This window comes from Carcharodon carcharias, chromosome 3 (genome assembly GCF_017639515.1).
Source record: "Carcharodon carcharias isolate sCarCar2 chromosome 3, sCarCar2.pri, whole genome shotgun sequence".
In the NCBI taxonomy this organism is placed as follows: domain Eukaryota; kingdom Metazoa; phylum Chordata; class Chondrichthyes; order Lamniformes; family Lamnidae; genus Carcharodon; species Carcharodon carcharias.
In genome coordinates this window covers 89,196,350-89,340,528 of record NC_054469.1, presented here as the reverse complement: position 1 = coordinate 89,340,528, position 144,179 = coordinate 89,196,350, and the positions used below count along the sequence as shown (strand labels likewise).

At 44.0% G+C, this 144,179-nt stretch overlaps 1 protein-coding gene across 2 annotated transcripts; it reads right to left on the bottom strand.

The window, feature by feature from the left end:
• Positions 1-38,883: 38,883 nt before the first annotated feature.
• LOC121276158 (receptor activity-modifying protein 3-like) lies at positions 38,884-118,871 on the bottom strand. 2 transcript variants are annotated; one of them, XM_041184223.1, is made up of 5 exons: positions 118,175-118,857; positions 117,456-117,485; positions 116,417-116,594; positions 43,488-43,572; positions 38,884-39,835 (listed from the first exon to the last, which is right to left on the bottom strand). In XM_041184223.1, exons 1-5 carry the CDS (start codon positions 118,224-118,226, stop codon positions 39,731-39,733), a joined length of 450 nt encoding a protein of 149 aa, XP_041040157.1. In that variant the 5' UTR covers positions 118,227-118,857; the 3' UTR covers positions 38,884-39,730. The 2 variants fall into 2 exon arrangements, with proteins under 2 accessions (XP_041040157.1, XP_041040156.1); XM_041184222.1 differs by having other exon boundaries at positions 38,884-43,572; positions 118,175-118,871.
• Between the last annotated feature and the right edge of the window lie 25,308 nt (positions 118,872-144,179).

Sequence of the window (144,179 nt, the reverse complement as noted above, 5' to 3'; positions counted from 1 at the left end):
GGACCGTTCAGTTCCTTGAGCCTGCTTCGCCATTCAATAAGATCATGGCTGATCTGATTGTGGCCTCACTCCATATTCTGCCTAACTCCACCCCCTAGTAATTTTTGCCTCCCTTGTTAGTTAGCAATCTATTATTCAATGACCCTGCATCCCACCACTCTCCAGGAAGAGAGTTTCAAAGATTTACGACCCTCTGAGAGAACAAAATTATTTTCACCTCCGTCTTAAATGAGAGCCCCCTTATTTTTAAACTATGTTCCATAGTTCTATTCTCTCCCACAAGGGAAAACATCCTTTCAGCATTCACCCTGTCAAGTCCCATCAGGATCTTATATGTTTCAATAAGATCGCCCCTCAATCTTCTAAACTCCAGTGGATACAGGCCAAGCCAATCCAACCTTTCTTCATAAGATAACCCCCTACACATACCCTCCACCACCACCACCACCCCACCCACATCCCAGATATCAGTCGAGTGAACCTTCTCTGAATTGCTTCTAATGCATTTATATCCTTTCTTAAATAAGGAGACCAAAACTGTACACAGTACTCCAGATGTAGTCTCACCAATGCCTTGTACAACTGTAGCAAAACATCCCTAGTTTTATATTCTATTACCCTTGCAATGAATTACAACACTCTATTTGCCTTCCTAATCCCTTGCTGTACCTGAATACTAACTTTCTGTGATTCATGTACCAGGACACCCAGATCCCTCTGTACCTCTGCAATCTCTCTCCATTTAAATAATATGCTGCTTTTCTATTCTTCCTTCCAAAGTGGACAAGTTCACATATTCCTACATTATACTCCATCTGCTAATTTTTTGCCCAATCACAACCTATCTATGACCCTTTGCAGATTCTTTATGTCTTGTTCACAACTTACTTTCCTACCTATCTTTGTGTTTTCAGATTTAGCAACCATACATTTGGTCCTTTCATCCAAGTCATTGATACAAATTGTTGAGGCCCCAGCACTGATCCCCATAGCACTCAACTCATCACATCTTACCAACCCAAAAATGACCCATTTATTCCTATTCCCTGGTTCCTGTTCACTAACTGATCCTCTATCCATGCTAATATGTTACCATCTACACAGGCGTTTTTATATTGATTTTATAAGTAACCTTTGATGTGGCACCTTGTCGAAGTCTTCTGGAAATTTAAGTATAGCACCTTCACATGTTCCCTTTGATCCACATTGCTTGTTATGTCCTCAAAGATCTCCACCAAATTAGTCAAACATGATTTCCCTTTCACAATACCATGTTCACTCTGCCTGATTGCATTAAGATTTTCTAAATGCCCCACTATAACCTCCTTAATCATAGATTCCAGCAATTTCCCCATGACAAATGTTAAGCTAACTAGCCTGTAGTTTCCTGGTTTCCGTCTCCCTCCTTTTTTGACTAGAGAAGTCACATTCATTCTTTTCAAACCTGATGGGATCTTTGCAGAATCTAGGGAATTTTGGAAAATTAAAACCAATGCATCTACTATCTCAGCAGCCACTTCTTTTAAAACCCTAGGATGAAGTCCATCAGGACCTGGGGACTTGTCAGCTTTTAGTTCTAATAATTTGCTTAGTACCCTTTACCTGGTGATTGTAATTGTTTTAATTTCCTCCCTCCCTTTCATCTGCTGATTCACAATTAATTCTAGGGTGTTATTTGTACCCTCTTCAATGAAGACAGAAACAAAATATCTGTTCAATTCATCCGCCATTTCCTTATTTTCCATTATTAATTCCCCATTATCACTCTCCAGAGGACCAACACTCAACTTCCTTTCTCTTTGCCTTTTCAAATAACTGGAGAAACTCTTACTATCTGTTTTTATATTTCTAGATAGTTTTCTCTTGTGCTTTAATTTCTCCTTCCTTATTAATATTTTAGTCATTCTTTGCTCTTCATTACATTCTGTCCAATCTTCTGACATGCCACTCACCTTTGCAGAACTATACACTTTTTCTTTCAGTCTGATACTACCTTTAACTTCCTTAGTTATCCACAGATGGTGCTTCCTTACTTTAGGGTCTTTCTTTCTGAATATTCTGAAATATCTCCTTGAATTTCTGCCACTGCATATCTACTGAACCACCCCTTTACCTAATTTCCCAGGTTACTTTAGTCAGCTCTGTCTTCATGCCTTCATAACTGCCCTTATTTGAGTTTAAAACATGTCTTAGATCTACTCCTCTCTCCCTCAAACTGAATGCTAAATTCGATCATATTATGATCATTGTGCCTTCACTATGAGGTCATTAATTAACCCTGTTTCATTGCACATTACCAGATTGCCTGCTATCTGGTTGGTTCTAGAATGTGCTGCTCTAAGAAACTCTCCCGAAGCAGTCCATGACCTCATCATTCCGGCTACCTTTGCCAATCTGATTTGTCCAATCTATATGTAGATTACAATCACACATGATTATCATCGTACCTTTCTCACAAGCTCCCATTATTTTTTCCTGTATACCCCGTCCTACAGCGTGGTTACTGTTAGGGGGCCTATAAACCACTCTCATTGCCTTTACTATTCCTCATCCCTGCCCAAAATGATTCTACATCTTGATCTTTAGAACTAAGGTCAGATTTCTCTCTATTCTTATCCTTAATTAACAAAGCAACCCCTCTACCTTTTCCTAGCTCCCTGTTCTTCCTAAATGTCATATTCAGGTCCCAGGCCAATATTTTCCAGTCCCACCCACCGCGGTGTTGGCTAACTCTCAAGCTTGGACACAATGGGCTGAATGGCCTCCTTCAACACCTTAACAATTCTGTGATTCTGTGAAGGATACACAGAGACTAGAATGCTTAAGTAGAGAGTTTTATTGCTCACTATGGAGCTGACTTCTCCCCTCTAATACACCTAGCAGCCTGTGTTGGCTGATCTTACTGAGTTACCTTATTGAGTTATCATTAAGCGATAAACACCAAACATTTGTTCACCTTATTACCATCAAGTACTGAATATTTAACATTCATTAAACAGAACCTATTAGTTGCTCTACACGTGGGATTGGAAATTCTTGCCCAAAGTCAATGTACCTTTGGCTGGTCCATCAAGTTTTCCATCCCACCCACAGCGATTTACAAATGATACGTGCGTTCAGATGCAGAGCCTTTAGTTCTGCCTTTTCACTATTTTTGTAAACTCTAGCCTCATCTGCTGATACACTCTTAGGCTTGTACACTCTGTCTCTTCCTGCCACACTCTGATCATCATTTCCCTTATTCCTGCCTTGCTCTCTTGCCATGTCTTCTCTATTTAATTTATCACATCTTCCCAAACTTGATCTCTCATCCCCACTGTTTAGTTTAAAGCCATCTCTATCGCCCTAGTTATACAATTCACTAGAACACTCAGCCCAGCAAGGTTCAGGTGAAGTCCATCCCAACAGTACTGCTTCCACATTCCCCTGTGCTGGTGCCACTGCCCCATGAATCAAAACCCATTTCTTGCACACCAATCTTTGAGCCACGCATTTAATTCTCTAGTCTGATTTACCCTATGTTAATTTGCTCATGGCTCAGGTAATCCAGAGATTATTAACTTTGTGGTTCTGTTTTTTAATTTAGCCCCTAGCTGCTCATATTTCCTCAGCATAACCTCTTTCCTAGTCCTACCTATGTTGTTGGTACCTACATGGACCACAACCACTGGATCTTACCCTTCCCTCAGCAACATCAACATGCATCATGAAGATGCCTGAAATTTTTCTTTTATGATACCAATAAACATTGAGAGGTATGCTTCTAGTGGAATGCAGCCTATTTTCAGCAAAACAGATGTCATCAAAAATAGCATAACCTAGAAGCATCATTCAGGCCATAGATGCATATGTTTAGTTTTGTAGTTTTGCTTCTGCATCTGTTGTCTCTTTTGGTGCTTGCAGAAACATTTCTATGTGAAAAATATCACACTGGAGAAATGCGATTTTTATATTGATTGATATACACATCCATGACCATGTGGCCACTGGTTCCTCAAAAACCCTAGTAACTAGCCTCACTTTAGGCTTATATGTCCTATCTGAAAAGACCAATGTAACAAAGCCGGTTACCATTTTTCTGGTACCTTAGAATACACTCCAAACTTTCTCCAACTATCTAACTCCCTTTGCTTTCTTCTCTTATCCCCAGGTTTATTGGCACCACCAAAGCTTCATGATCATGAGGACAAGATAAAGGGTGTGTTTTAGTGAGTGGCCTGCTAAGTTATCAACATCAGTCTTAGGTAAGGAATTCTAGGATGTTGGTCCAGTGATTTTGATAGATGTCCCAAGTCAGAATGGTGCATAGCTTGGGAAGGAATTTGGGGTGATGGCATTCCCATGACATTGCTGCTCTTGGGCTTATTGGCGATAGCCATTATCGTGCTGGGAGATGCCGTCAAAGTAAGCTTGCTGAGTTGCTGAAGTGCATCCTGTCAATAATGCACATTGTAGCCACAGTGCATCAGTAACAGAAGGCATGAATATTAAGATCCGAGTCAGGAGCACTTTGCCCTAGAAGGCATTAAGCCTCCTGAATATTCCTATGGTTGCATTTATCCAACCCATTCCAGACTTGAGCATTGTAGATAGTTGTGGGGGGCGGGGGAGATATCTATTGGACAGTTATCCTACCTTTGCCATACTCTTGTAGCCACAGTGTTGATATGGCTGGCCCAGCTAAGCTACTGGTCCTTGTTACCTGCCACTTGTCAGACCAACCTTGGATGTTATCCAGTTTCTGTTGTAGGCTGACAAGATTGCCAGAGTGGTTGTGAATGGAACTGAATGCAGAAATGTACATTTGTTACTCATGAATTGTGATGGAAGATAGTTGGGCCAAAGATGGTTCTCTGCAGACTCTTGCAGCAATATCCTGGGCTGTGATGATTGGCCTCTGACAAGCAAAATGCCCTTCCTTTTCAACAGATAGAACCTATACACTGGAAGGTTTTCCCAATGGCTTTATTGTTGCAAGTTCCCTGGAGCCACATTCGGTCAAATTCTGAGGAAATCAAGAATAAGGGGACATAATCTTAAAATTAGAGCCAGGCTATTTAGGAGAGAAATCAGGAATAACTTTTTTCCACGCGAATAATAGGGAAAAAGACTGGGAAAATTGGAGCTTTCAAGACTGCGATAGATTTTTGATAGGCAAGGGTATTAAGGAATATGGAACGAAGGCAGGAAAATGCAGCTCAAGTATAGATCAGCGATAATCAAATTGAAAGGCAGTGTGGACTCAAGGGACTAAATGGCCTACTTCTCCTCCTCTGCTCCTATTAATTCAATTCCCCAGTGTTTCCATCAACTTCCAGTCAAAGTTATTTCGGGTGATTGAAAGAAAACCACATAAATTCCAGATGCATGTTCAGTAAGTCCTGGTGAAAAAGTTGATAGGAATGAATGAAAACAACAAGAAAATTTCCTCCACAGTAATTTCGAAGCTAAAAATAGATTCTGAATCTTGATGCAGAAATAATAATGCTGGCCTCAAAGGGGTCAGTACTCAGCAGCTGCCCTCAGCACTGAGAATTACTTCAGAAATGCTGTTATCATTACATGCTTGTCCTGCTAAAGTAGATCATAAACAGATGCAGTCAAGAAAACTTCACTTGTGATCGAGCCAAAATGAGAAGGATAATTCCTGGACTAAATGGGTACAGTAGGCTTGTGGTTATGCTACTAGACCAGTAATCCATAGAAATAGAGTTCAAATCCCATCATAAAAATTTGAGATTTTGAATTCAATTTTTAAAAATTCTGGAGATGAAAAGCTGGTGCCAATAAAAGTGATTCTATGAAAAGTGACTACAAAGCTATCAGAATGTCATAAAAGCCCAAGTTCATTAATGTCCTTTAGGGACAGAAACCTGGTGACCTTGGCCAGTCTGGCCTATATGTGACTCAACTTCCACACCAATGTGACTGACTCTTTGAAATAGAGCCAGCCAGCCAGCCATTTAGTTGTATCAAACCACTACAGCGGAAGGATGCTAACTACCACCTTCCCAAGGATAACTAGGAATAGACAATACTGAGCTAAGCAGTGATGTCCAGAACCCAAGTATGGATTTCTTATAATCTCCCACTGACCCGATGATATGTTCTGTGCTCTGGGATGACTGATGATTTATTAAAATGAGCTGAACTCTTTAGTGCATTGAAAATTGCATTATGATTTTGTCCACTTGAGGCTACCATAGACAAATGTACCAGCAGAGGGAGTCTGCTAGGAAGGGATTGTAGAGTAAAGGGTTAATATCAGAAGCATACATGATGCTGATGTAATAATGATTGGCACGTTTTCCCCCTTTTGACAGACTTAGGCTTTGGCACGCTTTCTCTTTTATGACTTACAAACTGAATGGTCTCATTCAATCTTCTCCATGGGACCTCCCCTTCCCTGTGAACAAACGTGACTGAGAAGAAAGACGGACCTGGAAGGAGAAGCTTCAACCTTATGTAGAGGTCCAAATGTGTATGTAGTTGCTGTCAATAAGAATATTGGTTTTAAGAAACTACAGTCTCAAGCAGCATACTTTGGGAGAATAGACAATCCCCAAAGCCCCAGGTCTAGGCCCTACCACACAAAGAAACATGGCGGTAGTAAGTAACTGACGCAGAAAACCTTAAAAAGAAGCTACATGGCTGGAAAGAAAAGAGATCCTTGAGGGAAGGATAAAAGGAAAAAAATTAAGGCTCACCAAGAGCATCATGGGAGCAGCAGATGCAAACTGAGACACAGGCCCAGAGATGAGTCAATAGTGAGCATAGGCCTGAAGCAGCAAGCAGCAGCAATGAAGCAAGAACAATTCCAGGGCTCAGCAGAAGCATGGAATCCATGCTACCGCTCCCAGAACCATTTCAGAGTGCAGAAAGCTCGCAACAGGACGAGAACAAGGACTACAGGAGAAAAAAGGGTCAAAAGGAACAGAACTGCTTCAGGACTACACAAAAAAGATTGAAAAGACCAGGTCAGTAGACTACTTTTTGTATTAGGACCTATCACTAATGATGTGATAACAAGGCAGGGGGGTTGATGTACTTCAACTTCTTATGAAGAAGTCCTGCAAGGTTTCGACTCTTATTTCAGTGTCTGTTGGAATTTAATAATTGAGACAGCAAAATTTAATAAAAGAAAGCAAAGGCCAGGCGAAAGCATGAATCCGTTTATAAAAGATGTCTATAGGCTAGCAGGGAACTGCAATTATGGAATCTTAAAGAATGAGCTGATTCATGACAAAATTGTAGTCAAGGTCCTAGCTGAAACATTATCAGATCTCTTATAGAGAAAAGAGGATTTAACACAAGTGAAAGCAGTGCAGATCGCGAGGCAGGCCAAACTCAGGAAATAGAATCTGCTGTTTGTTCGCAGGGAAGGAGGTCCTGTGGAGAAGATTGAGTGAAACCATTCATTTTATAAGTCATAAAAGAGAAAGCGCACCAAAGCCTAAGTCTTCCAAAACGGGGAAAAGCGTGCCAACCACCATTTTGAAATGCCTTCAGCGTGGTGAGAACAAATTACACAAGCAAGAAGAATGTCCAGTGGGGGTGGGCAGGCAGGTGGAGGGGTGGCAGTTGCAGAGCGCCATAACTGTGGAAAAATAGGCCACTTCAAAACTGTTTGTCGCTCAAAAACATCGACAACCGGTAGAAAGAGGAAGAAAATGATAAATGGAGCCACATACAAGAACCACAAGCAAAGGAACAATCCTTCCTAGGGGAGGTAAATGACACTGAAAACAAGAACTGGAGTATTAAACTCAAAGTGGATGGACACCCCAAAGGGTTTAAATTAGACACAGGAACAGGGGTTTTGTTTTCTATCAGATGAAGTCAATTGGCTCAAACAGATTACATTGCAACCCTCATCTATTAAATTACAAGGTCCCGGTAGGACAACATTAAAAGTGAAAGGCCAACTCATGGTGAAGTTGAAATATAAAGTTCAAGAATTCTTTGAACCTCTCCATGTCATTCATAATCAAAAATGCTCTCTACTAAGCAGAGAGGCATTCCTAAAACTTAAATTAATCAATGAAGTGTATGAAGTTGCTGATGAGAATTACAGCAATACATTTCAAAATGAATTTCCAAAATTGTTTACAAGGCTAGGGCAGTTAAAGACTAAGTACCATATCACCAAACATTCTGATGCTAAACCAATTTGCCTCTTTACGCCAAGGAATGCCTCTGACCCACTCTTGGAGAAAGGCAAGATTAAAACTGAAAAGAAGCAGCAGCAAGTGGCTATTTCACCAAGCCAACAAAATGAGGTTCAAGAAAGGTTACGGTCCCAAAACCAAACGGCTCTATAAGAATCTGCATGGAGTTAATTCAATTAGTGGATGAGAGCCTTACCAAACTAGCCAAGAGCACTCTACTACCAAATTGGTTGTGAACAATGGAGTTTGGCAGTTGCCTCTGAACAAAGAATCCAGATTGCCGACCACATTTATAACGCCATTCAGCCATTATTGTTTCAATAGATTACCCTTTGGAATCGCGTCCAATCCAGAAATTTCCAGAGAACAATGCCTCAAACTCTAGAAGGGATGGAAGGTGTATAATGGCATATAGAAAACATACTCGTACATGGCTTCACAAGACAAGAGCAAGATTGCAGAGTTAGAGCAGTCCTGAGAATCTTACAAGATGCAGGCCTAAAATTGAATGAAAAATATGAGTTCGCCTAACCTATGATCAAGTTTCTAGGTCCCATTGTGCAAACCAATGAAATCACAGTTGATCCATAAAAAACAGAAGTATTAAGAGAATCTCCACAAGCCGAGAATATTTTTGAGCTTCAAAAATTCCTTGGGATGATCAATCAAATAGGCAAGTTCCTACCAAATTTAGCAGATGTCAATGAGCCCTTGAGACAACTGTTGAAACAGGGCCAACAGTGATGCTGGAACATGGACCAGCAAAATGCTTTCAAAAGGATTAAATTACTTTTAATCTCTTGTGAAACCTTGGCACAATACGAACCATAATAGCAGCAGATGTATTGTTTACAGGTCTTGGGACAGTTTTATTTCAAGTGCAGGGAGCCAGCAAGCATAGACCAGTCCACTATTCCTCTAGGTCACTAACAGAAACAGAACAATGACACACCATGATAGAAAAAGAAGCTTTCACAGCAACGTGAGAGTACCAAAAATTTTCACACTATGCTATGGATTGCATTTTAGAATTGAAACAGGCCATATGCCACTAGTCACTCCTCCCAACATGAAAGAAATTGTGAAGATGCTTTCCAGAATCTAGTGGTTCAGATTAAGATTGATGAGATATGACTCCATCACAGAGTATGAGCAAGAAAACTACAAACAACAGCAGATACTGTCACGAATACCATCAGAAGGAATCAAACAAAAGAACTTACACTTCATTGAGGAGGTTGAAGTACATGCATCCTTAATCACTCGGCATTTACCAGCTTCTGCAAGAAAGTTACAGGAAATAAAGCAAGACCAGCAACAAAATGAAGAACGCCTCTAAGTCCGAGGATATTATCAGCAACAATGTCCAGTCTATATTCCCAGTAATCTGATACAATGCCAGTATTTTGAACAGCACAAGCACCTCACTGTCATTGACAACTTCCTAATCTTTACTGAGACAATAGTCATACCAAGAGCACTTCGAGTTGATATTCTTCAAAGACTTCACCAAAGTCAGCGAGGAATAGCAAACTGTTGTGCGAGCACACAGTCTGGTGGCCAGTCACTCTATAGAAGAAATGATTTCTAGCTGTCTTACTTGTGCCATAAACAGCCTAGAACAAAAAGAACCACTATTACATTCTACTTTTCCATCAAGGCTGTTGGGTTGTCTGGGATTGGATTATTTAAATTTAAGGGGAAAACCTTCCTTCTTGTCACTGATTACTACTCCCAGTGGATTGAAGTAAACAGATTGTGCAGTATCATAGCAATGCAGTCATCCAATCTCCCAAGAGAACTTATGCAACACATGTCATCTGGACAGTGTAGCATTTGACAATGGGCTGCTATTTGCTAATGAACTATTCCAAAATTTAGCAAAAGAATATAGTTCATTCATGTAAGCAGTTCACCTCACTATCCTCAAGCAAATGGAGAAGCTGAGAGAGAGGTGCGAACCATTAAAGTTTTATTGAAGAAAAACAAAGACCTTAATCTAGCTCTTCTGAGATATTGAACCTCACGACTACAAAATAGTTTCTCACCATCAGAGTTACTATTGGGTAAGAGATTGAGAACACAGCTTCCATCCTTGACACAAAAACTCAAACCTAATATCACCGCAAACTACCACAGGAGGGCAAAACAATGTGAGGGAGAACAGAGAAGCAAACAGGTGTGGAACTTTAATCACAGGCATAGAGCAAATGAGATACCAGTGCTGAAGCCCAGAGAGAGAGTATGGGTCCAAGATCAACAAAGAGAAGATGCAATCATTGAAAAAATACCACAACCAAGATCATTCAGGATTGAAACCGACCAGTGTATCATAATGTGCAGCACCTTAATATCCTTGGAAAGAAATTCAATAGAAACTTGAACTTACTACTCCGATTCTGATGAAGAAGAAGAAAGACTTACTACAGGCGCTACAACCACCTGGAGAAGATCACTCACACCGACAGAAGGGAGAGTATGGATAATCTCAACCTTGAGGTTGAGGAGCTCAGTACAAGATCAAGGAAATCGATCAAGGCACCTCAGAGGCTAACCCTGTGAAGTCTGAGACTTTGGAAGAAGATATAGGAGTATGTAAATATGATAGGGATAAAGACTTTGGGAGAGATATAAAGGGTTAACATCAGAAGCATACATGATGCTGATGTACTAAAGATGCCAGATCACATGACTGAGAAATAAGAGAGATCTGGAAGGAGGAGAAGCTCCAATCTCTTGCAGAAATCCAAATGTGTAAATACTTGCTGTAAATAAAGCGTAATGGTTTTCAGAAACTACAGATTCAAGCAGCCTACTTTTGGGAGAATAGACAATCCCAAAGCACTGTCTAGACCCCAAGCACACAACGAATAATGGATAATAAAGGAAATAACAGCTTGTGCAGTTATAGTTCTAAATGTCTCTGGCCGAATATATACTGGGCAGGATTTTATGCATTGACGAGCGGGAGTGGAGCTCGCATGCCGACCATTTAAATTTTCAGGAAGGCGGGGGTGCAGGGAAATCAGCTGTGCGCCCATCAACCTGTCAATGGCTAACTGAGGCCATTGACAGAGTCAATTAAGTAACTAAAGGACCTGCCCATCCAACCTTAAGATTGGCAGTCAGGCCAGGAGACCTGGAATGAATTAGAAAAAGCATGAAACCTCATCCACGGGTGGGATGAGGTTTCATGTAGCTTTTAAAAAAGTTTAATAAAGTTTTTGGGAAAATTATGGATATGTCCCAACTCATATGACATTGTCACATGAGGGGACATGTTAGGGAAATTTTACATTTCTATTTTTAGGTTTTTAACATTTTGAGCCGATCACCCTGAGGCTGCACTTAGCCTCAGAGATATGAATGCGCTCTTTTGTGCGTATGCGCAAAAGAGTGCACTCTCGATTTTTGGATTCCCCCTGCCTGCCCGCACAGGGAGCGCACAGTGCTTCTGTGCGGACGTTGCACTCCACATAAAAAGGCGCCGCGCCTCCGATCGGGGGCGCCAAACAGAAGCGCGCTTGTGCACGCCCACCATTCAACTTCCCCCTAACGGGGGGAGAATTCAGCCCATTGTTTCTGCCCCAAGAACTTCACGACCTCACACTATGAAAGATCAGCAGGAAGCATACAGACATAAGCAAAAATCGTAGTGATATTAAGATCATATTAACCACACACAGTTCCTGTGCTGCTGAAGCCAGCAGGTAGTGTCATCTAGAAAATGATAACTGACTACTGAAGATATGAAGATGATTAAATATTTTGGGGTGTTGCTTGATTGACTTTGGAGATCATGGAGCACTATGCGTAATTTTGCATCAGCATTTTAATTAGGCGGGTTAGAGTCTATGATCAGCATTCTGTTGAAGTAAACTTAATGTGCCAACTGGCCTTTTCCCAGTCCAGGCTTTCTTAAACCCCTATAATTGACAAATAATTTAAACTCATGAAAAAGCATCATCATTGGCAGAGTATCCAATACGTTACAGCAAGTAATAAGCCAATGTATCAAATTATGTAAATAAACTTCCACAAATGTAATCAATTCATTGTTTATCTTCTGCTGACTGCACTGCAAATTTGGCTGCAATGTCTTTTTACAAGTTATTAAACTCAATCTGTTTTAAATTATTGTGTTATTCAGCACAAAACAAACTCCTGCAATCAAATTTCACTGTAACAGTAAGTGCAGAAGCAAAGCAATATTGGATGCCACCAGACAAAATTAAAAATAACCTGTAACCCTAATTGAATACAGATGATTAAAAATCCGATTCTAATCATTAAGCTAGACACATCTGAAACTCATCCTCAGAGACGAGACAGAAAGTAAGATAAATAAGCAGGGAAAAGCAAATTCTGAAATCAGAGAATCTATTTAATCAAATAGGTGGATAACAAAGGCCCAAGGCCCAGCCTTCTCCAAGACCAGGCAGGTAGCGTGAGTCAGGAAATTTCCCAATTTGGCAGACCTGCCTCGGCTTAAAGGCCTGGTCACACACAATTTTCACTCCAGGGTTGGGGGTGGGGGGAGACGGGGGAGTACGGAATAGAGTCAGGCCCACCCACCTCGGAAGTAGATTGCAGGTAACCACGGAGGCAGAGAGTGCTTTGGCAGGCTGGTTAGAAGGCTGCTTCAGTTTACTGGCATTTTGTCTCAGTTGTAATAAAAGCTGTTCAGCCTCTATCCCTTAACGCTCACACAACCTCACCCCTCCACCCACTCCCCATGGCCCATCATACCCTCCATGCTAACTCCATACCAACTCATGCCCTCAACAACTCCCCCGGCCCTTCATGCTCTCCAGGACAACTCAATGCCAACTCATGCCCCTTCCATGCCCATTCACCCAGTATGCACTATGTACATAACCAATAAACCATATAACAACAATGGCAAGTGTGGAACTACTGCGACAAAAATACCCATTCAGAAGTGTTATTTGAAAAATAACTGCAGTTCCTACAACCCTATAATAATGTCAATAAGATAGATCATGAAAGTATCAATTACAGAGGCTTCAAACTCTTCACACCTCTTCATTTTGTCCAACTAAACATTGAGAAATCGACAAAAAGAGATCACAAAAAGAATAACTTATTCTAGCCACATAAGGCCATCAACCAAGCAAAATCAGCAGTTCCGTTGAAGGGTCATGAGGACTCGAACCGTCAACTCTTTTCTTCTCCACCGATGCTGCCAGACCTGCTGAGTTTTTCCAGGTAATTCTGTTTTTGTTTTGGATTTCCAGCATCCGCAGTTTTTTGTTTTTATAAGCAAAATCAACAACTCATTTCACTTGCCAAAACAAAGTCCCTGCTGAGCTGTTGGTCTGGGCTCTCAGTGGAGCACACATAATGAGGAGAGGTGGAAACACAGGTAGCTGGCTACCCATACCATTATCTCACGCCAGTGAAAATAGTTGATGCCAGGTCTTGGGGTGGGAATCATGGGTTCTGGTCCTGCAAGCCATTTTTAAATAGCTCCATTGTCATAATGACTCAATGAAAATCTGGCTCCTATTGTTTTTCATTAAATTGAGTTATTTCATTCACACTAAGGCAAGATGAAAGTCTATGGGCTGAATTATTCTGGTCCCACAGAGGTAAGTTCAAAAGCAGTGTCAGGAGCAAATTCGGAAAAGAGCATGTCAGGTAGCCAACCCAACATGTTCCCATCTCCAAGCCATCTTGCTGGAAGCAGGGTGGGTGTGGCAGAGGCTACCTACTGGCAGAGGAGAGTCACAAATTAAGTCTATTATTGGGCCAATTAGGGGAGAGGGAGGTTGAGGCTGGTGGCCATTATTTAACTGAAGGTGGCATCCCGTTGTCAGGCCGTGGTGGCAATTAATACTTCCTCTTCATCACCCCAGCATGGACCGGCTGGGATGTGATGGCCACAGTCGTGGCCACAGGTTATCCTATAGAGAGGTTCCCCCTCAATGCTGATGGCCTGACAGCTGTGGCCATTAGGAAATTTTAACTTTTTACAATCCTGCTCTGTTTCAAGGCACCCTTTTGATCTTCTGCCTGAACAGCAGTGCCTACCTCTCCCAGTGGGGCTGTCAGCCAGATGTCACTGCAAACCCTCCCATTGGGCCTCCAACACCTTCAATCCATAATTGGGCTGGGTTACCAAACGCGTCTTCTTAACTGATTGCCTCTGGGAAGATTGTGAGTGATGTCTCAGCAGAATCAAGGCCAACATTGGTTTCTGACCCAAGTGGCAAAATCCAGCCCAATGCTTCTATAGAGACTAGGGTAAGCTAGAATTGAGGACCATCCTTGGGTTTATGTCAGAGTCCTTTTTCAAGTTTTTTAATAAACATAAAAGACATGTAAGGTTAACGTTCTTCAGGTTGAGCTGTTTTCACCTCAATCTGGCAAGTCTTTTTCATTGGTAAGGTGAGGTGATAAGGTTTTTGTCACCAGTTATGCAGATAAAATCATTTCACGGATGGCAGTCAAAGAAGGCAATGGCAGCATGGAGTTTAACAAAAAAGGCTGCAATCCAACTCGTGGGTCTTTGAATGAATGATTCACCCTGGGAGTCCACAAGCAAGTCCTACATGGGTTTGATTGTCATGCTCCCCACTGCTGGGTTATACCAGCGGCAGCGGTAGTGGCCAATTAAGGGCCTCAATTAGCAACAGGGAGCGATGGTCATCCAGGGACCTTCCTGCCATGAACTTAATCAGGTGGAGGTGGGAACATGGCAGGGTCCCCACCAACCATCCTCCCACCTGATTAAATGCCCCCTCACCACCAAACCCACCACGAGGGAGGACAGAATATTCCAGCCTTAGTCGTAGAATAACAAAATATGCTGCACAATACAAAGGCTTAAAGGAGAGCAATAAAGCAACTAAAGAAGCAAGACCTGAGAGCTTGTTCACCCTGCTCTGGTTAAGATCGTGCTGGGTAACCTCGCAGCATTTTGCAAGGTCAATCTTGTTGACCACCTGCCACTAACAGTGGTGATGTAATATCTACCTTCTACTGTGTTTCAAGTTCTAGAACATCCCGATTAAGAAAAAAAATGAAATAAATAGAGTTAGCATGGTCTACAGGATTGATCCAATAACAGCAGCATACAAATCATGTACAGCACAGTAGTTAGGGGAATGCAGGGGAAATAGTAATGTATGATCGAATCTGCTAGCAATGTAATTTAGTTTATTTTGTACCTGCCTAGTAGCCTCAGCTGTTAGCACTAGTGGTTTGCAAGCAGTATAATGGCGATGCTGTTGGGTTTAATGCAATTTTGATTGTTTTCTTTTCAGTCCCATTACCAGGAAGGAAATTACCTTTTAAATTCCTGCATCATTTCCTTCTTGGTATACTGTCAGATGTCAGCCATGTAAATGTAGAAGCATCCTGTATGTTCGAAATGTAATTAGATTGAAATAAAATTGAGTTACTGTGCCATCTCCAAATGAATAATACTAACAACAGCTTGAATGCAAATAGCACAAATAAAATTTAGTTCTGTATCTGAGTATGATTGCATACTTTATCCTAGTAAAGGACCAGCTAGTATGCAGGAGACTGCCCATGGGTACTGTGCATTTTAGACCATAGACCAGCAACCATATGTCAAACATCACACTTTGTTACAAATGCAAAATATTCTTTCAAAAAAGAGAATGTAATCAGGTCTAGTAGGTTCTCCTGGCCTCGAATCAGAATTTTTAAAAATATTCATTTACGGGATGTGGGCATTGGTGGCTGGGCCAGCATTTATTGCCCATCTCTAGTTGCCTTAGAGAAGGCAGCAGTGAGCTGCCTTCTTGAAATGCTACAGTCCATGTGGTGTAAGTACACCCACGGTGCTGTTAGGGAGGGAGTTCCAGGATTTTGACCCAGCGACATTGAAGGAACGGTGATATATTTCCAAGTCAGGATGGTGAGTGATTTGGAGGGGAACTTCGAGTTGGTGGTATTCCCATCTATCGGCTGCCCTTGTCCTTCTGGATGGTAATGTTCATGGGGTTGGAAGGTGCTGTTGAATGAGCCTTGGTGAATTCTTGAAGTGCATTTTGTAGATGGTACACACTGCTGCTACTATGCGTTAGTGGTGGAGGGAGTGAATGTTTGTTGAAGGGGTGCCGATCAAGCGGGCTGCTTTGTCCTGGATGGTGTCCAGCTTCTTCAGTGTTGTGGGAGCTACACTCATCCAGGCAACTGGGGACTATTCCATCACACTCCTGACTTGTGCCTCATAGATGGTGGACAGGCTTTGCGGAGTCAGGAGGTGAGTTGCCCATAACAGGATTCCTAGCCTCTGACCTGCTCTTGTAGCCACAGTATTTACATAGCTAGTCCAGTTCAGTTTCTGGTCAATGGTAACCCTCAGGATGTTGATAGTGGGGAATTCAGTGATGGTAATGCCATTGAACATCAGGGGGTGATGGTTGGATTCTCTCTTGTTGGAGATGGTCATTGCCTGACACTTGTGTGGCACAAATGTTACTTGCCACTTGTCAGCCCAAGCCTGGATATTGTTTGGACATGGACTGCTTCGGTATCTGAGGAATCGCAAATGGTGCTGAAGATTGTGCAATCATCAGTGAACATCCCCATTTCTGAGCTTATGATGGAAGGAAGGTCATTGATGAAGCAGCTGAAGATGGTTGGGCCTAGGACTCTACCCTGAGAAACTCCTGCAGTGATGTCCTGGAGCTGAGATGAATGACCTCCAACAACCACAACCATCTTCCTTTGTGCTAGGTATGACTCTAACCAGTGGAAAGTTTTCCCCCTAATTCCCGTTGACTCCAGTTTTGTTAGGGTTCCTTGATGCCACACTCGGTCAAATGCGACCATGATGTCAAGGACAGTCACCCTCACATCACCTCGGGAGTTCAGATCTTTTGCCCATGTTTGAACCAAGGCTTTAATGAGGTCAGGAACTGAGTGTCCCTGGCAGAAGCCAAAATGGGCATCAGTGATCAGGTTATTGCTAAGCAAGTGCCAATTGATAACACTATTGATGATCCCTTCCATTACTTTACTGCTGATAGGGCAGTAACTAGCCAGGTTGGATTTGTCCTGCTTTTTGTGTACAGGACATAGCTGGACAATTTTCCACATAGCCGGCTAGATGCCAGTGTTGTAGCTGTACTGGAACAGGCTGGCTAGTGGCACAAGTTCTGAAGCACAAGTCTTTGGCACTATTGCCAGAATCCAGAATACAGTCAGGGCCCATAGCCTTTGCAATATCCAGTGCCTTCAGCCATTTCTTGATATCACACAGAATGAATTGAATTGGCTGAAGGCTGGCATCTGTGATGCTGGGGACCTCCGAAGTTTAGCATGCAAGTAGTCCTGTGTTGTAGCTTCACCAGGTTGACATCTCATTTTTAGGTATGCCTGGTGCTGCTCCTGGAATGCCCTCCTGCACTCTTCATTGAACCAGGGTTGACCCCCTCACTTGATGGTAATGATAGAGTGGGGAATATGTCAAGCCATGAGGTTACAGATTGAGTTTGAGTACAATTCTGCTGCTGCTGAAGGCCCACAGCACCTCATGGATGCCCAGTTTTGAGTTGCTAGATCTGTTTGAAATCTATCCTATTTAGCACAGTGGTAGTGCCACACAACACGATGGAGGGTATACTCAATGTTAAGGCAGGTCTTCGTCTCCACAAGGACTGTGCGGTGGTCACTCCTACCGATACTGTCATGGACAGGTGCATCTGCGGCAGGCAGATTGGTGAGGATGAGGTCAAGTATGTTTTTCCCTCTGTTGGTTCCCTCAGCACCTGTCGTAGATCCAGTCTAGCAGCTATGTCATTTAGGACTTGGCCAGCTCGGTCAGTCATAATGCTACTGAGCCACTCTTGGTGATGGACATTGAAGTCCCCCACCCAGAGTACATTCTGCGCCCTTGTGCTGCCTCCAAGTAATGTTCAACATGGAAGAGCACTGATCCATCATCTGAGGGAGGGCGGTACGTGGTAATCAGCAGGAGGTTTCCTTGCCCATGTTTGACCTGATGCCATGAGACTTCATGGGGTCTGGAGTCGATGTTGAGGACTCCCAGGACAACACCCTCCTGACTGTATACCACTGTGCGCCACCTCTGCTGGGTCTGTCCTGCTGGTGGGACAGGACACACCCAGGGATGGCAATGGGTCAGTGAAGACAGGCATCCCTCACCAAGGGGCAGGCATGCCTCTGAGAGGATATGTACTGCATGACCCCACTGTCACAGACTGGGTGGTCATTCCCTCTTCACTAAATGCACTCTCTCGTGTTGCCAAATGCAAGCCCCAAATGGAAATGAGGCATGGAGTACTCACCTTGGTAAACTGAATGAGATCATTGACATGCTTGCGGCTCTGGATCCAGGTTTTTTGAGTAACCCCATGGCTGCTGACCTCCTTGGCAATTTCCATCCAAGCTTGTTTGGTCAGGTGGTCCAGTCTCTGGGAAGAGGAGCTCCTGCTTTGTCCTTGCAGCCTTGAGGAGAATATGCAGGGAGGCATCAGTAAACCATGGGGCTACCCAGGGTCTTCCATCTGCCATTGTAGCTGTAGGCTTCCATTCAGCTCCATGGAGAGAGGCAGGCTGGCAGCGGGTCACTGAAGAGAGGCAGGCAGAGAGTTATTGAAGAAAGACAGGCTGGTGGTGGGTCACTGAAGAGAGGCAGGCAGGCAGAAGATCCTTGAAACCGGTCAGCAGTGATTGCGGGGTTGACAGACCTTTAAATATGGCACCAGCACCTGCCACAGCATCACTTATGCCACCTCCACCACCTTGCTTTCTGCTTCTAAAGTGCAATTGTTCATTTCCTCCATGCCTCCCCAGAGTTAACTGGTCAGCCACCATAAGAGTGCATGTGGCCAGCCACTCAATGCCCAATGGAGGCGGTACCTGTTTCTGATCCCAATGTCAGGGCTTGCAGTCTTGGCAAAAATTTCAACCCATTGTTTCACTGTAATCAAGCACAGTAGCCAATTTGCAGAGAGCAAGGTTCCACGAGTAATAATAAAATAAACAACCAGATAAACATTTGTAGAAGCGCTGGTTGAGAAACAGAATACCAGGAGAACTCACTTGCTCTTTTTCAGTTAGATTCATAGGACCTTTTACATCCACCTGAAGGAATAGCCCCTTTGACAGCACAGCATTCCTTCAGCACTGCACTAAAGTTTCAGCCTGGATTATGGGTTAATAGACAAATGGGTTGCCTGTGAGCTGAGGCTGGCACGTTCTCTCATTATAGATTATAGAAGCACTGAGTTTTGGGATTTTGGATATAATTAGCATGAGATTTGGATAGTTTAACTCGACTGCTTTGTGTTCCTCCTGATACAAACAATGGCTTCAAAGTCTTGAACTAACTGAGAAAGTCCAGATTTTGGTTTGGGATCTGCCTCACACCTTCCAAACTGCACTTGAAGCTGAATCAAGACCAAATGTTTGGTGGGTCACCACTAGCTTCTAACACCTTCTTATTAAGATTTTGATGCAGGTTGAAGAGAAACACAGTACTAGTTGGGTGCACCAACCTTGGATTTAAAAGCCTCTTGATCATGGCAGGAAGGAAAAACAAAAAGAAAGGGAGAGAAAAATATAATTTTAAGGGTGCAGGAAAATGAAGTTGGGCATTGAGGCATACAAAGCATAAAGGATCCCAGTTAAATCCTTGATCCATCCTGTCTCATTTAATTTCAGTTACCCTGGAGTAGAGTTAGCATAATTGGCTTGGGCTATGGATCAGAAAAATATGAATGCTATCCACTCACTCCTAATGGAAAGGACCCCAGTGTATCAAATAGCCTGCAGACACATATCGGTAATAGGAACCGAGTGAGGTGCTAGAGGGAAGGAGCCATGAATCACAATACATTCGAATGACAAGTGGATCAAGCAAAAACAGTAATTCACTCATGTCACAGCAGTGTTAATCATTAAACTGTTATGCACATGATCATTATAGTGTTACATTCAGTGTTTTTTTTATAATTATTGCTTACTAACATGAATTTTTGTATAAAGTGTCTATCTCCAATCTCAGGCCCACAAAGTCATCACACCAATATCAGTACAGGACATCTGGTGGTCCACTTCTATCCTAGAGACTGGACCCATTAGCCATCAACCTCTGTTCCTCCTCCCACTGAGGAGTCATTTATAAGGAGATCTGAGTAGGAATTCTAAGATACACACTGTGTACATTCATTAAAGGGAACTTCCAGGGACAAAATCCTCAACTTCCACCTGAAATGGGTGCAAATAAATCAGCTGAACAACTTCACCGATTGCCCAAAGGCAGCATTGAGAAGTTCAATCGTTTTTATATTGTCAGTTGTGGGAGGGTGGGAAATCATTCAGCTCATATGTTGAGCTGACCGACTGGTCAGGCCTGGGAGGCAGACAGGAATAGAGGTGTGAGCACATATTGGCAGTAGATGGCAATATTTTTGTTGGGCAAGCAGAAGCACTCTTACACCTCCTGGTCTCACATACTTAAAGAAAAGAAAGTTTGTAACCCTTTTGTGGAACATTCATAATGGTTCTTTTTAGGGCCACCTGTTAGGTTACTCATTGCCTAGTGCCCTTTGGTATATATATGGTGCACCATCTGCCCATCTGTACCTAAAGTTGCAATCAGAGGCATAGAAAAGGGTAGGACACCACTTAACCATCCCACTCCCGATTTCACCTGCTATTCTCACCTGAAATACAGAGTTGAAAATTGTACCCACTGAACACACTGTACAACACACTGTAATGGTTTTAAGATGTTAGGATGGCTGATACAGCAATTTCCCTAACAGCCCTTTTGCTATTGAGCACTTTAAGGTAATTGGAGAAGATTGGCTTTTACTGTATGCTTGAAACCAATGGAGATGCTGTATATTTGGCAAGGGGTCTGGCACATATTCAGATGACTGTTGTGCCTTGGGTGTTCTTGGCAAATAAATAAATACATCTTCTATTAAAGCCTGCTTTGTGATTCTTGATGAGTAACTGTTTCCTTGGACAGACAAGTCTTCTGTCTTCTGCATTTGCAGCTGCTTTCTGCCTTTTCCTATTAGTCTGAATACAAAGCCACTTAAGAGGGAAAAGAATTATAGGCACATTAAATAACAATAATTGTAGACACTTTGGTCAGCTGAATTGGTTGCCTCTTTGTTGTAGGATGGCCTAGTTGTAGTATTAATGATAGAGCTGATCTGCAGACACTTCTTGGGTAGGATTTTCAGCTCAGAGTGCGGGCACGCACCTGTCACACACAAGTGTGAAATAGAGCACGATGACGTCAGGTGAGCATCTGACATCATCACGCACTCGCATGATATTTCGATTGGCAGGCCTACATGGGAGTCAGCAAAGAGCCCACCGACAATTAAGAGGGCTGTTAAGCCCGTTAGCCAATTAATTAAAGTTAAATTTTCCCTGCCCATCCAACCTTACAGTTGGCAGGCGGGCGAATAGGCCAAGCAGCCTATGCATTTTTTGCGAAAACTCATCCACAGGCGGGATGAGGTTTCGAACAATGATTTACAAAAAATTTTAAATTTTAAAACTCATTTTTAACATCTCCCTATTCACATGACAGAGTCACATGAGGGGATATGTTTTCCTCATTTTTGAAATCTTTATTTTTAATGTCAAAAATCTTCAACTCCCTGAGGCAGCTCTGTGCCTTCAGGGAGCATTCACTGAGCGCACCCGCACGCAAGCTCATACTTCAGTGCTCGCGCTCCTCCTGCTCCCACCCAGGCAGCCCTAAGGTTATTAGCATGCATTTCACACTGACTGGTCATTAACGGGCCAACCAGCGTGAAATCGGAGTCAAGGCCCAATCACAGGTGGCGAACCATTGCGCAGCCGCTCCCGGACCCGCCTGCGGCGCCCATCCAACAAAGTAAAAGTTCTGAGCATTAAGTTTATTTACAATATGCTCAGCAGCAACTATAGGTGTGCTTTCAACTCCAACTCTATCTCTACACTTACTGCTGAGGTAGCCCGCACTACTCTCCTAATGGTTACTAAGATCATGTGACCTTCCTTAACAAGTACTACTCTTAAAGGAACGTTGCACACTAAATAGAACCATTTCCTCCCCCTTTAACTCGGCTTATTATATTTACAAGTACATATTTTTCAAGACAACATAATACTTACACTGGGTAAGGAATTTACAAGTTCAGTCTTTCAGCTGGTTTGCTGGTACGTGTGGAACATCATCAGATTCTTTGTCAGGAACCTCCTTTTCTGGAGTTGCCTGAACATCAGGTGCTTCAGTGGGTACCTGCAGTTCTGTATCCTCAAATCTTACAGGAACATCAGTCAACAGGAAACTCAGACTCGGTCATGATCGCTGGTAGAACCAAATCTTGGTGATTTGTCTCTCTCTTCCTTAAATGGTCCACATGTTTATGGATGAACGTGCCTTCCACCTCCAAGTGGTAAGATAGAGATCCAGTCACCACACTTATTTCACCCAGTAACCACTTTGGTCCTTCCCCGAAGTTCTTCACGTATACCGGCTCTCCCACGGTAAATTTCCTTTCGCGACTATGCCAGCTGTGTCTAGTTCTCTGACTCCTTTCCATCTTCCCCTCTAAATTCGGCATTATTAAGCTCAATCTCAGCCTGAGATGGCATTTCAACAATAACTCTGCAGGAGTGACACCGGTTGTTGTGTGAGGGGTAGTCCTGTAATGAAAAAGAAAGCTTGCTAAGGAATCGCCAGTTAGCTTTCTCATGACTGCCTTGAATGTTTGAACTGCCCTTTCGGCCAGTCCATTTGAGGAAGGGTGGTACGGTGCAGTTTTCACATGAGTGATACCATTAAGGCTGATAAACTGTTGAAACTCAGCACTCGTAAATGCCGTGCCGTTATCGGAAATGACTACTTCTGGTAGTCCGTGAATGGCAAAACTCTGATGTAGTTTCTCAATTGTAGCGGCCAACATTGGTGACTTCACCTCATATATGTCTAACCATTTTGAATAGGCATTGACAATGAACAAAAATATTGTTCCCAGGAAAGGTCCAACGTAGTCAATGTGTAACCGCACCCAGAGTCCATCTAGCCACTCCCATGGGTATGACAGAGCTGTCACTGGCAACTTTTGCAGCTGCTGACATTGCACACAGTGCTTTACTAACCTCTCTATTTCATCATCCAGCCCAGGCTGCCATAGTTGGCTGCATGCTATGGTCTTCATTAGGGAAATTCCTGGATGGGCACTGTGTTGTTCAATTAAAAGTGGTTCCTTTGAAGGAACTGTCACTCGTGCTCCCCACAATAAGATACCATCCTGGCTGGTTATTTCATGTCTTCTGCTGAAGTACAGTTTCATTTCATCAGATACGGGCTCCTGTGGCCAATTACGTGACACTTGTTCTCATATTTGAGATAGGATTGGGTCCCGACTTGTCCAGTCTCTGATCTGCTGTGCACAAACCGGTGAGGAATCTAAGAAATTTAACAGTACAACAACTTCCTGTGGAACAGGGACATGCTCATCATTTTCTTGTAAAGGCAAACGAGAAAGGGCATTGGTGTTTGCAATTTGATTGCCAGGCCTTCGTATGAAAATGTATTCGTATGCTGCCAGAATGAAAGCCCCTCATTGTATTCTTGCTGAGACTATGGGCAGTATAGCCTTTTCCTCATGAAACAATCCTAGCAATGGTTTGTGGTCTGAAATGATTGTAAAGTGGCGGCCATGTACATACTGGTGAAATTTCTTGACTCCAAAGGTGATGGACAGGCCTTCTTTTTCTATCTGCTAGGATCATTTTTCTGCTGTGATGAGCGCTCTTGATACGTAATCTATTGGCCATTCCATGCTGTCGTCCATCCGATGAGAGAGCATTGCTCCCACTCCATATGGAGATGTGTCACATATCAACAGCAATCCTTCGATCTGGTCATAATGCACTAATAGATTGGGTGAGTGCAACAACTGCTTCACCTTTATGAAAGCTTCTTTCTGGGGTGCTTCCCAAGGCCAACGTTAGTTCTTTTTGAGTAGAGAATGCAGGGGGGCCAGCACTGTAGACAAATTGGGTAAGAAACGCCCATAATAGTCGATCATTCCTAGGAATGATTTGAGCCCTGAAGCATTCTTTGGCGCAAATGCCTCTCTTATGGCTCTCACTTTCTCTCCAACCAGGTGGAGGCCCTGTGAATCTACCCAGTGATTCAAATAGATTACCTCCCTCACTTGGAACATGCACTTCTCTTTTTTTTAAATGTACTCCAGCTTGCAAGAAACATTTTAAGACTTCTTCTAAGTTTGTCAAATGCTCTTTTTCAATGAATCCTGTCACCAATATATCATCTAAATAGACTACAACAAGGGGCAGTCCCTGCAGTAAGCTTTCCATTGTTCCCTGAAAGATGGCACAAGCAGAGAAGACACCGAAAGGCAATCGTGTTCATTGCTACAACCCTTTGTGGGTATTAATTGTGACAAATTCCCTGGAGGCAGTTGTTGATAAGCATGACTCATGTCAAGCTTTGTGTACATTGTCCCTCCTGCCAGCTTGGCATACAGGTCTTAAATTTTTTGGAATGGGGTGCCTGTCTAGCTTAGCTGCTTTATTTACCATCAGTTTGTAGTCTCCACAAATTCAGATGCTTTGGTCAGGTTTAAGAGCAGGGTCTATGGGTGCTGCCCATTCTGAGAACTGAACAGGTTGTATAACGCTCATTTTCTCTAGTCTGTTCAGTTCAATGTCGACTTTTTCTCGCAGGGCATATGGCACCAGTCTCGCCTTCATGAAGCGAGGGGTTGCTTCCGGATCCACCTGAATCTTGGCCTGCAGGACCTGGATTTTCCCCAGTTTGTCCTTAAAGACAACATCATACTTTCGAAGTAGCTCTGGTAGCCCACTTGCTCTCAACTGGACATTCTAACTTAATCTCCTTTAACCAATTTCACCCCAGGAGGCTTGGCCCTTCTGCTACAACCAACAAGGGTGGCTTTGCCGATTGGCTTCCATCATGGATAGTTACTCTGCTTATGACTTTTATTTGAATGGCTTCACCCATATATGTTTTTAGCTTTGCAGCTGTTTCTTCTAAACTTAATTGATGTTCACCATTATTCAAATATTTGAAGGTATGTTCTCCAATTACTGTAGTGGAAGCTCCTGTGTCTACTTCCATTCTAACAGGTTTGCCATTTACTTTCACTGTGACAAATATTGGTTCTGTCTTTCCAACTTTCAGGTTAAAAAATGAGTAAATGTCTGAATTTGTTGTTTATATTGTAGATTTCACTGGGCCTCTTCTTTTGTTTACAAGCCTGCTTGAATATTCCCTGGCATTGCCTCATCATATGTCCATTTCTGTGACAACAGTAGCATTTGATTTTTTTAAACTGCCAATTGCTAAAAGATTGATTGTTAGTTATTAAAATTATTCTTTGACTTCACTGCTAAGTTATTTTTCTTTATTCTTCAGCTAGTGAGGGATGTTTCCCACTTCTCAGCAGAATCTCACTTTCTTCGTGCCTCTTTCGGCTGAGGTTTCCTGCCTGATATGGAGGACGGTGCCATTTTGCGCACCTTGTACTACTTTTGAATCTCTTATGCTTTCCATGGCCAGCGCTATCTCTAACACCTACTTGAAATCCAGATTCACTTCGGACAATAATCTGTCCTCTTTCACACCACATATTAAACGATCTCTGAGCATGTCATTCAGAGTCTTACCGAACTCACAATGTTCCGTTTGCTGCTTCAAATTTTCCACGCAGCACACAATTGTCTCAGCTGGGGGTCTGTTTCACGCATCAAACCTGAACCTCTGCATCGTGACTGAGGGATTGGATTGTAAGTGACCTTCACAAGGTCCACCAATTCATCGAAATTCATCAAATCTGGGGCATTGGGTACCATTAAACTTTGAATCAAACTGTAGGCTTTGCTCCCACAAGTACTCAAGAGGATCGCTCACCTCTTCTCTTCCCCTGTAATCTTGTTCACTTGAAAAAAGAACTGTGGCAGGTTCAAAAGGATCAATTCTCCCAAATTGTGGCATTTTGAGAGGGGGTAACTTCTTCAATTCTAACAGAGCTTGCTACTTACAATCACTGGCCGAAGTACAGTGCCAGTTTCTTTCTAACTTGATTTCTTCTGTTCAATCCTGGTTTATCCTCATCGTCAGTTTGTAGTAGGGTGGCTGAATTGTATTATTGATGATAGAGTTGATCTGCAGACACTTCTTGGGTGGAAACATTAAGTTTATTTACAATATATTCAACAGCAACTACACATGTGCTTTCAACTCCAACTCAATCTCTACACTAACTGCTGAGGTAGCCCATGCTACTTTCCTTTTGGTTACTACAGGTCATGTGGTCTTTCTTAATAAGTATTATTCTTAAAGGTACATTGCACACTAAATAAAACCATAATTACTACACTCTTCTAATCCTGCTCTTCAGAGCCAACAAAACATTGGGACAGCAGTGTGGTCTATTTTAGACAAAGTTCAATTAAAGTTCCCTTGGTTAATACCCACCAATTGCTAATGGGGTACAGTTAGAAGAAGCTGTAAACAGGAAAGGTAAGAAATAAACAATGAAAACACCGGGTCAACATGCAGCCAATTAAAACAACTACGTCTTAAGGAACAGAAAAAAACATAACTGAATGAACCACTTATATGGATGCTGAGCTCCATTTATGCAATTCAGGTCATGAGGCCTGATTATGGGCCAGAGACATTCCTAACTTTTCTTGAACCCTTAATGAGCCTAGCGTATTCCTGCTCTGCAGGTCCTTTGTGCCATAGGAACTTTGCCACTCTAAAATCATGCACTATGCCAAATAAGTGCTGAAGAAGCCTCCAGCTGAGGCACCTGTTAACCTGGATCACCTGCACCCAATGCAGTCTATGCATGCAAAGCATTGCATTATCATTCCCAATTTCTTGTTGCTTCTTCTTCCAAAGTGAAAGTTTCAATCACAATCAAAACAGAAAACCAATGAAATCTATGTTTGTGCCAGCAGCAGGAATGCACAAACATATTAGCCTGTATTTACATCTATTTCAGGAAAATATATCCCAACCAGAATGGAGATGATTGGTAATTCACGCATCCATCACACCTGGATACTGCATTGCACACTTTTTTACACACTTCATTTAAGTCGTGTAACTATCCTCCACTGACTATATTTTGCTGGAGAAATAATGCAGCTTTTTTTGTGAGACTGCAGCAGTTTCAGTCATGAGTTCTGTCTGCTGTAGGTTGTAGACTCTGTTTGCTGGTTAAGTGGATTTTGTTTGCTGTAAGTCCAGCTGTACAGCTGGACTGGCCTCTACTGACTGAAACAGCGGTGTGAATACTCACTTTGTTTATTTAAATAAAACATTGGTCAAAAGATGGAAAATTAACAGTCAATGGTAGCAAATTTTAGCTGCAAAATTTTGCTTTTTATTGCCACTGTTTTGAGTACCGGAGAAGGAAAATATGTTAGGGGGTCCTCCCCTGCCGGCTTTCACAGCCCACACTTATTGCCATATTTTTCAGGATAATAGCATAGGCATACCGTACATGTACTGGAAGTATGCAGACTGTGCCAAGGTGATTTGGATAAGTTGAGTGAGTGGGTAAATACATAGCAGATGCAGTATAACGTGGATAAGTGTGAAGTTATCCAATTTGGTAGGTAAAACAGAATAGCAGAGTGTTATTTAAATGGTGATAGATTGGGAAATGTTGATGTACAAAGGGACCTGGGTGTCCTTGTACATCAATCAATGAAAGCAAGCATGCAGGTGCAGCAAGCAGTTAAGAAGGTGAATGGTATGCTGGCCTTCATTGTGAGAGGACTTGAGTACAGGAGAAAGAATGTCTTACTGCAGCTATACAGGACGTTGGTGAGACCACACCTGGAGTATTGTATGCAGTTTTGGTCTCCTTACGTAAGAAATGATATACTTGCCATAGAGGAAGGGCATTGGGGGTTCACCAGGCTGATTCCTGGGAAGGCAGGATTGCAATATGAAGAGAGATTGGGCCAACTAGACCGGTATTCACTGCAGTTTAGAAGAATGAGAGGCGATCTCATTGAAACATAAAATTCTGACAGGCTGGACAGATTGGATGCAGGGATGATGTTTCCTCTGGCTGGGTGGTCTAGAACAAGGGGTCACAATCTCAGGATACAGCGTAGGCCATTTAGGACTGAGATGAGGAGAAATGTCTTCACTCAGAGAGAGGTGAACCTGTGGAAGTCTCTACCACAGAGGACTGTGGAGGCCAAGTCACTGAATATAACTAAGAAGGAAATAGATAGATTTCTAAACTCAAAAATCATCAAGGGGTATGGGAGAGAGTGGGAGTATGGTGTTGAGATAGGGAATCAGCCTTGATTATATTGAATGGCGCAGCAGGGTCGAAGAGCCAAAAGACCTGTTTCAGCTTGTATTTTCTATGTTTCTATGATGCCCGTTGGCATCTAAAATGATTTGGTGTCCAGCCTGCCATTTTGAACATTGCAGGCCCTGTCAAAACCATCTCTTAAGCAAGCACAACTGAATATGTGTTCGGATGCATGAGGGACTCCCGACTAGTGTTATTTAAAGAGATCACAATGCAACTTTTCGGTAAGGTACCTTTGACTTTCTTTTGGTGTTGCAGAATTAGTCAAAGCACTGTGTACTGTACTGTTGGAGGAGTTGACCGAAGTTTTTTTCAATCAAAAGGGAGTTGTGCTGGAACTTTGGAAGGAGTGATGTCAATTTGAAAGGGCTTTCAGCAGAAAACTTACTGCCAGTCATGGGGCCTCTAGTTGCATTTCCTCTTGGGCTTCAGCATGAAATGGAGATGGAGCAGAGACAGCAGAGATGGAACGTTGTTCACAGGGGGAGGAAGAGGAGGGCTTCCAACAGAATAAAGATAGTAGAGGATTTCAATCACTCTAATATTAACTGGGATAAATTCACTATAAAAGGATTAGAAGGCACAGAATTCTTAATATGCATTCAGAAGAATTTTTTTAGCCAGTGTGTAATAGGCCCAACATGGGAAGGGGCAGTTCTTCACTTAGTTTTAAGGATTGAACTTGGGCAGGTGAAAGGGGCAACAGTAGGAGAAAATTTTAGTGGTATTGATCATAATTCAGTTAGATTTAGAATCTCTATGAAAATGGATAAAGCTAAGCCAAGAGGAAAAGTTTTAAATTGGGGTAAGGCCAATTTTTACTAAGCTGAGATGTGATTTGTCAAAAATGAACTGGAAATAGGTACTTAAAGCTAAATTGTCAAAGCAGTGGGAGGCATTCAAGGAGAAGATGGTGAGGTTTCGGAACAAATATGTTCCCACAAAGAAAGGACCAGAGGCGGAATTGTCCCATGCCCTCATGGCGGGTGATGGCGGGGGATGGGGGAGTATATGGTGGGAGGTCCAAAAATCAGATTCACGCTGGCATAAAATGATGGCAGGATCTTCCGCTCATGGCCACCATTGCAGGTTGCAACTCCTGCCAGAGACCACATGAAACCAATTTGAATCCCACTAATGGGATGCAGATGAAGGCCCGACTGGAACTGTATCCCCACACCCGATTGTCTGTGCCAACAGAGAGAAATCACACAGAACACATCTGGATCAACGTGACGTATACATGTTAGGACTTACCTGAAGAAAGCCTGGGTTGCTTCTGGCATTCGGGAATGGAGGCCTCCAGTGACTAAAGGCCCTGGAAGGTGCAGCAGTTGATGGGAGGAGCATCTATTATGTAGATCTTCCAGCGTCAATGTTTACGAGGAGATTCATCTTCCAGCTTCAGAATGTGCTTGGAGGTCCATCTTCTTTCTTCAGGATGTCTATTTTCTTTCTTCAACAGTGAGTCAGTGATGTCTGGACACCTTTTAAAAATGGCGCCCGGATATGATGGCGGAGCACGAGCCATCCGGCCCTGCAAATTATTGGGAAAATTGGCCTGACTGCATAATTAATGAGGCTGGTGTCGTACGATTTGGCACGACTTCCTGGTGGCCTCCACAACGGGATAAGCTCCCCAGCCTGCCCCCACCATGGGACTTAGTCCTGGATGGGGGAATTTTGCCTCGGGACTCCCAAATCTACACCACCCTCTCCCCAACCTCCCCAGTTGTCAAAGAGCATACAGTGTAGGATAAAACAAAACAAAGAAAGCTTATGTCAGATGCCAAGAGCTCAGTACTGTGGAAAGTCTAAAGGAGTAAAGTGCAGGTTTGAAATTAAAAAGGAAATTAGGAAAGCAAAGAGAGGGCATGAAAACTATTGGCAAGTCAAATCACAGAAAACCCAAAAATGTTTTCTTAAATACATAAAGAGCAAGCGTATAGCTAAGGAAAGAGTAGACAGAACAAACAGGTAACCTGTGTGTAATGAATACACTGAGCCAGATTTTCATCTCCCAATGGAGGTACCAATTCGGTTGTGAAATGTAGGACTTAGATTTTTTTTGTTGAAAAAGCAATTTTCTATGCCTTCCCAACTCCACACCGTTTACCTTTTGACAGGTTGGGAAGGCCCAGGGTGCAAAACACACATATGCCTCTTCCGAAGTCAGAGTCTGCCCCTTAGGCTTATCATCTTCTTACCTTCAGTGACTGTTCCCACCCCCTGCCACACCCAGGATATCAGGACCTACCCACTCCCCTCCTCCATGCCCCCGACCGCATTCCACACTCGTTCCTCACCCTTCACTACTGACTCTCCCTTGCTGGTCCCAATCCTCCATGCAAGCTGTCGCTCTCCTGCTCCCCTCCCTTATGCCGTAGAGTTCAACAAGGAAAATGACTGACCTCAGACACAACTGCACAAAGCTGATAATTGCATGCCACCTTTAAACAAACATGAACCAGGTTTCATGAGATTCTCATGCGCCACTGACTTTATTATGAAGGTAGGATGTAATTACAAAAAGTTTTAATATGAGTATCCATGACATGCAAACGTATTCCAAGTAGGAAGCCGCCTTGGAACAGCGTGAGGCCTGACCTGGCACAAACAAGCCACTGATTTAAACTCTAAATTCAAACTTGCTGTCAGGAAAGCAAAATTTCAGCTCCCGCCTAATTAAGTCACCCTACCCATCACATTTCCTGCTCTTGCAAACCCCCTAAAGTTCCACCCTGTATTGTAATTTGGATGTGCTTTTTAATGTAATGATTTCATCCTTAGGGATCTGTCCTGGAAAGGTAAGTTGACCCTTACATTGCGTAATCATTGTCATGGATTACAGTACTTTTCCAATTGTCAAACATGCCAAAATGCATTAAAATTTGTCAAAAAAAAGAATCCTGTCGACCTCTGCTGTTTTGTTTTGTGCTGTGATTTAAATTGACTGGCAGCTCTGAATGTTAAAAAAAATTCCTGCTTTTGAAAGTTGAAAAAAATTTCTGCACCTACTCCCTTCCATTGATTGACAGGTGCTATGCTTTGAAATTGAAATGGGAAACCATTCTATCAGTTTTAGGCAATATAGCTGGAAGCTTTTGTTATGACAGCTGTAGTTAATATGAATGCTTGACTGCATTTCAAAAGCTTAGAATGGCTTCAGCTCAGTGGTGGGCTATTGATCCAAGAACAAATGAAACTTTTGAGAGACTGTAATAACAGTTTGGCCCAGATCTTCCGGTCTCCAGATCATTGGAAAGCTGATGCACTTCTAGACCCCTCCGGAGTCCCAACACAATGATTCTGTGGGACATAAGAACATAAGAAATAGGAACAGGAGAAGGCCATTCAGCCCCTCATGGCTGATCTTCTTGTGTTACGATTTCTACATTCCCATCTAACCCCGATAACCTTTGATTCCCTTGCCTAACAAGAATCTATTTACCTCTGCCTTAAAAATATTCAATGACCCCACCTCCAACTTCTCAGGCAGAGAATTCCAAAGTTGCACAACCTTCTGAAAGAAAAAAACTCTCCTCATCTCTGTTCTAAAAGAGCAGCCCCTAACTTTAAAACAGTGCCTGTGGGAGTGAAAGGTGGGAATTGCCTGGGAAGTTTGACCTTCCAATGGGCAGTTCCTTTGCTCCCTTGGATCTTCTGAAAAAGTCTCCGAGTTAAGAGTCAGTGACTTTGGATAGCGCTGACTTACCTGGATTGTTACCCAGGAAATGTTAGACAGAAAAATCCTGGTCTAACTCCTGAGAAACTACAGAAATGACCCCCCAGTCACACACTGCCACCTTCCAACTGCGTCCCTGAACCCCCGACTGCTCCCTGACTCCCTGACTAAACCCGCCAACCTGAACTGAACCAATTCAGCACCTGACTCAAACTTGACTGAACTCCCCCCTCCGACCTGATCTGATTAGCCCCCACCGCCCAACTACCCCCTGACTCCACAAAAACCCCCTCACCCCCACTCTCCTGACACCACCCAACTCCCCTGATCTGACCTGACCAGCACCTGACCCAAACTGACTAGTCACCACCACCCAACTCGCCCCAAACACACCTGATTAGCCCCTGACCTGTCAACCCCTCAGAACCTGACCCATCTTTCCCTGACCCATCAACCACCTTGCCCACTGGCACCATACCCACCTCATCCACTGGCACCCTACCCACCTCACCCACCTGCCATCCTACCCATCTACCAACTCACCCACCATCCACCCTGCCACCCTACCCACCTACCGCCCTACCCATGTGCTACCCTAACCACCTACCACCTGCCAATGGAAACAAAATGGAGCACAGGTTATGGTCTGAAATTGTTGATCTCACTGTTGAATCAGGGAGACTGTGAAGCGCCTAATGGAAAGATGAGGCGCTTTTTGTCAAGCTTATGTTGAGCCTCACTGGAACAGTGCAGCAGGCTGAGGACAGATATGTCTGTGTGAGAACAAGGTGAAGAATTAAAACGAAAAGCCACCAGAAATTCAGGATCGTGCTTGCGGACTGAAAGGAGGTGTTCCACAAAGTGGTCACCCAGTCTGCATAAACTTTTCATGCTTTGCCTCTTTACACTGAGGAAAGCCACTCACCCACCCACTCTCGGACAAAGTCAAGGGTGAAATTAGAACGATGCAGCAGCAAGGGGTTATCACACTGGTTACTATGCCAACAAAATGGTGTTCAGGAATGGCTTTGGCCCTAGAGCCAAATGGCTCTATAAGAATCTGAGTGGATTTAATTAAACTAAACAAATCAGTGGAACATGAGATCCACCCGATGGCCTCAGTGGATGAGAGCCTTGCCAAATTAGCCAAAAGTACTTTATTTAGCAAACTGGACGCAAACAGTGGATTTTGGCAGTTGTCTCTGGACCAAGAATCCAGATTGTTAACCACATTTATAACATCATTCAGTCATTATTGTTTCAATAAATTGCCTTTTAGAATAGCATCTGCTCCCGAAATTTTCCAGAGAACAATGTCTCACATTCTAGAAGGGATGGAAGGAGTAATGTGCTATTTGGACAACATACTCAGACATGGCTCCTTGAGAGAAGAGCATAATGGCAGAGTTAGAGCAGTCCTTAGAATCTTACAAGATGCAGGCCTAAAATTGAATGAAAAATGTGAGTTCACCAAACCATTGATCAAGTTTCTAGGTCACATGGTGCAAGCCACTGAAATCACAGTTGATCCACAAAATACAAAAGTAATCAGAGAATTTCCACAACCCAGGAACATAACTGAGCTTCAAAAATTCCTTGGGATGGTCAAACCATCCCAATGATAGTCAAGTTCCTACCAAATTTAGCAGAGGTCAACTAGCCCCTGAGACAACTGTCGAAACATGATCAACAAGAGTACTGGAACATGGACCAGCAAAATGCTTTCAAAAGGATTAAATTGCTTTTAATCTCTTCTGAAATCTTGGTACATTACAACCCAGAACTATGGATCATAGTAGCAGCATATGCATCATCTACAGGTCTGGGGTCAGTTTTATTTCAAATGCAAAGAGATGGTAAGCCTCTCGATCACTAATGGAAACAGAACTATGATACACCACGTTAGATAAAGAACCATTGGCAGCGACATAGGCATGCAAAAAAATTTCAGGCTATGATGGGATTGCATTTCAAAATCGAAACAGACCATGGCCACTAGGGACCCTTCTGAACATGAAAGAAATAGTGAAGATGCTGCCTAGAATCCAGCAGTTCAGTTTAAGATTGATGAGATTATGACTCCATCACAGAGTGAGTGTGTTCAAGGGAAGTATCAAACAATAGCAGACACACTGTCACGAGAAGGAACCAAACAAGAGGATTTACACTTCATTGAGGAGGATGAAGCATATACATCGTTAATCATTCAGCACTTACCAGCTACTGCAAAAAAGTTGCAGGAAATAAAACAAGACCAACAATGAAAAGAAGAATGTCTCCAAGTCCGAGAATATTGCCTGGAAAGATGGCCAAACTATATCACCACTAATCTGATACCATGGCAGTACTTTGAACTGGGCAAGCACCTCACAGTCATTGACGACGTACAAGTCTTCAATGAGGGAATAGTCATACTGAGAACACTTCAGCGTGACATTCTTTAAAGACTTCGCCAAGGTCATCTAGGAATAAGAAAATGTCGTTATGTGCCACCTTGTCCTACAAAGACAGAGGCAACAATGTCAATGAGTATGTTGAAATCTGTTTTGGCTGTGTGCATGTCATAGCTGAATAGCTGGAAGTATGTAGGTACTATAAATGTGTATCGAGCTCACAGCAATGATAAGCGTGTGAGAGTCAGATGGAGCATTTGAATATTAGGCATGAGTCCTGATTGCTAGAAATTGCTGATGGTCATAGGTGCATTCAGTAGTGTGCGCGGTTGGCGGTACAGCAAGTAGGAGATGATATTTGAAGGTGCATTTTCCAACCTTGATCACTCATATGAAGATATTGTATCCAGGTTTTCAGGATCAGACTCCTGGCATTGACCTCCTTGGCCACCTGCTGTCATTGCCACCACAGTGATTGTATGAAGGACTTCCTGGCCCCCTGTGGAAAGATGATTTCTCTTCTTCTTTCCACTTCCTTGCAATAATGCCTTCAATGCTGAATCTGAGAAAATGGGAGCCTTCTTTCTGGTCTACTGCTTCGTTACACCAATTTCCTCAGCTCAGAAACTCTTCCACAGTTACCTCCGGTGCTTGCTGCTGACAGGATGCATCAACCGTTTAAGAGGTGCAGCTGGCTTTAAAAGTGAAAGCTAGTTTTAATTGGTCCTAGCCTCTCATGATCGTGCAGCCCCTGCTGAGTCTGCAGCCACTCAACAGCATGTTTAGCTCTGAGCAACACAACACAATCATGGAGGTGAGCAGGCAGCACAAAGTTTGCATCACTTGCAGGGTAATCGTGCATCACAATCCTCGTCCCTGCTAACAGGCCTTAACAAATTTTCATCCTGTTCTAGGCGCAACTTCAGCAGAAATACAGTAAATGGAAAATAGTTGTTATTTCACCTGAGGATATGCATGTGTATGACTATAGGATCTGACTCATATCTCTAGCAATTCTGTAATACTTTGACATGGCAGCTTGTTTTGTTATGCTGTATACACAGACAATCTAACTGAGCAGTTGAATTATTTGCTTCTCAGAATACAGTATTGATTTGCTGCTTGAACTAGTTCCAACACAAACACAGTTGGAAACAAAATAGAAAGTGAACAGTTGTAAATTGTAATTGGAAAGCTGCACTCTTTTTTCCTTTTATTGACGGGATGTGTACATCGCTATCGAGGCCAACAAATATTGGTCATCCCTACTCATCCACGAGAAGGTGATGGTGAGCCATGTTCCAGAACCACTCCAATCCTTGTGGTGTAGGTACATCCACAGTACTGTTAGGGAAGGAGTTCCAAGATCCAGGGACAATGAAGGAACAATGATATATTTCCAGTCGGGGTGGTGTAATTTGGAGGGGAGCTTAGGCCAGAATTTTACCTTTGGCGTGTGGGCACATGCCCGACATGCCCGAGCATAATATGATGTGCGATGACATCGGGAGTGCATCTCCACATCATCACACACTCCACGAGCAGGACGAGGTTTCCTAAAGCAAATAAACATTAACTAAAAGTTTTATTTTTGAATTTAAAATATCTCCCAGCTCATGTGGGGACATGTTTTTTTTACTATCTAATAATTTTTTTAAAAAGCGCTTCAATCTCCCTGAGTCAGCTCCGTGCCTCAGGGAGATTGAAGTGCTCTTTCACGCACATGCACGAACTGCGCGCCAGGCCCACTCTCCTTCCTCCCCCCGCCTACACAGGTAGTGCTGGGCACTGCCACTTGCGATCCACGCAGGGTGGGACTTAATCCGTTTCCTGACCACCCCCACCCACTCCCACCGAGCCTGCCCGACGAGGGAAAAATTCTGGCCTTGGAGACTGTGGTGCTTTCATACACCTGCTGTCCTTATTCTTTTAAGTGGTAAAGGCCATGGGTTTAGGAGGTGCACTTGAGGAAGCTTTGGTGAGTTGCTGCAAATCAGCTTCAACTCCTGAAGTGATGTCCTGGGGCTGAGATGATTGACTTCGAACAACCACAAACATATTTCTTTGTGCTAGAAATGAATCTAGCCAATGGAGCATCTTCTCCCTGATACCTATGTTACTGGAGCTCCTTGATGCCACGTTTGTTCAAAGGCCGCCTTGATATCAAGCACAGTCACTTTCACCTTACTTTTGGAATTCTGCCCTTCTGAGCATGTTTGGAACAAGGGTGTAATGAGGTTAGGGGCCAAGTGATCCTAGCAAAACATAAACTGAACATTGGTGAGCAGGCTATTGCTGAGTAAGTGCCGCTTGAATGTATTATTAGCAACAACTTCTTATACTTTGCTAATAATAGAGGGTAGACTGATGGGTGGGAATTGACTGAATTGGATTTTTCCTGCTCTATGTTGGAGGATATACCTGGACAATTTTCTACATTGTCAGATAAAGGCCTATGTTGGAACAGTGCTGGGACAGCTTGGCTAGAGGAGCAACAAGTTCTGGAATATAGCCATGATGTTGTCAGGGCCCATAGACTTTGCCATATCCAGCATGCTCAGCTATTTCTTGACGTCATGTGGACTGAACTGAATTGACTGAAGACTGGCATCTGTGATGCTGAAGAGCTCGGGAGGAGGATAAAGTGGATCATCATGTGCTGCATTCTGCCATCACTGAGGATGGGGATGTTCAAGGAGCCCCTCCTCCCATTAATTAGCATACACTATCATTCATGACTGATGTGGAATGACTGCAGAGTTTTGATCTGATCAGTTGGCTGTGGGATCACTTAGCTCTGTCTATGGCATGCTGTTTATATTGTTTAGCATGCACGTAGTCCTGTGTTGAGTCTCCACGAGGTTGGCACTCATTTTTAGATACGTTTTATGCTCTAGGCATGCTTTCCTACACTCAACCAGGTTGGTCCTCTGGCTCGATAATAATGGTAGAGCAAGGAATATGTCAGGCCAAGAGGTTAGATTGTGGTTGAATATAATTATTGTGCTGTTGATGGCCCACAGTGCCTCATGCATGTCTATATTTGAGCTGCTCGATCTGTTCTGAATCTATTGCATTTAGCATAGTGGTAGTGCCACACATGACAGGGGGGTGGCCTCAGTGTGATTTTGATTTTGTCTCCACAAGGGCTGTGTGATGGTCACTCCTCTGAATATTGTCGTGGATAGATGTGCCTGTGATAGGTAGATTGGTGAGAATAAGATTAAGTATTGAGTTAGTTCCCTCGCCAGCTGCCAATTTGGTAGCTATATCTTCAGGAATCCACCAGCTTGCCAGTGGTGGTTACTACCAAGTCACTCTTGGTGATGGACATTGAAGTCCCCATTCAGAGTGTATTTTGTGCCTTGCTGCTTCTTCCAAGTGTTGTTCAAAGTAGAGAAGTACAATTTCATAAGGAAGCTGGTAGGTAGTAATCAGCAGGAGGCTTCATTGTCCATGTTTGGCCTGATGCTATGGGACTTCCTGGGACCAGAGTCAATGTTGAAAACTCTCAGGGCCACTCCCTCCCACCTACTATTGCATATTATTTTGCCAACCTATCTGGTGAATCGGAACTCACTCAGGGATGATGATAGAGGACACTGGGATATTGCTTTAAAGGTACGATTCTGAGTATGACCATCTTAGCCTGTTCCTTGACAATCTGTGGGACAGCTCTCCCAAATTTGGTACAAGTCCCCAGATGTTAGTGAGGAGAACTTTGCAGCTTTGACTGGGCCGTTGACTGGGTTGCGTGTCTCTTTGTCATATATGAAGCAGGTGCCTAAATTGTTGTCTTCTTATATTTTTTTCAGAACAGTTTGAAATGGCCTTGCAAGCCACTTAGTTTTATCAGAGTTATTGCTGTGGATCTGGAGTCACATATAGATCAGAGCCTGTGACCAGTGAGCCAGTTGGGTATTTGTGACAATCCAGTAGTTTCATGATCACCATTACTGATGTTAGCTTTTTAATTCGAGATTTATTTAAATCGCTGAATTTAAATCCCCCAACTTTTTTGTCGTGGGATTTGAGCTCACAACTCCAAATTATTAGTCTAAGCTTCTGGATTATTAGTCCAGCAACATAACCACTATTCCTGCAGCCATTGAGCAACTGAGCCCAAACAACTCATAATACTGCTGCAACTCCAATGTGTAATTTGAAAATTGTTTCTTCTTAGTAAGTCACACCATTTATAAAATTGGATCTCTAGTTAAAAAATAGTTTGAAAGGAAAAATGCACAATTTTCTACATATTTCACAACAATTCACATTTTATTCCAAAACTCCATTTTTAAATAACACAAAGCTGGTCAAAACAAAGCTGGACTTCTCCCATTCGATTAGACTACATCATCTGTGCAGTATTTGGAAACATTGTAAATTAAAGATGCACAGCATCCTTTTTTATATATCTCAGCTTTCTTATTAATTGTAAATGCTGGGATTCATTTATGACCATTAATGTTTAGTAAAGGTAATACATACAAAGATATCTTTCAAGCTTTTTAAAATTGACATGTTATAACCTTGAATGTAATGTGCACTGGAGCATAATATACACTTAACCACCCACAGGAGTACTGTGCACTGGAGCATAACATGCTTAATCACCTACAGGCTGTTTATATGCACTGGGATGCAATAGGCCTCAAGAATACAGTTTTAAAAGTAATATGCTGCCAATTAAAAGTAAAAACAGACATTTTCAAACACTGCAAAGTGAAGCATAGCATTTAATATTCCTGTGCATTTTTGAGACAGAGGTAGATTCAAAAGGAAAAGTAAAGAAAATATCATCAGCAATTTCAGGTTTACAAACCAGAACTGATACATGATCATATTGTTGTTGACAGAGCAGCCAGTTATGTAATATTGATTGAGGTTGGTAGGGCTCCTGACAATAGTTTGATAGGTAAATATATCATACAAGATAGACCATCAAGGTGCCAGATTTCATTCTGGGCTTGAGCTGATTTAGCTGGCTTCAGCTGTGGTAGAAATCAGAGTGGTCCAACTGGCCTCAATGCCCAGAGTTCAGAAGTACAAAAATTGGTCCTGGTTGCTATTCACTAGTTGCTGCTGGAAAGTACATTTGAATGATCACCAGTTAAGGGGAGAATTAGCTGTGATGCTTCCATTGATCAAGTTACCTGCTGATGTTGTCTTGACTTGCACTTGGACGAGACACTGGAAGGCTGATGACACCTGTGAAATCATATCCCAATATGAGCCACTGCTTTCAGATGAAAAAATCAGGAAAATAAAAAGATTGATATTGATAGATTGAGTATGAAGTAACTGCTATTGGGCTATAGTGATAGAGCTTGTTTGAATGCCAACATATTATACCAATAAATGCATTCTTATTTCAACCATGTCTGATCTCAACTGTGCCGCAATGGAGAGATGCAGAACGTAGTAGCTCAGATGTTTCAGCAGCAATACAAGAGGATAACTGGAATTGACGATTACCCCAGCCTGCCTATGTATGTTTTATAACGGTCAATTTCAGATGGGCGTTGGCAAAGGCCTGAAGTTATTGCTTTCCCAACCTCATGCATCTGGATTGTAAATAGCATGGAAAGCCACAAGCGTAGGAGGACAGCATATACTAGTCCTCAACTGGTTATTTGAACCAATCGCTGATTACATTGGTTTTATGAAAAATTTATTCCAGGCTATCTCCGCAGCTTCTGTATTGTCAACCAGTGTGACCCCGAAATCCCTCCCCCACCCACAAATAGAACTTCTCTTCCTCTTGATTAGGTTTCAGGTCAGCTCTGCAAAATGTTTAATATCAAGATTATAGTGGATTTTATCCTGCTGCCATCATTAGGATTATGACAGTAATGTGACAAGCTGTTGTAAATTGCATTTTCTACACAGGGGTCAGAACACAGCAATGGAAGAATACATCATTATTCTAACAGTCATTATTAAGTGTTAAGGTGTTAATCATGCTTAGGACTCATTGCACAGTAAAATCCCAATCTCTGAGATCACCAACAATCATCAAGCAGAAACTAAGCATTTCCAGAAAAAGACAGAAAGAAAATCCTCAGGCCTGTTCTTCCCTAGAAGCTGGTTCAAGACTAATGTTAGCAGAGGCACAGAATTTGGTGATTTGACTAATGATAATAGGGTTGGGGTAAGAGGACACCTTAAAAAGGATCGGGGAGAAATAATTTTAGACCTGGAGGACATTTAAAAGCTTCATTCCGCCTTCTCCAGCTACTCTGAAATTTGAGTTATAAAGGTGGTCATTGTCAGAAATCCTCATGTCAAGAAGAAAACAGGTAACTTTAATTTTACCATGTGTAAAATATTTTACTGTTATTTGAATCAGAATGTAGCACTGAAGTACAATGGTAGCCTCACTTGTTACAGATATTTAAGGACTCCTATTCTATTATTTACTGAAGTAAATATAAATAAAATTATTGTTTAGTTTTAAATATATATTATCCTCAAGTATGGTTTATTGGCCTTTTCTATACATATTACTTTTTATGAAAAAGGTTGCTTTTTGGGAACCTGTATCTCAGGGGCAGGGTACAAAAACCTCTGATTTTCCCTCATGATAAACATTCACATCTTGGTCCAAGTCAGAGCACATGGAGAATTCAAATAAAATATAATTCATAAATCCTCACAATTAGGTGTAAATGTTATTTCCTACCGTAACAGATAATACTTATGCCTTAAGTGGTTTAAAAATTAGAACAAAAACATACCAAATGTCTTTAAATTGTAATTTAGAATTTTGTAAAAGGCAACGGATTTTCTCACTCACTGGACATATGTTCAATATTGACACCAAAGTTAAAGACACCAAAAATCCTCAACCCTTCTATGCAATTCCAATGTCAGCATGGTTGGAAGTGGAGTACGATGGAATGGCTGAAAATTAGATAAAGTCCTGAATACTCTGGGTTCTAACCCTTCCCTGATGTTTCTTTCGGTCTTTTTGGGGAGTGGAACCTCCATGTGTCCCAAGCAAGACCACTGATGTGGTGGGGGTGTGACCAGGTTCATGTGGGGGCAGAGACTCGCTACATTGGAAGCATTCCTGATTCCAGGCTGAGCAGGTCCCATGACTGCTATGTCCCATCTGAATGCCCTCCAAAATGGCAATTGTATGGCCTGGATTAAGAGAAATCTCAAACCGCTTACAAAGATCCTGTGTGATGGTTCAGCAAAACGCAATCTCTGGTGGAAGACAGATACTGAATATGCATCTCCTGTGGCTTGGATGTCCTTCAATGCAATTTAAACTAGGTAACCTCTTCCTGACCAATGCTCCTTCTAAGGACATGCATTAACCTGAAAGTGGCCACGCAGGCCGTGCACAAGTTGACCCCTTTACATTGATGCACGTGTACAGCCATGCAAAAAAAATTAAGGGGCATGTGCACTTGTACAAATTGCCCACACACTCTAAAAAGAATTAGAGGCAACATTGTCCCTGACCTGATAGGCTAGAATGCATTCAAGGTTCAGCAACAGGACTTAACTGGCAGAGTAATCGAAGTGTAATTACCAGGATCATTGGCCCATGCTTTTCGCAGCAAAGGTTGTTTTTCAAAAAAAAACTTTTGTTAGCTGTTTTGAGAATGACTGAACATGTTAAATGAGATGTTGTGCAGTGATGTGCAGCCTGGGTGTCAGGAACTTACCAAAAAGCATGTTTTAGCTTTAAGTGGAACACTCTAATTTCCTACCATTGTTTGAAGAGGTCATCAACTTAAAATATACATAAACAGGTATATGTCATTTCAGACAAAAAATAGGATACAGCACAGCAATCTTCACTTCTACTACATCACAGCAATCACAGACTGGGGCACATCTATTGTATTCTGACCATTGTTCATTTTGTCGTAACAATTACCTATTTTCCTAATGTCTGTTTAATACTAAGATCTTAATAGCATAATGTTTGTCGCATGACAACCGTTGTAATTTCTCCTCTGCCGCAAAACAAACTGGGAGGAGATGAGCAGCATATTTAATTTTAAGTCATAAGAGAGAGCTTAGGAAATGCAGAGCTCTTGCCAGTTCCCGTACCACTCCTGACGAAAGCACAGTCAGCCATTTCCTTTCATTCTTCTCCTTCTCTGGGAAGCACTCTCAACATCCTTCCTGGAGCTCGCTCCACACGCTCCAACTCCGAGAAATCATCTTGAGTAGATTAGAAAAGTTTGTTTCATTAAGTGCTGATTCCTTCTTCATGTGATTGTGTCCAAAGATGTTCCTTCTCATCTTTACATAGCTGGCTTCATAATTTATTGTAACATAGATTTGGGTAGTTACAACTTTAATTTGCGACGTTGGCTAGCGAATATAATTGGTTATCCAGTGAAGTGTATGAGTTTGATAAAACAGAGCTAGGTTGTTGAGCCATATGAGTTTGTAACACAGTTTAAGCATGTTCATTTGAGTCCAGTGGGTCAACTTTTTGCTATTGAGTAAATCAGACACTGTTTCTTCCCAGTTAAGGTCCATGGCTTTAACCTATCTTGGTGCAGGTGCCTGTTCTGAGATCACCACTGGACCATATCCCCTTCCAACTGAAGCTGATGAACAACAATCTAGACATTGCCAGTGGAATTGACTCAAATCACATTAAGATAGCGTGTTTGCAAAATAGTAGTTTTGATTTGCTGTCCAAGATGCATTCTTAAATCTACACCAGTATATCATTCCTCTTACTACACCACACCACCAAGGCTATCATTACAATGGTTAGTAAAATAGGCACTGTGATGAGGATAATGAGGATCTTGTCAGGAGGGTCCTGGAAGATTATCATCTCCAAAGTACAGTTTGAAAAGAAAAGTTTATGGATATTAATTACATAGTTTTCCACTTGTGGATTCGGCCAGAAGCAGTCAACCTTTTCTGTTAAGGACTCTGTGCACTCTGAGAAAATATCGTAATAGCTGTGAAGAGAGAGATAAAGACAAAGTTAATTAACATATATATTTTGAGGATAATGTCTAAAGAACAAAAGAGCTTTTTATTGCATTTTATGGTAACTTATTGAACCAGCAAAGTCTGTGCAACTAGGGGTAAAACTGACCATGAGATAAATTGTACCTTCACCAAAAGGACAATAATCAGGCAGTGGATTGAACACCCAGCTTAGAACCTGACTGGTCATGAAATAAAATTCCGGTATGTTTTACAACAAGCGGGCGATTTGTTCTGCTATGAAAATACATTGGAGAAGAAAATTCACCTCCATGTTGAAGCTAATGCTCACTACACTGTCTCTGACTCTAGCATATTTTTTCCAGGACCTCAAAACTTAGGAACTTCTTTGAAGAGAGAAAGAGAATTAGCTGCAGTTCTGAAGAAGAGTTGTAGTAGACTAGAAATATTAACTCTGTTCTCCTCTTCACAGATGTTGCCAGACCTGTTGAGTTCTTCCGGCACTTTCTGTTTTTGTTTCAGGCCTCCAACATCTGCATTTTTTGCTTTTACTTTAGAAACTTCTTTATCACCCATGGACTTTCTTTGTTCCCATAATCAATAGCTTTCAAAACCCACCTTCGGGATCATGTAGCTTTATTTCACTTTATGTTTGCTTCCCATGCTGTTCAATCATTATGACCCAGATCTTGCGGTCAGCAGCCAAGTGGAAGTGCCACTGACTGTATTTAAAAATGTTTTTACCTTTATCATATGCTGCAGTGGAAACTATCTCCCAGCTGCAGTGTGGATCCATTGGTGAGGTAAGTTGGAAGTATGTGGTGCAAGTCAGCATCATGAGCTGAAGACTTGAGGCCTGCCTTCAGCTCAATTACAGATAAGTGTTATTAATCATTTTAAAAGCACTTTTAGTTCTAGCTCCCACCCTGGCACAGACAACCCACCCCCAACATCGCTCACTACCCCTCCAGCCTCCAGCAATCCCAACCCCACCCCACTGCCTCCAGGACTACTCACCACCCAACCCCATCCCCCTTCACCCGCCACACCAGTTCTTCTCCAACATCAGTGGTTATATCTACCTTTAGTTGCTGCCATTTAAATGACTGAGACAACAACAATCAGAGCCAGGGTACAAACAATCAAATACAAGTCAGTCAAATCAGCCGAGATTGAGGAGCCGGGTGGGACCATCAGCGTGGACTCCCCTGCAGCCCGTTCTGGCAAACCACAAATTCTGCATAAGTTGGCTCCCCGGAATTTGCAGTTCTATTGCGGCACTCAACAAAGCAATGCCTTAGCGTTCACCACTGGGATCACAAGATCTGGCCCAGTGTCTAAAGCATCAGGATTCCCAATCAAAAGAATGTAGACACGAAAGGCTTTACAAACTACTTGATCCATGGGCTGTGAAAATAATAAGGCAGTTGTCAGCACAACAAATTCTGTTTACCTGATAAGGTAACAAAAAGGATAGAAATGAGGAGATAAAGAACACATTTAAAATGAACACTGAAAATAAAGTTGCTCTATCAATAGTGCTAACTTCATTTAGGTTATTTCTTGCGATTTCAGTGTGAACTCTCCTGTTCATCATAATGTGAGCGGGCACGGACGGTTCCACCCATAAGCCGGAACTTTCTGGCACCATTGGCATCGGACATCATGGCGGGTTGGGGGGTACAATATGGTGAGAAGGCCAAAAGTCAGTTTTAAGCTTTGTGAAACCAGTTTGCAATCGTCCACTCCACCCATCAATGGCAGGCCTCCTTCCCCACCGTCCAACACAGGCATGGCATTTTAATATATCTGATTTTAAGCCCTGCTTGCCAGAATCAACCCCCCAAGCTAGATCATCTGGTCACAATCACACCGTCATATTTCACAACTGTACATAAGTGACGTGCACCTGGAGAGCTGCACTTTGCTCAGGATTTTGAGGTTTGTTTGCCTACCTTGCTTCAGGCAGCACTTGCAGTCGTTCGTGCCAGGCTTTTCAGACATCACCACATCACTTTTAGGGGGGCTCACATGCAGATCTCTACCTACCAGACCAGCCATAAGGCAAGGATAGCTTTTCAATGGATGCAGGACCAGGGCTTGCTTGGAGGAGGGGAATAAGTGGCCTCAGGCAAGAGAAGAGGCTGAACGGCGAGGGCTGTACTGGATAAGGGGGCTATCCCAGCGTGTGTGTGTGGGGCACATGTTGATCTGTGCAAGTGGCCTCAAGATGGTGACAGCTAAGAAGGCAGTCTCCAGAGGAGATGAGGACAGACGGTGATGTGAGGGTGTGTGTGAGAGTGTGAGTGGCGATGTCCCTTGAGCTGGCAGAGTGAGATGACAGTGAATGTGTGATGGCCTTGTGAGTGTGAGAGTTTAGAATGATAAGATGGCTGCCTTACCCTGGTGGCACAGATGAGATCATTTATCTGTTCTTTGCACTGAATGGTCAATATCTTGTGTGCAGCATTGGCACTGACCATCTCTGCCACCGCCTCCCAAGCCGTAGTACTGAGACTGATGGGCCTCCTGTGGCCAGTGCGGGGCTGGAGGACATCACGGCAGGCCTCCACGGTGTCCAGAAGACATCCCAGGGATGTGTCAGTCAATCGGGTGGAGCTGCACTCTTTTTGTCTTTTGGGGCCATGTCTTCACCGGGGCAGTCCTGGGCTGCAAGCATTGAGAAGTGTGTGCACGGCTGCAGTTTAAACATGGTGCCCTGCGTCATGAAGCAGCACGGTAATGGTGTGGTAGGCGATTCCAAGGCCGTCTGCCAGTGAGATGACACGTTTCCTGTGGCTGCATAATTAATGAGGTTGGAATGGGACAATAAGGCGTGAAAAGCCGCCATTGCAGCCAGCAGCTAGAATGTCTTTTTTCCTGCCCACTGCCGCACACTGTGCAAATCTGGGATGATTCCGCCCATAGCATTACCAATAAACTCAACCAATTCCATCCCTCATCATCTAAAACAATTTTCATTCTAAAAGGCTACCTCTAATGACCCATGCCTTCTACTTCAATCCTAATGTTTGGATCAAGAACCTGGGCCGTCCTTGCTGATGTTGGTACAAGCACAATCGCAGGGGCTTCCTTTGCAATGTTCCATTCATTTGATGCACAGCAAATCAGCCCTTCCACCCACCCTCAGCTATAATAATGTTCAAACTTTAGTGAGGGGAGACGTGATAAATTAAAGAAAAACAAGGCAATAGACCAGGGTAGCGATATGGGTAATGGTAGACAGAGTATGGCAGGAAAAGAGTGTATAAACTTGAGTGCACCAGCAGATAAAACCAAAATTTGTAAGATTGGTAAGAAGACAGAAGTAAAAGCTCAATATCTGAACGCCCATAGCATTCGTAACAAAGCAGATGAATTGATAGCACAAATAGAAATAAATCTGCATGATCTGATAGTCATTTCAGAGATGTGATTACAAGGCGATCAAGGCTGGGGCCTAAATATTAGATGACATTTGACATTTTGGAAAGACAGGAAGCTAGGAAAAGGTGATGAGGTAGCTCTGATATTAATACAGTCATGAGAGATTAGCTTAATTCATAAGAACAAGATGTAGAATCAGTTTGGGTGGAGATAAGAAATAGCAAAGTAAGGAAGTCACTTCTGGGATTAATTTATAGGCCCCCCAACAGTAGCTACACCATAAGACAAAGTATAGAGGAAGAAATAATAGGGGTATATAAGAGGGTAATAATCATGGGTGATTTTACTCTTCAAATAGATTGGACAAATCAGATTGGCAAAGGTAGACTGGAAAATGAGTTCATAGAGTGTACTTGGGACAATTTCTTAGACCAATATTTTCTTATGAGCATTACGCAGGCTACTTTAGACATGGTAAAGTGCAAAGAGACAAGATTAATTAATGAACTCACAGTAAAGAGCCTCTAGGCAACAGTGATCACAACTTGATAGGATTTCACATTCAGTTTGAGGGTGAGAAGTGTAGGTCTAAGACTCCTGCCTTAAATTTAGGTAAGAATTCACAAGAGGATTTGAGTACAGGTGTACTGAAGTCTTGCCTCAATTGTATAGAAGCTTGGTTAGACTGCACCTGGAGTACTGTGTGCAGTTTTGGTCCCCTTACCTCGAAAAGGATATTATTGTCATTGAGGGAGTGCAACGAAGGTTCATAAGGCTTGTTCCAGGGATGGCAGGACTGTCTTATGAAGAGAGATTGGGGAAACTAGGCCTGTATTCATTAGAGTTTCGAAGAATGAGAGGTGGTTTCATTGAAACCTACAAAATACTTAAAGGAATAGATAGGGTAGATGAAGGTAAGATGCTCCCCTAGTTGGGGAGTCTAGAACCAGAGGACACAATTTCAAAATAAGGGGGAAGTCATTTAAGACTAAGATGACGAGAACTTTCTTTACTCAGAGGGTTGTGAATCTTTGGAATTCTCTACCCCAGAGGGCCGTTGAAGTTGTCATTGAGTATTTTTAAGGTAGAGATTGATAGATTTCTGATTAACAATAACGTAAAGGATTATGGGGATAGTGTGGGCAAAAGAAATTGAAGTGTTCGATCAGCTATGATCATATTGATTCGCAGAGCAGGTGCGATGGGCTGAATGGCCTTCTCCTGTTCCTATGTTCCTAAAGGCCAATACAAGACCATGAGAAAAGAGTTGGCTAAAGTAAACTGGGAAAACAGGTCAAAAGGCAGGACAGTAGAGAATCAGTGGCAGACATTTAAGGAGACATTTCATAGCTCTCAGCAAAGGTATATTTCATTGAGAAAGAAAGCGGCTATGAAAAGGATGCACCATCTGTGGCTAACTAAGGCAGATAAGAATAGTATCAAATTGAAAGAAAAAGCGTACACTACTGAGGATTAGTGGTAGGTCAGAGGGTTGGACAAATTTTAGAAACCAGTAAAGAATAACTAAAAAAAATTAGGGAGGAATTAGAGATTGAGAGAAAATTAGCTAGAAATATAAAAACATATAGTAAGAGCATCCATAAGTATTTAAAAAGGAAGAGTAACTAAAGTGAGTGTTGTTCCCTTGGAAGGTAAAACTGGGGAACTAGTAGTGGGAAACAAGGAAATGGTGGAATGGTTGAACAGGTATTTTGTGTCTGTCCTCACCGTAGAAGACTTTAAAAAATCCCAAGAATTCTTAAAAATCAAGAGGTAAAAAGATGGGAGGAACTCAAAACAATCACAATCGCTAGGGAGAAGGTATTGGGAAAACTATTAGACCTAAAGGCTGACAAGTTCCCTAGGTCTGATGACTTTAATCCTAGAGTCTACAAAGAAGTGGCTGCAAAGAAAATAGATGCATTAGTTGTGACCTTCCAAAATTCCCTAGATTCTGGAAACAGCCCAGCAGATTGGAAAATCGCAAATGTAACACTGCAATTCAAGAAAGGAGGAAGACAGAAAACGGGATACTATAGGCCAGATAACCTAACATCTGCCATAGGGAAAAATGCTGTAATCCATTATTATAGAGGTAATAGGAGGACATTTAGAAAATCATAATACAATCAGTCAGAATCAACATGGTCAACAAAGGGAAACTGTGTTTGAATAATTTATTACAATTCTTTGAGGAAGTAACAAGCAAGATGGTTAAAGGGGAACCTCTAAATGTGGTGTACTGGGATTTCCAAAAGGCATTCGATAAGGTCAAAGATTACTAGACAAAATAAGAGCTCATGGTGTAGGGGGTAACATATTAGCATGGACAGAAGATTAGTTAGCTAACAGAAAGCAGATAGTAGGGATTTATGGATCATTTTCAGGTTGGCAAGCTGTAACTTGTGGAGTACCACAGGATCAATGCTGGGGCTTCAACTATTTACAATCTATATCAATGACTTGCATGACAGGACCGAATGTAATGTAGCTAAATTTGCTGACGAGATGAAGATAGCCAGGAAAGTAAGTTGTCGAGAGGACATAAAGATTCTGCAAATGGATTTAGATAGGTTAAGTGAGTGGGCAAAAAATATGGCAGGTGGAGTTTAGTGTGGGAAAATGTGAACTTGTCCACTTTGGCAGGAAGAATAGAAAAGCAGTATATTATTTGAATGGAGAGAGCATGCAGAACTCTAAGGTACAGAAGGATCTGGGTGTCCAGTACATGAATCACAAAAAGTTAGTATGCAAGTACAAGTGATCAGGAAGGCAAATGGAATGTTGTTATTTATTGAAAGGGTAAGTTTTGCTACAGTCATACAGAGCCTTAGTTGAACCGCATCTGGAGTACTGTGTACAGTTTTCGTCTGCAGAAAGGATATAATTGCATTACAAGCAGTTCAGGGAAGATTCATTCGGCTGCTTCCTGGGATGAAAGGGTTGGCTTATGAAGAAAGATTAAACAGGTTGGGGCTATATCCATTGGAGTTTAGAAGAATGAGAGGTTACCTTATTGAATAGTATAAGATCCTAAGAGGATTTGACAGGGTGGATACTGCAAGGATGTTTCCTTTTGTGAGGGAGTCTAGAACTACAGGAGACAGTTTAAAAAGTAGGGTTCTCCCATTTAAGGCTGAGATGAGGAGAATATTTTTCTCTCAGAGTCGTTAGTCTCTGAAATTCTCTCCCCAGACAGCAGTGGAGGCAGGGTCACTGAATATATTCAAGGCTGAGTTAGTTAGATTTTTGATTGACAAGGGAGGCAAGGGTTATGAGGCGCAGGCAGGAAAGTGAAGTTGAGGCCACAATCAGGTCAGCCATGATCTTGCCGAATAGCCGAGTAGTCTTGAAGAGATGGCTCCGAAATCTTGTATTCTTGTGTTCAAACAACTTGCAAACCTTTTGGACCCAAACTGTATTTTCAATAAATGCACTCTACCCTCATCTCTCTATCTCTCTCCCAGTGCCACTTCTGCCTCACTCTCAGCTGCCACCTGCTCCTAGTTAGTGTCTCTGTCTTGCTTGAAAGCAATGCTCTTTAAGGGCCCCCATCCAGCTTTTCTGCCATTGTTTCCAAGCAACACCTCTGGCCTGTTCCTCTCCGGGATGGCTGATATCTTCCCAAATTCAGTTTTAGATCTCCTCTGCTGTACCCCATGTATTATGCCCTGTCATTCCAAAGTGTTTAAAACCCTAGACCTCACAGACCTTTCTCCCCATCAGTGCTCCAAATTCACAATTGCTCTTCAGTGTTGGCAACATCACTCAGGGCATCTCGCCTTCTTTAGTGCACTAACAACAGTTACAATTGTCTGTGAGCAATGCGATGGGCAATCATGTACTACATTATATATTATAAAAGCACACTGCCTGTTCTAGGATATAATGTTCAGCTGTAATTGCATTGTATGTTACATGGTCATGCCATTACAAAATAGACAATTGTCTGATGTTCCATGAGCAGTACCACTTTCAAACAGGCAATAATTGCAATAATTTGGATCAGAATTTAAGCTTTAGCTGTGACCCACCTGCCTGTACTAAGTTATTCATAATCATAAAACGATAGCTGATATGGAACTCAGCTATACTAACCAGGGAAGTCTGATGTTTGATTATTCAGCTTATGGCCTCATTACAGCTTTGATTCAAACATGGGCAAAACAACTGAACTCCTGAGGTGAAGTGAGAGTCACTGCCCTTAACACCAAGGCAGCATTTGACCGAGTGTGGCATCAAGGAGCCCTAGCAAAACGAGTCAATGGGAATTGACTTTTCTGCTGGTTGAAGTCATACCCACCACAAAGGAAGATGGCTGTGGTTGTTGAAGATCAATCATCTCAGTTCCAAGATATCACTGCAGGGGTTCCTCAGGGTAGCGTACTAGGCCCAACCATCATTAGCTGCTTCATCAATGACCTTCTTTCCACCATAAGCTCAGAAATAGGGATGTTCACTGATGATTGCACAATGTTCAGCACCATTCATGACTCCCCAGATACTGAAACGATCCATGTCCAAGTGCAACAAGACCTGGACAATATCCAGGCTTGGACTGAAAGTGGCAAGTAACATTCAAATGCCAGGCAATGACCATCTCCAACAAAAGAGAATCTAACCATCACCCCTTGACAATCAATGGTATTAGCATCACTGAATCCCCCACTATCAACATCCTGGGGGTTACCATTGACCAGAAACTGAACTTGTCTAGCCATTTAAATACTGTGGCTACAAGGGCAGGTCAGGGGTTAGGAATCCTGTGTTGAGTAACTCACCAAGCCTGTCCACCATCTACAAGACATAAGTCAGGAGTGTGGTGGAATACTCTCCCCTTGCCTGGATGGATACAACGCCAACAACACTCAAGAAGCTTGACACCATCCAGGACAAAGCAGCCCGCTTGATTGGCATCCTGCGCACAAACATTCACTCCCTCCACCACCGACACACAGTGGCAGCAGTGTGTACCATCTACAAGATGCGCTGCAGAAACTACCAAGACCCTCAGACAGCACCCTCCAAACCCACGACCATTACCATCTAGAAGGAAGAGGGCAGTAGATATTTGGGAACACCACCACCTGGGCATTCTCTTCCAAGCCATAAAGCATCCTGAATTGGAAATGTATCGCTGTTCCTTCACTGTCACTGGGTCAAGTCCAGGAACTCCCTCCCTAACAGCACTGTGGTTGTACCTACACTACATGGAGTGCAGCGGTTCAAGAAGATAATTCACTACCTTCTTCCCAAGGGCAATTAGAGATGGGCAACAAATGCTGGCTGAGCCAGCGGGGCCCACATCCCACGAACGAATATTTTTAAAAATATCTGGTCCCTGCTGAGTTGGTAGATCTCAGCTGTGGCAGCAATAAGGGCACTACAAACCATCACCTTCAAGTTTGGAGGAGAAAAGGTATCAGCAGGTATTCCTAGGCTTGAATTTTACCTTTGGTGGGCGCGCACGCACGATCAGTGGGCCCGGGAACAGTCAGGAAACGGACCGCTGACCGTGATCTGTCACCGACCGCAATTTCAAGCTGGCTGGCGGGGTGGGGGTGGGGAGAGGGTGGTTGCTGACTTTTCCGCGGGTGCAGGTAAGCACTGCGGGAAAGCTCCCTGAAGGCAGAAAGCAGCCTTATAGCAGATAGCAAATAAAGGTTTTAAAAGCTGCAAAAAAAAATGTCCATGCATCACAGTCAATCACTTGAAAATATAGTTGATAAAAATGCTTCATTTTTATAAAATAAAAACATTTATTTTATTTTATGGCACTACCATCACCGAATCCCCCACCAACAACATCCCGGGGATTACCATTGACCAGAAACTGAATTGGTCTAGCCATACAAATACTGTGGCTACAAGAGCAGGTCAGAGGTTAGAAATCCTGTGATGAGTAACTAACCTCCTGACTTCTCAAAACCACCTAATTTCTCTCTCAATGCAACTGTGAGTGCTCTCTCTCCCCTCTCTCTCTCTCTCCTCAAAAGACTCTGCGGCCATGCACTAATTATCTCTACTTTGGTTCACAAGGAGCTCGGTCAAGTGAATGATCACCCTCAGCCAACCAGTCCCTCAGCTCCAAATATGCCCTCACCTCCAGCCAAGAGGACACCTCCAGAGCTGGAAAGAAGCAGCGCTTACCTACACCCTTCACCAGTGCAGAGACACACACCTTGGTGGGACTTAGATCTAGAGCAGGCTCAGGTTCAAAATCTGGTAGTCACCATACGGACACATGTCCACAGCAGGAGGTGGCAAGTTCAGCCGAGCTCCCTGGCACTCAAAGGACTGCTGGGGAAGAAGTAGCTGTGAGGTCCGAGTCAGAAGATGAGTCTCTGGATCCGGCCTTCCAACTCATCGTGGAGAGTCAGTAGAAAACAGTGGAACATCATGCAGAGTTGTTCTAAGCCCTCAACAGAGTGGCTTGCGAGTCAGAGGAGTGCACCAATCTGCTCTCTGATGAAGTGGTGCCCACATTTGCACGTATGGAGGTCTCCATGGGAAGGATGGCGGACGCCATGGAGACCCTGGTCCAGCAGAACGTGGAGATGCGCGCAGATCTGCACTCCATCACTACAGCCATGGGTGAGTTCCTGCGATGGCAATACGGGAGGAAAACGGGGCACCTTGACATCCGCCCAAGAGCTCCTTCAACTCAAGGAGTTGGGTCCAGGACCCTCAGGTGCCTGAAGGAGGAGGAGGCAGCTGGACACCCCTGGGTTATCCACTCAGGAATCCCAGAGGCTGTCTGCTCCTCTTTGCCTGTGACCCCCTCAACCTCATCTTCTGTCACCGCAGAGGGAGCAGCTGGTGCACAGGAGGACAACCAAAACAAGCCGGGGTCCTCAAGGCCTCGGCTCTCCAGAAGACCCATGCCAAAGTCATCAGAGGCAACAGGGCTAACCATTGCACAGGCTGTCTCCACCTTTACTGTGGATGTCAGGGCAGCACCTAGAAAAAGTGGTAGGCCTAGAAGAGTTAAGAAATTCTGATCACAAGTGGTTACACGAGTATATACCTTTTGACATTTTGTAATCTGAAAATACATTAACGTTCATTAAATAATGTGTAATGCTGTTTTCAGCTTCATTGACAGGCTTTGCGACTGGCCTCCCACTGCATCGCCCCCTCTTGCAGTTCAGCTGCACGTAGCCAGACCACGAGTGATTCTGGAGGGAGAAGTGTGTGTCTGAGGCAGGGCCTGTCGGAGCCTTGTGCAAGCACTCTCCCATGCATGCAGAGCCTTTATACATCACAGTCATCTCAATGTCCTGAGCATTTTCAATGCTGCCTGCTGGGGTTCATCTGAGCAGAACTGCATCTCCACCTACCCACTGACTGCACTCCCATGCAGCACCTGAGCCCATCCCACATGAGGCTCCACTCACTTTCAATTTCTGCAAAATGACTCACTGACGCCTCCCTTGCATGTTCACCTGGACATTCCCCCACCCTTACTCCCTCCTCCCCCTGGACACCCTCACCCTTCCAAACTCCCTCCGCCCCATCCCCGGACATCTTCCACCCTCTAAACTCCTTCCCCCTCACCTTACACCTACCTCTCCACTTGCCACATTCTCCCCTGTTACACCCTCCTCCCTACCAACCTCAGCCCCCTGACACCTTTGATCCCCCCATCCCCCTCAATCTCACCCCCCCGACATCTTCATCCCACACCCCTTCAAACCTCACCCACCCCCAAACCACTGGTAGACCTTCCTCTTCCAGTTCAATTCAAGACCTTCCTCTCCCCCCACTCACCAATCATCTGTAACAGCCCCTGGCCAAGACCATGATGTTCCAAAACAGACCGAAAGCATCAACAGAGATCTCCCACCTTCTGTGAGCTGCTTCATGGCACAGCCATGTTCACGAGAATCCACCCAACATGTGATGCACGTGTTCCTCCAGGGTCTGGTAGCTGCAGGGCTCGAGAATATTCTTCTCCTTGGATATTCTTCTCCCGATCTGTGCAAGGCCCTAACAGTAAGTCCTGACTTCTGCACAACACACTTGTCCAGATGTGATCTGGGCCGGCTTGCTTTCCCGCCAACCCCATGGAAAATGTGGCTTGGAGGGACAATTCCAGCCAGGCTTTATTTTGCATCCCATTATCAGGATGCAAATTGGGTTTACGCCAGCCTCCAGCGGGATTTGCGTTCCGTCATGGCAGGCACCATCGGATGATCCCATTGTGCTTTCACGCTGGCGTGAAACCGATTTCTGCCTCTCATGCTGAATTGCACCTTCCCCACCTGCTAAGACGCCCAACGCCAAGGAGGCTGGAAAATTCCAGCATATGAGTTGAAATTCTGATTGGCAAAGTTCATTTAGGAACTCTTAACACATTCATACAAAATTCCTGTTTGCTATTTAGCATAGACATTAAACCATTTATTCACATTTCTCATTTTGTCAATCAGAATTTCACATTGAGCTATTTAAAACTTTGCTTAACATCTTAATATAAGGCCAATACATGTAACCTGTATAGAACATAAATTATGGAATAGGAAAAAGACATTAACTCATCAAAAGTCAAAAGGTCCTGGGGCAATATTTTCTAGTGTTTACAATCAAGGAGGCATGCATTTCCAAAAGCTGCTCCACGGCTTTTTTCAATGTTAAACTGTGAAAGATTTATCCCAAAATGCGTTTATGAGCTTTCCGATCAGTGGAATGACCGTAAGTATAGGCTACGTTAATATCCACTGTAAAATGTGTAAATATTAATTATATACACTTTAATCCTGAAATCCCAGGTCTATCTATATGCAAAAGAAACAAAACTTATGCTTTTAAAAAATGTAGGAAAAAATCGTAGCTGGTGGAATCATTGCAGCTGCAGTTACTGGTCAAGTTCAGCTCCTTACTCATTCTGTAACTATTCAATATTCCAAAGCTGCTTTCCCGTAGGGAATATTTGCTCTTTGACACTTGAGAGAGAATTTCATTATGCTTTGAAAAGGTACGCAAATATAGTATTAGGATGCAGCTCTCGATTCCTACAGATCCTGCCAGCGTTAAAATCGTCCATTTAAAGTGAACATCAGAGGCTAATGAGATTATCACGCGTAACAATACCTGTTTCTTTAAATGGGAATTTTTTTGGAAGATATTGTGGCTGATTTCAAAGCCTTCTTTCCATGGAATTCCATGCAGGAGAGTGGAAGTAGATAAAAAAAGGCATGTCAGAGAGATCAGATGGCAGAGTCACACTGCCTGCAATTATGTATCAACGATGGGCAGAATTTGTCCCTTGGCTGGCGGGTGGGTCCCACCAGCCCAGCGGCCTGCCCAACAGGAAGTGCTTCCTGTTCCTGTGAGGGGGGGGGGGCGGGTGGAATCCCCAATGGTCGAAGTGCGCTCTTTCATGCATGCGCGCGAAAGAGCACACTGCTCCCTGAGGCAAAGTCCAGTCTCAGGGAGTTTAGTGAAAGGTAAGTAAAGTCAAAAAATAGAGACATTTGAAAATTATTAACATGTCCCCCTCATGTGACAATGTCACACGAGATGGGATATGTTGATAACAAACTCATAAAATGTATTAAATTTTTACAAAACGATAATGAAACTTCATCCCACCAGTGGATGAAGCTTCATTAATAATCTACAGGCTGCTGGGGCTCCTGGCCTGCCCGCCAGCCTTAAGGTTGGTTGGGCAGGGCATTTAACTATCTTAATGAGCCTGTCAATGGTCTTAATCGGCCATTGACAGGTCGGCCGGCGGACAGCTGATTTCGCTGTCCACCCACCTTCCTTAAGATTTAAATGGCCCCCAAATTGCCAAGGGGAAAATCCTGGTCGATGTCTGCATATTCATCTTTGCAATAACTACTGCAGGCTCTCGGTTGGTAGTGCTGAAGTTGCACAACTATACCAGTTTCTACAAGCAAATTCCATTATCGGATTGAAACTGTCAGTGACAGACCAGATTACATCCAGCCTCGACCTTCTCCTCAGGTGGCATAGGGTCACCTGCATTATCATCCAAGTAGCTGTGTTATCAGGTGTCAGCTGTGGCTTAGTTGATCGCACCCTTGCCTCTGAGTTGGAAGGATGTGGGTTTTGTGGGTCCCATTCCAGGACATCAGCGCAAAAATCAAAAAGCAAACAGCCTGGTTAGGTGCTGAGGGTGGGTTGCAACACCACAGTCATAGGCCTGGATTTCTGTGGAGTCATTGAAATTTCATGGACCTTTAAAAATGGCAGACAGGACCTGGATTTGAAAGTCCCACCCCCATTTCCAACAGATCTCATTTTCGATGATGGGGGTAAGGCATGACTCACACACGAGGGAAACACTAACTCAGCGGGACCATTTGAACACAGTGCTGAGTTCAAGCAGACCCATTTTTGCAGTAGGAAGGGCATTAACTCACAGTGAGGGAATAAGAATTTTTAGAGTAGATGTAAAAGCTCTTAAAGGGTGGAGAAGGTTTGTAGAACTGTCAAGCTGTGAGCCTATTAAATCCCCAGCTCTTAAAATAAATTTAAAAAACAGCCTGCCTGTGTCAGTGAGAGATAAAAGCACTGAAGCTATGAAGGCATTTAAAAGTTTTAAATGAGCTTTCATGAATGGGACTTTTTTTTTAATACTTTATTTTATTTCATCTTAACATGGCTCCTGAGGTCTGTCCATGGCAGACACTGGATGAGTTGGCAGGGAAGGTGCAAGGGCCAAGGGTAATGTATGGATTGGCATGCGTTGTCAAGAGTTGGAATTAAGTTAGCATTGCAGCTATAAGGGGCCATAGGGTGGGGGACATGAGTTGGCATGAAAGGTACAAAACCCATGCGGGGGTGGATGGGGTTCATGAGATGGCATGGATGAGTATGGAGAGTGGTGTGAGGAGTGAGGGCTAGGAGGTCTAAAATATAGGCAAACAACTGGACAAAGTCCCAGAAAACAATGGCGGAGCTTTTAAACAGCCCGCCAAGCACTCAGCAGCCCCTGTGGCCGCCTCTGATCTGCATCCAGGGATGGTGGGCCTGACTCCAACCTGCATCCACCACCATGTGCCACACCCATACCCCCCCCCCCCACGAAGATCCCACCATTTGCAGGAGTTTCTCCCAAAGTGGGTTCGGCAAGCCAGGAAATTTCCTGATTTGCACAACCTGCTGTGGGAGTGAAAATCTGGGCCTAAAAGTCATTTATGGAACAGAAGGAGGCCATTTGGCCCATCAACTCCATACCATTTCTCCATGGAGCAATCAAGTCAGTCCCACTGCCCCACTCAATTTCTGTAGTCTTACAGGTTTATTTACTCCAAATACTCATTCACTTTCCTTTCAAAGTCATTGGTTGTTTTTGCTTCCACCACCCTTGTGGGCAGCCAACTCCAGGTCATTACAACTCAGTGCGGAAAAATGTTCCTCCTCACATTCCCTCTAATCTCTTGCTCAAACTCTTAAACCTGTGTCCCCTAGTCCTTGTACTATTAGCTAATGGGAACAGATTTTCCTTATCTACCTTATCCTAAACTGTCATAATCTTGTACACTTCTCTAAAAATATCCCGAGTCCCCTTTGCTTCAAGGAGAACAACAAAGCTTTTCCAACCTAATCTTGAAACTAAAATCCCCTATCCCTGGAATCAATTTGGTAAATCTCTTCTGCACCCTCGCAATGATCCTCATATCCTTCCTAAAGTGTGTTAACCAGGGGCAGGATTTTCCCCCCCCATCGGGGGTGAAGTTGAAGTGCGGGCAAGTGGAGGGGCACGCCGCCATTTTATGTGGGTGGGCCAATTAAGGCCCGCCCAGCGTGACGTCCGCACAAAAGAGTGCATTCATCTCCCTGAGGCTAAGCGCTGCTTCAGGGAGATCGCCTCTACTGTCAAAAATAATAAAAATAGAAAAAAAAAATTCCCTGCCATGTCTCCTCATGTGACAATGTGGACGAGGTTTCATGCTTTTTCTAATTCCCGCCAGGGCTCCTGGCCTGCCCACCAATCTTAAGGTTGGACAGGCAGGTCCCTTAATTACTTTAATGACTCTGTCAATTGCCCCAATTGGCCATTGACAAGTTGGGGGACGCACAGCTGATTTTTCTGAGCCTCTGCCTACCTGAAAATTTACATGGGGCGCAGTGACATCAGGAGTTCCGCCCGACGTCACTGCATATCATTTTACGCATCGGCAAGCGGGCCCTGCCCCCCGTTCACCAATGGGAAAATCCTGCCCCAGAGCTGGACGCAATACTCTAGTTAGGGCCTAACTAGAACTTTATAAATGTTCCGCATAACAAAGATCCCATATGCTTTACTAACCACTTTCTCAATATGCCTTGACCCTTCAAAGGTCGTCTTTGGAATGAGGTGGATATAAAAGATCCCATGCACTATTTTGAAGAACAGCTGAGGCGTTATCCATGCTGCCTTGCCAAATTTATCCCTCAATTACTATCTGGTCATTATTACATTGTCTACAGGAGCTTGGTCTGCACAAATTGGCTGCCAAGTTTCCTATATTACAATAGTGATTACACTTCAAAAGTACTTCATTGGCTGTAAGGAACTTTGGGATGCCCTGTGATCATTAAAGGCATTACATAAATACATTCGTTTTTATGTTTTACACAGCTAAATCAAACAAGTGACTGAGGCATTGTTCAGCTGATTCAGTACTTGCATATTATTGAATAATATCAATAGTACAAAATGACTGCTAGTTATCACCACCCTGATGCATTACCAGTACATCAAAAAGCATTTAATTGCCTGTAAACTCTTTGAGAGAAATAAAAACGGAAAATGCTGAAAAAAACTCAGCAGCTCTGGAAGCATCTGTGGAGAGAGAAACAGAGATAACATTTCAAGTCCGTATGACTTCATCAGAGCTGAAGAGGTAGAAATGTAATGGGTTTTATACTGCTGAAGAGAGGGGGTGGAGCAGGTGACGCAAAATAGAAGGTCAGGGATAGGTGGGAGCTTAGGAGAGATTTGACAAAGATGTCATGGACACAAGACAAAGGGAATGGTAATAGTAGTGTTAAAGACTAAGGCAAATGTTAATGTTGGCATAAAGGTCAGATAGCAGAATGTATTAATAGCAGAACAAGGGTCAGCGCTCTCTGAAAGCGAAATACATGAACAAAGTACAGACTGGCACTTGTAGGGGAGGGAATTAGGAAGAAATATCAAAATGGGAGATAGAGTTCATGGTCTGAAAGCGTTGAACTCAATGTTAAGTCCAAAAGGTTGTAGTGTACCTAATCGGAAGATGGGGTGCTGTTCCTCCAGCTTGCATTGGGCTTCACTGGAACATTGTAGCAGGCCAAGGACAGAAATGTGAGCATGAGAACTTTCTGATGGTGAACTGAAATGGCAAGCGACATGAAGGAAATGTTAATTCTGTTTCTCTCTTCACAGATGCTGCCAGGCCTGCTGACTTTTCCCACCATTTTCTGTTTTTATTTCAAATTTCCAGCATCCACAGTATTGCTCATTTAACTCTTTGAGAGATCCTGAGTTCATGAAAAGCATTATATAAATGCAAGTTCTTTCTTTTACAAACATACACACCAATTTGGATGGTATCCATCTGACTATCCAGACAGCTGTTTCCTGGACCTTTTCTGACAACACTACATGTTGCTCATCACCAGTGTTACCTCCTCAAGCTCACTATCTGCATTGTCTTGGAGCTGTGTTAATGCTTATAAACATGGTGCAAGGAATACAATTTCCCGAAAGGCTATTTTGCTCTGGGCCACTGGCAGGGGAGTAGACAGTTCTGCTAGGCCAACAGTAACAAAAGCAAAACATATGTTAGAATGATGGCCTCAAGAGGCACATTCATAAACAGCTTGCACTGCAAAATAAGCTCCTATGTGGTGTTCTGTAGTCATGTGTATCCATGAATGAGAAAGAGGAAAACAAAACTTGGGGCTAAATCTTCGGCTCGGCAAGCAGAGGCCCCCCACTCGCCGAGGCGTAAAAACGACGTGGCGTAACATTGGGCGTGCATCCCGACGTTACCACGTGTCATTTAGATTTTCTGTTCGACGCACACAGAGCCGACCCGGCTGCACGCCCGCCGACCTGTCAAATCCATTAATGAACTAATTAAACCTATTGAGAAAGTACTTGTCCAGGCGGCCTTCGCATTTTTCATGGAATCCCATCCACGGGCGGATTGCATGAAGGGTTTATAAATTAAATAAATTTTTTCATTAAAGTTCATTGACATGACCAAGCTCATGTGACACTGTCACATGAGGGGACATACCTTATCTTTATTAAAATTTTTGGAACTTAAACTAATCTCCCTGAGGCAGAGCTGCCTCAGGGAGATTTCTGCGCTCTTGCGCGCACAAGACTGTTCGGACGTGTGTCACACTGGGCGGGCCTTAGTTGGCCCGCCAAGATAAAATGGCGGCGTGGACCTGATCGGGGGCGCCCAGACAAACCCCTCCAATGGGGGGAAAAATTCTACCCTTGAACATAATATGATATTTTCAATTTCATCTTCCTATATGTTCTTAGCAGCAAGTATGTTCAGGTAACCTCCCCAGAGAGAGTCAACTACTCCCAATTCCAGCATGCACCTCCAGACCAAATGTATTTCCATTCATTGTTTGCCATTTTGCCCTACATGCAGGGAACTGGCCTTGAACTACAGGATATATTATAATAGGGGGAGAGAAAATAAAATATGTAAAGAAATAGATACTAAGCCTTGGCAGACAATTTGGGAAAGGTGACCAAAAGTTTGTCTAAACTGGCTGGCTTTGAGAAAACATTTCACAGTGGACACATGGAGAGGTAGTGAGGTTTGAAGGAAGAATGTATTGTGGCAGATTCAGTTTCAAAGGTATATTACACACTGCACGTGTGTTATACTGCTGTACTGCCATGAATTCCTAGCATTCAAAATGTTATACAATTGCATGAAAACTTTGGAAAAGCATGCAAGGCAATAGCTTCTGAAGATAAACCTCAAGACATGCATGACCTTGCTACTTTCTTTGACATTTGCAGCCAGGTCCATGGAGTGTTCATGTACAAATGCTCTGTTAGGCACACAAATTACTTTTCTCTGGGGATGTACTCGCTAAAGCAACATTCTTGTTCTTCATTGTATGCATCAAGATCTCAAGTAAATATGGACTTGCCCTTCCAGGAAGCCTCCATTAGTGGGGAAATCAGATAAATTTTTAAACCCCTTCCCTAGTTCCATAGGAAATGAGAGTTTAATGCAATTTTGAGACCAACTTGCATTTCTAGATGTTTTTTTGTTTAAATCAATATATGGTGATAGGTCATAAAAGAAAATCTTACAGAAGACTTTTTCCATAACTTAACCATGGATGCATCTGCAACCAAATTTCTTGCTGAAATTATAAATTTCAAACCAAAAAGGTTTTCGCTTCTTAATGCAAAATGCTAAATGATTCAAGAATTGCAAGATTCTGGACAATGTAAAATAATTTAATTCACGGTATTCACTACTTTGTGATTTTGTATTTATTTAATTAAGGTAAAAATGTGCAATCAATTTCCTTGTTTATAAAGACTTCAATTTAACCTATGACCTGCCAGCTATATTTTTCATTTTGCTGCAGATATATTAATAATGGTGAGTGCAATCTTATATCAAAAGAAATTTAAACACCTGCAGCAGTCCTTCAAAATTTCACCCTTGTCCATATTGGGGTGGCAGGGGTGAGAGTTTACCCTGAATACATAAACAGTTCCCAGATCAAGTGGAAATGCTACAAATTGGCCAAATGTCTCACTGTACACCAATACCATTCACCAATATTCCCCAATACTTTAAACTTCACACCCCATATTTTGATCCAGAACAATGCTTACTCACTCTTGAATTTCATTCTCTTACTGTCAAAGTTTTGGCATGGCAATTAACATATTTGTATAAATAAAATCATGATTATGTTAAAACTGTGGGCAGGGATTTATGTAAGCATGTTAACCAATATATTTTAAATAGAACATATGGAAAATTCCAAGTTGGTCTCAAAATTACATTAAACTCTCATTTCCTATGGAACTAGGGAAGAGGTTTAAAGATTTACCCCATTTCCCCACTAATGGAGGCTTCCTGGAAGGGCAAGTCCATATTTACTTGAGAAGTTGATGCATATAATGAAGAACAAGAGTGTTGATTTAGTGGCTCCTATGTAATGGGTTTGGGCAACTTTCACCTGCTTATGGGTAAGGATATGTCTATGCCACAAGACAGTCCACAATTCGACAAAAATTGGTTTGGTACAAAATTAGCATCATCACCCAAAGAGGCAATTAGGTGGCAAATGTAAGGAGAGGGAAAATGTCACATTGATGCAGTACAGTGATATTCTAGCTAACCTTCCCAACACTTCAGGAATTTACGCCAAGGTTTACAACGTCATGAAGAGTTCTCTTGACTTAAATACCTCAGGCAGATGCCCATGCCACTAAGCACTCTATTCAGATAAGTGTGCTGATCGAAAGCTTGTGGGGCTATCTCCAAAGTGCACTCAGCCACCCCAAATGGTCCCTTTTGCAAAATAGTTTCAAATCAATTACCGTTTTATCTTCACAAATCCAGGCCACAATCCCTGCCTGGAGCCTACCAGCATAATTTAGTGTGTCAATACACCTGGGAAAAAAATTGGATAAGGCACAAGAATGGACACAGGGAGCACAATGCGCAATTAGCCCACGCCCATTCGTTCTGATGCAGGCAGCATGTAAACTTCAAACTGCTGTACTCATTTATATGATTGCAGAATGCAACCAGATTAAGCTCGCTGTTGAGTGGCTGCACGCCTGAGTAGGGGGTTGTGCAAAATCTTGAGAGGATTAGCATGAGTTTCAGCTAGCCTGGGCTACATAAAGCAAGCATGCGTCTCTTAAAAGGGCAGTACATTTGGCCTGAACAAGGTGCTAGAATTTTTTGCATAAATAGCTTTGACCTGAGAAAAACGTAAGAATAGCACAACACAGCAGAGAGTGGGCTCCAAGGTTCTCTGATGTTCCTCGCTAGTTTGCATTCATATTCTCTTTCCCTTTCTTAATCCGTTTCTTGGTCCTCCCTTGCTAGGTTCTAAATTGCTCCCAATCCGCAGGTTTACCATTTTTTCTGGCATCCTTACAGACCACTTCCTTTGATTTAATACAATCTGTAAGGAACATTTTTTTTTATTTCTGTTAGACTGTTGTAAAGAACATATCTTTTTATTTTCTGTTGTACTGTGGGTTAAAATTACAATGGCTGCAGGTTGAAAGATACATCCACTGGAATGGGATGAGAGATATATACAATGTTGCAGTCCTGGAACAGAGTGTGCCATGAAAGACAGGATGGTGCCAGAAAGGAGTCCTGGACCAAGGGAGCTACCTGGAAGCAACATTTTAATTGGCTCCTGACCAGATGACCAAGTTTTATGTGAGCAGTGCAGCTAAATAGCTCCTAGCCTAAAAGGAACAAGGCCTAGAACCTCTTTCTCCTATGTGTGGAAGATTCCAGTAATTCCACAATAATATCTAGCTGGCTTTTTCTTCTCATATCTCTATCACCTGCTCTCTCTCTGAAAACCCCTGTCAAGAAGCAAAAAGGGGAAAATCACTGTTAGAGACTTGAAAGGCTAGTGCTCAACCAGTGAATTAAATGCCAAAAGTGCTGAAAGACCACCTTGTGTCATCAACAAGAGCTGAAAGGAATTTGGAAGGCATCAATCAAAATCAACCCATCAAATCCTATACTCCAGAATTGGTACCTTTGAATTAATTTATCCCACTCTTAAAATCCATGTTTTTGTGTGTCTTGTGTGTGTATAGGGATTTAAGAAGGGGGTAGAGTTTAAGTTGTGTATTAGAAATTAGCAGTTCATATTTCTTTCTTTTGCCACTGGTTAACGACAGTTTGTTCGGTAAACAGTTATTTACTTATTAAGTTTACAAACCTTGTGCTCATATTCTATTAACCTAAATTAAACAGTTAGGTGGAATTGGGGCAATCTGGTGGTTTGGTCAAATTTTTCACATTTGTCGCATCTCAGGGAACACTGGGGCTTGATATTACAGTGCACCATCCCCAGTGAGTCGTGACAGATCTTTAACTTCTTTCATCAACTACGGTTGATTTACCTTTCTCTTTGGGCGTTTGTGTCTTAGAGGAATGTGTATCTGTTGTAGACTGTGTAGTATTTCTTTGAATACTAGCCATTGCCTGACTACCGTGAAATCTTTGAGTGTATTTTCCCAATCCAGCATAGCCATCTTGCCCCTCATACCTTCATAATTTCCTTTACTCAGATTTAAGACCCTAGGGCAGAATTTTTAGCTTCGCAAGCAAGCGCGCACCTGACCCGACCGAGTGTGAAATGACGCACGTTGACGTCAGCCAAGTGTGCCGACGTCAACACATAGTCACGCGATAGTTCAGTCAGTGAGCGCACACCGGAGCCGGCAGCACACCTGCCGACAATTAAAAGGTTTATTAAGGTCATTAAATTATCAATTGTCCTGAATTTTTCACTGCCTTTTCAACCTAACAACTGTGGGCAGGCGAAAGACCAAGCGGCCTTTGCATTTTTTTGGAAACCTCATCCACGGGTGGGATGAGGTTTCCAAAAGCAAATACAAATTAAATAAAAACTTCAATTTTTAATTAAAAACATCTCCCTGCTCATGTTACAGAGTCATGAGGAGACATGTTTTATTAATTTTTTCTGCTGTTTAATAATTTTTTCAATATATTCTTCATCTCCCTGAGACAGCTCTGGACCTCAGGGAGATTATTCAGTGCTCTTTTGTACACATGCGCCAAGTGTACCCTAGGCCTGCTCACCCTCCTCCCCCCACCTGCATAGATAGCGCTCAATGCTGCCGCTCGTGTATCACGCTGGGTGGGCCTTAACTGGCCCGCCCAGCATTAAATCGGAGTGCGCTGTCTTCAAGGGCGGCGGTCAGCTTCCTGGCCACCCCCACCGATCCCGCACGCCAAGGGCAAAATCCTGCCTTATGTGTAAATTGAAGTCACCCATTATTATTGTATTACCCATGTTACATGCATCTCTAATTCCTGTTTTATACCATACCCAACATTAGCACCTCAGTTTGGTGGCCTATAAACAATTCCCAAAAGTGTCTGCTGCCTCCTGCTGTTTCTGAATTCAACCCAAACAGATTCTAAATCTTATTCCTTTGATCTAAGATCCTCTCTTAGATGTACTGATCTCGTCCTTTATTAAGAGTGCTACCCCACCTCATTTTTGCCTATCCCTCCTAAATGTCGAATATCCTTGGATATTCAACTTCCAATCTTGGTCACCCTGTAGCCACGTCTCCATAATGACAATTAAATTCCACTCATTTGCTTCAATTTGTGCATTCAAATCATCAACCTTTTTACAAATGTCTATGTGTGTCCATAGATGTCTGAAGGCGGAGGGACATGTTAGTGGGCTGGTGAAAAAGGCATATGGGACACTTGCCTTTATCAATCAAGGCACAGATTACAAAAGTAGGGAAGTCATGTTAGGGTTGTATAGAACCTAGGTGAGGCCACAGCTGGAGTACTGTGTGCAGTTCTGGGCACCACATGATACAAAGGATGTGATTGCACTGGAGAGGATGCAGAGGAGATCCACCAGGATGTTGCCTGGGATGAAACATTTAAGTTATGAAGAGAGGTTGGATAGACTTGGGTTGTTTTCATTGTAGCAGAGAAGACTGAGTGTACAATCGAGGTACAAGATTATGAGGCACATGGACAGGGTAGATAGGGAGCAGCTGTTCCCCTTAGTTGAAGGGTCAGTCACGAGGGAACACAAGTTCAAGGTGAAGGGCAGGAGGTTTAGGGGGGATGTGAGAAAAACTGTTCTACCCAGAGGGTGGTGAGGGTCTGGAATGCGCTACTTGGGAGGGTGGTGGAGGTGGGTTGCCTCACATCCTTTAAGAAGTACCTGGATGAGCACTTGGCACATCATAACATTCAAGGATATGGGCCAAGTGCTGGTAAATGGGATTAGGTAGGTAGGTCAGATGTTTCTCACGTGTCAGTACAGACTCGATCGGCTGAAAGGCCTCTTCTGCACTGTGTGATTCTGTGAATGCTGTGTGCATTCAGATAGAGTGCCTTTAACTCTTTTTTTAAACTTTGTTCTCTATTCTGATCCTATTTGATCCTTGCCTATGTTTTTTCTGTCCTCTATTTTTGCTTTGTACTTTTCTACTTCCCTTTACTAGCTTTGCTTTCTTCGAATCTGAGCTCCCTCGCAGGTTCCCATCCATCTGCCAATCTAATTTAAACACTCCCCAACAACACTAGCAAATTTCCTTGCAAGAATTTTAGACCCCCTCCTGCTAAGATGCAGCCCATCCATTTTGTACAGGTTCCACCTGCCCCAGAACCAGTCCCAATGCCTCAGAAATCTGATGCCCTCTCTCCTACACCAGTTCTCCAGCCACATGTTCAATCTCTCAATTCTCCTACTTTTATGTTCACTAGCACGTGGGACCGGAAGTAAACCTGAAATTACTGCTTTAGAGGTCCTGCTTTTCAAAATTCTTACTAGCTCCCTAAAATCTACTTTCAGGACCTCATCCCCTTTCCTAACCAAGTCATTAGTACCAACATGGATCATGACCTCTGCATGTTCACCCTCCCCCAGAAGAATGATTCAGTTCTCTCACATTAACAACATAGTGATTACTCAATAATCCCAAATGTGCTTGATTAAGCACTGGCCACCAGTTGTCAGTGTGCTGCCTGGTCACGCATCATGCAAGCCACTACTTGCAGCACACCATGTTCCGGCATTTGAAAATGTGTTCAGTGAGGTCACTGCATCTCCTGTTGCTGTTACCCTGATGTGAGATGTGGTGGATGCCACGAGCACTCAAGGGGAGTTAAACCTGCTATACGAGTGGCAAGGAACACTGTAGATGTAGTTTCATGGCTGAGAGAGTGAAGCTCTGCACTGTCTTCTTAACATATAAAACCAGAGGCTGCCCCACATGTCTGAAGAAAGCTATGGTGGGCACATCCAATTGTTACCAGCCTTCCTTGGTGATTTATCATTTTGAGCTAAAAATGCAGGTTAAAGCTGCAAGGAGGTAACATGCAAATTAGCCTTCACCACAATATATCTAATATCGAGTAATGTATCTAAATTTGATGATGATTCCAAGCTAGGTGAAAAGGTAAGCTTTGGGGAGGACACAGACAGGCTGCAAAGAGATATGGACACCTTAGGTGAGTGGGCAATAAGACAGCAGGTAGAGTATAATGTGGGGAAGTAAGAATATTGGTTGTAACAATAAAAAAGCAGAATATTTTTTTAAAAGTGAGAAGCTTCTAAGTGTTGATATTCAAAGAGACTTGGTTATGCATGTACAAGGAATGCAAAAAAATTAGCATGCAGTTGCAGCAAGCAATTAGCATGTTGGACTTTATTGCAAGGGGATTGGAGTATAAGAATAAAGAAGTCTTGCTACAGTTGTACAGGGTTTGGGTGAGACTACATCTGGAGTGCTGTGTGCAGTTTTGGTCTCCACATTTAAGAAAGAATGTACTTGCATTAAAGGTGGTACAGAGAAGATTCACTAAATTGGTACCTGGGCTGAGGGGTTGTCCTATGATGAGATGTTGAGTAAATTTGGCTTATATTCTCTGGAGTTTAGGAGAATGAGAAGCAATTTCATTGAAACCTACAAAATTCTGAAGGGGATTGATAGGGTGGACGTTGAGAGGTTGCTTCCATAGGCCGGAGAATTCAAAACACGGGGGCACAGTCTCAGGATAAGGGACCGATCATTTAGGACTGAGATGAGGAGAAATTTCTACACTCAGAAGTTGTCAATCTTTGGAATTCTCTACCTCAAAGGGTTGTGGATACTGCATCATTGAATACATTTAAGGCCAGGACAGACAGATTTCTGGGAATTAAAAGAAATGAGGAGGGAGCGGGAAAATGGAGTGAAGCCCAAGATCAGCCATGCCCATTCTAAGCGGCAGAGCAGGCTCAATGGGCCATATGGCCTACTCCTGCTCCTATTTCTTATGTTATGTTATGCAAGAGGGATTTGAGTATAGGATTTAAGAAGTGTATGTGCAGTTGATTGAAGCCTTTGTCGGTACTCACTTCCCAGCCCATAAGGGAAATGAGGCTGGAGGTTGGTACGCCAATTTAGATGAGGTGCTTTGCCTTTGAAAAGGTTGGAAGTGAGGAAATCTGGGAGAGCTGCCTGAGCTATTATCCTAGCTGGCTACCAGCTCTGGAGACTTTGGCAACATAACTATGGGCACCTAATGGATTCATGCAAATTGGATGCCTTGGCCCTGAAAACCCAGTGAGGTCAGTACTGGTGGACACAATCCTTGTGTGACTCCTGGGATCATGTACTGCATTACTGGAGCCAAAAGTTTCCTCAACAATATGTTTGCTGAACTAACACCATGCTGTGCACAAAATGACTGCCACCTATGTAACAACATCACTGTACTTCACAGTAATTCACTGCATCTAAGGCATTTTTTGGATATTTCTGAGCAATCTGAAAAGCTTCCATTGCTTTATCACTGTAACAAATCAACTGCATCTAAATGATTGGTGGAGTTTTCAATGGGTATGTCTGGTGGTTAGTCTTAGAAAAATCAGCAAGATCACCTTGGGGTTGCCATCTGGTGAGCTCCTCATGTCAGCAAGCACCTTTCTGAGGCCAATATTATAAATGTATTGGCACAGAGTCGTAAAGACAATTCCTTTTGATCACTTGTATTCCCAAGCATTTCTTTTTTATTGTATTGTGACCTTCATTATTCAGAAGTGCAAGACAGGCAAGGCTAAACACTTCTCCTGAACTATCATCAGAACTGCATCATGATTGGCTGACACAAGGTGCATTTATAGTAGGGCAAGTGCTCCACAGCAGCCTTAATTTCCAAAGTGGAAATTTTCTGCCACGGTAATGAATCACCGTTAAAAATTCGGGTGCTAATTAAAAAAACTTCATCCCAAAAGCAGTCAGAAAAGCTGTATGAATGACAAAGTGCTCCAAATGCTGCGGGAGAAATTGGTGTGTTGTGCCTGTTTTTCGGGCATGAAATGGGTGCAAAGCATTCCAGTTTAGCAGCGAGAAGGCATGTGCCCAATCTACACAAGTGATAATTCCACTGCCCATTCTTTATTTGAATGGGCAGTTGCTTAAAACAGGCATTAGACCCTTCAGAACAAAAACAAAAATACCTGGAAAACTCAGCAGGTCTGACAGCATCTGCGGAGAGGGATACTGTTGACATTTTGAGTCCATATGACCCTTCAACAGAACTAAGACATATAGAAATTAGATTAAATATAAGCTGGTACAGGGGGGTGGGACAGGTAGAGCTCAATAGGGGACCAGTGATAGGTGGAGGCCAAGAAGAGACTGCCAAAGAAGTCATAGACAAAAGGACAAAGGGGTGTTGATGGTGGTGATATTATCTAAAGGATGTGCTAATGGGGGCATTAAGGCTAGCAAGCAGGACAAGCTAGTGGCAGATGGCCCTAGTGGGGTGGGGGGGGGGGAAGGGATTGAAATGGGCTAAAAGCTGGAGATGAAACAATAGATAGAAATAAATTTTAAAATAGGAGGGAAAAGAAAAATATATTTGTAAAAAAATTATAAATTGTTGGAAAAAGGGGGATCAGAAAGGGGGTGGGGATGGAGGACAGGGTTCATGATCTAAAGTTGTTGAACTCAATATTCAGTCCGGAAGGCTGTAAAGTGCCTAGTCGGAAGATGAGGTGTTGTTCCTCCAGTTTGCGTTGAGCTTCACTGGAACATTGCAGCAGGCCAAGAATGGACATGTGGGCATGAGAGCAGGGTGGTGTGTTGAAATGGAAAGCGACAGGGAGGTCTAGGTCATGCTTGCGGACAGCCCGAAGGTATTCCGCAAAGCGGTCACTCAATCTGCTTTTGGACTCTCCAACGTAGAGGAGACCAGATTGGGAGCAGCGAATGCAGTAGACTAAATTGAGGGAAGTGCAAGTGAAGTGCTGCTTCACTTGGAAGGAGTGTTTGGGCCCTTGGACGGTGAGGAGGGGGGGAAGTAAAGGGGCAGGTGTTGCACCTTATGCAGTTGCATGGGAAGACGCCATGGGAGGGGGTTGAGGTGTAGGGGGTGATGGAGGAGTGGACTAGGGTGTCTTGGAGGGAACAATCCCTGCAGAAAGCCACCGGGGGGGGGGGGTGAAGGAAAGATGTGTTTGGTGGTGGCATCATGCTGGAGTTGGCGGAAATGGCGGAGGAAGATCCTTTGAACGCAAAGGCTGGTGGGGTGATAAGTGAGGACAAGGAGGACCCTATCATGGTTCTGGGAAGGAGAGGAAGATGTGAGGGCGGATGCGCAGGAGATGGGCCGGACACGGTTGAGGGCCCTGTCAGTATGTGAATGATGGATCTAACACCTCTTGAGGAACACTTCTACAAAATTAGTGACTGACAAAGAAGACTACTGTTTGGACAGCCCCACTCAGGATTTTTCAACTGCCTTCACTAAAGGTAAATGTTTTTTTTAAAAAATACCTGTCTGTGAGACAAGGAGGAGCAGGAATGCTCCCTCAAATCCTTACTAACAGTAATTAGCTCTCCCTGTGTTACACGCTCCAATACCTCTCCCAAACTTGTCTGAGAGACAATGTTGTGGTCCAAAATTGATTTTCCTCGTATGGCAATCTGTCTGTGGAGGTTCAAACAGCAGCAGCAACATTTTCCCAACACATAAATGAGATCCGAAGCCCAATTCATGGTTGACCTCAGGCGTCTTGGTCTGGGCTGCACTGATCAACTTGTGACAATAGACAACGGCAGCGGTAGAAAAAGTAATTGACTAACTGATTGGGAAGAGGCTGTTTAATTCCCTGTCCAAAATAACTACAACCCAGCAGGAAAAAACAGTAACAACTGGGAAATAAGAATACTAGTCCGAACTCATCTTGTATACCTTAAAATGGAACACCAGTAAAAATTGGGAAATAAGAGTACTGGTCCGAACTATTTTTCCTTCTGGGAACGTGAAGTCAAACACAGCTGAAACCTAATTTACGACTGTAAGCGGGATTTAGATTTCACATCGAACATTAACACCAGTAGAGCCCAAGCAGCTCCAAGGAATTTTCTGACCAAAATATAATCTCTTTTAAAATGAGGGATGATGCCAGTCTGTCTAAGACCACTCCCCTCCCCCAGGTTCCATGAGATGAGGAAAGGCAGTGTGAGTTAAAAATAGAATTGCAAAAGCAGACAGCCAAAAGTGCTTACTTCTGCTCAGTTTTGAGTAGAAGGAAGTAGCAGTTCTATTAATAGAGGAAACATCCTGATGCAGGATAAACGAATGGAACATGTGAGAACTTCTCCGGCTTTCAGATATATGTTAACTATTGACAATATTTTTTTTTAAATTTGAAAGTAGCAAACTTTGAAAGTTTTGCCAATTGCCTCTCTTTTTGCTGCTGAGGGCATTGATTTTTACTGAGACCTAGCTCAACAGCCACTGTTAGGACTGATAATCCAACCAACTGGTCACCCTTCATTTTTGCAGCCACAGCTAGTGTGTCAGCAGGCTTTTCGGTTAACAAAGGAATCGCAGCCAAGCCCATTCCTGCCCCTACCCAAAGTTCCCATACACACATTTTCCAGCAGGAATTACTAGTAAATAATCAGGGACTGGAACCTCTTCAAGATTTTTGTTTTCATTTCCTTAGCTAAGGCACTGATGTCAAATGTAGTGCCCCAACTGCCGTCTGAGTTAAAATCAACAAACACACCAACGCCCATATGGCTTTGAACCATGCCCCATTAAGCCATTGCAAAGTTCCTGTGAGTATAATTTTTTTCTCATTTTCTTCTTTTTTCTCTCTCTGAAGGTTATGACTAACCCTAAAATGTACCTTATATACTTCAAAATATACTTGCATTGGAAGCAGTTCAGAGAAGGTTCGCTAAGTTGATACCTGAGAATGATGGGTTTTCTTATGAAGAAAGGTTCAGCAGATTGGGCCTTTACTCATTACAGTTAACAAGAATGAGAGCTGATCTTATAGAAACATATAAGGTTCTAAGGGGGCTTGACAAGGATAGATGCTGAAAGCATGGTTCCTCTGGTGGGGTATCTAGAACTAGGGTCACACTTTCAGAATAAGTGGTCCCCCATTTAATACAGAGATGAGGAGAAATTTCTTCCCTTAGAGGGTCATTAATCTTTGGAATTCTCTACTCCAGAGAACAGTGAAGGCTGAGGCATTCAGTATATAGACAGATTTTTGATCCAAAAGGAAGTCAAAGGTTATGGGGCAGATAGGAAAGTAGAATTGAGGCCACCATCAAGTCAACCATGATCTTATTAAATGGCGGAGTAAGCTCAAGAGGTCAAACAGCCTACTTCTACTCTTATTTCTAATGTTCTTACCTTAAGGTGTAGTTTCATCACTGCCACTAGCTCATTCGTAACCTCATTCTACAGCACGATCATAAGTGTTCACGGGTTTGCACAGGCTGATTTTAAGGGCTACCGTAGTCAAGCACACTTTGTCCTCTCACACCCTAAGGGTCAACAGCCCTACTTGCCAATAAAAAAAAAAGCCATGGTTGACTCAAGAGGGAAAAGGCAACATAAAACTGAAAGCAAAAGCACACAAAAATTCAAAAAGTAGCACAGATGTGGGTGAATGGGAGAGATACAAAGAATGACGTCTGAAAAAACAAATAATAGCTTAAAAAGAGTACGAAAAGGAACTTGCAAGGGGTATCAAAATCACTATTAAAAATTTTTACCATGATATTAGGAAAAAGAGTGTGATCAGGGGAAATCTGAGTCCTTGAAAATGGTAATGGTGACAATTTCAAATAAAATAAGGGGCTGAATTTTCCCTTTGGCATGTGGGGGCAGGCCCCACATGTCCGCGCATAAAATGACGAGCGATGATAAAATGACGGGCGAGCATCCCAACGCCACCACGCGTCATCACGATATGTCGCTGGGTGGGTGTCGATGATGTCCGATGTGCGCCTGCCATTAATTAAAGGGCCAGTTAAGGCCCTTGGGCACCAATCGATGCCGATTTTTCGGTGCCCATGCGATCTTCGGCTCGGTACACGGGTGCAACAGGCAGGCGGGTAGGACACATTTGTATTAACCTCATCCATGGGCGGGATAAGAGGGCTCACTGGGGTCGCGTTTGTGCACAGTCAAGCATTTATTTCTGAAAGTTTTTGAAACTTGCTTGTGTGATCTGCAGTACTTCAAAACACATACCAGCTGTTTTTTTCTGGACTCTGAACCTTCAGGTCAGCGCACTGCAGTAAGTAATCTTTTCTGGGCCTGCAGGTTTCGGGAAGCCTTCCCTTAGCCTGGGAATGGGAGCTGAACTGTCCACTGGAGGTAGCTCCTCTGAGGAGAAAAGGTGGGCTAGAAGGGTGAGGAGGCCAGGAGTGCACATTCAGCCTGCAGGGGAGCCACCTTTGGGAGGTCAGGCAGAGGCACAAGGGTCACAGGGCCAAGAGGTTGTCCAAGGCGGAAGGGGCCGCAGAAGACGCCACTATCCTGCTGCCAGGGTATACAGGCGGCGAAGCAGCTACCTCAATATGTCTGAGGTGCAGTACCAAAAGAGGATCCGTCTCTCAAGGAAGACAGTCAACTATATCTGACAGATGATTGGGCCTGAGATCTCCGCTAACTGTGTTGGTGGACAACCCATGCCAGTGGCACTGAAGGTCACAGCTACCCTCAACTTCTATGCCCCTGGCTCCTTCCAGGAGTCAGTAGGTCATCCTTGCAGTGTCTCCCAATCAGCTGTCCACACTTGTGTCAAGCAGGTTACAGACGCTCTGTTCAGGCGTGCATTGACCTTCATCCACTACCATTGGACCAGGCAAGTCAGACACAGCGAGCCAGAGGCTTTGCAGCCATTGCTGGCTTCACCCCCACTCAGGGTGCTATAGACTGCACCCATGTGGCCATCAAGGTGCCAGCAGGTGAGCCCGGTGCCTTTGTCAACAGGAAGGGCTTCCACTCCATGAACGTGCAGTTAGTGTGTGATCACAGGATGCTGATTCTACACGTCTGTGCAAGGTACCCAGGCAGCTCCCACGACACCTACATCCTCAGACACTCCCAGGTGCCAGGGCTCTTCAGTGCTCCAGCCCGGCTTGATGGATGGCTGCTGGGTGACAAGGGCTATCCCCACAGAAGGTGGCTCATGATGCCTCTCCGCCATCCAAGAACAGAAGCTGAGCAGCGGTACAATAGGAGCCACACCTCCACAAGGGCTGTGGCAGAGAGCGCCATCGGTCTTCTCAAGATGCGCTTCCGATGCCTGGACCGCTCAGAGGGCGCACTCTAGATCGTGTGTCACTGACAGTGGTTGCACGCTGCGCTCTCCACAATCTTGTGCTGGAAAGTGGGGACGCAGTGGACGTTGAAGACGATACAGTGGCTGCGGCCGCACATGATGAGTCCAGTAGTGAATTCGAGGATGAGCACGCACAGGGAAATGCTGAGGGGGTAGACGCTGACCCGGGCATACTGCAGGGGGGCAGGGACACCCGGGAGGCTTTAATCCAACGAACCTTCAGCTAGTACACCACAGATGGGTCACCAGGACAAGCCTGGGCTGTAGGCTCGATACTCAACACCTAAGGTAAGGGCCTTGTTAATAAAGCTGAATGTCCAACCAAGCACTCATTACAGTTTTGGAAACCATACACATGCAGAAGAAAAGAGGCCCTCAGCCATGGTCACAGATCTGAATTTAATATGACAAGCAAACCAACCTATTCCCAAAAAAAAGAGAATAGTGTTACCAAACAAAACAAATCATAAGGACCTCATCTCGGGCCAACACAAAAGCACCAGTGGAAAACCTGTGGTGTGTCTAAGGTGCCTTATGTTTTCATTTCCGGGTGCTACGTCTTGGTGCTGCCCCATCGCTCGGCGTGGCAGCTGAGCCAGCCTGCTGACTCTGCTGTCCTGTTGGCCTTGATGACCTTGGCGGTCGTCCTCTGGCCAATGGAGCCAGTGCTGGCCCTGCCTGGGAAGGAGCTGCCAGTTCCACAGCTGGCATCTCCCCAGTCAGCACAGCCTCACAGGATGCTACGGTCACTGGGGCGAAGGAGCTGACTCCCTCATGTGGAGCACCCTGAGAGGTGCCCGCAGAGATGACAGGCAGCTGCCACACCGACATGAAGTCACTTCTGACCTCCCTGGCCACCATGGGCACCAAACCGGGAAAGTTGATGTCCAAACCATCTCCCACAGTGGCACAGACCAGCTGAGGTCAATGCCAATGTGAGGGCTTGCTGGTCAGAGCGCATCCTCAGGAAGCCCTGACAGGTCTTCTGGAGGAGCCTCTCCCCGAGAGTCGCCACGCTCTACATGGAAGACGCATGATGCTTGGACATGTGGCTCATTGCTTCGGCGATTGTCTGCGTAGACTCCTCCAGCACAAAGACCAAGCCAAGCATAGCCTCGTGTATCTCCCCCAGATGCTCCCGCACATCCAGCCGCATTTCCTGCCCCTGCTGTGTCGCGGACGACTCCAGAGGCACATCATCAGGCACTGACTGAGCATGTGCCTGGTCCCCTGCAGTCCTCCAACTGCTGGCACCAAGGGCACTCTCTGTCTCTGCCAGCTCCTCCAGCGACTGTGAAGTGCCCTCACCTCTGTGCGCTGGGACACTAGCCGATGTTCGAATTTCCACCGAGGTACTAGTATCTGCGCTGGTGCCTGTCTCACAGAAACAGTGAGACGCTGGTGAGACTTCAAGCCCCTCAGGTGTGAGAGGAGGCCTCTGCTGCTCCTCCTCCCAGTCCTGCTCCGAAGATGCTGAAAAGAAGAACAAGGACAGAGGATCAGTTAATGTGGAGACAATTTCAAAGTGTATCCCTGTCCCCCGGATCATTATGCGCTCATCCTTCCATAAGCAATGGTGAAGCCATATTGCAAAATTAAATCACTTAACATTTAGCACTGCTATGGCTGTTGGGAGAACAATGCTGACCTCACTGTTGGGTGTAAATACCTGGCCGTGGCACCCCAGCCTCACCAACACCAGTGTATCTTGGCGCATGGCGCCTCTCCTCGCACGCTCTGCCGCATTGTGAGCATTTTTCTCCAGGAAATGAGAGACGAGCATTGATTAGTACAAATTGCACATGGACTCTAATTGTGCACAAGCCACCCCAACCAGAGTGGGACATTGCAGGGCTCCAGAGCCTCCTCATCCCGCTGCTGCTGAACACTCACACAAAGATGCTAGACCTGCTCCCCCACTCACCGCACCCCCCCCCCCCCGATTTAGACATAGGCTGCCTACATCACATTCAGCACCACACGGTATATCCTTCCATAGCAAGGAGGCGCAAGCATGTGGAGCGCAGCAGATGGTTCGTTGCCATGCCACCTTGAAGCTCCCCTCCCAGTATGTCATCACCCTGACTTGGACATGTCCTGGAGTTCAAACGCAGCACACAGGTGCAGCTCCTCCAGGTTGCCCCCAAACCAGTCATGTGGGACTCAGTGTAACACATGCTGCGGAGGCAAAATACATCTCTTCATCACCCTCTCAGGTTGACCTCAGCATGGGCAATATCTGCTTGCTCAACCAGCAAAGGAGAAATGCCATGAATGATTCAATGTAGTCGCTACACTCAGACTTGGGCAGATGGGGGGCAGCGGGTGGGGGGGGGGGGGGGGGGGGGGTAAGCCGACCTGCTGGGTTACATGACCAATGTCAAAATGGTACTCACCCAGGTCGTTGAAGCGCTTGCGACACTGAATCCAGGTGTGTCGCAACACGTCGCGGGAGCTCACCACCTCCGCTACCTCCTCCTAGGCATGTTTCGTCATGTGGGGGGGGGGTCCTCCTCCTCCCATCCTGGGAACCAGCACCTCCCACCGTGCTACCACCTCCTCAAGGAGGGCATCAAGGCAGTCATCCGAGAAACGAGAGACACACTGGCCCCCCGCCCTACCTTCCGGCCTGGCCTGCTCACCAGAAGCCCTCTAGTGAGCCCTTCCATTTGAAATTGTGAGCTGCACAGGCCGCTGGGTCGCCATTGGACCCAGCGGAAAATGCACTCCCGCCGCCACTCGCCCACTCCTGCTATCCTCAGGAGTCGGGCATTACGCTGGGTGGACCCGCCCACATAAAATGGCGGCGGGGACCCGATCATGAGCAGCAATCGATTCAGCGTCCGCCTGCGCCCGCTCCACCCACCCTGCCAAATAGAAAATTCAGCCCCGGGAAATGGCAGGCATATTGAATAATTACTTCGCATCAGTATTTACAGTAGAGGAATAGGTCAGCACATGTGACATTCCAATGGAACCTAACACTGAATCAGGGTCAGGAATTTGCGGAAACGTAGGGCAGAATATTTGCTCCTGGGGTGGGCGTGCACTCGACTCGAAAAATGACATGCAATGAGGTACAGCGAGCATCGCGATATTTCAGTCAGTGGGCACACGCAGTAGTCGGCAGCGCACCCAACAATTAAGCGGCCTATTACGGCCATTAAAGTCATAATGAAAAGAAATTTTTCACTGCCTGGCCAACCCAGGCAAATCGGCCAGGCGGCTTTTGGGTTTTTTGCGAAACCTCATCCACAAGTGGGATGCAGTTTCGATCAGTAATTAAAAAAAAAATTTTAATTTTCATAGTAATTTTTAACATGTCCCTACTCATGTGACAGCGACACATGAAAGGACATATTTTAACATTTTTTAATTCTTTATTTTTTATTTTAAAAATCTTCAGTTCCTCGAGGCAGCTCTGTGCCTCAGGAAGCTTCTACTGTGCGTACCCACACGCATGCGCGAACTTTCACGCTCGCCCTCCTCCCCCATCCCAGCAGCACTGAGCACTGCAGCGCACAAGTCACGCTGACTGGCCAGTGTGAAATCACAGGCAGCGGTCCATTTGGCAGCTGTTCCCGCTCACCCCTGCCGAGCCCGCCTGACGACCAGAAAATCCTGGCCATAAGCAAGATGGCAGGAAACTAATGGCATTAAAGAGTGACAAATCCCAAGGACCAGATGGTTTCCAGCCCAGGGTTTTAAACAAAGTAAGTGAGAAAACTGCAGATGCCTGAACTGTAATCTTTCAAAGTTCTCTCAATAGGAAAATTGCACATGCCACTCCGCTAGTTAAGAAAGGTGATGGGAGAAAATAGGGAATTATATACCACTTAGGCTAGCACTCAATCTTGAGAAGTCATTTGAGTCTATAACGAAGAGAACAAAACTGAACATATTAAAATTTTCAGCTCATTGGAGAGAACCAGCATGGGTTCATTTTTAGTGTTCTTTCATGGGATATGAGCACCGCTGCTAAGGCCAACGTTGTTACCCATCCTATATTTTCCTTGAGAAGATGGTGGTGAGCCATCTATTTGACCCGATACAGTCTATCTGGTGTAGTTACGCCCACAGTGGGTAGCATTGAGCTTCTTGAGTGTTGTTGGAGCTGCACTCACCCAGGCAAGCGGTGGGTATTCCATCACACTCCTAACTTGTGCCTTTTAGATGGTGGACAGTTTTGGGGAATCAGGAAGTGAGTAAATCATTGCAGAATTTCCAGCCTCTGATCTGCTTTTGTAGCCACAATATTTATTTGGCCAGTCCAGTTAAGTTCCTGGCCTTAAGATCTTGACGGTGGAGAATTCAGCAATGATAATGATATTGGACATCAAAGGAAGCTAGCTGGATCTCTGGTTAGAGATGGTCATTGCCTGGCACTTGTGTGGCATGAATGTTACATGACATCCATCAGCCCAAACCTGAATGTTGTCCAGATCCTGCTGCATATGGACACAAACATCTTCAATATCTGAGGAGTCATGAATGGTTTTGAACGTTGTGCAATGATCAGTGAACATACCTTCTTCTGGCCTTATGATGGAGGAAAGGATGAAGGAGCTGAATATGGTTGGGCCTCAGATAATTACTATTACTAATTGCCTTTGTGAAGGTGGCGGTGAACCAGTGCTCATGTAGTGATGGCTTTGGAGAGTAAAGAGGTGAGTTATTCATCACAGATTTCCCAGCATCTGATCTGCTCTATGTAGCCACAGTATTTACTTAGCCAACCCATTTAAATTTCTGGTCAATGGTAACCCCCAGTATGTTGATGGTAATGCCGTTGAATGTCAAGGGGTGATGGTTAAATTCTCTCCTATTGGAGACTGCCAATGTCTGGCACTTGTGTAGCATGAATGTTACTTGCCACTTATCAGCCCAAGCCTTAATTGTTGTTCAGATCTTGCTTTATGCAGACATGGACTGCTTCAATGTCTGAGTAGTTGCAAATAGAACTGAATATTGTGCATTCATCACCAAACATCCCCATTTCTGACCGTATGTTGGAGGGAAGGTCATTAATGAAGCAGGTGAATATGCTTGGGACTAGGAATTTAGCCTGAGGAACTCCCACAGCAAAGTTCTGAGGCTGAGATGCCTGGCCTCCAACACCACACCATCTTCCTTTACATTGGATCATATAGGATCTACAGCAGGAGGTTGGATTGTGACATTGAGAAATGGCCTGACTTGCGATTCCCAACTCCAAGATGAATATCTCGCCCTGGATTCCAACAGTTAAATTATGAGGAGAGATTGCACAAACTAGAGTTGTATTCCTTGGAATTATGTTAAGGGGTGATGTATTCGAAATTTTCAAGATATTAAGGAGAACAGATAGGGAGAAACTTTTTCCACTGGTTGGGGATTCTAGGGGTAGGGGGCATATTCTAAAGCTTAGGACCAGGCTTTTCAGCAGTGAAGTTAGAAAACACTTCTGCAAGCAAAGGGTGATAGAAATTTGAAATTCTCTTCCACAAACAACAATTGATTCAAGATTGATGTTCATTTTAAATCTTGAGTTTGACTGATTTTTGTTAAGCAAAAGTTTTAAGGGATACGGAGCAGTGGTGTAACTATTTGCTTGTGTAGTGCTGCTTTATACAATGCTACGCAGACAATGTCAATTCCCCAAGAGCAGACAGCACTGTGCAGCATTCTTCAATGGAGTTAAGGAGCATCATCACGAAAGCCCTGCAGATTGTGGCTCGCAGTTCTAGTTGCTTCTGGAAAACTGGGGTAGTCTGCATCCTTTTTCCTGTGTCTGTACTTGCTTAAAATCTGTTAAATTTCTATTTTTTTCCAGCTCTCACAAAAGGTAATCAAGCTGAAAGTCTGTTTCACTCTGCACAGGTGCTGCCAGACCTGCTGAGTATTTCCAGCATTCTATGTTTTTACATCAGAAGTATCTCATTGGCTGTAAAGTTCTTTGGCAGGTCCTAAAGTTGTGAAAGACTCTGTAAATGCAGGTCTTTCTTTCTTTCACTAATGAATCTCATTATGGCTGCGCTCAGTTTGTTTCCTGTGATACCACACAGGTTTCATTAGCCTTGGCTGCAGAAGATAGCTTTGTTCTCCAAAAGGCTTCTTTTTCAGGTTAAAGTATGGTGGACTGCCTTAAAACATGGCAAATTGCAGAGAAGCAACCTGTTGTTTGCATCATGATTTGCTGTTGATCATGAACGAGCTGCATATTGAAAGTGTTGAATCCCTCTGGTAGGCAAACACCATGGCACTGAGCAAGGGAGCACATAGGGTGATCTGAATACAATCTGATACCTTATATCCATGGAAATCATGCCACTCTTCAAAATTACAGTGCCCAGCTATGCGTCTCCCTATCGGTCTAATGAGAAATGGATGAAATTACTTGTTTTGGCAAACAATACTCCAGATTTTGTGGTTGTAACAATAGCAAAACTGTCAGCATTCACCATCATTACTCCTCTGAAACTGACAACAACCTCTGGAATCAGTACATGTACACTAAAACATGGAAATCCAGAAGTTTCTATCAGTAATTCTATGCATCTCCATCAGGTGCACTGTTGAATTCTCCCCAGACATCAATCAATTAGAAATCACTGAACTGACGATAACTTGCCTTAATCCTATCAGTTTTGCTGTGAAAACCCTTGGAAAAGTTACGCCTTGTTGAATGGGGTACAACTAATTTTTTAACAGTGTACTAAGTTCATAATTATTGCTGAAAAACTTCCTGGCCCTGAGGAACTCATTTTATGTTTGTGGAATATCATGTTACTCCATTATGATAAAACATATTTTTAAAATAATAATTATTCTTTAAAGTGTGTTTATGATATTTCAGCTTCTATTTTAGCCCCATGTGTATGCCTCAATTATGTGTTTCACTCATTTCACTCTCTGTAAAATTTATTAAATGTGAAGGATAATTATCAGGGCATTTTACTTCCAGGTTTGCTGTCTGTAGAATACTTCAATGTGATTGGCTGCTTAACCCATCTGATGAGATCACTTGATAACATGCAGGGCGCCTGGAGATCCCCTAGACTTGGTGCCAGATTCAAACAAAGGTCAGGAAAGGGAAATCCACACCCACAGAGATTGCTACATCTTTGTGGACATCTTTCTTCAAGTCAGTGAAGCAGCACTGTTGCTTCACCATTGACTGCAAAATCTGGGCACAGACATTAATGGTTTGTTTAATATATTTGAACAGTTAACATTACTGATGAGCAGCTGTGACCTTAATAGTCACTACCAGTGTGCTTCCTGGGTAAATGAGTTGCAGCACATGACATCATTCAGCTTTCTTTGTAAAGCAAAGCCTCCAAAGATACTACTCCTCCGTAAAAATATAATGCAGAAAGATGCACCTGTGCCAATGTATTTTGATGTGAGGGTGCTGGCAGGTAGCTATTGTGCACCTATTAAACCTCCTGTCCTTCTTCCAAAAGCACAAGTGCAAGGGAATTCCTGGGAGTGAAACTGGAAGCACCATGGCAAATGGCACAAAGATACAAAGGTATCAACGTTGTTAGCAACAGCAGCACAAAAATTGAACCTGAATAATCTTGACAGTCACAGGAAATGGAGCTCCAGACTCATTTTGAAATTTCTTTAAAAAATGCAATGTAAGGAAAATGGATGTTAATGTGAAATCACAGCCTAATCAGCTATCAATGTTAAGTTTCCTTTTGAGCACAGTTGACACAAATAGAAGTGCTGCCAGTCCTGACTCTCTACACTAGTCAAAAGTGCAAACCACACATTAATCTTAAACCAAACAGAAAACAGTAAACTCGGTAATCTGAGTTGTACAACTTACTTTTATGTCAGCCAAAAACGTTTGATCTGGCTGTGATTTTTGGAAATTGTGAGAAATTTCTATTTTTAATTCAAAAGGGCTTTTAGACCAATTTGCCAGGGAAATATAAGTTATCAACAGACTTATGAGGCGGATTTTTCTAATATAAAATGAGTTTTATTTCCCAATTTATTCTTAGCCCTGAAGCATGTTACTTGATTAATGTAATGTAATTAATTTGAAGCATCTGTACTAAACTGCATAGCAAATCAAAAATGTGTTTGCAAATTTTTCCTGTTCATTCTCTCCCTGCTCCCTAATTATTGTGCAGAATTTTATCTAGTGAGATCGCTACAATATTCACCAGGGTGGATGTCAACAGATTTACCGCTACTTGTGTTAATAGTTGTGCTAGTACTTTCTTCAATGAATGGTGGTTGGAGTCTGGAACAAACTTCCTGAAAGGGTGGTGGTGGCAGTTTCAATCGAGACATTCAAAAGGGAATTGGATTGCTACCTGAATAGAGAGAATGTGCCAGGTTACGGGAATAAGGCATGGGAGTGAAACCAGATGGAATGCTCTTTCAGAGAGTCAGTGCAGACTTGATAGGCTAAATGGCCTTCTTCTGCACTGTAAAGAAATTGTGATGCTGTTTTTTTTAATTCATCACGGGATGTGGGCTTCACTGGCTGAACCAGCATAAATTGCCCATCCCTAGTTGCCCTTGAGAAAGTGGCGGTGTGCTGCATTCTTGACCCAATGCAGTCCATGTGATGTAGGCAAACCCACACCGCAGTAAGGGAGGGATTTCCAGGATTTTGACCCAGTGACAGTGAAGGAACAGCAATATATTTCCAAGTCAGGATTGTGAGTGACTTGGACAGGAACTTCCAGGTGGTGGTGTTTCCATTTATCTGCTGCCCTTGTCATTCTAGATGGTAATGGTCGAGGGTTTGGAAGGCGCTGTCTAAGGAGCTTTGGTGAATTCCTGCAGTGCATCTTGTAGATGGTACACACCGCTGCCACTGTGAGTCGGTGGTGGAGGAAATGAATGTTTGTGGATGTGGTGCCAATCAAATGGGCTGCTTTGAGCTGGATGGTGTCAAGCTTAAGTGTTGTGGGAGCTGCACTCATCCAGGCAACTGGGGATATTCCATCACACTCCTGACTTAAGAAAATAAGAGCATAAGAAATAGGAACAGGAGTAGACCATTCGGCCTGCTCCACCATTCAATAAGATTATGGCTGATCTTCTTGTGTTTTGATTTCCACATTCCCATCTACCTCTGATAACCTTTGATTCCCTTCCCTAACAAGAGTCTACCTACCTCTACTTTAAAAATACTCAATGGCCCCACCTCCACCATCTTCTGAGTCAAAGTTCCAAAGTCATACAATCCTCTGAGAGGAAAAATTTCTCCTCATCTTTGACCTAAAAGGGTGACCCCTAATTTTAAAACAGTGCCCCCTTGTTCTGGACTCACCCACAAGAGGAAACATCTTTTCGACATCCACCTTGTCAAGGCTGTTCAGGATCTTGAATACTTCAATCAACTCCCCCCTCACTCTTCTAAACTCCAGTGAAAACAAGCTCAGTCTGTCCAGCCTTTCCTCTTAAGACAACCCACTCATTCCATGTATCAATCTAGTAAACCTCCTCTGAACCACCTCCAATGCATTTACATCCTTCCTTAAATAAAGAAACCAAAGCTGCACACAGTATTCGAGATGCAGTCTCACTAATGCTCTGCCCAACTGAAGCCTAACATCCTTACTTTTATGTTCAATCCCTCTCGTAATAAAGGATAGCATCCCATTAGCCTTCTTAATTACTTGTTGTACCTGCATACTAACTTTTTGTGACTCATGTACTAGAATACCTAGATCCCACTGCACCTCAGAATTATGCAGCTGTTCTCCATTTTAAGTAACATTCTGCTTTTTTGTTCTTCCTGCCAAAGTGAACAACTTCACACTTTCCTACATTAAACTCCATTTGCCAGATCTTTGCCCACTCACTCAACCTATCTATATCCATCTGCAACATCCACATGTCCTCTTCACATCATACTTCGTTAACTATCTTTGTGTCATCTGCAAATTTAGCTACCATGTCTTCACTCCCCTCATCTAAGTCATTGATGTAAATCATAAAAAGTTGAGTCCCCAGTACAAATCCCTGTGGGACTCCACTCGTCATATCCTGCCACTCCAAAAAAGACCCATTTATGCATACTCTCTGCTTTCTGCCAGCCAGCCAATCGTCTATCCATGCTAATATGTCAGCCCCTATACCATGTGCTTTTATTTTCTGTAATAATCTTTGATGTGCCACCTTATCAAATACCTTCTGGAAATCCAAGCACAGTACGTCCACAGGCTCCTTTATCCACTGCGCATGCTACTCCTTCAAAGAACTCCAATAAATTGGTTAAACATGATTTTCCTTTCACAAAACCATGCTGACTCTTCCCGATTGCCTTGAGCTCTTCTAAGTGCCTAGCTATAGCTTTCTGAATGATCAATTCTAACAACTCTCCCATGTCAGACGTCCAGCTAACTGGCCTAGTTTCCTGTTTTCTGCCTCCCTCCCTTCTTGAATAGAGGGATTATATTTGCTACTTTCCAAATCTGATGGAACCTTTCCAGAATCTAGCAAATTTTGGAAAATTAACATCAGTGCATCGACTACCTCATTAGCCACCTCTTTTAAGACCCTCAGCTCCACCAATTTGCTCAATACTGTTTCCCTGGTGATTAGAATTCCACCAAGTTCCTCTCCTCCTTCACATCCTGATTTGCAGCTATTACTGGAATGTTTTTTGTATCCTCTTTAGTGAAGACAGAAGCAAAATATTTGTTCATTTCTTCTGCCATTTCCTTCTATTAACTCCCCACTGTCACTCTCTAGAGGACCAACGCTTTACTTAATCTTTTACTTTTTAAATACCTATAGAAACTCTTGCTATTCTTTTTTACATTTCTAGCTAGCTTCCTCTCATACTCTAATTTCTTTCTCCTGGTTAACTTTTTAGTGTTTCTCTGCTGTTCTTTATATTCTGACCAGTCATCTGTCCTGCCACTCATCTTTGCGAAATTGTATGCTTTTTCCTTAAGTTTGTTGCTTTCCATAACTTCTTTAGTTAACCACGGATGGTGGGTACTTCCCTTAGTATTTTTCTTTGTAATAGGAAAATACTTAGTCTGAATACTCTGAAATAGCCCTTTAAATGTCTGCCACTGCTTCTCTATTGATCTATCCTCTAGCCTGGTTTCCCAGTTCACTTCAGTTAGCTCTGCATTCATCCCCACTCAGTTGCCCTTATTTAAGTTTAAGATACTAGTCTCTGACCCACTCGTCCCCTTTCAATCTGGATGTAAAATTCAATCATATTGTGGTCGCTGCTATCTAGGGGTGCCTTTACGCTGTGCCTTGTAGATGGTGGACAGGCTTTGGGGAGTCAGGAGGTGGGTTATTCATCACAGGATTCCTAGCCTCTGACCTGCTCTTGTAGCCACAGTATTTATATGGCTAGTCCAGTTCAGTTTCTGGTCAATGGTAACCCCTAGGATGTTGATAGTAGTGGTTTCAGATATGGTAATGCCATTGAACATCAAGGGGCATTGGTTAGGTTCTCTCCTGTTGGAGATGGTCATTGCCTGGCACTTAAGTGGCAAGTATCATTTGCGCCACACGTCAGCCCAAACCTGGATATAGTCCAGGTCTTGCTACATTTGGGCATGGACTGCTTCAGTATCTGAGGAGTCGTAAATGGTGCTGAACATTGTGCAATCATCAGCAAACATCCCCACTTCTGACCTAATGATGGAAGAAAGGCCATTGACGAAGCAACTAAAGATGGTTGGGTTGAGGACACTACCCTGAGGAACTCCTGCAGTGATGTTCTGGAGCTGAGATGACTGACCTCCAACAACCACAACCATCTTCCTTTGTACTAGGTATGGATCCAGCCAGTGGAGAGTTTTCACCCTGATTCTCATTGGCTTCAGTTTTGCTAAGGCTCCTTGATGCTGTGAATCCCAGAGTTGAAATGCTCTTTTTGTGCACCTCCAGGCTCTAGTGTTAAGTGAGGACCATCATTCATCCCTTTTACAGGGCCAGTGTCACATGGATTACCAACCCTAAATGGCAGAGGCGAGATCAATTCACATTTGCAGCACAGATCCGCATTTCAGAGCTACAGGTGTGGCTGGAGTCACTATGGTGCATCCGCAAGGTTGAGGTCTTCGTGGACAGCATATACAGTGAGGTGGTCACACTGCAGGTAAAGAGTGCACAGGCAGAAAGGGAATGGGTGACCGCCACACAGGGTAAAAGGCAGGTAGTGCAGGAATTCCCTGGGTCTATCTTCTGCTCTAACAGATTTTCCATTTTGGACATTGCTGGAAGACATGTTTTCACAGGGGAATTCATCAAGAGCCAAGTCCGTGGCACCAAGCTTGGCTCAGCTGCCGAGTGGAGGAGAAAGAAGGGTGGGAGAGCAATAGTGATAGGGGATTCTACCGTAAGGGGACATTTAGACATTTCTGCGGCCGCATTTGTGATGCCAGGATGGTACGTTGCATCCCTGGTGCCAGAGTCAAGAATGTCACTGAGCAACTGCAGGACATTCTTAAGGGGAGCGTGAACAGCCAAAGGTTGTGGTCCACATTAGTACCAAAGACTTAGGTAAAAAGAGGGATGAGGTCCTGAAAGTAGACTGTAGGGAGCTAGGAAATAAATTAAAAAGCAGGACCTCAAAGTACTAGTTTCAGGATTACTCCCAGTGCCATGTGCTAGCGAGATCAGGAATAGGAGAATAGACCAGATGACTGCATGGCTGGAGAGATGATTTAAAGCCTTAGATTCCTGAGACCTTGGGACCAATTCTGGGGAAGATGGGACCTGTACAACCTGCAGGACCGGGACTAATGACCTGGCAGGGGTGTTCGCTAGAACTGTGGGGGAGGGCTTAAACTAGAGTGGCAGGGGGATGGGAACCTGAGTGGGGAGACATGAGGGGGAAACAAAGAATGGAATGAAAGACACAAAAGTAGAAAGCAAAAGTGGAAGGCAGAGGAAACAAGGGCTAGCAGCAAATAGGACCATCGTACAAAATAAACGTGTAAAAATGTTAAAAGACATGTCTAAAGGCACTGTATCTGAATGCATAGAGCATTCGCAATAAGGTATACGGATTAACAGCGCAAATAGATGTAAACAGGTATGATATGATTGTAATTACGGAGACATGGCTGCAGGGTGACCAAGGCTGGGAAGTGAATATCTAATGTATTCAATATTTAGAAAGAACAGACAAAAAGGAAAAGCAGGTGGTGTGGTGTTGTTAGTAAAGGTTGAAGTCAGTGGAATAGTGAGAGGTTTTTGGCTCAGATATTCCAGACTTAGAATCAGTCTGGGCCCGTCAATCTACATCCCAGGGTACCAAAGGAGGTAGCCATGGAAATAGTGGATGCGTTGGTTGTCATCTTCTAAAATTCTGTAGATTCTGGAACAGTCCTAGCAGATTGGAGGGTGGCAAATGTAACCCAACTATTTAAAAAGGAGGCGGGGAGAGAACAGGGAATTACCGACTGGTTAGCCTAATATCAGTAGTAGGAAAAATGCTAGTCTATTATAAAGGATGTGATAGGACACTTAGAAAATATCAATGGGTTAAACAAAGTTAACACAGATTTACCAAAGGGAAATCATGTTTGATAAACCTATTGGAGTTTTCTGAGGATGTAACTAGTAGGATAGATAAGGGAAAACCAGTTGATGTGGTGTATTTGGATTTTCAGAAAACTTTTGATAAAGTTAATGTGCAAATTAAAGCACATGGGATTGGGGGTAATATTTTGGCATGGACCAAGAGTTGGTTAGCAGGCAGGAAAGAGAGAGTAGGAATAAATGGGTCTTTTTCAGAGTGACAGGTTTTGGCTAGTGGGGTCCGCAGGGATCAGTGCTTGGGCCCCAGCTATTTACAATAAATATCAATGATTTCGATGAGGGAACCAAATGTAACATTTCTATTTTGCTGATGACACAAAACTAGGTGGGAATGTGGGTGGTGAGGAGGATGTAAAGAGGCTTCAAGGTGATTTTGACAAGTTGAGTGAGTAGGCAAATACATGGCAGATGCAGTGAAGTTATCCACTTTGGTAGGAAAAGCAAAATGGCAGAGTATTATTTAAATGGGGATAGATTGTGAAGTGTTAATGTACAAAGGGACCTGGGTGTCCTTGTACACCGGTCACTGGAAGCAAGCATGCAGGTGCAACAAGCAGTTAGGAAGGTAAATGGTATGCTGGCCTTCAGTGCAAGAGGATTTGAATACAGAAGCAAAGATGTCTTACTGCAGCTACACAGGGCCTTGTTGAGGACACACCTGGAGTACTGTGTGCAGTTTTGGTCTCCTTACCTAAGAAAGGATATATTTGCCATAGAGAAAGTGCAACCAAGGTTCACCAGACTGATGCCTGGGATAGCAGGATTGTCATATGGGGAAAGATTGGGTTGACAAGGCCTATATTCACTGGAGTTCAGAAGAACAAGAGGGGATCTCATTGAGATGTATAAAATTCTGTCAAGCATAGACAGACTGGATGCAGGGATGATGTTTCCCCAGACTTGGCGGGGGTGGGGGGGGGTCTAGAAAAAGGGGTCACAGTCTCAGGATACAGGGTAGACCGTTTAAAACTGAAATAAGGAGAAATTTCTTCACTCAGAAGGTGGGGAATCTGTGGAATTCTCTACCACAGAAGGCTGTGGAGGCCAAGTCACTGAATATATTTAAGAAGAAGGAAATAGATGGATTTCTAGACACTAAAGGCACCAAGGGGCATAAGGAGAGAACAGGAGTAGGTGTTGAAATAGAGGGTCAGCCATGATCATTCTGAATGGTGCAGCCAGCTTGAAGGGCCAAATAACCTACTCCTGCTCCTTTTTTCTGTTTCCATGTTTCCATCCACTAACTTCTTGACATCTAATGAATGTTACCAGGGAGGGCGACGGTGAGTTGTCAACTTTTTCTGTTTTTGCAAGCTACCGGCGGAGTGGCGCAGATGATCCAGCAATGTGTGACAATTCAGAACTCCTGACATATCTCTTCTTTGCACATATTTCCAGGTATTCTCGGCACCTAATAATGGTGATTGCCATGAACTCACCATTGTTTATCTGGCAATTTTTGGGTCTGTGTTCTTTGAATAGAAAAGCGCAACTTAAACCTTCTTTTATGATAACATCAGCACACGTGATCACAGAAAACAATTATAAAAGGTTCAATGTTAAAATTTTGAAGGAAATCTAAAAACATTGTGTTTTCTTCGCAGAAATAGTACAACTGTTACTGATCTTAAAATAAATGATACAATGTTGGGAAGTGTTGAATGAGACGAGATCAACTCGGTTTATGTAGAGCAGACTACTAAAGTAAGTCAGCACAATCTTTCCACATCTTAATTGAAAATAAAACAAGAATTGAATTTTGAAAGCAAACGGAAAGTCTCTAGTAGTCTTTGGTGTTTTGTTGGTTTGGCCAAATCAGTGACAATGCTCATACACAAGAAATAGAGACCCCCAGAAAGAGACGCACACGTGCATGTATGCATTCACGCACACACACACATTCCTGGGCAGGAACTCTGACGTTGTGATGACTTCTGGATCTTGACCCTGCACCAAGATAGAAACACTTATGTGTTGTAATTTTGATATGCAAAATGCTTAACTGGCCAGGAGACAGGTTTGTCACCCAATTAGCGACAGACATGGAAAGGAGATGGGACCAAGCCATAATTTTGCCGGATGTAAAGGAATAATGGTAATCATTGCTGAGGCTGCTAAATGGAAGCACAACTTGAGCAGAGGGCACTGGACAGGGAGGGAACCCAATGTTACAAATAGGCAGTAGGTCCATAAACTGTCCCAAAGGACAAAGACAGGTTAACATCTCAGGTGCAGATGTAGTCACACCTAACAGCAACAAAAGCTTCCATTTATAAAACATATTTAACGTAAAGAAACCTCCTAAGCAGAGGCATGTGGAAAAAAGTCAAAGAAAGAGAGATAAGGAAGGGCGGCCATAAAAATAGTCTGCTCTTTAAATGTTAGCCTGTCCTTTCTTCTCATGGATGCTAATACTTGCCAATGCATTACCAGAATTTTCTGTTTTTATTTCGGTCTGCATTGAATCTTATCTCTCCAGTGCACCTTGGAAATTTACTGTCGCTAAAAACACTGCATAATTTCTGCTGTCAACACTGTAAGGGCCACCTTACAGATTTCTCTCTTCAATGTTGCTTTTATCTCTGTCCTATGGTTACAGATTACCTAACACTATGTCACCAGCTCCTCCTCCATGTCGTGGTTCTGATGGCATGTCAAACCCAGCTTATGAAATGAAAACTCACATTTGTCCACTTTATGAGCTGACAACAAACTTGCTAATGACCTTAAGTGTACATTAAAAAATTCAGGAGGGTTGCCTTTTCTGGCTCCCATCAGCGCATTCCAAATTCTGAGCACGCTGGTCTCGCATCGGGAAACTGGCAGGCCAACCCAGGGGTGGGTTTAAATGACTGCCTGCCCCAAACCTACCCTCTCAAATAATCCAAAATCCCACCCTGTGTTTTTATTCATCTTAATATTTTGTTAAGAAATCCCAATTTAAGTTGAAATTTGAAAGCAAACAAAGTGCCTGATTTTAACTCTGTATCAGTAAGTGTGTTTTGAGTAAGTTTAAATATTACTCTAAAGTCTCTGATTATCACCTATGTTTGTAGCTAAATAGAAAATGTAAACATTCTAATTGTTGATATCTGTAATAAGGAAAGAGAAAGAAAAGCAGACACTTGAAGAAACCAATTGCTGAATTTAAATTAAAATGGCCCAGATTCACAAATAAAATCAGTTTCATTTGATTGTTATAATATTAATTATACTGGGTCAAAATCTAAGATCTATTAGGTTAACTTATGATTGAGCTATTCAGCCATAAACAAAATTTAGGGGTCAGTTGCAACCATTCCCACTGGACAGCTGAACCACTGCTTTCCGTTTCCTGCCTGACTGGAGCAATTAAAATAGACCCTTTAATAACTTAATCTTGAGGAAAATTCTCTTTTTGAATCTTTGGGAATATTGTACTTCATTTAAAATGCAACCTCCAATGACTTTGTTCATACTTCTTTCCAATATTTATCAATACAAGATAAGATTGTTTCTAAAAATATGATAGAACTCTTAATTTTCTTTTCTGAGTATTGCTGATAGTTTTATGGAACCTTATTCAACTGAAGTCTCTTTATAATAATAAACATTCATGTGGAATGATGAAAATATCAGATGAGGAAAACACCATTGTTCTGAAGTATGGCAAGAGCATTCAATAATGGAAAGCTCAATTCCCAATGTGCTTCGAGTATAATACATTGTGTTTTGTTAAAGACAATTAATCTTGTAATATTCTTTTGTTACCAACATGATAATTAAAGCCTTCAGTGTCTATGTCCCAAAAATTCACATCCCTTTTTCTGATGTATGCCACCTAAATAATCTTAGCAAATCCAGTCGGGTGAATGCAAAACATCTCGTGGAATTTTTGGAGGGAGTTTAGAGTGTTCACCCAGCATCTTGGTCACAATTTATCCTTTACAGTGCGAGGAGGACGACCCTGGGTTAGCAGTCAGCAGCACATAGAGGAGAGTGAGAGGAGGACCCTGGGACAGGCAATCAGCAGCACCTAGAGGATCCAGTCTATCTAGAGGGTCTAGCATCTAGTCTATACTCAAGTAGGAGTAAGGGCAAAATAAAAGCAAGGGGTCCATATTCTATTTAGATATGTCTAGAGAGCTCAGTCCCATGATTTGCACAACCTGCACTATGTGGGAAATCCTAGATGCTCCTGGCACCATGTGTGCAGGAGGCGCCTCCGACTGGAGCAACTCGAGGTCCGGGTCTTGGAGCTTGAGTGGCAGCTCGGGGCACTATGGTGCATTCACAAGGCTGAGGGGTTCATGGATGGCGTGTTTCAGGACATAGTCACTCTGCAGCTTAAGGAAGTGCAAGCAGAGAGGGAATGGTGACCACCAGACAGGAGAAGGGGACCAGGTAGGTAGTGAGGGAATCCTCCAAGTGCATCTTGCTCACAAAATATTTTTTGGCCTTGGAAAATGGTGAGTGACGGTTCCTCTGTGGAGGCCAACCAGAGTAAAGGGCAAGGCACTGAGAGCGGTCCAGCTGCTCAGAGCGGGGGGAAGAAGTGTGAAAGGGAAATAATGATAGGGGATTCGTTATTGAGGGGAGCAGACAGGAGCTTCTGCAGCCGTAGACATGACTCCAGAATGGTATGTTCCCTCCTGGGTGCCAAGGTCAAGGATGTTACAGAACCGCTGCAGGACATTCTGAAGGGGGAGGGTGAACAGCCAAAGGTTGTGGTCCATATTGGGACCAAAGACATAGGAAGAAAGAGAAATGAGGTCCTGCAAACAGACTTTAGGGAGTTAGGTAGGAAATTAAAAAGCAGGACTTAAAAGGTAGTGATCTCCGGATTACTCCTGGTGCCACACAGTAGTGAGCGTAGGGACAGAAGGATAGAGCAGATGAATGCGTGACTGGAGAGATGGTGCAGAAGGGAGGGCTTTTGATTCCTGGGGCACTGGGACCGGTTCTGGGGAAGGTGGGACCTGTACAAATTGGACGGGTTACATCTGAACAGGAACGGGACCAACATCCTCATGGGGAGGTTTTCCAATGCTCTAGGGGCAGATTGAAACTAAGTTGGCAGGGGGATGGGATCCTGAAAAGTTGTTCAAAGGGGAGAGAAGCTGAGATGGAATTAGAAGTTAAAATGCTAGTGAGTCTGGAAGGCAGAGGAAACATAAGCTAGATAAGAAAGAAGCGGGTTTAGCAAGGCTAAATGGAATATATTTTAATGCAAGGAGCCTGAGGAATAAGACAGACAAGTTGAGGGCACAGATAGACACTGGGAGTATGATGTCATAGCTATGACCAAGACTTGGCTAAAAGGGCAGGATTGGCAACTCAAAATTCCTGATTATATGGTATTCAGACGAGATAGAAAGGGGGATAGAAGAGGAGGGGGGGTTGCAATATTGACCAAGGAATCAAATATAGCAGTGAGGAGGAATTATATCTTGGAAGGATCATCAAATGAAGCCATATGGGTAGAAGTAAAAAAACATAAAAGGGGCAAAGACACTGTTGGGTGTGTACTATAGACCCCCCAAACAGTTGGGGAGAGATAGAGGATCAAATATGTAATCAAATTTCAGAAAAGTGTAAGAATAATAGGGCAGTAATAATAGGGGATTTTAACTACCTAGATATTAACTGGGATAGTTTTAGTGTGCAAGGTAGGGAGGGAGCAAAATTCTTAAGTTGCATCCAGGAAAACTTTCTTAACCAGTACGTTGAAAGCCAAACAAGGGAGGGGGCAGTTCTGGACCTAATATTCAGAAATGAGCCCGGGCAGGTATTGGTAGGGGAGCATTTTGGAGATAGTGACCATTAGTCAGTTAGATTTAGGATGGTTACGGAAAAGGATAAGGTTGGGCCGGGAATAAAAGTTCTAAACTGGGGAAAGGCTATTTTTACTAAGAATAGATGTGATTTGGCCCAAGTGGACTGGGAGCAGCTACTTGCAAATAAAACTGTGTCAGAGCAGTGGGAGGCATTCAAGGAGGAAATAGTGAGAGTATAGGGCAAGTATGTTCCCGTAAAGACAAAGGAGGGGGGGAACCAAGTCCAAGGAACCCTAGATGTCAAGGGACATAAAAGTTAGAATTAAGAAAAAAAGAGAAGCTTATGGCAGATATGCTCAATACGGCAGAGTCCCTAGAGGGGTATGAAAAGGGCGGGGCGGGGGGACTTAAAAAGGAAATTAGGAAAGCTAAAAGAGTGCATGAGAAACCATTTGTGGGTAGAATAAAGGAAAAACCAAAGGATTTTTTTTAAATATATAAAGAGCAAGACAATAACTAGGGAAAGAATAGGGCCAATTAGGGACCATAGAGATAATCTGTATGGACCCAGAAGACATGGGTGCAATCCTCAATGAATACTTTGCGTCGGTCTTCACAATGGAAAAGGACGACACAGATATAGACATCAGGGTGGAGGACTATGAACTATTAGAGGAAATTAACATAGATCGAGAGGAGTTACTAGCGGGTTTAGCGGCCTTAGGAGTGGATAAATACGCAGACCGGGATGAGATGTAGCCCAGGCTGTTGAGGGAGGCAAGGTAAGAGATATCAGGTGTCCTGATATTAATTTTCAAATCCTCCCTAGCCATAGGTGAGGTGCCAGAGGACTGGAGGACTGCTAACGTTCTCCCATTATTAAGAAAGGGGGGAAGGGATAGACCAGGAAATTACAGGTCAGTCCGTCTAGCCTCGGTGGTGGGGAAGTTACTAGAAAGAATTCTGAGACACAGAATATACCTGCACTTGGAGAGACACGGATTAATCAGGGATAGTCAGCATGGATTTGTTAAGGGAAGGTCGTGCTGACAAATTTTATCGAATTTTTTGAGGAGGTAACAAGGAGTGTTGATGAGGGTAATGCATTTGATGTGGTCTACATGGACTTTTGGCAAGGCTTTTGATAAGGTCCCTCATGGCAGACTGGTCAAGAAAGTAAGAGCTCATGGGATCCAAGGTAAGGTTGGATCCAAATTGGCTGAGACAGGAAACAGAGGGTGATGGTAAAGGGATGTTTCTGTGACTGGAGGTCTGCATTCAGTGGGGTTCCGCAGGGCTCAGTGCTGGGATCCTTGCTGTTTGTGGTGTACATAAATGATTTGGCTTAAATGTAGGGGGTATGATCAAGAAGTTCACGGATGACACGAAGATTGGTAAGGTGGTAAACAGTGAGGAGGACAGCCATAAACTGCAGGAGGATAACAATGGACTGATCAGGTGGGCAGAACAATGGCAAATGGAACTCAACCCAGAAAAGTGTGAAGTAATGCACTTGGGGAGGGCTAACAAGGCAAGGATCACACTATGAATCGTAGGACTCTGGGAAGTACTGAAGATTAGAGGGACCTTGGTGTGCATTTCCATAAATCCCTGAAGGTAGCAAGGCAGGTAGATAAGGTTGTTAAGAAGGAAGATGGGATACTTGTATTCTATGCCTCGGCTAATAAAGGCAAGAACAGGGAGGTTATGCTGGAACTGTATAAAACGCTGGTTAGGCCACAATTGGAGTACTGCGTGCATTCCTGGTCACCACATTGTAGGAAGGATGTGATTGCACTGGAGAGGTTGCAGGATTTACCAGGATGCTGCCCGGGTTGGAGGATCTGAGCTATGAGGAAAGGTTGGATAGGCTGAGGCTATTTTCCTTGGAGCAACGAAGGTTGAGAGGGGACATGATAGGGGTGTATAAGATTATGAGGAGCATATACAGGATGGATAGGAAGGCACTTTTTCTATTAGTAGAGGGGTCAACCAGGGGGCATAGAATTAAGGTAAGCGGTAGAAGGCTAAGAGGGGAGTTGAGGAGAAACTTTTTCACCCAGAGGGTGGTGGGAGTCTGGAACTCACCGCCTGAAAAGGTGGTTGAGTCATAAACTCTCGTAACATTTAAGAAGTATTTAGATATTCACATGCATTGCCATCGCCTCCAGGGCTATGGGTCAAGTGCTGGAAAATGGGATTAGTGTAGTCAGATCTTTGTCAACTGGCGCAGACACAATAGGCTGAATAGTCTCCTTCTGTGCTGTGGACATCTATGAGCCTATGAGTTTAACAACACTCCCAAAGACATACTATCTGGTCATTTATCTCATTGCTGTTTGTGAGAGCTTGCTGAAAACAAAGGACAGTTAAAGAAATGATTGGGGCCAATGAGGGGCAAAATTTTCTTGTGAATGTAGAGGGCATGACTGAGGTAATGAATGAGTACTTTGCATCTTATCACAAAAGAAAGGGATGAACTTAATGCTAAGTTCATTAATGTTGCAATAGAGGAAGAGCGAATAGAGATATTGGCTATTAAAGAATAGATGAAACAGAGACAATAAATAGGTTGGCATCACTCAAAGTTAACATGTCCCCCAGTCCAAATTGGGTGCATAATGGTTTGCTGGGGTAAGCAAGGATCAAGATAGCAGAATCCCTGACCTTAACCTTTCAATCCTCCTTGGACATTGCAATGATGCCAGTCAACTTTAAGACTGCAAATGTTACACCCTTGTTCAAAAAAGGGACAGAGGTAAACGTGGTAACTACAAGTCAAATATCAGTGTCGGGAAAACTACTTCTGATAATCCCCGTTTAAAGCCCGTTCGATAATGCATTTCCATTTTAGTGCAGATTGTGAAGTGATGAACCTATTCAAACAGAGCGGCCTTCCATTTTGATTTAGCACAGTTGCTGTGCGTGCAAACACCATCTTTGGTGTTCACTGCACATGTGCCAGGAACCATGCTTACAAGGAAGCACCGTGCATGAGCTTACAAAAACAACAGGTGGAATCGTCCCAGATTTGCACTAAGTGCTGTAGCAGCCTCAATGGTGGGTTTTCATGCAGTATCGTCCCAATCCTGCCACATTATTTATGCATTCCCAGGAAACATGACATTTTGATGGTGGGTGGGCTCACATATACCCACCCGCCATCACCTCGCCGCTGGGTGCCATATTTAAAGTCCAGCCGCACGAACACCTCAGATATCCAGAAAAGGCAAGAAGCTGCAGCCCCCAGGTTGAGCAACACATCACTGTTATGCCTTTTGGATGCCGTGGAGGCCCACCATGATGTTCTCTAGCCCCGCTTTGGCCGCAGGATGGGCAGTGGCATTACCAATCAGGCTTGGGAGGCAGTGGCAGCAGTGGTCAGCGCCAATGTCCTGCAAAAGACGACAGTTACCCAGTGCTACTACAGGATGAATGGTCTATCCATTCTGCCAGGGTAACTCATTCTTCTCAACGGTGAAGTTGGTGGCAAACACCCAACTGAGGAAGAAGAACCCATCTGAAAAAGAGTCATAAGGACTCCAAACATTAACTCTTGTTTTTTTCTCCCAACAGATGCTGTTAGACCTGCTGCATTTTTCCAGCATTTTTTGCTTTTGACCCACCTAAGGATCCTGCACCACATCATTCCTCCCTCAACGCAACTGTGAGTGCTCTCCCTCCTGCTTTTGACTCTGCCACAATGCACTAATTATCTCTACTTTGGTTCACAGGGAGCTCTGCCCAGGGACAAACACCCTCAGTAAGCCAGTCTCTCAGCTCCATCCAAGTCCTCATCTGCAGCCAAGAGGACTCCACCTCCAGTGAAGAGGCGGAAATAAGCAGCTCGGAAGAACTGTCACCGCAGAGGGAGCAGCCGGCCCATGAGTGATTCTGAAGGTAAAAGCATTTGTGTGGTAGGGCTTTCGGAGCCTTGAGCAAGCACTTTCCCACATGTGCGGATCCTTCACATTTCACACTCATTTTAATGTACTGAGCATTTTGAATGCTGCTTGCTGGGGTTGGCTTTCAGTTATCCATCTGAGCTGACCTGCACCTCTGCCCACCCACTGATCACACTCCCATGCAGCACATGATCACGCTTCATGACTCTAATTTCACTTGCGATTTAGCAAGCATGGTCTGGTTTCACTGCCCATCTTTCACCCTCCCCTGGTCACCCATTTCCTCTCCGGCCTCACTTTCGACCTCCCCTCCATTACCTATCAGCCACAACCCTTTTCCTTCGGGAATGTCTAGGTGAACGTGCATGCGCCCTTCCTTCCTGAAAATCCCACCCCCATCCTCATTCACCTCCCCACCTTCTCCTTCCCACCCCCAAGGTCCGCATCTGGCTCCGGGTCCACAACAAACCACCCTTGCCAGCTACCGCTGAACACTCACCCTCCCACCTTATAGCCTCACTCTGCCCTCAATCATCCTCACCCTTCCTCCATAACATTCCCACCCTCAGTTCACTCTCCTGAAGGCAGACAGAGGCAAACATGGACCTATTCGGCCCCATCCATGCATATTCAAATACACATCCCCCCCATTTTGTACCACTTCCCTCCTGGAACCCCTCCCCCCACCTGAACCCCTTCCCTCCTTAACACCCCTTCCTCCCCAGAGCCTCTCTTCCCTGGAACCCCTTCCTTCCTTCACACCACCACTCCCACCCCCCCTAACCCCGGAACCCCTTCACCGCCCCCAGTCTTCCCACCCCATGGACTCGCCCTCCGCCCACCACCACATTAGACCCTCCCCCTTCCTCCTACCCTTACCTCTTCTGCCACCCTTAGACCTTCCCCACTCCCGACTCCTTCCTCCAGCTTTACCTCTTCCTCCAGCCTTCCTGACTCCCTTACTCCCTCCCCTCTCCGCCATCCTTTCTTCCCCGGACATCCTCTCCTCTCTGCCATCCCTTCCTTACCCCAGCTACCCTCCCATCTCCTGACACCTATCTCTCCCTGGATGCTCTTCCCTCTCCGCACTCTTTCACTTGCATCTTCCAATCCCCTAACATCTACCTCCCCAGTTGCGGTCTTCTCCCCCATTACCCCCTCCTCTCTCCATCCTCCCAACCTTCCCCTGACACCTTCATTCCCCCCCCCAACACTTTCGTTACCCCCCCCCAACCTCACCCCATCCTAACACCTTCATTAACCCCCTCCCAACCTCACCCCATCCTGACACCTTCATTAACCCCCTCCCAACCTCACCCCATCCTGACACCTTCATTAACCCACCTCCCAACCTCACCCCATTCTGACACCTTCATTCCACACCCCCAACCTCACCCCATTCTGACACCTTCATTACCCACCTCCCAACCTCAACCCCCACCCAACACCTCTTCCTCTCCCAGCCGATCCTAGCCCTTCCTCTCCCACCCCCTCGACCATCACTCGCTGTGAACATCAACAGTGACTATCCAACTTCTGTGTGCTGCTTTGCAGCAGAGTCATGTCCATGAGAATCCACCCAGCATGCCATGGACATTCCTCCAGGGTACCATTACTAGTCTGGCTCCAGCATCTTCTGCTCCTCAGATGTCTGTGATGTGAGGAAAGCCCTGGCGGTAAGTCCCAACTTCTGCACATCACAGTTGTCAAGACGTGTTCGACACCGGGGTACTTTCCCACCAACGTGGGCGGACGATCCAGTGTGGGGGGGGGGGAGATTTTGGCATGCAGGCCTATTAATATGCTGATGTATTAAAATTAGGTTCCCGGTGTCTGATGGCTGAGGACACAGCCCATCATTGGCGGGTTGAGCAGACGATTGCAAACTGGTTTCACGCCGTCATCAAACCAATCGCGCCATATTGTCCACTCATGCCACCAACACGCCCGCAACCGATTGACATGGAAGATCCTGGTAACGTTTCTGATTACAAGTGCTACGCATGTGTCAAAAACTGCACCCAAACAGTGATGACATTACAAAAACTCATTCTGTTGAAGATTGTGCATTACTGCACTGATGTCTTATTACAGTATTTAAAATTTTACTTAATATTCATTTCAAATTGTGAATTTGGCTGAATTCCTTTGAGCGCATCTGTAATTCAGGAGAAAGCTGGGAGTATCTTTGTGAATCTGAAATTAAAGAAGCATGAAGCAGCTTCAAATGTTTCATTCAAAGCAAGCTCAATATCCTAGAGGAGGGAAAATTTACATAACCTAAAGCTTACTAGTGAGGGGGCTAATGCTGACACAAGTGCTGCAGATGCATTTCCTTCAACATTACAGACTATTATTGAGAAGGGAGGTTATTTACTCAGGCAAGTCTTCAACGTTGAGACAGGTCTCTTTTGGGAAAAAAAATGAACATAACCTACAGTTCTACAGAAAAAAAGCATGCTCCTGGGTTTAAGACTGTGAAAGATAGGCTAATGGTCTTCTTTGGTCCAATGCTGAGGGAGATTTTAGCTTGAAACCTATGTTTGTGTACCACAGTGAAAATCCAAGGGCTCTAAAGGGGCACATTAAGGCTTCACTTCCTGTTATATGGTGGATAACAAGAAAGAATGAAGAACCAGGAAGATTATTGAAGATTGGTTTACTTCTTACTTCTGCCCTGCTGTTGAAAATTATTGCAAAGCTAAGAACATTGCCCATTAAGGATTGCTGCTTCTAGGCAATGCCCCTGGTCACCAAATAAACTTAAAATGATTTGTCTGATAATATTAGGGTCGAATAGCTCCTAAAGATTACTACAACTTTAATCCAATCAATCTGCATCAAGCTGCAATCACTATACTCAAGTCATAGTACCTAAGGAAGACATTACCCCATCCGTTGCACGAAACTGACAGGATAAGTCCATAGTTCATGAAATTTTAAGAAATTTCAACATTGTGCAAGCCATTAAGTTCATTGGTGACTCTTGGGATGAATCACAGAATTACAGAATTTTTATAGCACAGAAAGAGGCCATTCGGCCCATCATGTCCAACTGAGAAATTTATTTGGTGCCATTATCCCACCTTCTCCCGATTACCCTGCACATTTTTCCATTTCAAATAGCAGCCTAGTTCCCTTTTGAATGCCTCGATTGAATGAAATTCAACCAACACTAAATGCATTTTGGAGCAAGTTTTGGCCAGAATGTGTGGATAATTTTCATGGGTTTACCACCAGTGAAAATACAGCTGATGTGAATGATATTATTAACCTTTCACACACTGGATTTTGATGAAGTTGATGCAGGTGTTATGGAGTTGTTGCAATCTTATACTGAAGCATTATCAGATGAAAATCAATTGGAATTGGAGAAGATGGGTGCAAGTTTGGGGAAGATGACGATGATAAAGAATTGAACAAACATAAATATCTTGTCAAATCACAATGAAAAAATTAAGCAAGTTATTCAGTTTATCTGAGGCGATGCAGTCTATAATTCAAGATAGGGACCCATGGCAAATCGTTGCTCCAGTGTTTGCTGTGATTTGGATAAATCCATTGAATGTTACAAAGCAATCTGCAAGGAAAGGCAGAAATTTTCCAAGCAGATTAGGATTGACAAGCTTTTGAACAAAAGTCAACCAAGTACTTCAAGCACCATTGACTCTCCATCAGCTCCTCCAATTTTGGTCGCCAAGTCAGAGAGTGATGAGTCTTCTACAGACTGACTTAACTAATCTTCATTCTCCACCATACTGTAATAGTAATTTAAGTTCTGATGATATGGATAATACAAAACTTGGCAGCATAGAAAATAGTGAGTAGGATAGTGACAGACTTCAGGAGGACATAGGCAGGCTAGATTAGTGAAACGGGCAGAATACGGCAGATGAAATTTAACATGACAAAGAGTGAAGTGTTCCACATCGGGAGGAACAACATGAAGAAGCAGTATACCCTAATTGGTACTAGTTTGAAAACATGGACAACATACTGACAAATCTTGAAGATAGCAAGAAAAAAATGAAAGGCAGTTAAGAAAGTACTTGGGATACTTAGTTTTGTAAATAAGGATATTAAATGCAAAAACAAGGAAGTTGCTCTACAGCTTTACTAGTCACTAATTAGTCCTCAACTGGAGTATTATGTACAATTTTGGATACCATACTTTAGGAATGTGTCAAGATATTGGACATGGTACAGAGGACGCTTATCAGGATAGTACCAGGGAAAAGGGACTTAACTATGTGGGGAGATTGGAGAAGCCAAGATTGTTCTCCTCAGAGGAGAGAAAGTTAAGGGTAGATCTAATGGAAGTGTTCAAAATTTAGGGGTTTTGATGGAGCAAGAGAAACTGTTTCAACTGAAAAGAGGGTCAGCAACCAAAGCCACAGATTAATAAAAGATTTAAAGGAGAAGAGGAGAATTTTTTCACACAGATGGTTGTTAAGATTTGGAATGCACTGTCTGAAAGAGCAAGTGGAAGCTAATTCCTTATGAACTTTCAAAAGACAATTGGACATAAACTTAAGAGGACTGATTTACAAGGTTATGGGGAAAGGGTTGCAATGTGGGACTAAATTGGACAGAACTTTCAAAGATTTGGCACAGATATAATAGGTCAAATAGTTTCCTCCTGTGCTATACATTCCATGAGCAGAGTTTTACCAGGGTGGGGCTTAGGGAAGGGGGTGAGCGGGAAGGCGTTGGGCTAGTCACCCATCATATTTTACATACCCCCTCCATCCCAAAAAGCACACTAGTTGGTTGGGGGGTGGGGGGGGGGGTGTTAAATCTAGCCCTACAGTTCTATAAAATTAGCTGTTGTGTTTTCCTCTAATATAACAGTGACAACACTTCAAAGTGACTGAAATGCTCTGGAACATCCTGAAGTCATTAAAGGCTTTATGTTGATGCAATGTTTGGCTCTATTTCTGCATATAAAATGGTATTCACATCACCTCTATGAAATTCCATATCTAGGAACACAGAAACACAATGCTGACCCATGTTCTGCTATTAAAAGATTATATTATCTTTCCTTCATGTCACTATTAGCACCTTCTTTAGTTTTTAACACTACAACTAATATTCTCTTTGTCTTGTGTTCCATGACATTTTGTCAAATTGCTCCTGAGCTCCTACCTAATCCCTGACCTTCTATTTTGCTCCACCTGCTCCACTCACCCTACCCCCCACTACCACCACCACCACACACACAGTATAAAATCCATTACGCTTCTACCTCTCTTCAGCTCTAAAGAAACCATATGGACTGAAAACGTTAACTATGTTTCTCTATCCACAGATCCTGCCAGGCCTGTTGAGTTTCTCCATCATTTTCTGTTTTTATTTCAGATTTCCAGCATCCGCAGTATTTTCTTCTAGTTTAGAAACACAGCTAATCTGTACATTAACTCCATTTACCTGCTTTGGTTCCATATCACTTAATACCCTTACTTACCAAATATCTATCAATCCCAGTTTTAAAAACTTCAGTTGACCTATCCTCAACAGCTTTTTTAGGTAGAGAGTTCCAGGTTTCCTCTGCTCTTTGTGAAAAGAAGTGTTTCCTAACAGCATCCAAGAGTGGCCCAGCATTATTATTAAGGTCATGCCTCCAAGTTCTGGACTACGCTACCAGAGGAAATAGATTCACTTTAAATACCCTGCTAAATCATTTAATCATCTTGAAATCCTCAATTACATAATCCCTTAAGCTTCTATATTCGAGTATATACAAGACATGTCTATGCAACCTTTTCTCATACTTTAACCTTTTATCCCTGGTATCACTCTGGTGAATCTGTACTGCACCCACCCCAAGGCAAACAGATGCTTCCTGAGATGCAATGCCCAGAGTAACAGCAACAACAACAATTTACATTCATAAAGTGCCTTGAATGTAGTAAAACATCTCAAGGTCCTTCACAGCAACATTACCAAACAAAATTTGGTACTGAGCCACATAAGGAGATATTAGCAGCGGTGATCAAAAACTTGGGGCAGAATTTCCATGCCCGCTGGCATCAGGCATGCTCGGCAGCGTGAAAGGACTATATGGTGAGAAGGCCAGAAATCGGTTTCACGACATTGTGAAACAAGCTTGCAATCGTCCACTCAGCCCTGTGGGCTGCGTTCCCTGCCATCAGATGTCGGGAACCTCATTGTAATACAACTGCATACTATCCCCCAAAGCTGGATCATCCGCCCATGTGTGATATGTAGAAGTCAAGACTTACCGCCAGGGCCTTGATCACATCGTGGACAACCCAACAGCAGAACGTGCTGGAGCCTGACTGCAATGGCACATTGGAGGAACGTCCAGGGCATGCTGGGTAGATTCTCATGGACATGGTTCTGCTGCGAAACAACCCATGGAACTTGGAAAGTCATAGTTGAGGGGTCTGCTCACAACGGGTGATGGTCGAGGGGGTGAAGAGGAAGGTCCAGCAGTGTTTGTGAGAGGAAGCTGTACCAGGGTTGGGTAAGGAAGATCCAGGATCGACTGGGAGAAGAAGAGATGTCAGAATAGGGCGAGGTTGGGAGGGGGGGAATGAAGGTGTCAGGACGGGGTGAGGATGTGGGCGGGGGGAATGAAGGTGTCGGGGGGGGAGGGAGTACGGGGCAGGAGACAGTAACAGGGAAGAAGACGACAGCTGGGGAGGTAGGTGTAACGCAGGATGGAAGGTGTAAGAGAAGGAGTTCAGAGGGGCGGAAGGAGAGCGGAGGGGCAAGGGAGTCCGTGAGGAGGAAGGAGGCAGAGAGGGGAGGGAGTCCAGAGGAAGGACTGCAGAGAGAAGAGGGAGTAAGGCTGCAAGAAGGGTGGAGGAAGGAGTCGGGAAGGGGGAAGGACTAAGCAGGGGTAGAGTCTGGGGCGGGGGGAAGACCAAGTGGTGGGGGGGAGTCCGGTGGGGTGGTGGGAGCAGGGGTTCCGGGGGGACGGAATGCCCAGGGAGGGTTCTGATGAGTCCATGACTGCATCCTGGGGGAGGGAACTGAGGACGGGTGTGGTATGAGGGAATGATGAGAATGACCAAGGGCAGAGTGAGCTAGTAGGATGGGAGGATGAGGGTTCGAGGGCAGGGGTGGTAGGGATGGCAACAGTGGTTGGTGGGGTCTCAGAGGCAGACACAGACCCTGGAGGTGGGAAGGTGGTGATCAGGGAGGTGAATGTGGATGGGGGTGGGATTTTCGGGAAGGGAAAGCACACATTCACCTAGACATCTCTTAAGGAAAAGGGTTGTGGCTGGTAGGTCACAGAGGGGAGATGGAAGGTAACGCCAGGGAGTCAACACTGTTGGGGGTAAGGAAATGGGTGTGTGCAGGAGGGGAAAAGACTGGGAGTGTACAAAAAACTGAATCAAGACAAAGCTGTCTAAATCGAAAGTGAAATGACAGTCGTGGTGGGCGAGGTCAGGTGTTGCATTGGAGTGTGATCATTGGCTGGGTGGAGATGCAGGTCAGCTCAGATGGACAGCTGAAATCGAACCCTAGCAGGCAGCATTGAAAATTCTCGGGACATTGAGGTGAGTGTGAAGGATCCACGTGCATGGGAGAGTGCTTGCACGAGGCTCCAAAAGGCCCAGCCACACACACACTTCTCCTTCTAGAATCACTCATTGGCTGGCTGCTCCATCTGCGGTGACAGAGGATGAAGTTGAGGGGCTCACAGGCAAAGGGGACTCAGAGAGAGAGGACAGTCGCTGAGATTCCTGAGTGGATGGCCCAGGGTGTCCAGTTGCTGCTCCTCCTCCCTTCGGGTTCCCGACTGCCCTGGCCTGACTCATTGAGGGGAAGAAGCACCTGGAGGGACGTCGGGGTGCCCTGTTTCTTTCTCGCGTTGCCACTGCAGGAACTCCCCCGTGGCTCCCGTGAAGGAGTGCAGGTCTGCACACATCTCCACTTTCTGCTGGATCAGGGTCTCCATGGCATCTCCCCATAGAGATCTCCACACGCGCAACTGTGGGCATCATTTCATCAGAGAGCAGGCAAACGCACTCCTCCGACTCACATGCCACTCTGTTGAGGGCTTCCAACAGCTCTGCGTGGTGTTCCCCCACCTTCTGCTGACTATCCAGGATGAGTTAGAAGGCCAAATCCAGAGGCTTGTCATCTAACTCAGACCTCACAGATGCACCTTCCCCAGCAGTCCTCCAAATGCCGGGGTGCTCAGCCAATCCTGCCTCCTCGTGACCACCAGAGTGTGAACCCGAGCCTGCTCTAGATCTAGGTCCCACTGAAGAAGTGTGTGTCTCTGCGCTGGTGGAGGGTGTGGATAAGCGTTGTGACAGGTCTTCCAGGCTGCTTATTTCGAGCTCTTCAATGGAGGAGGTGTCCTCTTGGCTGGAGGTGAAGACATGGATGGAGCTGAGAGACAGGCTGTCTTAGGGTGTTGGTTGCTTGGCAGAGCTCCTTGTGAACCAAAGTAGAGATAATTAGTGTGTGTCAGCAGAGTCAAAAGCAGGAGAGAGAGCACTCATATTTACATTGAAAGAGGGATGAAGTGGTGCAGGATCCTCACGAGGATGTTCACCGCCGACCTCACCATTGCCGCAGGCATGGTCCATATCCTCACCAGTTAGCGCAATGGCAAACTCCTCAAAGTGACTGAGGGGTCTAATGTGGGCCAGTCCACCACCGGTCTAGGACCTCTCCCTGCTGATGTGAGCAGACTTCTCCTGCATGGAAACAGATGGAGAGAGTGTGAGAAGGACACATGGCACTGCATGGAGCGTTTGTGTGGTGAGCAGAGCCATGGACAGGAGAGGACGCGAGCTCGAGAGGGTATGAGTCTGATGGAGATGTGAGGGTGTCTGTGAGAGTTAGTGGTGTTGTCCCTTGAGGTGTTAGAACCCTGTGGATGTGTGATGGGTGTGAGAGTTGAGAATGATGAGAAGAGTGACCTACCCTGGCAGAATAGATGAGACCATTCATCCTGTAGCAGCACTGGGTGGCTGTCCTCTTTTGAGGACATTAGCACTGACCACCACTGCCACTGCCTTCCATGCTGGATTGGTGATGCAGTTGCTCATTCTGCGTCCAGAGCTGGGATACAGGACATCACAGCAGACCTCAACGGCATTCAAAAGGCCCTCAAGGGACACGTTACTGAAGCGGGGAGCTGCAGTCTTTTTGCCTCTCGGGGCCATCGTGTCTTCCGTGTGGCAGTCCTGGGCTGGGAACACAGAGGTGTGCGTGTGGCTGCACTTTAATTGTGGTGCCTGATTGATGAAGTGGCAAGATGACGGCATGGTGGGTGAATGATAGCCCACCCGCCATGGAAACAGCGTGTTTCCTGGGAATGCATAATTAATGTGGCAGGTGTGGGATGATACGGCATGAGAAGCCGCCATTGCAGCCAACGGGTAAAACATCATTTTCCCTGCCTGCTACCGCACTTAGTGCAAATCTGGGACAAATCCACCCTTGGTTAAGAGATAAGTTTTAAGGAGTGCAGTAGGGGAGGGAGAGGTAGAGAGGCAGAGAGGTTTATGCAATAATCCCAGAACATGGGGCCCAGGCAGCTGAAGGCACAATTGCCAATGGCGAAGAGATACAAAATCAGGGCTGCACAAAAGAACAGAAATAGTGGAGTGCAGGGATCCAAGGGGGTTGTCAGGCTGGAGGAGGCTCCTTAGATAAGGGCGGGGGAGGCTGTGGAGAGATTTCAAAACCAGAGTAAAAATTGTAAAATCAAAGAATGCCAACCTAGGTCAGCTAAACAGATATTATGGGTGAACGGGACTTGGTGTGAGCTAGGATATAGGTAGCAGATTTTTGGCTGACATCAAGTTTTCAGTCAGTGCAATGCACACTGCAGGCCAGCCAGGAGAGCACTGGAGTGGTCAAGCACAGAAATAACAAAAGCACGGATCAGGGTTTTAACAACAGATGAGCTGAGGCAGGGGTGGAAACAGGCTCTATTACAGAGATGTTGTAATGTGGTCTTGGTGATGGAAATGATATTGGGTCGGAAGCTCAGGTCAGGTTTAAATAGGATGCCAAGTTGTCAAAGTCAGTGACGGAGTCCAGTGGCTGGAGAACATGGCTAATGGTGAAACAGAAGACAATGGTTTTAGTCTTCCCAATATTTAATTAGGGAAAATTCTTGCTCATTCAACATTGGGTGTCTGTCAAGCAGCATGACAACTCAGGGGCCATGGAGCAGTTGAGAGAAGTAATAGTGAGTAGAACTAAGTGACATATGGAACCTGATGCAGTACTTTAGATGTAATCTATCAAGATCTTTGTACAACTATAGTAAAACTTCTATGTTCTGTATGGTGCTATTAATCTCACCATTCCAACAAAATTCCACATCTGCTATTCCACAGCAGAATCGTATTTGCCAACCATTAAATTCAAGTCAATGGAACTGAATATTGGGCAGAAGGTATACAGGTGACCCTGTGATACTGCTTGATTTACAATCCTGCTTATGTCTAATTTTCACCCTCACTATCATTTTCTGCTGTATGGTGCTGTTAGTCCGCACCATCTCTTACGAGATATTATTAACTACCACTAGTGTAATGCAATAAATCTCAACTAACACAGCAACCCAACTTCATCTTCAAATAAAACATATTTGGAAAAAATTATGCTTCATGAAAGAAATATCACAAAGAGCAAATGAATTAGGGCTACCTTGGGTTTTCAATAACACTTCAAAATTTTGTACCTCCGGACTTTCTCTTCCTGCAGGTAGTTGCCTGAAATCTGTTAAAGTCTCTAAAATAGTTAAGAGCAGCAATGTGACAAATCACAAGAAGAAGCCCTTTTTTCTATTGTATTTTCTAAGCACATTAGAGATCGAAAACGTTGCCTCCACCATGCTGTTGTGTTTACAGAGAAGTGATCTAAGAAAGTGATCTAAGAAAGCAGAAATACATCTACCACAATGCAATAATTATAATCTTACATTTATATAAATTGCATATATAAATTCCAAGCCTATAAAACATGAGAGCCACATCAATCCTCAAAAATTCAGAAGTTCCATTTATTTCAATGTTTTGAACATAACCATATTACCGTCTTTAAAAAATGATTGGCAATGCAATTGTATGCTACTTCCTAGTTTTGTTATAGTATCTGAACACTTACGCATCTGATTGGGAACATTAAGTTTTTTGAGGAATCTATTCCAGGGAACTAGTATAGTTCCAGGTTTTTCATTTTGATTTTTAATAGATCAAATTAAAGTCAGCAGAATCAAAATGTAAGTTTGGTAATCTTACTGTACAGAAAACTAGCTCAAGTGAATGAGCAGTTCATTTACAAATCGTAATTGTTTAGAAGTACCAGGTGTTGAATATTTGGTATTTTGGATGAACTGATGAACAATTGGAAAAGCAATACATTTATCAGCCATACATCATTATACTTACAAGTGGTCAACACAAATTATTAAATTAGATTAGATTTTATTCTCTTGCCAGTCCTAGGCTGGAGGTGCTGCCAGTGATTAGCTGTTGGCAGAAATATCAGAATGCCAAATTTGGAACTTCCTTCTTTTCGCTGACAACACAAATGGTTACAATTAAGTTGAGCTGAAAGAGCATAACTGTAAACCTGGTGCATGGGTAGTATTTGAGTGGCCAAGTACAAATTTTCCATTCGCCACATGAGACTAGTACAGATGGAGGCTGAACAAACTCTACTTTGCAGATGCCCATAAAAATATTTAGACATGGCACAGAATCAAAACAGTACTCTTATCATTGGTGAAATAAAACCTCATGAGATGTCCTACTTAATTAAGTTGTAAGGAGGAGGAAAATCAGTTGATTCCAGCTAAATGAAAAGTTACTGGAGGAGAAATTGGCCCTCACAACACTCATTTTCCAAGTAGAAAATAGGAACAGCAAGGTCCAATTTCAAGATGCTGCATTCCATGCCACAAGGGTGCCACAAACACATCAGACCCCATACTGTACCTGGCAATTGTCAAGTGCTTGTGGGGATCATCTAAAACATAATTGGCGTGAGCCATTCTCCAAACTCCCATGCACGTCTGGGTCTCCATTCCGAAGTCTCCCACTGTCCCTGACCCCTCCAACTCCCAACTCCCAATTCCCAGTCCCTGCCAAATGTTGTAAAGCTACAAGGGCTCAACCTGTACATAGAAAAAAAGAGTAAGTTAATCCTACTGCTGCTTTTATGCAAAGGCTTGGTAGCCTAACATTTATTTATTTGTATTTAGAATGTGAGCATCACTGGCAAGGCCAGCTTTTATTGCCCATCTTCAACTGCCCTTGAGAAGGTGGTGGTGAGCCACCTTCTTGAACCACTGCAGACCGTGTTGTGTAGGTACACCCATAGTGCTGTTCAGGAGTGAGTTCCAGGATTTGATCCAACAACAGTGAAAGAACGGTGATATAGTTCCAAGTCAAGATGGAATCTTACTTGGAGGAGAACTTGCAGGTAGTGGTGTTCCCATGCATCTGCTGCCCTTGACCTTCTAGGTGGTAGAGGTCACGGTTTTGGAGGAGCCTTGGGGAGTTGCTGCAGTGCATTTTGTAGGCAGTACACACTGCTGCCACTGTACTTTGATGGTGGAGGGAGTGGAGGGAGTGCATGTTTGAGGTGGCAATCAAGTCAATTGCTTTGTCTTGGATGAGTTTCTTGAGTATGATTGGAGCTTCACTCATCCAGGCAAGTGGAGAGTATCCCATCACGCTCCTGACTTGAGCTTTGTAGATGGCGGACAGGCTTTAGGAAGCTGAGAGATGAGTTACTTGCCACAGAATTTCCAGCCTCTGACTGCTACTGTAGCCACTGTATTTATTAGTTTCTGGTCAAAGTTGACCCCCCACCACCTCCACTCAAGGATGTTGATGGTGGGTATTTAGTGATGGTAATGCCAATGAATATAAAAGGGAGATGGTTAGATTCTCTCTTGATGGAGATGCTCATTACCTCGCACTTCTAAGTTGCAAATGTTACTAGCGACTTATCAACCCCAAGCCAGAATGTTGTCCAGGTCTTGCTGCATGCAGACACAGACTACTTCAGTAACTGAGGAGTTCAGGATGGTATTAAACACTGTGCAGTCACCAGCAAACATCCTCATTTCTGGCCTAATGTTGGAGAGAAGATCATTGAGGGAGCAGCTGAAGATGGTTGGGCCTAGGACTGCCCTGAGAAGCTCTTGCAGAGATATCCTGGGGCTGAGATGATTGGCCTCCAAAAACTAGCAAAATCTTCCTTTGTGCTAGGTGTAACTCCAACTTTACTCCCTGATTCCCATTGACCTCAATCTTGCTACAGCTCTGTAATGCCACACTCAGTCAAATGCTGCCTTAATGTAAAGGGCAGTCACTCTCGTCTCACCTCTTGACCTCTAACCTCTGGTTACAGTACTACATTCAAAACCCAAAGGATGGGAATTCATATTCTCACCATGATACATTCTGAAACTGCATTCAATAAATCTGGCAATTTTGGGGTTAGAGAAAAAAAAGAGTTCTAGGGTAGCTACTGAGTATGAACCACAATCCTATCAATAAGGAATGCTTCCCACAGAACCATAAAAGCCTTTTGGCTTATGAATCTGCCAGCACACTGTAAGTTGAAATGTAACATGAATTCTGAAATATACCAGGACCGGGGGAAACATCAGACATTCTTGTTTTTCAACAACCCAATAAAATGAAATACTGGCTAGGCCTGTAGATATAAAAACAAAAAACTGCGGATGCTGGAAATCCAAAACAAAAACAGAATTACCTGGAAAAACTCAGCAGGTCTGGCAGCATCGGCGGAGAAGAAAAGAGTTGACGTTTCGAGTCCTCATGACCCTTCGACAGAACTGAGTGAATCCAAGAAAGGGGTGAAATATAAGCTGGTTTAAGGTGTGTGGTGGGGGTGGGGTGGTGGTTTGGGTGGGGGGAGAGAAGTGGAGGGGGTTGGTGTGGTTGTAGGGACAAACAAGCAGTGATAGAAGCAGATCATCAAAAGATGTCACAGGCAACAGAACAAAAGAACACAAAGGTGTTAAAGTTGGTGATATTATCTAAATGAATGTGCTAATTAAGAATGCATGGTAGGGCACTCAAGGTATAGCTCTAGTGGGGGTGGGGGAGCATAAAAGATTTAAAAATATTTAAAAATAATGGAAATAGGTGGGAAAAGAAAAATCTATATAATTTATTGGAGGAGGGAGCTCAAGACCTAAAGTTGTTGAATTCAATATTCAGTCCGGAAGGCTGTAAAGTGCCTAGTCGGAAGATGAGGTGTTGCTCCTCTAGTTTGCGTTGGGCTTCACTGGAATAATGCAGCAAGCCAAGGACAGACATGTGGGCAAGAGAGCAGGGTGGAGTGTTAAAATGGCAAGCGACAGGGAGGTTTGGGTCATTCTTGCGGACAGACCGCAAGTGTTCTACAAAGCAGTCACCCAGTTTACGTCTGGTCTCTCCAATGTAGAGGAGACCACATTGGGAGCAACGAATGCAGTAGATTAAGTTGGGGGAAATGCAAGTGAAATGCTGCTTCACTTGAAAGGAGTGTTTGAGCCCTTGGACGGTGAGGAGAAAGGAAGTGAAGGGGCAGGTGTTACATCTTTTGCGTGGGCATGGGGTGGTGCCATAGGAGGGGGTTGAGGAGTAGGGGGTGATGGAGGAGTGGACCAGGGTGTTCCAGAGGGAACGATCCCTACGGAATGCCGATAGGGGGGGTGAAGGGAAGATGTGTTTGGTAGTGGCATCATGCTGGAGTTGGTGGAAATGGCGGAGGATGATCCTTTGAATGCGGAGGCTGGTGGGGTGATAAGTGAGGACAAGGGGGACCCTATCATGTTTCTGGGAGGGAGGAGAAGGCGTAAGGGCGGATGCGCGGGAGATGGGCCGGACACGGTTGAGAGCCCTGTCAACGACCGTGGGTGGAAAACCTTGGTTAAGGAAGAAGGAGGACATGTCAGAGGAACTGTTTTTGAAGGTAGCATCATCGGAACAGATGCGACGGAGGCGAAGGAACTGAGAGAATGGGATGGAGTCCTTACAGGAAGCGGAGTGTGAGGAGCTGTAGTCGAGGTAGCTGTGGGAGTCGGTAGGTTTGTAATGGATATCGGTGGACAGTCTATCACCAGAGATTGAGACAGAGAGGTCAAGAAAGGGAAGGGAAGTGTCAGAGATGGACCACGTGAAAATGATGGAGGGGTGGAGATTGGAAGCAAAATTAATAAATTTTTCCAAGTCCCGACAAGAGCATGAAGCAGCACCGAGGTAATTATCGATATACCGGAGAAAGAGTTGTAGAAGGGGCCCATAAAGAGACAGGCATAGCTGGGGCCCATGATATATCTACTCCACAAGTAGAATACGGTGTATCTACAACTAATGCTATAATAACAGGTTACTCTTATTTCAGTAACTGTATTTAAATTAGATGGTTCCATAGGAATAAGAGCAATGAATTGCAACATAGGCAAAAAATGCAGGACTGCCCAAGAATTGGTGAAATTAGAAAAAGAAATCACCAAAATATTAAATGAACTGTCAATGCATCAACAGCGGTGTGGTGAAAAAACTGTTAGAGATAAAAATAACAACTGCACCACTCTTGGGGTGTTAACAAAAGGATAATTTCAAATAACATTGTCAGTATAATATTTTCTGTGCTATTTGTAGCACTTTTAACATGATATGATGCCCCAAGTTGCTTCACAGGAGCATTTTAAAACAGACCATAAATGCTGGTATAGAGCAGTAGAGCTGAATAGCCTGTTTCCATGCTGTAGATTTTATAAATCTTCTACGTAAAACCAATTCTATTTTACCAATTAAATTCCAGATCCAGTAGCCAATAAGCACCCTTAATCAGACTACAGAACCATCTCTGTGGTATAATATCTATTTGGTCAAATTTCTGACTGAACACATTGCCTTGTACCGAAATATCTTCTGTGGTATATGGATGCTGTGACAGTCCCTCACCTAACCCACATACTCTAAAACTAATACTTATTAACAAAATAAACTTTTAAAAAGTTCAGAGTATCAGAAGAAAATCTCAAAGCCCCTCACTCCTTAACAAACATCATGAAGCATTCTGCAGGGCTTTTAACATTCTTGATTCCAGATACATCCTCCCTCATACTTCATGATTCCCCACCTGACCAGGTGAATCCTTATATTCTATGTTCAATACAAAGGTTCCAAGTAAATCTTAATATAAAAACACTACTATTGCCAGGACCACGATTTCTGAATGGGCACATCCTGCCTGAGGGACATTCCATTCTAAATGGTTGTACTTATACACTAACAGTTTCCCAAAATCTTTCTTCAAAATCTGTTTCCTCTACATTGGAGAGACCAAACGCAGACTGGGGATCACTTTGCAGAACACCTTCAGTCTGTCCGCAAGTATGACCCAGACCTCCCTGTCACTTGCCATTTCAACACTCCACCCTGCTCTCATGGCCACATGTCTGTCCTTGGCTTGTGCATTGTTCCAGTGAAGCTCAACACAAACTGGAGGAACAGCACCTCATCTTCCGACTAGGCACTTTATAGCCTTCCGGACTGAATATTGAGTTCAACAATTTTAGATCATGAACTCTCTCCTCCATCCCCACCCCCTTTCCGATCCCGCCTTTTTTTCCAATAATTTATATAGATTTTTCTTTTCCCACCTATTTCCATTATTTTTAAATGTATTTCCATCCATTATTTTATCTCTGCCTTTTAGCCTATTTCGATTCCTTCACCCCACCCCACTCCCACTAGGACTATCTGTACCTTGCTTGTCCTGCTTTCTACCCTTAATTAGCACATTCCTTAGATAATATCATCACCTTCAACACCTCTTTGTCCTTTTGTCTGTGACATCTTTTGGTTATCTCCACCTATCACTGGCCCTCCATCCAGCTCTACCTGTCCCACCTCCCCCCTTAAACCAGCTTATATTTCACCTCTCTTCTCTTTTTACTTAGTTCTGTTGAAGAGTCATATGAACTCGATATGTTAACTGTGTTCCTCTCCACAGATGCTGCCAGACCTGCTGAGTTTTTCCAGGTATTTTTATTTTTGTTTTGGATTTCCAGCATCCGTAGTTTTTTGCTTTTATCCCAAAATCTCTGATGTTTTGACAGAATCAGGGATTCATTACCTAGAATATCATGACATTAGCATATCACAATTTTTTGCTTTTGCCGGTCCAGTATATATTCTGTGGATGTCTGAATTTGCTCGAGTGCGTCATCAAATAGCCAGGGTGATGAGGAGAGAAGATAGGTGATATCCTCTCAACACAGGGGGAATGAGTGCAGAGAGGATAGAGGCTACTGGTGCACATAGTGGATGTATGCAGTGAATACAGGATATACATATAACAAGATTCTGTAGTACATATCTTTAACTGCAAACTATAACATATCTTGTAGAGTCAAGTTATAATATTTCTGCTGTTAACAAACATCAGATCCATATAGTGTTACATCGTACTGGAAAAGTATATGATTACACCCTTTATAGATGGCATAATGCATTAATCATTGTTTTACCAAAATCAAATACTGTAATAGATTCAGATTTACAGCTAATTTGTAACAGGTCCAGAAATAATACTAGAAAAATCAGGACTGAACAAAAATCAATGAACAACCTCCTGCAGAGGAAATGAGAGAATTGGCCCCATGGCTGCATACCTTGTTTCTAGAATCTATCCTCACTTACATAGGCAAATATTGATTTCTCGGCTAGAAGTTAGTTCATCCAGAATAGTGATGGAGCACTTAATTATATCTTGAAAACTGTAGATTAATTAACATGCTTTGGGTGACTACAAATTTTACAGCAAAGATCAAGAAACAATGAGTGTGCAACATTTTTTCTTCAGTTAACTTTTGCATCTGACATTACAGGTTTGCCTTATAGCAGATTCGATAGGCATTAAAAAAAACATACCCAGCAATGAGTGTGAAGTTGCACCAGTCACTGGAATTCATTCTGTTAAGTTGGCTTTCAAAGTGATATCCACACAAGTGCACCACTTCCAACATAAGAGTCTCGTTACAGATCCGTTTTGTTTTCCCCTCTGACTGGCTTGTTTGTGGCTGATTATGCAGGTTTGTATTGTTCTTGGCTGGAAATTTGAACAAGAGCGTTAATTTAATCCATATATACATATATGTTTTAAACTGACATTTTTCAAGTAAGAGAAACTATTCTTTTTGTTTAACGTCCACACTTTACAGTTTTCTAATGTATAATTATTACAAATTATTTTTCTGACAATATCGAAACTTACAAATATGGCACTGTAAAATTAAGCCAATAATTTTAGGTTACTTTCCTTTAAATTCCAGTTAGATATACCGTGAACATTTGAATGGTTTTTTTTAACAAGTAAAATTAAATACAAAGACTTTGCTTTTCATTGTTTTGAAACAGTGATATCATTACTAGTGCTTTGGAAATATCTAATTGACCGGACTAAGATTTCAAAGAAACTTAGGAGTTTTGTAATGGTTTTCAAATACTTGGCAATTTTTAACATTGTTTGCATTAAGATTATCACTTCAGCTCTGCAACAACTAGCTGTATGAACTAAGGCTATCATATCTATGTAGTTAGCTTTACACATAGAGGAACATATACCCCTGGATGAGAGCTTGAACTCACTGAGTAGGTTCTGGAATCCTAGACTTCAGAGTAGAAATTTCTGCTTTCCAACTTCTAATACTTGAACTGGTTAAGATAACTTTTGGTAGCAGACCTGCGCTGGCTGGTCTGTTGCATGACTCTGTCATGCCAAGATTTGGCCTTAGTGCTATACGTTAATTTTTATAACAGTTTGCAGCTTATCAATGTTATATAAGGAAACAGTTTAAAACCAAGTTACAAACAATAACCAGACCAGAGTTGAATCAAACAAGATGAGCAGAGCATGGAGATTAAAAAGGAGAATGCCAGATGTGGTCTAGCTAAGTGCTGTGCTTCTTACCTGAAAGGCTTGATGTCAACAAACTATTACCTGCCAAACAGAAAATAGAAAACATTAGAAGGCCACAAAAGTTAATGCGAACGACTTAGTTTAAAAAACAGAATATAAAATTATTCAAAACGATACCAATTTAAACACAAGTCATATTGTTGGTGTGGTGTTTTGGAAAGGCAGCTGTTTATCTTTTGACCCCGGTCTTTCTCGCGCCGAGCCGATGGCGTTTACCGGGCTCAGCGCCACAATCCCGAGACAATGTTAGTAAGGAGAAAATGGCTGTTTAAATTTAGAGGCAACGTGCAGAAAACGAAGCCGGAAAAGTTACAAAAGAAATTGAATGAAGAGGAGCTCGCAAAGAAAAGCCTGGTGGACGAAGTAAGGGCAGATGAAGGAAAACATGTTTTAACCAAGATAGCTGTGCAGAGACCTGTTAAAAATTAGAAATATTAGAAAAGGGGTTCAAACTAATTTATTGAAGTGAGAGATCTTGAAAGAAGTGACAATAACTCGCGGCTTTCTATATATATTTAAAGAGACACAACGTTACACAAAATGTTAGCCCTCCATGAAATGATCGGAGAGAGGTTCCGGAGTTGGTTATAGTTTACCACAGGTATGTCAATAAGCGTGTGGGCGATTGCTGTCGCGCTGTTCTGGGTGACATGCGGTGGTGCCTGTCTCCCAACAGTTGGAAATGTCAGGTTATGTCATTTGCCACTTACCCCAAACAGCGAGAGCTAAAAGCTGAACAAGAAGAAAGACATCTTTCTCCATCACGATGCCTCGGCTCTGGGAGAGCGCTGCATTGAAAGGTGGCGGGGGCTTTTTCCTCGGGCAGTAACTGGTCCCTGCTGCTCGCTACGTGATTTGCGGAGAAGCGGGGAGGAGTGGCGGGGTTAGGCGGGCACTTGGAAGAAGTTGCCGCTCCACGGTCTACGGCTGAAGTTTGATTTCCAGGTGCGAGTCTTCTTGCAGGCGATCGGAGGAAGGAGCAGCCTCCGCGATACTCGTGCGCTTTTTCAAAAAAAACACAAGCTGAGGGTTGCTGTATGTTCCGCCTCCCCCGCCCCGCCGATGTCCGAGCTTCCTTCCCCCTCCCGTGCTTCCCGCTTCTCCAATCGATCTGGCTGTCGCAGGATCACATGGCCGTCAAAATAAGTAGCGGTGCAGCCACTTCCCGCACTCGCTCTCTCTCTCTCTGTCAACGTTGTGCGGCTTGTTCATCACCGGTACCCTCTCCTCCCCCTGACATGCTGCTTAAAGGCCACCTAATACCACCAACTATAACATCGAATACATTTGCGATAAAAATAACAATCATTCCCACATTACGAAACAACTGCGGACGGGATAGCGGATGAGATGGCAAAAAGTTGGCCCTTAGGTCGCTTTTATTTTGATCACTTTGAAGCCCAGGTTGTTTTGCCTTAAAACTGTTGCTTGTTGGCAGTGATGCCGATTGGGATGCTGAAAACAATACAGCAATTATGTTCTCAAGTTTTGGCTAGATGACCAGTTAATATCCGGCCCACATAATTCCAAACTGGAACAATTGCGAAGGACTTTATTAAACGCAATTCAGCTGTCCGCTTTCTCTGAGAATTTGGTGCAGAACTTGAATGCAAAGCAAAATGGCCCAATGTTATAAAAAAAACCTATAACAAACTTGTATTTTTCATGTGACAATTTCGAAGCAAACACGTGATTTCAACCTATTTCACACATGGCGATTAGGAAGTTGGCAGTCATTCCTTCTAAATACGAGGCATTTTCCCCAAATAAGATTGCGCACAATTATTGGCCAGCTGTCTTGGACAGAGTGGCTATAATTCCATCTCCGGAGTACTGGTTAGCTCAGATGGCTAGCGTGCGGTTCGATCCTCATTCCGGCTGAGGTAAACTCAGGGCCTGCTGCCTTATCTGACCTTTAAAAAAAATCCATGGTTTGGCAAATAATTGCTAAGGACCTCCCTCTTGATAGAGAGCTCATGAAGAATTTCATCTCAATGTAAAATTAACCAAATCATACTTTACTGAACTGTTCCTGAGCCTTGTTCCTCAGTCAATTTGGCCTTTAAGACTTTCTTTTTATTCATTCACGGGATGTGGGCTTTCCTGGCCGGGCCAGCATTTATTGCCCATCCCTAGTTGCCCTTGAGAGCTGGTGGTGAGCTGCCTTCTTGAACTGCTGCAGTCCACGGGGTGTGGGTACGTCCATAGTGCTGTTAGGAAAGGAGTTCCAGGATTTTGACCCAGCGACAGTGAAGGAATGACAATATATTTCCAAGTCAGGATGGTGAGTGACTTAGAGGGGAACTTCCAGGTGGTGAAGTTCCCATGTATTTACTGCCCTTGTCCTTCTAGATGGTAGTGGTCGTGGGTTTGGAAGGTGCTGTCAAAGGAGCCTTGGGGAGTTCCTGCATCTTGTAGATGGTACACACTGCTGCCACTGGTGGAGGGTGTGAATGTTTATGGATGTGGTGCCAATCAAGCAGGCTGCTTTGTCCTGGATGGTGTCAAGCTTCTTGAGTGTTGTAGGAGCTGCACTCATCCAGGCAAGACTTAAAAGCCTTTCTGCATCTAGACACGCAGGAAAAGCACATGATTACATCTGTTTTCATTAGCCTGTTTGCCCTGGAACAGATCCCTAACCTGAAGCCAGAGGCTACAGCTTCAGGGGTATCACTACACACAAGCACAGCTGACCATGACTTTCTCCTGCTCTAACCACTTGCTTATAAGTGTGTTGGAAGGTTTTTCAGGTTAATAGTCAACCTGTTTGGCCACTTTATGGGCACACATTTCATAGCCATCAGATCTGGGAATGGGATTTGATCCCAGAGACTCTGACGTAGGAATGCTACCCACTGCATCACAAGGCCACCCTTCAAACTTTAACTTGGTCCAGAATTATTAGCCGTTTGTTGACCCTATCTTACACCAATTTTAAAATGAATGTTAGTCTTGAACTCTGTTATCAATGTGCATGATATCATTGTTTTACCAGCGCAGTTTTCATTATTGAGTTCTTTAATGGAACCAATTAAACAAAAAATTCACCTCAGACAGATTGGAAAGGGAAAACTGTTTACTCTCTGGGAAATACTGCACAGAATTGCCACATCATTGGCCATTTCTGTCTCTTCACCAGCTCATTACAAATTATTAAACAGTGTTTAAAAAAAACTAAGCATAATATAAACGTAAAGTAACAAAACAACTGTAAGATAACAAGGTCATTAACATCATGTACTTTACATAAAGCTATTTAATTGATTTACCAATAGTCCGTTCATCAGTTTTAAATCAGTTTCACGTACTGGGACTAACTAATCTACTGCATTCATAAATGGAACAAACAAATTGTTTCAGATTAAAACTTCTAACTGTTTTGAAATATGTAAATAACATAAAACAGACTCCCTAGGTTGCAGAGGTCTTGCCTTTGACACAGCCAGGAGCCTGTCCCGTAAAGGTCCACAACATAATATTCCACTACTTTGGCACTAATTGGCACTAAGTTAGATGGTCCACCAGGTTTTTTTTTAATTTGTTCTTGGGATGTGTGCATGGTTGGCATTTATTGCCCATCCCAAATTGCCTTTTGAAGATGACGGTACATGCACAGTGCTATTCTTTAACAGTTTGATGCAACTGAGTGGCTTCCTGAGCAATTTCAGAGGGCTGTTAAGAATCAACCATATTCTGGAATGTCTGGAGCCACATGTAGGCAAGACCAGATAAGGATGGCAGATTTCCCTCCCTGAAGGACATTAATGAACCAGATAGATTTTTACAATAATCCGGTTAGTTTCCTGAGTAATATTAATGAGACTAGCATTTTATCCCTGATTTATTAATTAATTAAATTTAAATTCCTGCAGCCAGAGTGGTAGAATTTGAAATCACTGTGGATCATTCGTCCGGACCTGTGAATTGCTAGTCCAGTAACATTACAACTATGTTACCCTCCCCCTTTGTACTGACATGGAAATTGGAAAAGTGCTACACTTCTTCAGAAAAGTGTTCTTCCCAGGTTACGACTGAGTCACATTGTTAGGGTAAAGTGCAGAAAGCTCTACTCCACATCCAACATACTATACAGGCCTGGGAGGGTGTAAAGTAGTGCTGGATCTCCTGAAATAAAAAATCATCCCTGAAGGGTTCACTTTTTAAAAAAAAAACTCTATAAATAAAAAAAAGCAAAATACAGTGGATGCTGGATATCTGAAATTAAAAACAAAGTGCTGGAAAAACTTCTTGGTCTTCTTCAATTCTGAAGAAGAGTTATATTCAACTGGAAACATTAAGTCTGTTTCTTTCTTCACAGTTGGTGCCAGACTTGCTGACTATTTACCACACTTTCTGTCTTCATTTCAATAAATAAAAAGTTCTATATAAGAAGTTATTGTGCATAATTTTCCACTCTATGAGGAAAGGGAACTGTATACCTGGGGACTGCCATCGGAAGTTAAGCTATAAAAGAATGTTAATGATTTTTTGTACATAACGTAATGTTCACTAACTTTCCCTTCTATCATCTAATTTAAAATATATTTTCTTAAAAATTTCCAAGGAACTCTCAGAAAAGCAAAAGATGTTGGAAATTTGAAATAAAATCTGAAAATCATGGAAAATAAATCAGCATGCCTGACAGCAATTGTGGAGAGGGAGCCAGAGTTAATAAAGGTGAATTTAAAATGAAGGGTTCGGGTCAGGTGGAATGTTAAAATGCTAAAAAATTTCAAATGCAAACCCAAGCTGCCTTGAACGTGCCCACTTCCAATTTTAACAGAGTTGAGTTTTTAAATCAAAGTCAGATTTTTGTGATGATGTAATTTTTCTTTTTCATTGTTAATTATTCATTTACATGTGATTTTTGATGAATAAGCATGCATTTCCAAAAGGACAATAAAATTTGTATTGAATTGAATTAAGAGGAAGGCTGGTCAGTGAAACCTTTTAAGGAGACCATGTGACAACATTTTAACAACATTTCTATTTTAACTACTGTCAGCCAGAATTCCCTGGCCTCAGGAAACTGCCAGGTAAAAGGAGTTGGGAGAGGCTGGGTCCATAAAGCCTTTGCAGCACTTCTTGTGGGCTAGTGTTGGAGCAGGAGTATTTCCTCCAAGCCCAACAACAAGCTATCATATAACACACTCCCCCCACCACCCACCACCACCACCACAATCTGTCCAATTCCAATCCCCCACAATCACCAATCACTCCGATCTCCCACTATGATCTCCCTGCCCTTAACTTTCTCTCCATTCTACACATAATCTTTCCACTCCCCAACAATCTCACTGCTTCCCCACCATCTCTCCACTCTCTTTATGTTTCTTATGTGACTAAAACCTCAACATCAGCTCTTAGGTCCAAGGCTTTTTTATTCACTTACGAGATGTGGGAGCCACTGGCTAGGCCAGCATTTATTGCCCAACCCTAATTGCCCTTGAGAAGGTGGTGATGAACTGCCTTCTTGAACCGCTGCAGACTATGTGGTGTAGGTACACCCACAGTGCTGTTAAGGAGGGAGTTTAAGGATTTTGACCCAGCAACAATGAAGAAACGGCAATATATTTCCAAGTCAGGTTGGTGAGTGTCTTTGAGGGGAACTTCCAGGTGGTGGTGTTCCCATGTATCTGCTGCCCCTGTCCTTCTAGATGGTAACAGTTGTGGGTTTGGAAGATGCTGCCTAAGGAGCCTTGGTGAGTTTCTGTAGTGCACCTTTTGGATGATACACGCTGGTGCCACTGTTCATCAGTGGTGGAGGGAGTGAATGTTTGTGGAAGGGGTGCCAATCAAGCAGGCTGCTTTGTCCTGGATGGTGTCAAGCTTCTTGATGGTGTTGGAGCAGCACTCATCCAGGCAAGGGGAGAGTATTCCATCACACTCCTGACTTGTGCCTGGTAGATTGCGAACAGACTTTGGGGAGTCAGGAGGTGAGTTATTCGTCACATGATTCCTAGCCTCTGACCTGCTTTTGTAGCCACAGTATTTATATGGCTAGTCCAGTTCAGTTTCTGGTCAATAGTAACCCCCAGGATGTTGATAGTGGGGTATTCAGCAATGGTAATGCCATTGGATGTCATGGGGCAATGATTAGATTCTCGATTGTTGGAGATAGTCATTGCCTGGTGTGGCCAAATGTTACTTGCCAATTGTCAGCCTAAGCCAGGATCTTGTCCAGGTCTTGCTACATTTGGACATGGACTGCTTCAGTATCTGAGGAGTCGTGAATGGTGCTGAACATTGTGCAATCATCAGTGAACATCCCCACTTCTGACCTTATGACGGAAGGAAGATCATTGATGAAGCAGCTGAAGATGGTTGGGCCTAGGACACTACCCTAAGGAGCTCCTGCAGTGATGTCCTGGGACTGAGATGATTGACCTCCAACAATCACAATCATCTTCCTTAGTGCTTGGTATGACTCCAACCAGCGGAGATTTTTCCACCTGATATCCATTGACTCCAGTTTTGGTCAGGCTCCTTGATGCCACACTTGATCAAATACTACCTTGATGTCAAGGCCGTCATTCTCACCTCACCTCTGGAATTCAGCTCTTTTGTCCATGTTTGAACCAAGGCTGTAATGAGGTCAGAAGCTGAATGACCCTGGCAGAACCCAAACTGGATGTTATTGAGAAGGTTATTACTAAGCAAATGCCACTTGATAGTTACTATGGTAGCTGCTGAGAGCAATTGTTACCTGCAGCAGGGCATATCTGTTTGATCTCTACCTTATGTGTTTGGCTTGTAGTTCCATTCAGATTCTGATTCTAGATTACATAAAAGTGATACAACTACTTATCATGTGATGTTTTTGTCCAGATATGTTGCACACTTAATGAGGAAATAGAATGCTGTAATTTAATTATAAAGCTAATTAAGCCCTGAGAATCGGTGCTTGCTACAAATTAAATAACTATAAATAACTCAGTTTTCCTATAGCCTTGGCAATAAAGAGATCTCAATTATTTTGAAGATTTTGAGCTGATTTTCCGATGCCAACAGCAGCGAATGTTGAGTTGGCTGCCGCTGTTACACGCCAGGACTCACCAGAAGCCCTGACCCGCAGACATGGCGCGGTAATTGCCCAGGAACTTTAAACTTCCGATGAGCTGATTTGTGCTGCTTGGGACGCTACAAGCATGCCTATGAACACTAGGGCCTGTTGCATGATACTTACCCAGATACTTATTCCAGAACTGTCCCGCTGTTTAATTTCTGGTGTAGGTCACCGATTAACAGTATAGCCCAACCCACCACTCCCCACACACACCCCATACATACCCGACCCAACTACCCACTCCTCAGCCTGAATATCCACCCCATCCCCCAAATGCTCACCCACCCACTCATTCACTCACTCTGCTGAAACCCTTAAGACTTTTAAAAGCTTACCTGAACATGGAATCTGGTGTTGTAAAAGTGGGACGTGTCATCTCCACTGTTTCTTTTCAGCATCGGCTTCTGTACATGGCTGCGCTGATGCTTCGCTGATGCAGCTCGGGCTGGAGCACCCAGCAGCAAGGACGCAAAAAGCTAGGGTCAGTATTGGCCCCTAATTTCCAGCAGAGCGGAATTTGAGTCGGATTGCATTCCACTTATAGTTACTTACCTTGAAATCCAGCTGCTCCCATGTCGACCAACATTCCGACTCAGGCTTGGCTAGATCTGTGTAACGGAACGGGTTCCCACAGCCTAAGGTCGAGAGCAGCTAAGTCAAAGGTAAGTAAGCCAAGCTCCCTTTTTTTTTACGGCACCAGCTGCTGTAAAGCAGGTAGGTTTAAATATTCAGCCACTGAGAAGCCAGGGGAGAAGGTATGTGTATAAGGTAAGCGGCCAGGATTTAGGGAGGGGGTGGTAGGGTGGTCCAGTGGGGGTCGGGTGGTTTGGTGGGGAGGGGGGGTGGGCGGGCGGTGTTGGGGAATCCTGAGCAGAGGATGTTGTTGTGGTGTTGGGGGTGGGGGGTGGGTGGAGGCATAGTCGGGGGTGTGTAGTCGGTTGGAGGGCTGTTGTCTGGTGGGGTTGTAGTCCAGGAGGTATAGTTGGAGTGGGTGGGGGTGGGGGTGGGGATTGTCATCGGGGGGTGGTGTAATCGGAGGGGGGAGGCAGTGTAGTCGGTGGGGGGATCAATATAGTCAAAGGGGGTCAAGGCATCCTGTGGCGGTGGGGTGGGTGGGGTTGGTGGTGTTGGGGCAGTAGTCAGGGGTGTGGAAGGCTAGGGATGGGGTCCTGTGCGGGTCAGAGGGGTTGGGGCATCTCTTGGGTGGGGGTGGGGGGGGGAGGGGGGGGGGGGGTGCTGTTTCAGGGGTATAGTTGGAGGTTGGTTGGGGGGCCAATGGGGGTGTGGGTGTTTGCCAGGTGTCCCATGCAGGGTCATGAGGATATCGGAGGGCTCTATGGCGGGGGGGTGGGTGTCAGGGAGCATAGGAGTTCAGGAGTGTGGAGCATGCTGTGGGAGGCCGGCCTGGGCATATTGTGGGGGTGTGGGGTTAGTCGGGTGTCCCATTGTAGCTCGGCAGAAGTTGGTACAATAGTTACCCTGAAGCTATAAGTGGTTTTTTAATTCTTCTAACTTTTTCTGGGTAACTGTTGTTGTAAGGCAATCAAAACCATCCGAAGCCTGCGATTTATATCACATTTTCAGATTGTTCCCAATGCAGGGCAATTGCACATCGGAAGTTTGAAATTCCCAGGCAATTGCCGTGGAATCCTTACCTCAGAACTACCAGTGGCGGGGGTGGGGAGGTTTCCAGCACAACTTTGGAATAACCCCCTCCCCAGATACGCTGCCCTGAAGATCAAAAGTTACGGTATATTCACAGTTAGTACGCCATCCTCAGAATCGCCACTGACCAAAAGATCTGGGCCTTTAAAAAGTAGAGCACAAGAATATTTATCTTCTTATTTATATTGAAGGTAATTTGTGCAAGTCAATCAATAGAAAATAAAAGGAAGCATGTTTAAATCATGTCATAAGTACAGAGTAATGAGTTGTATCAGATATTCATCTAGAGGATGATTAGGTCTATTTTTATCTGTACTATTTTCAATGCAATTGTTAACATGTTTGTGATGGCTATTTTAACATAGTAATTAGCCCATTTATTTTAAACACTATAATGATTGAACTGGAGTAGTGCAGACAGGAATTTATGTGAATGCACTTTAGCAAACAGCGCTAAAAACAGCATACAGAGGAAAAAACTCTTAAAAGTTCATGAACCACAAAATCAGTCTCTTTAGCTTTTTTCTAAAGAATGCTGTTTCACAATGATCACAGCCAACTGGTTATTTTCTAATTGAATATACATTTTTGTGGCCTATATGTCTTACTCTGATTTAGCTGTGAGAACTGAATTTGCCATGAAACAGCTAAGTGTGAGTTGATGCATTGGTAGTTATGGGCCTTGTTTCAGTTTAATATTGGGAAAAGATATGATCCCTTAAGCAAACCTCTAGTGCTAGATTTTATCTCCATATAATTTACATTAGCCCGGATTTTGAGGTCAGCAGCGAAGCTGAGGTACTAACCTCAAAGAAACCTTGCTGAGAAATCTAACAACCTCCGTGGCAAGAACTTTGACTCGCATGATGTGCAGTTGATTGTAATATTGTTTAATAGAGAATTCCAGCGTGGACCTGCAGTGATATCATCAAGCCATCTAAGCTGGCAATCACATTGAAGAATTCGCACAGCATCCAACTAATAATCAAATCACTTTTGCAAAATAAAGATTAGGGTGAATGTAGAACCTGAAACATGAAAAGTTTATTTGAAAATTTGATTATTTCAAAAATATCTAGTTTAAAAAGTTCTAACAATCAATCATAATGGAAATCTGTAACAACACTACAGTTATTACTCAAATCACCATTAAAAACCTAGTTTACTTCTTTGAACAAGGCTCAACTTTTAATGGTGTTTCTAATGAGAAAGTTTTGCCAGAATAATTGACTTCGCTGATTATTGGGTCAGTGGTGGGTGACTGTAGAGGGTCTCCAGCACTGCCTCTGGCAGAGCAGTGAATGACAGAACATAGGATCTCCGCATTCACCTGTTATTTCCATTAAATCGAGAAATTGCGGTCAGATTCAGAGGGATAATGAAGGTGAACACTGACAGTTCACTGTTGAAATCCAGACCATTAAGATATTCAGTTACCCTCCTTAATTTCTATATTGCAATCTAGCAAGATAAACTTCAAACTTAACTTTGTGGACATCTTCTTGGTGATGCAAACTCAGTAATTTAGCCAGAAATTGCAAAAAAAAATTGAAACAAGTGTGTTGCACACCCTTGAGTTTGTTTGTGCAGGAGCCAGTAGTCTAACATATGAACTAGGAGCAGGAATAGGCCATTCGGCTCCTCGAGCCTGCTCCGCCATTCAATAAGATCATGGCTGATATGATTGTGGCCTCAACTCCACATTCCGCCTACTCTGATAACTTTTGACTCCCTTGTTAATCAAGAATCTATCCACCTCTGCCTTAAAAAGATTCATTGACCCTGCCTCCACCACTTTCTGGTGGAGAGAGTTCCAAAGATTCACAACCCTCTGGAAAAAAATTTCCTCTCACCTCCATCTTAAACGGGAGACCCCTTATTTTTAAACTGTGTCCCCTAGTTCTAGGGTGGGATTTTCCGGTCCTGCCCTTGGCGGGAATCATCGCTGGCGAGACGGAAAATTTGATGAACCAGCCAAAGGTTGGTTGACTTCGGGTAGGAATTTCCGGCACTAGTCTCTCCCACAAGGGACACTGACCAGTTCCTGAAATTGATTGCTGACCAACCATATAACACTTTGACTCTGTCAAAAATAAGTGCAAGAAGTTCCACTTTGTGTGTGTTTAAGGGTGTCCTAAAGCTTTCTGACTGGGAAAAAGGATAATGGATTAAATAGCATTAGTATAAGAAGTTTACAATCTACTTCAATAAGTTAGAGGGACATTATCTGGATTCTAAAATGTTCCATATTGTTTACAGCAAACCCATTTCTGAGAATTGGGTGGGCTTCAAAAGCACAAGTAATTACATGAACAGAAACAACGAAGTAAAGGGAACTGATACAGTAAATTGTTAGAATAAAAAAATGCAATCAATGAGAAACAGGTTGTATAGAGTCAAACACAGGGCTGTGACTGTGAGCAAAGCACCATAAGAGATCCCACTTCCACATGTTCCTGCCACCCAGACAAAAAACAACCTCAATAAGTCCAATATTTAACACTGGATTGACAATGACCAATAATTCTGATTCATTTTAAGATTCAAATAGGGCTGAAATTTATCAAACTGCAGAAGAACGTTTCTTAATGTTAGAGTGCCATCTGGTGATAATTGAATGAAACTTTTTCAAGAACCATTTAAACGTAATTTTCTGATTTCTGCATAAACAGGGTTGAACTCACCCAATTCACAGACATACCTGTGTCTGTAGTTCAAGGGATGGGATGCACAATTATCTGACATAATCCCCATCTCCTTTGACTAGCACATGAAAAACTTGTTCAAAGAGCTTGTCTGAGATACAAGTGTTTGAGGAACAGAAAATCTGGTAAGGGAGCATTTGCAGTTTACCATACTAGAGGAACTTATGGTAAAAGCAGATAACTGTTTCCAGCAGCACGGCTACTTCTGATACTGAAGATTTGAAGGTGTAAGATGCTGGCCCGATATGGGCTGCTAGCTAAATCCAATTCATGCTGCCTAAAATAAATATAATTTATTCATAGTGTTGTAAAATGGATCTACAGTAAACATAGCTCAATAATGGAAATGTGGCCATGATCTGTTAAGCTGAGGACTCAAGGCCAATATCAAGCTGTCCAGAAACACGACAGAAAGCCAATGATCAATGCCAAGTTCATTTGGTGGCTGTGGAAAACAAAACATTCAAATCCAATAGTCACAACTCACATCTACATTTTTTTTATTTTTGGCATATGGATTTGATGGATGCTTTATCATTGAATATGGATCTGTCACACATTATTTGTGGGCAGACAGATGATTGACAAGCACAGAACCCCATCACTATATTTAAGAGTCTCTGAACAGAGCTACTGAGAAATGTACTAAAGTGGAGTTCCTGTTTGGCCAACATGAAATACAAACTCTCTTCCTTTGGGGCACACTCCAGTTACCTAAGTTCAAAGAGAGCCAGGTTGGAACTTGCAAGGCTTAGGAAACTTATGCTGTGCACAGGGGTTTTCCAGGCATTTAATCACCAAGTCAGCTTCCTACTTCTTGTGCTGGTCCAACCAGGACAACCATGCCCATTAGTACATTGGTTTACCTAAGGTAATATAGGGCAGAATTTTCCGTGCCCATTGGCGTCATGCGTCATGGAGGGCCTGAGCGTGCAATATGGTGGAAAGTCCAAAAATCGAGTCCACGCCATTATGAAATCAGTTTGCAATTGTCTGCTCTGCCCGGCAATGGCGGGCTGACTTTAACGCCACCGGACATCAGGAACTTCATTTTAATACATCTGCATATCATCATAAGCCCTGCTCGCCAGAATCATTCCCCCGACATCAAATTTACAATCCATGTTGGCGGGAAAACACGCCAGTGCAGAACATGTCTTGACAGGTGTGACATGCAGAAGTCGAGACTTACCGTCAGGGCCTTGCTCACATCGCGAACATCCGAGGAGCAGAAGATGCTGGCGCCCTAAAGCAACCGGAGCCTGGAAGAACACGTGCTCCGCATGCTGGGTGGATTTATACAGACATGACTCTGCTGCAAAGCAGCTTGCAGAAGGTGGAAGGTCACCATTGAGGATCTGCTTCGGGACATCAGTGTCTTGACCATGGTCTGCTATAGATGCTCGTTGAGGGGGTGGGGAGGAAGGTTCAGCTGAGTGAGTGAGAGAGGAAGGTCTACGTTTTATTGGCAGAGGAAGGTGTACCGTGGGGGGTGGGGGTGTGGATGGGGGGAGGTTTGGAGGGAGGTGGAAACGATGGTGTCGGGGGCCAGGGTGAGGTTGGGAGCAGGGGAACAATGGTGTTGGGCGGGTGAGGTTGGGAGGGGTGAGGGAGTATGAGGGGAGGAAGGTGTAATGGGGGACAATGCAGCAACTGGGGAGGAAGGTGTAAGAGAAGGAGTTCGGAGGAGGGAAGGAGTTTTGAGGGCGGAAGGACTTCGGATAGGGAAGGAGTTCATGGGGGGAAGGAGTCCGGGGGAGGAAGGAGTAAAGGTGGAGAAAGGAGTAAGGGTGGAGGAAGGAGTAAGGGTGGAGGAAGGGGTAAGGGGGTTATGTCTAGGTGAACATGCAAGGGAACGGTCTATGGAGTCGCTGACTGCCTCCTAGAGAGCGAACTGAGGGTGGGACATGGTATGAGGGACTGATGAGGATGATCGAGGGCAGAATAAAGCAGTAGGGTAGGAGGGTGAGGGTACGATGTTAGCAGTAGAAGGGACAGCAAGTTGGTTGGTGGAGACTAGGATACAGACACAGACCCTGGGTGTGGGAAGTGGGAGGTCAGGGAGACAATGCGGATGGGGTGGGATTCTCAGGAAGGTGGGGAATGTGCAAGTTCACTTGGACATCCCAGAAAGAAATGGGTTGTGGCTGGTAGGTGACGGTGGGGAGGTGGTAGGGATACCAGGGGGATCATCAGGATGAGTTACTGGGGGAGGAGAAAGGGCAAGAGAGCTGAAAACATACTTCACCACTAAATTGTTGCCAAATCGAAAAAAAAAGGAGCCTCGTGTTGGGCGGAACGGGTGCTGCCTGGAAGTGCGAACAGCGGGAGGGCAGGAATGCAGGTCAGCTCAGATGGACAACTGAAAGATAACCCCAGCAGGCAGCAGGGTAGGACTCACAAAACCTGTAAATGAAGCTGAAAGACACCATTAAACATTGCTCAGTCAAAGTGAATATGTTTTCAAATTATAAAGTGACAAAATGTGTTCATCTGTGCAACCACTTGTGATCAGAAATTCTTAACTTTTCTAGACCTACCACTTCTTCTAGGTGCTGCCCTGACATCCGCAGCAGGGGTGGAGACAGCCTGTGCAATAGCTGGCCCCATTGCACCTGTTGACTTCAGCATGGGCCCTCTGGACAGCCAATGCCTTGGGGGCCCCGGCTTGCTTTCACTGACTTCCTATGGACCAGCTGCTCCCTCTGCAGTGACAGGAGACAAGGTTGAGGAGGGGTCACAGACAAAGGAGACTCAGAGGGAGAGGACAGCCTCTGACATTCCTGAGTTAATGACCCGGGTGTCCAGTTGCCATTCCTCCTCCCTTTGGGTGCCCGAGGGCCCCGGCCTGACTCCTTGCGGGGAAGGAGCACCTGGATGGAAGTCGAGATGCCCCATTCCCTTCTTGCGTTGCTACCAGGAACTCACCCATGGTTACCATGATGAGTACATGTCTATACCTCCATGTTCTGCTGGACCAGGGTCTCCACAGTGTCCACCATCCTTCCCATGGAGACCTCCATACATGCACACATGGGCACCACTTCATCAGAGAGCAGGCAGACACACTCCTCTGACTCGTGTAGCACTCTGTTGAGGGCTTTCTATAGTTCTGCATGATGTTCCCCCACCTTCTGCTGACTTTCCAACATGATTTGGAAGGCCGAATGCAGATGCTCCTTATCTGACACAAACCTCACAGGTGCCTCTTCCCCAGCAGTCCTCCAAGTGCCGGGGAGCTCGGCTGAACCTGCCTCTTCTTGTTGTGGACATGTGTCTGTGCGGTGGCCATCAGATTGTGAACCCGAGCCTGAGGTCTAGGTCCCACCAAGGTGTGTGTCTCTGCGCTGGTGGAGGGTGTGCAAAAGCGCTGTGACAGGTCTTCCAGGCTGCTTATTTTGAGCTGTTCATGAAGAAGATGTCCTCTCGGTTGGAGGTAAGGATCTAGATGGACCTGAGAGACTGGCTGGCTGAGGGTGTTGGTTGCTTGGAAGAGCTCCTTGTGAACCAAAGTTCAGATGATTAGTGCAAGGCAGCAGAGTCAAAAGCATGAGAGAGAGCACTCACAGTTGCATTGAGAGAGAGATGATGTGATGCAGGATCCTCACATGGGTGTTCACCACCGATCTCACCGCTGCCACAGGCATGGTCCATGTCCTCACCAGTCAGCGCGATGGCACACTCCTCAAAGTGAGTGAGGGGCCTAATGTGGGCCACTCCACCCCCCTGGTTTGGGACCTCTCCCTGCTGTTGTGAGCCAGCTTCTCCTGCATGAAAACAGATGGAGAGAGTGTGAGCAGGACACATGGCACTACATGGAATGTTTATGTGGTGAGCGGAGCCATGGACAGGTTGAGTACATGAGCTCCAGAGGATATGAGCCTAATGGAGATGTGAGGGTGTGTATGAGAGTTAGTGGTGTTGTCCCTTGACGTGTTAGATCCCTGTGGATGTGTGATGGGCTGGGGAGTGTGTGAGTTGAGAGTGCTGAGAAGAATAACTTACCCTGGCAGAAGAGATGAGACCATTCATCTTTTTTCTGCACTGGGTGGCTGTCCTCTTTTGCAGGGCATTGGTGCTGACCAGCTCTGCCACCACCCCTTATGTAGGATTGATGACCTTGCTTGTTGACCTTCGTCCAGAGCAGGGGTACAGGACAACACGGCGGGCGTCCACAGCACCCAAAAGATATCCCAGGGATGCGTCACTGAATCGGGGGTCTGCAGTCTTACTGCTTTTCGGGGCCATGTCTTTTGTGCAGAAGTCCTGGCCTGGAAGCAGCTTGCGGCTGCACTTTATATATGGTGCCCAAAGTGAGGAAGTGGCCACCCACCAGCGAAATGGCGTGTTCCCAGGAATGCATGATTAATGAGGCGGTGCTGGGACAATACGGCACAAAAACCCACCATTACGGCCAGCGGGTAAAACGTCCTTTTTCCCGCCCATAGTTACCATCAACAAATCTAATATACCTAATACCACTAATGAATCAGTTTGGCTGGCTAGCCATCAATAGTTCCCTGGAGTATTGCAGCCAGTCTGGCTGACATGTTGGATTCCTGAGTTTGCCCCAGAAAGTTGATTTCTTTCTGAAGTTGCCATTCATGCCATCTTGGAGGTTCTTTGACTCCAAAGAAACTCCAGTTACCTTTTCTTCCTTCCTAAGGAGTATAATCACTAGTTTGCCATAAAGCAATTAACAATACTAGGTGGGAAGCTCACAGCATAAAATGTGTGAGTGCATTGACACCATTTTCCTGACTGTAGCATCAACAGACAATTGAAGTCCAATGATTAACAATGTGAGTTAGACAAATCCTTTATTCAGTGGCTAAGCATTGACTGCTTTAGTCCGTCTCTTACTCTCCATAAACTTAAGCTCATTCAAAACTTGGGTACCCATATCCTACCTATCATCAAGTAACGTTCACCTTGTCCTCGCTGAACTATATTGATCCCTGGTCTTCCAGGCCTCAAATTGAAAATGTTTAAATCTCATCATGGTCTGGATCCTCCCTATCCCTGTAGCCTCCTCCAGCCCTCCCCCAAACTGTCCATTCCTTTGACTCTTATATTTTATACAAGCCCTTGATCTCACCATTGCTGACCATGCCTTCTGGTCACCTAGAACCTACACTCTGGAATTTCCTCCCTAAACCCCTCCATCTTTTCACTTCTCTCTCCTCTTTTGACCCGCTTAAAAACCTACTTATTGGCCAAGGTTTTGGACATCTCTATACTGTCTTCTTTAGCTGAACATAACTTTTTTTTGAATACTTCTCTCCGAAGAGTTTTGGGACATTTTTCTATGTTAAAGTGCTATTTTAATTCAAGTTGTTACTATTGTATTTTAATAGTGAGAGGGTTGCTTTAATACACTGCATGCATTCTAAAATTCACCTCCACCAAAACTGTGGTAGTGTGGGAATCATGTCCCACCAGTAACCTGTGATCTGACCCCACCAGAGTTTTCAGGATCAGGGTGACGTCTGGAAAGTTAACTAAATTAAGCACACACCATGAAGAAAGCCATTTTAGCAGAAGAGGTCTGAATTTCCTCTTCTATTAGGGAAAACTGGCATAAACTTTGCAGACGGAGAAATATCAAGTGGGAGGTATTCTCGGACTCATTGGACAGAATTTTGTGAAGCTCTCGGGAGCGGAGAAATGGGGCTAGTGGGAGAACTTAATTGAGCGGCGGGAAAAAGTCAGCTTCCTAGCAGCAGGATAAAAATTGGATTTTAAGCTGGACTGCAGAACAATCTAGGAAAACCATTAGAAGTAGAAGTCCTAATGATCGGGAAATTTTAATGACTGCAAACAAATTAGAAGATAATTTAATAAGATAGGCCAAACAAAAAGAGCTGGATAGTTGGAAAGAACTTGGTGTCTAATCTGAAGTGCCAGATGGGAGACCTCCAGCCTTATCACACAGGTGGATATGTACAGAAAAAATACTTCCAGATGCAACATATAAGGCAAAACTAGTGGCTTGGGATATTGAAGAGAGACTTAGAGATCAAAATGTTAGAGTGCACTTCCCCAAGGCAGGAAAAGTAATCCTGAGAAATTTCTTAGCTCTGCTGGCCACAGATTCGTGGGTATGGAGGTTGATCGATACAAAAGCTAAAATTTTTCAGGGTTAAAAATTTCAAAGAGGGATGTTTTTGAAACCACTCAAAGATGCAAGTGATGTAGAAGGGAAGCTGTATAAATTAAACAAATGTGTTTATGGATTGAATGATGCACCAAGATTATGGTGTTTCTCAATTAGATCTGTCCTGCTGGAAATAGGCCGTACACAACTGAAAGCAGATCCAGCAATGTTCTACTGGTATCACAAAGAGAAACTCTCAGGCATTTTTATGGTGCATGGATAGATTCTTGGTAAGCAAGGGGGTGAAAGATTATCAGCGGTAGGTGGGATGCAGATTACAGGTTACTACCAGATCAACCGCGATCTTATTAAATGGCGGAGCAGGCTCAAGGGACTGAACGGCCTAGTCCTGCTCAGTCCTGCGTATGTATGTTCGTATGCCTGCAATGGAATGGAAGCTGAGACATTGGCCACCAGATGCTGCATCATGGTTAAGTTAACCAGTGTGCTAATGGAATTGGTTGCCACTTGCACACTGGGAATGATGGGCTCCAAGCACAGCACAAAGCTCTATGCCAGGTTGGTACTGGATTTCTCCATTTTTCTTTATAGTGATCTGAGGTTTTCTGCCATGCTTGCCATAACACCAAGCATTTCACTGTCCTGTAGGCCATCCCATTGAAGATCCGTCTGCAGCTCAACTCATTTAAGACCTCGCCCTATGGCAAACTGGCACTTGAACTACCCCGCCCCCACCCAGGTTGCAAGTCACTCATACCTGGTGTCTCACCATGTGCAGTTCCTACCTATAAGCTACCCTCTAAGACACATGCAATGGCACTATCTGAGCTAGTGGCTGCAAGTATGCAAAAGAGTGATGCTCTTCATCACCCTTCAGGCGATGATTCTTCATCAATCTCTTCTTCCTCTTTCACTTCTTGCTCTCACACAAATGCCTGACCAGGCTATAGTTTTTGGGTAATGGAAAGGAGAAAGGCACAAAGATAGGGTTGTGCTAAGGAGAGGATGGTCTAACTCAGAAGAAATTATGGTATGAAGGGGAAGTTGGATATGAAAAGGAGGATGGGGTATTGTATACTGCGGAAAGCAAGTTTGTGAAGTGTATAAGTGAAGGTGATCTTTACACACTAAGTACCAATTTACACAGTTATAGATTACAAGCACACACTCCTAACCCCACACCCATAGTTGCAGTTTGTGTATATTTGTAGGGACTGAAGTGAATCTCTAGTTAAGCCCCACCACCTAATTACAATAATTAACAATAAATATACAATTAATAGATACCCTTCCCTCTTTAAATAAAATCAGAGTTAGGATGTACAACCTGTTACGAACGGGGAAAGGTGGTAGGATAACTTTTCCCCTTTTCCCCTTGCCTCTTGGTTGATCGCAATAAGATATAATTTTAGAAGGAGTGTTTTAAACCTTTTGAGTGTTATAATTTTAATCAGTGGACATGAACAGGCTTTCTGGTAAGTTTAAGTCAAAAGAAAGGATCAACATTTATTTACACAATGCCAAAAATGTAAACTCAACGAAACTCCAATTTCCTCAGAAACAAAGACGCACGTATACACAAGAAAAGACGAGCTCATGAGATGAAATGTGCACTTTGATTATGAGCGTAACAAGAAACAAGTCACATTTTCTTATCCAGTCCTTTAAGATGAAGAGTTATCTATATTGGTTCTTTGAAGACAATGGTTGGAAATTTCTGTGTTTTCCATACAAAATTATGGCCAACTTTCTATAGAGAAGAAATATAGGCCTGAACTTTACACGCTTTGTGCAAGCACAATCGGCAGGCCCAGAAATGGGTGTAGTCTGCTCCCGCCTGTAATCACAACTTGGACCCGGTTTCACACTGGCTGGCCAATTAAAGGCTGGTCAGCGTGAAAAGCACCGGACATTGCTCAGTGCTGCCGGTGGGGATGGGAGCGTGCTGGGCACCAGGTCCAATGGTGACCTGGAGGGCGCATTTAAAAGAGCACAAGCAACTCCCTGAATGCTGCCAGGAGTTGAAGAGGAGCTTAGGGAGCTGTCAATGAGAGATTGCAAGATTGTATGCTTGGCAGGAGTAATGGCCCTGGCACCCGTTGGGCATGCCAGGTGGGAGGGCAATGCCAGTGGGCACTCTGCCCCCCCCCCCCCCCCACCCCCAGTTCTCTGATGAGTGCCTGCATGGTCTAATGGAGGCAGTGAGTGCCCAGCGTGACATACTCATGCCGCAGGATGGCAAGTGGAAGCCACCCCACCAGATGAAGAAAGTCTGGACAGAGGTGGTTCCCCAGGTGAGCGGGCATGATGTTGTGCACCGCACATGGATCTAGTGCTGGAAATGGTTCAGTGATCTGTGCCTCACAAGGGTCAATACCGACTTGGCATGGAACTGTATATAGATGTCTTGGAGGGTGGCCATTCTTCATGGTGCTCAGGGGAGTGAGATGCAGAGTACCAAATGATGCATATCCCTGTGTGTGCCAATGCAGGGTGATGTGCCCACTTGTCATGTGTGTATAAAAGATTAGGTGTGCTAATCTGACAGGCACCTCAACCTGCATCTCCTTGGGCTGGGGAGGGGGCAAGGCTGAGAAGGTGTGGCAGGTAGAGGGCACTAATTAATACACTTTTGCCTGTACAGGAGAAGAGAAGCCATAATGCCGAGGAACACGGGTGGTAGAGTCCCCAACAGATGCCCTAGAAATGGAATGCCAGCGTGGAGCAAGGTCCACAGTTCACGGAGAGTCAGGGGTCTCAGATGAAGTTAAAGAGTCCAGTGGACAGGTGAGAAACTGGGAAAGTGTGTAAGAGTTGTAGGATATCCAATGAGAAGTTCTAATCTACAGTCCCCATTGCTCATCCAATCACAGTGTCTCAGTGAGGCAGTTGTCCATTCTGATGAGCAACTGTAGTTCATGCACAGTCACTTTATTACATTGTAGTCACATTGCCTGTCCATCAATGGTGAGCAGGGAAGTTCAAACCAACCTCATGCTGGTGGACCAGCTGCATGTCACATCTCTGCTCAGGGTGCTCCAGACAAAAGCAGTACGCCTCCACACCACCCACCCCCCCACCCCCACCCCCAAACCCCTGCCAGTGCTAGGGCACCTAATGAGTCCGCAATAATTGAGGGGTGCATAGCCATGCTGCTGGACGCCCCTTCCCAGGCAGTGCCTACACAGGCTTCGCCGGCCAAAAGACATCCACCAAGCTCATCAGAGCCGACAGGGCACCACAGTCAGTAGGCTGCCTCTAGTGCTGCTGCCAGCGAGGGGTGGGCACCAAGATGTAGCACTCGCAAGCGGAAGTTTACAGCACCGTAAACACAAAGAGGGGCTGTCACAGGTGATATTACTTCAGTTAAACAGTTCTATGTTTAAATTGTGTAAAAATGACATCACCATTTAAAGATGTTATTATGTTTCATGGTCTGAATGTGCTTTATGTTTCTCATAGGTATTGGGCATGGGAGTGGGTTGTGACAGACGGGAAGGGCTGCAAACTTCATTTCAGAATAGTTAGTTAGCATAGGGATCACAGGATGGTCTCATCAGGAACATTTAGTAAGGAGGCATCACCTCACTTTCAAGCCATGCCTTGGATACCTAGCTGAATGAATGGAGAATCAAGGCCTCCCAGGCCTCTCTGACTCCCACAAGGTTCACCATTTCTGCGCCACTTCCCCACCCTAGGCGTCCTCCGGCTCCTCCTCAATCTGTCTTCATTACTGAAGTTTCTCATCCCTGGAACCATTCATATAAACCTCATCTGCACTCTCTCCAATGTGTTCACATCCTTCCTATAGTGTGAAGCCCAGAATTGTACATAATTCTCCAGCTGAGGTCTAACTAGTGTCTTATATAAGCTCAGCATAACCTCCTTGTTCTTGTACCTTATGTCCCTATTAATAAAGCCAAGGATAATGTATGCTTTATTAACTACTCTCTCAACCTATCCTACCATCTTCAATGATCTATGCACATGTACACCCAAGTCCCTCTGCTCTTTCAACCCCTTAAGAATTTTACCCCTTACTTTATATTGTCTCTCCATGGTCTACCTACCAAAATGCATCACCTCACACTTCTCCGCATTGAACTTTATCTACGACCTAGCTGCCCACTCCACCAAATTGTCTATGTCCTTTTGATGTTCTACACTGTCCACCTCACAATTTACAATGCTTCCAAGTTTCGTATCATCTGCAAATTTTGAAATTGTTCCCTGCACACCAAAATCTAGATCATTAATATATATCTGAAAAAGCAAGGGTCCCATACTGACCCCTGGGGATCTCCACTACAAACCTTCCTCCAGTCCCAAAAATATCCATTGACCATTACCCTCTGTTTCCTATCACTCAACCAATTTTGTACCCATGTTGCTACTATCCCTTTTATTCCATGAGCAATAACTTTTCTCACAAGTCTGTTGTGTGGCATTGTATCGAATGCCTTTTGAAAGTCCCTGTACACCACAACAAGAGCATTACCCTCATCAACTCTCTCTGTTACCTCTTCAAAAATTTCCAGAAAGTTAGTTAAACATGATTTTCCCTTTAGAAATCCATGCTGGCTCTTCTAATCAACTCACATTTTTCCATGTAACTACTAATTCTATCCCAAATAATTGTTTCTAGAAGCTTCCCCACCACTGAAGTTTAACTGACTGGTCTATAATTGCTGGGCTTATCCTTACAACCTTTTTTGAACAAGGGCATAATGTTTGCAATTCTCTAGTCCTTTGGCACCTCCCCTGAGTCTAGGGAAGGCTGAAAGGTCATGGCCAGTGCCTCTGCAATTTTCACTCTTACTTCCTTCAATATCCTTGGATGTATCTCATTCGGTCCCAGTGCCTTGTCAACTTTAAGTACCGACAGTCTATTCAACACTTCCTCCTTATCGATTTTGAACCCTTCTAATGACAAAGTTTCTTCCTCTATCACTGTGGCCTCGGTAGCATCTGCTTCCTTGGTAAAGCAAGATGCAAAATATTCATTTAACACCTCAGCCATTCCGCCTGCTTCCATGTGCAAAACCCCTTTTTGGTCCCTAATTGGCCCTACTCCTCCTTTTACCACCCTCTTACTATTTGTGTGCTGATAGAAGACTTTGGGATTCCTCTTAATGTTGGCTACCAGTCTTTTCTCATAATCCCTCTTTGCTTCTCTTATTTGCTTTTTCACCTCCTCTCTAAACATTTTGTATTCCGTTTGTTTCTCAATTGTATTTTCTACCTGACACCTGTCATAAGCACACTTTTTCTTCTTTATCTTAATTTCTATCTCCTTTTTCATCCTGGGAGCTCTGGATTTGTTTGGCCTACCTTTCTCTTTTGAAGGAATATACCTTGATTGGGCCCGAACCATTTCTTCTTTGAAGGTAGCCCATTGATCAGCCGCAGATCTTCCTGCCAACCTATCCGGCCCAGCTACATTCTTGCCCCATTGAAGTCGGCTCTCCCCCACTCCCCAAGTTAATTATCCTTACTCTTGTGTGGAATAATCAGCTTTTGAACCCTCACCCCCGTCTCCACACACAACTAGTTTTGATCATGTATTGGCAGTTTCGGTACCTCTCATTATCTACATAATGGTTTCGAACCAAGGTGACTGATACACAAAGGATTAGTATCCCATCTGCATACCAGTTATGATTAGCTTACTGAAACACTTTATTGTTATTCCATCTTCATGGTGCTGACAGGTCTAGGGTAGCCATTGCCTTTTAAAACTCTTCCATTGAAAATTGTGAGGCCAGTCAATTTAGACCTGGAAAACACGTTTGCATTTTTAAGCAACTTCACAGATATACTGGGCAGAATCTTCCACTTTGAATGCTAAGTTCGGTGTTGGGTGCAGAAGTGGGAGTGATACCTGCTGGAGGGGTGCGGGATGGCTGGACAAGTACTGTCTTACACTGTTCAGCTCATTACTTATGCATCCATGTGCAACATGGTGAATCTCATGGCAGAGGCAGACAGGAAGTCGCCATCCGTGCCATTACCTGATAGTGTTGAAGGTCTAGGCGCCATATATAAAAGGGCACCAGGACAGCCATTCACTCACTGCAGGCCAGGAGCTCCATATTCTGCCAAAATATCACAGAGAAGATGACAACGTGTGACCCGACACAGTTCAGCAAAACTTCCCCGCAGACTCTCCCCCAGGCTGTCCAGGAAAGGTGGGTGGTGCTGTTTCCCCAGGATGGCAGCAGGAGGCTGGCTTGTCTACCCATGGCATGCTGGACAGTGGTGGCAGTGAAGGTTAGCACCCATGTGGTGTAGCGCAGAGACACCCAACAGTGCCAGAAGAGAATGAATGACCTGTTGTGCTCTGCCACGGAAAGTGCACTGTCTACTCAGTGCAAACTGACACTTTCATAAGGGCATCAGGCAGTCTAAGTGGGCGAGGGCACAGAAATGTCACACGGGAGTTTGGATTGCTTTACTACCAGCAGATGGCACATGTGCACTGAATGTGTGCCAGCCACTTCATGCTCTCAATCTCAGTTCAGGACAACTGGCTTCTTAATCACTTACTGGGGAGGGCTTAGCAGCTGCCATAGGCCTGCATGTTCCTGAACTGCTCATGCAACCATTGGCATGACAATCAATCCTTATGTGTTTCTGCAGGGGAAGAGCGTCCATAACAAGCATGAACGGTCCCAGGCCGGAGGTTGAATCCCGGCTATTCGAGTCCTTACCTCGTATGAGGAGAGGGCCACCGAGCTAGCCAGGAAGGAGCAGGAACACACCTGTGCTGACGATGAGATAGGATTCTCCAGGAAGACAGTGAGGATGCTGCAAGTCAGCAGTTGTCAGCTGTGCCCACTGAGTGAGGGATGTATTTAACTAAAGAGCCTGCTTAGTCAACCACTAAATCTTTCTTTTCTCTATTCTAGGTACCAGCAAGAAATGGGGGAGGACAACAATCTGGACCAGCCACAGCCACAGCCCAAACCCACCTCTGAGAAGGATGCCTCAGAATCCTCAGAGGATGCACCATCACAGCATTCACCTGCACACTCAACCAGCGCAGATACACTCACCTCAGTGGGTGCACATTCTAGATTAGGCTCAAGGTTATAGTCTAGTGAGCACATCACAGACATGGGTCCACAGCTGGTGGAGGAAGTGACAGCAGAGGTCTCTGGCACTCAGAGGACTACTGGAAACCCACACCTCTGTTCATCCCCATGCAGATGACGAGCCTCTGGACTCGGGCCTAACCCTAAGAATCCCTTTGGAGATGCAGAGACAAGCAGGGGAACATCAGGCAGAGATGTCAGAGGTCATATATAGACTTGGCCGAATGCTGGAGAGGTCCACCCCAGGACTCCACCATCGACAGCACTGACCCCACCCTCTAAGACACTATCCCCCCAATTCTCTGGATATTCTTCCCCAACTTCTCCAGACACTTTCAACCCCCATCCCTAGACACTCTCTCCCCACCCTTCCCTGGGACAGTCTCCACTGTGCTCCTCCCACCACACCACCCCCCCCCACACCACCCAACAACCCCCCCCCCCGCCCCCCCCGCCCCCGACCTCCCCCCCCCACCGACCCCGACCTCCCCACCAGCTTCTCCGGACAGTCTCTCCCTACTTCTTCCCTGGACAGTCTCCCCCACCCCGCCTCTCCTCTTAACCTGCCTGCCATGACCAGCCTCCGCTCCACCCTTCCCCACTGATTCTGCCTCCCCTGCCCTGCCTTCCCTCCACCTTTCTCCTTTTAATCTGCCTCCCCTATCCAGCCTTCGCCCTACCCTTCCACCCTACTTCCCCACCCCACCCCTCTGTTGCCTGCCTCCCTTCTCCAGCATTGGCAGAGCTTTTGCTACCAGCACTCAATATGTGAAGTCATGAGCAGTCCCCCAGAAGGTGAAAGCAGCGTCTGCTGACTTCATATTCGTGGAAGAAGTCAACCTCGCCAGGTGCACACCACTTAATGAACGTTCAAATTTCTGACTGACAGGGAACTTAATTTGGAGGGGGATCTTAATTCCAGTGAGGTGGCATTTTAATGAGCATGCATGACATGATAATACAAGTTAAGGGGCTTCCTGACATTGTCCTTCGGGAAGCTCAACCCACCTTTAAAGTACCGAGAACAAAATTCCAAAAGTTGATCCTGACATCAGGAAATGTTTTTTGTCCTCACGCCACATTAAGTTCCCCGCTGCTCGCAGGACTAGGAGATTCTGCCCATCATCTCTATCTGTCCAGAAAGCACAAATAGAAGTCACCTGACATTCTGGCAACCATTTTGAGAGACTACAATGTCCAGTATTCTATGTTGCTTCCTTTTTAAAAATGTAGAGTCCACAGCCCAATTATGTTTACGGACATGATGTGACCACCACAAAACAAAATAAATTAAGTCACAAACCTCCATATCCTGTGCATCAGATTACATTGTGAGATACCACTCCTCTAGAATCCTAAACAATTTCTTCATAAATGATTTTTTTAATAAAATAATCTAACAGTTGCTGACTTGCATTCATCCATTTAATTTTGAAGATTTCCTTTTTTCTTCAGGATTTGTTTCAAGCCAGCAAGGTCAATTTGCCCTCATCCATTCCCCTCCCTCCCAAAACCATGATAGAGTTCCTCTTGTCCTCACTTTTAACCCACCAGCCTCCACATTCAAAGGATTACCCTCTGCCATTTTCACCAACTCCAGCATGATGCCTCCACCAAACACAGCTTCCCTTCACCTCCCCTGTCAGCATTCCCTAGGGACCGTTCCCTCCATGACACCATGGCCCACTCCTCTATCACCCCCAACACCCTTCCCATGCAATCACAGGAAGTGTAACACCTGCCCCTTTACCTGCTCCCTGCTCACCATCCAAGGCCCCAAACATTCCTTCCAGGTGAAACAGCAATTCACTTGCATTTTTTTTTATTTAGTCTACTGCATTCATTGCTCACAATGCGGTCTCTTCTACATTGGGGAGACCAAACACAGACTGGTGACTGCTTTGCGGAACACCTTCACTCAGTCCACAAGTATGACCCTAACCTTCTGTCGCTTGCCATTTTAATTCACAACCTTGCTCTCATATGCGAATTTCTGTCCTCAGTCTGCTACAATGTTCCAGTGAAGCCCAATGCAAACTGGAGGAACAGCACCTCATCTTACGATTT

Excerpts from the sequence above, each read along its gene's own strand:
- LOC121276158 (XM_041184222.1), bottom strand. The coding sequence starts at position 118,226 with ATGGAGAAAGATGTCTTTCTTCTTGTTCAGCTTTTAGCTCTCGCTGTT. Across the intron at positions 116,595-117,455 it reads GTTGACATCAAGCCTTTCAG|CCAAGAACAATACAAACCTG; the intron begins GTAAGAAGCACA and ends TCAAATTTCCAG. Across the intron at positions 43,573-116,416 it reads AACTTCACACTCATTGCTGG|CTATTACGATATTTTCTCAG; the intron begins GTATGTTTTTTT and ends CTCTCTTCACAG.